Consider the following 134,023-nt stretch of genomic DNA (forward strand, 5'->3'; position numbering starts at 1 on the left):
AGCGGGTGCTCTGCAACAAGAAGGTTGCTGGTTCGAATCCCACTCTATCCCATCTGCATGCCTAAGTGTCCTTGGCAAGATACTGAACCCCTAGAAGGCCCCTCATAAAATGATGAGTGTTCTAAAAATGTAAGTCGCTTTGGATAAAAGCGTCAGCTAAAATGACATGTAATGTAATGTAATGAATTTCCTTCACAATACTAAACTGTATTAGTTCTATTAATAATATATTCATGTATGTGTTAAACAACAAGTGTTACAATACATAATTATCAACATAAATGAATAAATCCATCCACGTTATTTATTATTTATTCATTTGGTTTGTTAGTAATCACTTGAAATAATTTGATTGTGAAACGATGCGTTAACACTCCACAGCAGCAGGGGGCGACAACCATATCAAACATATTACAACCGGAGACGGAACTCGTCTCTGTATTAGCGGTGCGTCGCTGTTGGCTGAAGAACAAGACGTTGCAAGTGATTGATACTCGATCTTCGACAGTGAATCAAGAACAACAGCGATGGCTCTGGAGTCGCGGATCACACAGGAGGAAATCAAGAAGGAGCCGGAGAAGCCCATCGACCGCGAGAAGGTACGAGCTAGCTCGTTAGCTGCGTTAGCGCCAAGCTAACGTGGTCCGGGAGCCATGCTAACAACTTCAAGCTAACCGCTCCATGCTAAGCGCTTTACGACTGGAGCTGCTAAATTAAACTTAACAACGTTGACAGATCAACATCAGTTTCGACTTCAAGTTGTTTTAAGATGTAGAAAACAAAGGTGGATGGAACCTGGATAATCTGCAGTTAAATGATCTGCAGTTAAGCAGTGCTAACGTGCTAACATGTTGCTAATCACAGTCATCAGACAACAGCTTGTTTTTTTAAGAATGAACTAATCTTAGTTTTGTTTGTGAAATTTAAAAACAAACTAAAAAGTATGTGGTCTTGCTCGATTTGAAACCAGAAAACCTAAATTTGTGACTCTGCACAATTTGTTCTTATATATTATCTACAAACAGGTGATTTCTACCTGCTCTTGAAATCGTCCTGTGCACGTTTCTTTACAACAGTTCTGTGCAATGCTGCTGCTGATGCATTTTGTATCTGCTGCTTGTTTCAGACCTGCCCTCTTCTGCTGCGAGTGTTCACCACCAACAGCGGCCGACACCACAGACCAGATGAGTTCTCTCGAGGCAACGTTCCCTCCAGTGAACTGCAGATCTACACCTGGTGAGCTGCGGGCGGGTCGCTCCTTCTCTTTACTGTTAAATGGATTCAGTTGATTTCTTGAGGCAACATGTGAATGTATGTGATTCTCTGTGTTTCAGGATGGATGCGACTCTGAAGGAGCTGACCTGCCTGGTAAAGGAAGTGTATCCAGAGGCCAGGAAGAAGGGAACTCATTTCAGCTTTGCTATAGTCTTCCCCGACACCAGAGGGAAACTATACAAGTTAGTAACACACTTCAGAAGTTTCATGGAGCAGGGTGATCCATCTCCACGTACTGTATATTAAAACCTCTCCCTCTGTTAGGTTGAAAGACATCGGCAGTACTCTATCGGGCAGGAAGGGAGCAGATGACTCCATGACACTGCAGTCTCAACACTTCCGGATCGGGGACTACCTGGACATCGCTATCACGCCCCCGAACAGAGCCCCGCCCCTTAACACACGCATGAGGCCATTCTAAAAACACACACACGCAAGCAACACACCTAATTCCCATCATTTTAGTTTTCTCTTTCTCATCGTCTTGACTGATTTTTGCATCTTTTTGTAAATTGTGACGTGTAATAAAAGTTTTTTCCAAAGTCTGTGTGACAGCCTGAGATGATTTACAGTGTCTGAACGGAAAACCCCACAGAAACATTTGAGACGTGTGAAGTTAAGAGCCTCTATCTAATTTACTAGACTTAATATAACTATATAAAGATGGAGGTATAATTATATTCATATTAAACATTCAGAATAATATACAATATGAAACATAAGCTTTTGCAAGTATACAAAAATGTATTCATATATTGCTACCTTTAAGTTGAATGGATAGATTTTTTTGAATCAACTATTTAAAATAATGCAATTTAAATCAAGTATTAAAATAAAATAGGACTGTAAATGTTACAAATAAGAGACTGAAGGTTCTGTGGTTTAGTGAAGAGAGTTCACTTCTCTGTACATTTTACAATGGGAGGATTTGACAGCATTTATATAAATGTGTAAATTATAATGTGGTATGAATTTAGTATGATGTAGAATAGAATATGATGCAGTATAATGTGTGATTAATGTAGAATAATGGAATATGAATATAGTATAATGAATTTATGTTCGTAGTATACTGTTGTATAATATAGCATAATGTAGTATAATCTATAATATAGTTACATGGTGATTTTTTACTTTGACAGTCCCAACAGGAAGCTGCAGGCCGCGCATGCGCAGTTCCACGCTGACAGCTAGCAGGAGGAAGCAGCTAAAGCTAACGTGCTGCGGTACACACAACGCGGTAGTTTGCGGTAAACCACCGCAGAAATGTTCCGGAGGAAGCTCACAGCTCTGGACTATCACAACCCCGCAGGCTGCGACTTCTCAGGTGGGAACCGTCTCCTGCTTGAGCCGCTTGTGTGATGCTAATGCGGAGCTAATGGGGAGCTAACGTGTCCTGTCACTGTTAGCGACCAGACTCCTGCAGCTAAACTCTACTTTCACGTTCCTCCTCTTGCGTGTTGCTTAAAAACACGAGATAAACAACAGCTCAGACTTTCACCTCCGCTCTCTACTATTCGTCTCCATTTTAATGTTCATATCGGAGCTAATGTCGCCTGTGATTAATGTTATATATAAACTAATTTTATCTTCTATTTAGAAGTTAGCTGTTTAGAATTTAGTTGTTAACATTGTGTGTAGTTCCATGCACTGTTTTCTATGTTACTGTCACTATGCACATTCTATATCATATGGATCTATTTGATCCCACAATGCATCTTATTGTGCAAATTCACCAATTTACACATGTATATTGTAAACTACTGTTAATTTAATACTTTATGTACACATCTCTACTCAGTTATACTATGTTGTATGTGGTATTTATACCCATTCATACATATTTGTAGCACATTGCATTTTACACTTTTAAATTAATTTTGCATACAGTACCTGCCTATACACTTATACTATAACCTATAAATACCTATATACTTATAACAGTCTATTTACAATGATACGTTTACCTGAAAACGTCCTCATGCTACTGCAAACACACACACATCCTCCTGCATCACTGCCCTTTCAGTCGTTGATGCAGCTGCTGGTACTGACAAGTCCCTGTCTGTGATCTGTGATCTGTGGTCTGTGCTCAGATGAGACTCAGTACAGGAACTGCATCGTGTGGCTGGAGGACCAGAAGATCCGACACTACAAGATCGAGGACCGGGGGAACCTGAGGAACATCCCCGGCTCCGACTGGCCCTCGGCCTTCCAGAAGGTGACACCAGCAGCTGCAGCCTGTTGCACGGCAGACACACAAACACTCACACACACTCACACACTGGGCCAACGCCAAAGACGCAGAGACGCTTAAAATCTGACATGAGCTGTGTTCCAATCAGGAAGCTGTGGTGGTTGCCATCAGAACTTGAATGTTGTGTTTGTGTGCAGTACCTGCAGGACGTCAACTGTCCGTTCGGGGTTCAGGAGAAGCACGAGGCTCTGGACTGGTTACTGGGCCTGGCTGTGCGCTACGAGTATGGAGACAACGGTGAGAGAGGAACACACGCTGGGCTTCGTTAGCTGTTTGGTTCATTCAGAAGAACAGAGCAGTATACGCTGCAATACCCATGATGGCCACTACATGTAGCTGTTGGATAAGGAATGGTTCCTGCTCGCTTCGTCTCACCACAACTTTTCTCTGCTGCAAAAGATACAATTTCTGAAGATGAATAACCTGCATCTCTGTTTCTATCACGTGTCCCCAGTGGAGAAGTATAAGAACTGTCAGCCGCTGGCCGCCTCCAGTAACAGCGACGTGCCGATCGACCCGCTGGTCAACCTCGACAGTAATCACAAACTCTTCATCGCACCTCACATCCTCCCTTCCTCCTCCTCCTCCTCATCGTTAGAAACATTATCGTTTTTCTTTTTGCAGTTAATTCACCAGATTTCAAAGCAGGAGTGACGGCTCTGTCTAACATCCTCAAAATCCAGAGGCACGACGACTACCTGGTTATGCTCAAGGTGAGAGAGCGGAACACGCTGCTTTGTTCTTATAACTTTAATAATTCACATGAATGAAAAAGTATTATGACTTTATACTGAATCTGATTATTTGTATTCCCCTTTAAAAGTCCCTTATAGTCGTCGTAATGTTCCTCGATGAGGTTTCTAACCCAAAGATTTAATTTATGCTTCATTTCCTCTCAGGCCATTCGTATTCTGATCCAAGAGAGACTTTCCCCAGAAGCCATCGCTAAAGCCAGCCAGAGCCGAGAGGTAACTTTAACATGTCCACACTTCTGTTGGTACCTTTTACATTCTTAATGGGAATAACCATTGACAGCCGTTCTCACTCACGTTTCTTTTCCTCTTGTTCCAGGGAATTCCAGTGACTTTAGATAAACACACCTTGGGTTTCGACACTGGAGGTGAGCGCTCCGTTTTCCACATCATGATATAAAACGTACACGGGGGAAAGCGGGTTTGTTTGATGATGTTGACATGAGGTGGTGTTTTGGTGTGATCGCCTATGGGAAAGTAAAAACACGCTCTGGCTCCTCAGACGCGACCCTGAACGAAGCGGCTCAGATCCTGCGCCTCCTGCACATCGAGGAGCTGCGGGAGCTTCAGACCAAGATCAACGAGGCCATCGTCGCCGTGCAGGCCATCATCGCCGACCCCAAGACCGACCACCGGCTGGGCAAGGTGGGCAGATGAGAGCGAGGATGAAGAGGGACGTTAGAGGAAGGGCGCTTTAATTTGGTTATGAGAGGTTTTTTTTTGGACAGTTTGTTTTCTCTATTTTTGGGGATTTGGAGCCACCGCTTTTCAGACGCTGTCTCGAAGACACTCTGTGAAAAACACACTGAGTTCAATGGTTAATTTCTTTAGGTCGAACCTTCTGATCCTCCTCCAGCTGCTGGGACCGCCCACAAAACAATGCTAACCTCAGAAATAATCAAAAACCTGTTTTTCAGTTGGAAGTAAATGTTGTTTTGAGACGTTTTTCACTGATGCTGTATACAAGTAAAACCCATCTGAACGCACTTTGTCTCCTGAGCTTCCTGTTTGAAATCCTCACAGTACAACGTCAAGCACCAAATCACATTTTTATTGTTATAAATATCACATCTTATAAAAAGATAGATTTCATTTTCATATTTTTGTAAAAACATAAGAAAAAGTGTGAAGTACAGATAAGTTGTGCAGAGTGTCGTGATCTGATCTTGGCAAACAGATTACTTACTCAGATTATAGAATATTATTCACTCACTCGTGGTTTATATTTTTCGTTGAGTTTGACAGCAAAAAGCTAATTTTCAATAATCTCACAGTTTTTTAATCTGTTTTCTAACTAATAAAAACAGACTGAATGTAAAAACCACTGTGACCAGAAGCCGACGCTGAAGAACAGAACAAACTCATACATTTCAAATCCGATTTCATCGTTGTGTAGCTTTTTATCAATGGAACAAAACAAGTCACGTAAAAAAATACAGTAGAAGAATAACAAACTAAAAATGAGGTATAAAACAAATTTACAAAACACTTATTTTGGGGTTATATCTTTAGGGTCGGGGTACGTTGAGAGGGGGGGGGGGGGGGGGGTTTGTAAATTTGATCCGACGTTCAATCTGCCAACGGGAAGACGCGTCTCCCCTTTTCCTCCGAGGGAACCTGGAGAGCTGAGGTGTGTTCAGGAATCACCCCCAGAAGTTTAGCACCAGAAGAGTCCTGCGCCCGCCGGCCCGTCGTTAGTGACTCCCTGTGAAAACACAGCTCACACGTTTAGAGCACAGAGTCACAGAGTGGAAGCAGCGTGAGGCTCCAGGTGGAGCAGAGCGGGAAAGCTCTACTTGTCTCTTCCTGTGTGAATGCGAACGTGAAAGGATGAAAGCTTTACGGCTGCAGCGTCCTAATGACAGAACAAACAGACGCTGCTTAAGTGCAGGGCTTCGCTTCTCAGTTATCTCATAGAGGAGCGTGTGTGTGTGTGTGTGTGTGTGTTGAACAATAACAGCTTTTAAGCCTCTTACAACCTGCCTAACAAGTGTGTTTCACAACTGTCATCATGGTCAGAATTACACCACACATCCACAGCTTTGAAGCGCCGGCTGTTATTACGTCTGAGAACACGCAGACACGACAGTCATCGAACAAACGGACAAACTTTTGTGAAAGGTCTGACTCCGTGGTGAGCAGATCTCACACCCGTCAGAAGTGCGACACTTTGACATCTGCCGGGGGGGGGGGGGCGACCTTGAGGATTATCCTGTGTTTAGAGCACGACTTTGTACTTTAAAAGTGTTTTAAAGCTTCGGCTTTGAAACGTCTCCATCTGCACACATCACCACATCAAACAGCACAAACACAAAATACAGGTAGAGGGCGGCAGCTGTGTAATCATTGTGTTCTGGTCTCGCTGGGTCACAAGTTGATGGTCGCACACAGCTTTATGATCATTGTTCTCTTTCGTTGAGTGTGTGTTGCGTCACCGCAGACACACAAAGAGGAAGAGACGTGAGGTGGGACAAACACAAACTGTTGAATCTACGTCAGCTCTCATCCTGCCTCACCTACAAATAACTGAAAATCACTGAAAACAAACATAAATCTGTAGAAACTCGATTGTGATCCTGTGACCACCACATGCATTTCTCTGACTTCATATCTATTTACTTTGACTATTGTGTTTGTGTGGCCTGAATGCATCCTGTGTAAACACCGACGCAGCTGCTTCCACGTTGTGCAGGAGAAGTTCATATTTCCTGCGTGTCCATCGTGCTTGAACACAGCATTCTCCTGCACTGTGTTCTCTCTCACTGATTTCTGTGGTGTAGATGTTGTGCTGCTATAAAGGTGACATCTGGTGGGTGATGACTAGATGAGGTGACTAACACACCGATGAGCTCACGGTCTGTGTGCGTCTGTCTGTGTGTGTGTGTGAGACACGTCTGACAGCACGTACAGCACGTAATTGAAACGCAGTGATTGTGTGTTTTCGTTTTAAATCAAACATCTGACAAAGCGGCTCTGTCGACACAACACACACACACATCTCACCTGATAAACAGCCGTTAGTTGCGATGGCGATGCCGTAGAGGTGTGAGCGCTGGTCGGGCAGATACTCGTCTGTGAACTGACTGCTGTCCTTGCTCACTGCGATCACACCGTCCCTGTGGGGGACAGAGAGAGAGAGAGGCAGTGAGGACGAGCATGGGTCAGACAGAGCGGCTGTCGTGGTTCACATCAACAGAATCAAGATGGCTACCTCCTCCAGTCGGAGTAGTAGAAGTGGTTGCTGTAGTAAACCAAGCTGAAGGGGTAGTTGAGGTTGGAGTGGATCACTCTGCGTCCTGAGCCGTCTGGAGATATGCACTCTAAACGCTTGGTACCTGAAACCAGGAGCAACACAGGGTCAACACGGGGTCAACACTGTGTGAGGCTACTTCCTGCATCTCAATACATTCATATCATCCATCAAATACATCTGGACGGGGTGAGGCCGTTTCCTGAGCAGCTGTAAACGAACCTGCGTCGGCCCAGCAGACTTGTCCAGATGAGTAGTCGTATGTGAGAGCGTTGGGCAGACCGATCCCATCGGACACCACCACCCGGCGGTTCTGACCGTCCACTGACCCGCTCTCGATCTTTGGAGCCTCTCGGTTCCAGTCGGTCCAGTACAGAGTTCTGCAGAAGACACAGAGAAGATGTCCGATTTCACAATGTGCTGGTTTGTAAATGTTCAACCTCATCTCGGGTGAGTTTGAGTTCTGTGCCGCTGCTCTGACGTGTTCTTGTTTCGGTGAGGACCGCTGGGATCTGGCTAATACGAGGAGACAGGAGGAAAACCACACACCAGCCTGCGTTCAGCCGCTCGCACACAAGTGGGTACACAAGAGCACGAGAGCACAGGGCTCGGGGGAGCAGCTGTCTCACGTTGATGAGGTCACGGTCAGGTTACTCTGAGCAACGTGCGACCTCTGACCTCAGCTCTTTCGGGGGGGGTTGCTTCATGTGTACACATCAGAAAACATCAGCCATGAGGCAGACGTGGTTCCAGCTGAGACTATACTCTGTTTCATTTTTTTTATTTTGTGACGTGTTTCTGTGAAAGAATAGATTCCTATTTAGTTATTAAAAACATTAAAATCATTTGCTCCGGGCGATGATGAGTGTGAGTGTGTGTGGGCTCCTCATTACACTACTTCTCATCTGTAGATGATGGGGTACATGTGGGCCGTCCACTGGGAACTACAGGTAATACACACCACACGAGCAATCAACACACACACACACACACGTATACACACACCATGGGTTTATGAGTGTGTAAATCAAGTTAACTTTTTAATGTAAAGTTGAGCAGATGGTGATGGATGAGATGCCTTTATAATGTGTGTACTTGTAACTTTTGTGTGTTTGCTGTATATGTGTGTGTGTAAGGGGAACATGTGCAGGCGCAGAAATCCCAGAGCATGTGCTTAATCATAAGTGTACCCGTGTGAAGCAGTAATTACCTTTAGAACCTCAGAACGCACAAGCACACGCAAATGCACTCACACACACACACACAGACAGACAGACAGAACCTGTTGATTATGTGATTAGTTGCAATGATGAAAAGCAGATGTTATTCCTGGAGAGCCGACCAACGAAGACCTTATATATTCTGTGTGTGTGTGTTAATAGCATCAGTAAATCCAGGGCAGTTTTCTTGGCTCAACACCGACAGTGAAAGCACTAAATGTCACAAACTAATGACTGATGACTGAATTATCAGAAGTAGCCGACCAGAGATGAACTCGTCCCTGAAACCTGAACCTGTGGATGTTCCTCGGATGGCCCGTCTCACCCTGAAGTGTTTACCTCAGTGTCTCCGCTGCAGAAACCAGACTCAACAAAGTCCATTCTGTCAAAAAGCTTTAAAACGTAGCGTTCACTGTGCTAATGAATTAGTTACAGGCCTTGTTGCTCCGTCTGAGGACGTGTGTTTTTGATTTCATGCTCGTGCTAATGGGCTGAAAACCATCTGGGTCCTGATATAAAAACAGAGCAGACAGGGTGAAGGCTGCATTTCATTCTGCAGGGTGGAGCATCTGCAGCATGTTACGCTCCATCGCCAACAGTGTGTGTGGGCTCTTGTTTGTGTCTGTGTCTGGGAGGAGATTTGTAAATTGTCTTTCAGACCTGCACTCATCTTATTTCAGGACGTTTAAGCGAATTTTTCCAGAGGGGCTGAACGTGAGAGAAACTCTGGAGGACGTCCGGACCCAATATTCTGCACATTTCCGTGTCCAATAACGACTTTGATAACAAAGTGCTATAAATAAGTAACACAACAATATAGGCTCCTTCAGGCCATCTCTGGTGGCACCACCACTCTAGAAAAGGTCCAGAAAAGGGTGTTTACCCAGTTGAAGAGACCACGATGATGGCCCGGGGGTTGACCAGGTCTTTGTCAAACAGCGTCTTCCTCCCGCTGCCGTCCAGGTTGGCGCTCTCGATCAGGTCAGGCGTCGAGTCCACCCAGAACATCAGTCTACGTTTGACGTCCACGGCCAAACCCTCTGGACTGACCAGGTCTACAGAGAGCACATAGAAAGTGTTGGTGTAAACACACTGCAGTTCGAATTGGAGTGTGAGGATTGTGAGTGTGGGATTTACTGGTGTTAATGAGAATCTCCGGCTCGGCTCCCTGCACCACCGAAGCTCTGTTGATTGTTCTTGCAGACAAATCCGTCCAGAAGACCTGGTTGTCTTTGCAGTCATAAGCCAGACCGACAACTATGGAACCCTGGAGACACACAAGCACAAAAATCAGATACATGAACACATTGTAACTACATCAGAGATTCTATAACTGATTCGAAAGACGAAGCAAAGTTACGAGCAAATTCATCTCTCACATGCAGAGTCAGCAGAGTTTTGGAGCGAGTGGCATCGAGCTTGGTCCCATTGAGAGGCAGCGCCCCGATCTTCTGTCCCTGAGCGTACAGCAGCGTGACGTCAGCGTGGGGCGGGGGGGTGACGTTCGGGCGGGGCAGTGGTCGCACGGTGGGAGGGGCCACTGAGGGGAGGCCTGGATTGGAGGATTAAATGAATAAAGAATATATGGTTTTCAGGTTGCAAACAGACAAGAGGTGTGTGTTCCAGGAGGTCAGATACTCACAGGCAGGTGCGACAACATCGTGCGATCGTGTACCAGGAACCTCCCGTCCGTCCTGGTCCACACACCAGCAGTACGTGGTCTCCCCGTAGCACTGGACTGGGCTGAGGGGGGCGAAGAGGTGGAATAAGACAAACTGAGTTATCTCAATCAACCACTGTGTGTGTGTGTGTGTGTGTGTGTGCGTGCGTGTTGTTGTGTACCTGAATTGTCCATCGGACTCGCACTGAGGCACGTATTGTTTCGGGTCTGGTTTTCCACCGTAGTGCTCGATCAAACTGATCCTCCATCGTTCACACACGCTCTCAGGACGCTGGGTCGGAGCAACAGACACTGAGAGGGACACGAATCAAACAAACATTTACATTGTTAAGAATAAATCTAATCTTACATGGTTGTAAAATCCCATTCGGTTGGAATTTCTGGTTATTTATTCAACTGTATGTTCATTTTCTTTTCATGGAGCATTTTGAGATGTTTTCCAGGAGTTGTAACTGTTATTGATTTGGTAGATTAGGCGTGAAAGGGGGAGAGAGAGTGGAGAAGACTCTCAGGGCTGGAGGTTTGTATGACAGTGATAGTTAGAGCGCTTGATAAATGGTGGGAGGAGACCCTGTGTTTAAAAAGGCACAAACACGTCTACACATTTTGCTTTTGTCAAAACAGTTTACCTTGTTAAATCCCTTTAATAACTCACTTGATAACAGAGCTTTAAAACTGAACCTGAAACCACTTTAGACTTCCACTCATGTTTACACAGGCCTCCCTCTCTCCCTCTGGTGTAACTTTCTAATTTGAGACTGACCAGTTTCTACACTGAGAACTAAATCTGGATGATGCTCGTAGTGAGAGATCGGAGAAGTTAAGAGCTACTTGGAGCAGGAGAGCGTCCCTTAAAACCCCAAAGCTGAGCAGGAAACGCTGCTGCCTCCCGCATCCTGACCCATTACTGAGAAATCCCTGAATAACCTCCCAGTGCAGAGGCCACAGATGAAAAAACGCGTGTGGTTGCACTGGGCAGCTTCCAGGTGTGAATGAGTGCAACTGAATCTGAAGCTAAATAAGTTCGGTTCCTAAAAAGCAAAGAAACTGAGATATCTAAAAGTCCTTATGATTATGTGTGTGTGTGTGTCTGAGCAGCATCTCTGTTGGGGGGGAGGCTTGTTTTCGTTTGGTTGCACGGCAACAGCCTGCAGCTCATCACACCACAAAGTGACCGCTTCAGATGTTTGGACGCTCACAAATGGAATTTAAGCAAGGACTGAATTTATAGAGCGGCCTCTGTGTGTATATATAGATATCTCAACCAGAGTCCTGCACCAACGGGTACAAATATATTTATACTGATTCACGTATAAATACGAACTAAACCTGTGTGGTCAGGAGAAGTAAAGTTTATTTTAAGGGAAATTAGGGATTAAAATGATGATGCAGTTTATAACAGACTCACCTGGTCGGTCACAGTCGACAGGGGATGAACCAGGTGGAGTCCTGGTTCCTTCTCTCTCCTGCCCCCTATTGTCCACGCACCAACAATGTCCAGAGGAGCCATGGCACTAACGCAAAAATGAGAAATAATTTTAGTATAATGTCTTGAATCTCTTTAATCCAGAGTAAAACAGAATCTTATCTGTCAGTGAGTGCTGACCTGCAGCTGTGTGTACTGTCCGTTAGCATCACACTGAGGGACGTAACCTCCGACTATGGGATACCCCTCTGGACTGGTGGTCTGCGATCTTTCTCGGTGGTGCTCACAGTGAGTTTTCGGGCGCTCTGGTTCGTCTGGAAAACATTAACGAGGTTACACAAGTTATTCAGGGACCAACAAAGTGTTTGGAGCGTATCGTATGTCTCAGGTCTGGGTCGTATCATCTAAATGATCCTTCACTGAGTCAACATAAAGTTTAATGGGCTGTTTAACTGGACCTCAACGTGATTGAGTGGCCGACTAACCTGGAATCTTTTTCCTGTCCCACTATGCTGGTGAGAATAAATTCTCTTGACAAACTCTTCATCCTCTCTGATGCTGTAATGACTATAGTGTTGATCTGACCTGGGATGTGTACCTGGCCTTCATCACGGACATTTCCCAACATGTAGGTCCTTTATAAACTTCTACTGTAAGTTCCCTCTGGCTAGGCTCGTCAAGTGTTCTCATCTGCAGCTAAAGCTTCTAACGATCCAGAAGTCTGCACAACGCTTGAGTCCAACTCCCAGAAATGTTCAGTTATCATCCTGCAACCTGTACACTTGAGTTTTCAACTGTAAACTGCAGCCTCACCTGGTTGGTCACAGTCTTTGGGTTGTGTACCAGGTGGAGTCCTGGTACCTCCTCTCTCCTGCCCCCTGATGTCCACGCACCAACAGTGACCCGTGGAGCTGTGGCACTGAAGTAATAATAAATGATGATTTAAGCATTAAGTCTATAATTCTTTTCAGTGCAAGTGAAAGAAAGATTTAAACATGAATACACATTTAGATCAGTAGGATGCTGACCTGCAGTGGTGCGTACTCTCCATTAGCATCGCACTGAGGGACGTAGGCCCCTGGTGGAGGATACCCCTCTGGACTGGTGGTGTGAACACTGTCTCTGTGCTGCTCACAGTGAGTTTTAGGAAGCTCTGGCTCATCTGGAAACGACAGGTTGGTGAATGTAAACAACAGGAAATAAACAGACATGAGTCGTTTGAGACCAATTTGACACAAGAAGAATAACTTTTCTCTTCACTCCTTACAGTTCATCCAGAGAGTTGCACAACGTACATTTTTGGATTGTTTAGCATCATCTATCCTCTTCATGTTGACCCCCCCCCCCCCCCCCATTATTATGAGACCCATTTTTGAGTACCTGCCCTGACAAGTCTACATGCAGCATGACTAGAGCAGCTAGAAACCACAGTGTTACCTGGTGCGTCACAGTCTTTAGGTTGTGTTCCAGGTGGAGTCCTGGTGTCTGTTCTCTCCTGCCCACTGTTGTCCACGCACCAACAGTGGCCAGTAGAAACATGGCACTAGAACACACAACAGGCGTATGAACAACAACACAAGTACTGAATACAGCAGTGTTTCTCATTTACAACACAATCCGAATGATACCTGTTGAGATGTGTACTGTCCATTAGCATCACACTGAGGGACGTAGGCTCCGAGGAGAGGGTACCCCTCTGGACTGGTGGTCTGAACTCCGTCTCTGTGCTGCTCACAGTGAGTTTTCGGACGCACAGGTTCATCTGAGGAGATTTCAAAAAAAGAAAGAAAGCAAGAAAATGGAGCTGATTGTATTTGTTAAGCAAAGTTAATGGATTAATGCATTACGACATGAATGAGACATGAAGGAACATTGTGAAAGATCTCTCCCCTCACCTGGTTGGTCACAGTCTTTTGGTTGTGTACCAGCTGAAGTCCTGGTTCCTCCTCTCTCCTGCCCCCTGTTGTCCACGCACCAGCAGTGACCAGTAGAGCCGTGGCACTGAAGAAATAATGAATTATAATTTAAGTAAAACTCATATCAAACATCAATAAAACCCATTTGAACAAGTAGGATGCTGACCTGCAGTGGTGTGTAGTGACCATTGGCATCACACTGAGGTACATAAGCTCCAACTATGGGGTACCCCTCTGGACTTGTGGTCTGAACCCTGTCTCTGTGGTGCTCACAGTGAGTTTGAGGACGCTCTGGTTCAACTGGAAGGGACAAATGGACAATAACAGAATTATATATTTGCTCAATTAATGTATAACAGCAGATGTGATATCCTCCTATCATTCCAACAATTGTTTGGTAGGGATTTAAATACAAATGATAATCAATAACGTTGTTGATTGTGCCCTGAAGTGTTAGATAAATGGGATCCAGCTAATATACAATAAAAACTTTTGTTCATAAAACCTTGACACCACAATTCTTCCTCATGTTTTTTAGCCTTGAACTCGGGCGTAATTAACTTTCAACTTACTGTTACACACACACACACACACACACACACACACACACACAGACACACACAGACACACACACACACACACACACACACACACACACACACACACACACACACACACACACACACACACACACACACACACACACACACACACACACACACACACACACACACACACACACGGTGATATCACCTGTTTTTCCATGCATTCCAAGGCTGTGACCCAATGACCTCAACAGTGCACCACTCACAAGGTTAGACACACACTCACATAAATGTGGTGTCTGTTTGACTTGTCATTGACTTGAGAGATTGGGGTCTCACAGGTTCACTGAGAAAGCCTCAGAGAGCATTACATCATACACGTGCTGACGCCGGAGCCGTCACTGCTCATAACAAATATGTTTCAGACGCTCGTGTTGAAGAGGTTTGTGTAGTTGATCTTTTCACCTGGTCTGTCACAGTCAGTCGGTGCCGCACCAGGCGATGTCCTGGTACCCGCTCTTTCCTGTCCTCTACTGTCCACACACCAACAATGTCCAATAGAGCCATGGCACTGAAAAGTATTTTTATGTTATTTTAGATTAAATTCAAAAAGAACATCAGTTTGTCTGTCAGTTTTCTGATGAGTCATCAGGTGCTGACCTGCAGGGATGCGTACTGTCCATTAGCGTCACACTCAGGCACAAACACTCCCAGTAGAGGGTACCCCTCTGGACTGGTGGTCTGGACACCGTCTCTGTGCTGCTCACAGTGAGTTTTAGGACGCTCTGGTTCAACTGGGGAGGAAAACATCACATGTGTTTACACTATAAATCCATGTCTTCTACACATTTCCTCATTAAGTCAAAAATAGAAAAGCATAGAAATGAGTGGAAATCTACTGCAAAATAAAGATAAATGTAAATATGAAATATTTGTATTGTTAATATTGTGTTTTCAAAGGAAAATTATCTGAAAATAATTTAATTAAAGGGATATATCCAATAGGGAAACCAGCTAAAATAAAAATACAGGAGAAACAGAAGTATAAATCGTCCTGAGATTAAATAAAGTGCGTACAGCCAATCCAACATTTGGACAGTATCTCAAAGCAGACTCACCTGGTCGGTCACAGTCCACAGGTGAGGAACCAGGTGGAGTCCTGGTTCCTGCTCTCTCCTGCCCCCTACTGTCCACGCACCAACAATGTCCACTGGAGCCGTGGCACTAAAATCGAAAACCAAACTTAATTTCTTTGATTTCAATACGAGGTCAGATTACAGGTTTGAAAATGATGTTTTTAAAGGAAAACAAGCTCTGATCTGTATGACCAGCCACACAAACAGTGAATACAGCATTGTTTCTCATTTGTAACACAATCCGAATGATACCTGTTGAGATGTGTACTGGCCATTAGCATCACACTCAGGCACAAACACTCCGATTAGAGGGTACCCCTCTGGACTGGTGGTCTGCACACCGTCTCGGTGGTGCTCACAGTGAGTTTGAGGACGCTCTGGTTCATCTGAGGAGATAAAACACAAGATCATTTAAACATATACACCAATGTTTAAATTAAACACCCACGTGTGGGATAAGGGCGAGTTAATACCTGGTCTGTCGCAGTCTCTGGGTGCCGTACCAGGTGGAGTCCTGGTTCCTCCTCTCTCCTGTCCCCTAATGTCCACGCACCAGCAATGTCCAGTGGAGCCGTGGCACTGGAATAAAGAATGAACATTTTCAGAATCTGCTTGTTTTTTACTCAGGTCATGAGTCGGCCGTGCGCTCTGTGAGTCAGTGATCACCTGCAGTTGTCGGTAGCGTCCGTCAGAGTCACACTGAGGGATGAAGGCTCCGACACTTGGCTGTCCACTCAGATCCACTCCACTCTGCAGACTGTCTCTGTGCTGCTCACACTGGCTCCTCGGACGGACCGTCTGTCCTGTAGAGAAACAATCATTACACCATATCACTATTTTATCATTTGTATTTGAGGTATTACCATTTAGCATCTTCTATCTGCCATTAAACCTTCAGATTCTTTCCATTCATGGGTTATTTTGCCTGACCATGGTAAAAATGAACAAATCTCCTCCTGCTTATCTGATTACAAATGTGAGCATCAGAGTTAAAATCTATATATTTGATGTACTGACCTTCCTGTGGGGAACAGAAGAAGCCGTCACCATAAAGGCCGGGCTGGCACTGACACTGGAAAGATCCCAGTCCATTGATGCATCTGGCGTTGGCGTCACAGGGAGAGGAGCTGCACTCGTCCACGTCTACATAAGTAAACACAGCAACAGAGAGAAATCAACAACCACAGATGCAGAAAGGAAAGAAAGAAAGATGATATCTGGCTGTCGGCTGGAAATAATTCAATTCAATTATATCTAATCAGTATTTGGTTAATTTCAAGACTTCATGCAAAGTGTTTCCTATCAATCAAGGAGGGAGATGGGGGGGGTATTGAGAAGTTCATCAGAAGTTCACACTGATGGGTGAAAGGAGGACACACACTGGCAGGGCCATGCTCCTCCACACATTCCAAAGCAACACACACTGTGTCATTTCTCCATTTGTTGTTCACTTTCACCCTGTGTCCTGTCTAATCTCACTCTCCTGTTCTCACACTCGTCCTCTGGTCCCCCCCCACCTGTTCTCACATTCGTCACCCATCCTCCCCTCTCGCTGTGTTTCCTCGCTTTTGCAGCTGTGCCTCACTGTTATGAAAGAAATGTTATTCCTGCGCTCAGACAAATATGCGGGTCTCCTCCTGACGTTCAGCTCTTTTTGGAAAAAGCAGCTCCGACATGCAGCTTATTGGACAAACTAGTGCAACTTATGGTTAGTGGGCTGCATTTATACATATTTTTGTATGTATTGACTTACCAACACAGGTGCGGCCGTCGTAGCCAAACTCGTAGCCGCTCTGGCACTGACAGCGGTGGCTACCAGGTAGGTTCATGCACTGAGCGTGAGCGCCGCAGGAACTCAAGCCCTCGGCACACTCATCTATGTCTGCAGTGAGGTAAAGGAGAGGAAGTGAGACATAAACCCAAGGGCTTGTAAAGCAGGAATCCCATATATGACAACACAGAGGGCTGCATGTGTCAAAGCTGTAATTAAGGGTCATTACTGGAGATTTTAGTGTGTATACATCGAGTGTCTGCTTGTTTGTGTTATTATAACATGCGCCCAACACCTGGATTTTCTAACCACATTGTGCAAGAGAGTGGACGAAAACCACATATAGACTATGTGACCAGGGAGCGCTGCCGAGGCCCGGCCATGGGAACTGAGGCTGAGCCTGGGGCTTTCCTAGTGCTGACAGCAGGAGAGAGAGACCGGCTGCTGGGCTAATGACAGACCCTGCACCCGCTTAAAGGCCCAGAACTCCCTGTTGACTGAGCGTGGGGGTGGGTGGCAGAACGGAGAGAGGGTGCAGATGATTCCTTACATCCAGCCTGTAGTTGACCCCTGGTGTTCACTAGACATATGATGAAACACAGACACGCAGCCTTGAACTCTCTTTATCTTGGTCTGCATGTGTTTGTGTGTAAGTGTCAGAGTGAGAAAGACGCTATTGAACCAAGCCAAATGGACGAAAGCACATAAAACAGTACTGAGAAAAAGATTCAGCTCTTATGTGTGCGGGTGTCTCTCCGGTTTCACCTCCGCTCTATTTTTCTTCAACCAGGGTTCTGAGTGAAAGCTTTACAAAATCTAAATACACATAAATATATTTGTCAAGTTACCATAACAGTTGCGTCCGTCCCCTTTGTAACCAGTCGCACACTGGCACTGGAAGGCCTGGCCCTCTTGTGGGATGCACTGGGCTGTGGTGTCACAGTCGTGGTTCCCGGCGTAGCAGGGGTTGATCCCTTCTGGTCCTGTTGGCTCAGCTGCAGACAGACAGATGTGAGACAGATAGAATGACATGAGGGACGAGAGATACAGATTTGCTTACTACTTGTGGAAGGATGTGTGTGTCTGTGTGTCTGTGTGTGTGTTTTAGTTTGTAGATGTGTGTGGATCAGGGAGGAAACATTACATTTTTCTGCAGAGCCAGTAGTTCTGTTTCTCTCTCTCTTCAGCATTTCCCACAGAATTTAACATTCACACCCAGTGACCATGACGTGAAGAGTGAGATGAGAACTGTGTTCAAAATCTCACTTTACTAAACATGATTAAAACATCTGTGTAGGAGACACAGGTCAAGAAAACTCGACCCCACATACTCTGCAACACTCCACATGTCCTGACCTGAGATGAATTGAGACGGGGATTATTCAACAGTTAAAATCCGATGATTACAACGATGATTACAGGACAGACTAACCAAATGCACATGTACAAAAATCACTCCAGACAAATTCCCATAGAGCGGTTTCCTCCCCGAAAAGGCCTCCCTTCATGTTCTCAATATTGAACATATGGACGAGGTTAGACACACATATACATGAGAGAGACACACAGACGGAGGGATGAGTGAGCGGATGTGTGTTCAGAGTCCCCCCCCCCCCATACCAACGCATGGCTCAGACACACAAGACTTTAAACAACAGGCGGATTTCTGGAGAGAAATGAAGCAGAGGAAAGAAAACATGGAATCTAAAAGTTACTCATCTGATCATCTGGAAAACCTATTTTAATTCTAAATATGGCTTTTAAACACACAATGTGTAACATCGCCACTGGAGGTTTCTAAATCTAAACAATAAAAACAGGTTTTATGACCTTGTGAAGCAGTGTGGGGTCATGTTGTTTTTCTACCTCACATGAAATGATATTATATCTTTATAATGGATCCAGTTGTTCATAATGTCAACATGTGGTCAGTAAGGCAAAACGCACGAGAGGGAATAAAATGAACATGAAGAATATCTGTACTTAATGATGTTTATCTGTCTCAACCACCAGGGCCATAAGGCTAGATAAACAGCAACACAAACACACACACATCACATATAGGAACTTAAACACATCTTTCACACTGGAGACAAAACCCATACTTTGGATGCCATGATTGATCTCACACACACACACACACACACACACACACACACACACACACACACACACACACACACACACACACACACACACACACACACACACACACACACACACACACACACACACACACACACACACACACACACACACACACACACACACACACTCACACCTACACTAAATCAAACACACAGAGAGACACAGCTTGCTTCCATCTCCTGAGGCCAAGAACAATTTGGTTCATTATCAGAGAGAGAGAGCGAGAGAGAAAGCGAGAGAGAGATCGATACAGAGAGAGAGAGAGAGAGAGAGAGAGAGATAGATACAGAGAGAGAGAGAGAGAGAGAGAGAGAGAGAGAAAGGGAGAGAGAGAGAGAGAGAGAGAGAGAGAGATGAGAGGGTGACATGTACATGGACAGGAGAGAAGACTGAAGGATAATTAAAGAGAGAGCGAGAGAGGGAAAGAGAGCAAGAGGAGGCGGGCGTGAGAGAGGGGTGGAGAACACACACAGACACACACATACACACACACACGCCAAAAAACAAGTCTTAACCCTCAAACAGGCTTTTGAAAAAGTGAGAACTGTCCAAAAAGTCCAAGTGCCAGTCCACATCCACACAGATCGGTGGCACAGGGGCGTAATAACTCTACACGATGACCAAGCAATGTAGAATTATCTGTCACCACCAACTTTTACTGACCCGACGGAATGACCTGGAATTTACCAGAGTATGATGTTTAAAGTGGTGAAAGCTGCGTCTGGGAGGGCGTGCAGACTGAACAGGCAGGAGGCGCTTGATGTCCAGTCTGAGTAATGGAAAGGTCATTTTACTCATTCTACTGTTGCAGGACGTCTCGGCCTCGGCTCTGTCCATTTTAATCCTGCGGAGGGACAGCCACGAAAACTCCTCTGAGGAGGTGATGAAAGAATTTCACTCTCTTTCTAACTCTCTCTCTCTCTCTCTTATTCTACCAGTTTCGTGGGATTCTCATGACATCAATGGGCAGCTATTCTGCCCGGCAACCCCCCTCCACCCCCACTAAAAAAATCTGTCATTGGCTGGGATATTATTTCAAGGAAAGTGTAAGAACACGCACGCGTGCACACACACACTCGCACACTCGCACACACACATACACCACTTAACCCGTGTTTACAAAACCCCTGATCCCCAAAAGCTCTTCCAGCTGTGCACTGGGTGTATCGGTGTGTGTGTTCATGTGCATGTGCGAGATGTGTCATCGTAACCTTCTTAATCAACGTGTTGACATCCAAATGACAGAAACTTGGTCTAAATTCAAAACAGGGGGGGGGGGAGAGAGAGAGAGAGAGATAGAGAGAGAGAGAGAGAGAAGAAATCCAGCCTCTCATTCTTTCTGTCTCAAACTCTTTATTTTCCTCTCTATCTTCCGAGTGCTCTCGTCTCTGCCCCTCTCTCTATCTGGTTCTCATCAGATAAACAAAGTATGACCACTGTGTGCAGACAGATAAACACATGACACATGTACACAGGGTTTCTGTCGCTGTCTGGAGAAAAGATGAGCTCAACTAGCGGTTGACTGGGATCCAAAGAAAACCTACTAGTCTCTGGGTGAAGTGCTGGATTTGTCGTTCACGTGGGGGCGATGAAGAGTGAACAACCACGAAAACATAAATGGAACCGGAAACATTCAATGAGACTGTGTGTCACACAGAGATGATGTGTGGGGGCTGGTTTGTACGGCTGTTTTTTGTGAGGTACCAACAAAGCAACGCTCAACCAAGAGTTGTGATTGAGGAGAAAGTTGTAATATTATGAGAACAAATAAATATGTAGGATAAAAGCAATCAGGAGAACTCATGCTCTTTATATTATTGTATGTTTATATGCCGAAGTTGCAGCAGCTGTTATCGATTTCATTTATTCAGTCCCATTCACTTCAGTCCTTGTAACAAGCTCTTGATTTTTCAAGTGCCTGTAAAAGGCAAATTGAGAAAGACACAAGAAAATAAACCTCAAAATTGCATCAACTCTGATTCTGAACCATCAGCAGGATGCAGTGCCCCCCCCCCCCCCCCCTATCAAAGTTCTTAAGCCACAGCAAATGTTGTGGGTTTGGTTTTGTGTTCTGGCCCCAGCAAATATGTAGAGATCCCAAAGCCAACAATGAATCTGGAAGTTTTCTCTTCATATTGACTTATTTCTTTGAGTTTCTGTTCAGACTGAACTGTTTAACCAGCTCAATCAGTCTGTGTCAACGCTCTGTCTGTGCATCTGTCATCAGCAAACCAAACTGGTCACATATTCAACGTCAGCTGTTGTGTAAGTCACGGTGCTGTAATCCTCACAGTGGTGTTGTGTGTCTAATAAACCCAGCGGAGGGGAACCCGGACATTATGACATTGTTTTCTATGGTTTCAATGTATAATTAAGCCTTCAGCCTTCAGCGTGTGGTGAAAGCCAAACTCTGTTCAGCTCTGTGCCGTGGTTTGGCTGAGGTTTCTGTGGCGGCTCTACAACAACTACCAGACATGTTGGGTCTGAAAAACCTCACGTTTTCAACACCTCTCTTGTGATCTCCCACTTAAAGACTGACAGTGACGACCTGTCAATCAGATGTTCAGTTATCAGTTCCACTGTCTGGACCCCGTGGTTGTAAAGACAGTTTGCTTGATGTGTGTCTGACTCACCTCCGACCGGGCTGATCTTGTTGGTGATGGCGTATCTCAGGATCCGCTCCTCCTTCACGTACATCACAAACACCCTCTCCATGGTTATCTGCAGTGTCTCCACGGCAGCGGCGCGATGGGCATGTGTGCAATCGCGGTAGGAGATGTTTTGTTTGAGCTGGAAGGAGAAAGACTCCGAGCCTCGCTCGGCCGAGACCACCGAGAACTCCCTCACGGACGAGGAGGTGGCCACTGCACAAACAGAAAATCAATTTCAGGGTAAAAGACGCCAGGAAGTGTTATATTAGGTGTTTGTGTCTTGTGGTTCGCATGGTTACCGGATGGGTAGTACTGGTAGGTCTCCTTGAAGGGCTCCATGGTAACTTCAGAACCAGGAGGGAGGAAGGGCACGCTGCCGGTGACGACAGTATCCACAGTGAGGTGGTTGTGGTCGTCCAGGCCACGGCCGGTCTGAAGGATTGACAGATGCTCGTTGCCGGGGTAAAAGATTATCTCAGCACGCCGCGTGAATTCAGCACCTGGAGAAACAGTCAACGATTCAATCAATCAACCAATCAGAAGTCTTCTGTTAAAAAAATACAACGCTCCAGCAAACCTCTGCAAAGGCTCAACACTAATCTCGCCTTAATAAAGAATTTATTCCTTGTACCTCAAAAAAGACAGACAAACAGACTAATGCAATAAAAGCATAACCTTCTTGGCGGAGGTAAAAAGTTGGATGTCTGCAATAGATACATTTACACAGAATAAATAAACACAATCATGTACACACACACACACATACACACACATACACACAGATGTTTCCTATTAGACAGGGGAGGTGGAAGCCTGATATCACATCACGTCCCTGGAGACATGCAGCTGGTGGGAGACTGAAAACTCACATACACACACACATGATGTCCTCGCTGTAGAGGAGTTTCCTCATCTGTGCACAGATGTGCTCAAGAGTCAAAATGTACAAGGCAGTACACACACAAACATACACACACAAAAACATATGCAGATGCACAGACATAAACTGTTTACCTGCAGTCTTGAACCCAGCTTGGCTGTTGGGCAGCTCCAGAGCAAACAGCCATCCAAAGAGCTCTCCTATTGGTGCAACTGGCATCAGAGCCCAGCCCACTGGCTCAGGTACCTGACCAATCAGCACAAAGTTAAATATGTATAGATAATGGATGGATCCTTGATGATGCAACATGAATTCTAAAAACCCAGATATAAAACTGCAGATCCTACCTCGCTGATAGCGGTGTACGCTCTCCCATCTCCCACCACGATGTACGCATGCAGATCAATGTTGTTCAGTGTCACTGGAGTCAAACCCACGGTCACGGTGCCGCTCACCTTACCGCTGACGCGCTGGGGAGCACCTGGAGGAGCAGCACGGGGGCGACACCAAAGATAAAACAACTCTAACATGTTCACGACTGGATAATAAAAGTAAAATAGGAATAACAAGAACGTTACCCTCAGGTAGACAGTGGCGTCCGTTTCCATAGAAGCCAGGCTGGCAGTGACAGCAGAAGCCTGTGGCGTAGTCGGAGCAGAATGCATTCTGGGAGCATTGTTGCTGGAATCTGCAACAAGAAGGAGATGGAAAAACAATTCACATTTATTAAGACAGACTTTTGAAAATTTGTACCATGAGCATCAGATGTAGTTTCCACAAACCTGGCACATGTTTCTTTGTTCTCTGTGGTGTATTGAATCACTGGGAGAAGAGAGAGAGAGCAGAAGACCTTTATATTATTACCATGCTTCACATATACAATGAATATATAGTTAATATCCTATTGTCTTCTTTCCAAGATTATACCAAAGTATGACGAGGACACCAAATACAGAAGATCTGATTCAAAATAGAGACCATATTAACAATCTGTTCAAGGTGCAACAGCCTCTGTCAGAACTGTTGATAAAACTTGAGGAGGACTTGTACTGGACTCAGATTCCCACATGGAGTTTGTACAACTGTCTCTGTTTGTTTCTGTATTTATCTTTTTTGGCAAGTGGTCGTTTTGGAATCAGGGAAGGGAGGGACAACAATGTTTTTTTATTCTATCTGAGTTAAATGAATATCAAACAAACATGTTTTCATTAATTTCTGGAAAAACACTTGATCTGTTGACAAGTATGTCTTCTTCTAGTGTTTCATTACTCCAATCTGAGGCATTTTAAAGGATGAACATTTTTCACACACACACACACACACTCATTTTTATGACTTTGGAAAAGGATAATTGTTGTGTTCCAGTTATTTTTTGTGCTCAGTAAACAGTTGAACTTTACAGAGTGGTCCTGTGGATCATTTTGTAACCGGGAAAGACTGAGAACACATTCTTATTTACGGCAAAAGCTTGTGCGAGCCGTTGCAGAGAAGGGAGTGTTGAACACACACACAAACACACACACATACACACACCTGGGAGCTGCCCAGCACAACGGTAGTATTGTACTACCAGCTGCTGAGGCGCTCTGCAGCAGAGGGCGAGGAAGTTGTACCGTCCTCTTTCTCCCAGTCACCAGCATTCATGCATTTGAACAGTTTGTATGTCTGCATATGCATTTGGTTTGTCTCTTACCTCCTGTGTCAAAATCAACATCCTCCTCATCCACGCTGACCACATGACCTCCAGGGGAAAGACGTGGCTCATTTCTGTGAGGCGGGTACACGTCCACCACCTCCAGAGGAACCTACACAGGCAGATACAGGGGAGACACGCTTGTAACTTCAAATATGTGTTACTCAGAGCAAAGCCAGTACTTTATAAACTCTCTCCAGATGCTACAACCAGAGGGCTGTGATCCTCACATACTCTACAAATTGTAAACACAGCATGTAGAGTATCACGATCATCAGCTTTGCCAGCATTTGTTGATGATTCAATAACGTCTCCAAAACTGCATTCCACCATAACCTCAGATGAAAGAGTGACTTCAATTTCAAATCATTACTACAAACCTCTGACTGCACTGTCAGTGGAAAATTCCGCTTTTTTCCCACAACCATTGCAATATGTAACATTTTCATATTTAAACATGTTTTCCAGTAATAATACTATCAGGGAAATGTCACCTGTGGTTGCTGTTCTGGAGTCTGAGCGCTTCTCTCTTCCACTGCCTCTGGAGCATAGGGAACGTACTGCCTCTCTGCTGGCTCAACACTGTACCTGGGGGCAGAGGGCAGCGGCGCATGTTGGCCGCCATGCGGCCCCTGACGGCCGAAGTCTTGTGAAGGAGAGGAGGGAGCGTCAGGACTCGCTGGTCCAAGAGACTCTGAGCGCTCGCCACCAGCAGGGGCGGGCTGGAATTCAGCGTCCTCCCCTGTCAGAGGGTAATCGGGCTCAAACGTGTTGTATGGATATCCCTCAAACTCCCCGTACTCAGGGGTGGTGGTGTCCTAGAAGCACAAACCAGGACTCGAGTTCAGAGGACTTTCCTGCCGATTTTATCACAAGAACAATTGGTGACTGAGAACTTTGATAAATGAGAGCAACAGAATTACCAGGAGGAGGCCTCCGGATGGCAGTGTGGCAAGGAGGCCACCGACAGACGCAGGAACTATGTTGTCGAAAGAATAACGGTTTCCAGTGTGGAAGAGCCATATACCTGGTATTCCTGTGTTACCGACCCTGGAGAGAAAGATACTAGGCTTAGTCTCGGGTTGGGGACAGTGTAGAGTTCTAGATTTGAAAGGAAGCTTGATTCTTACTGGTAAAGGTTTTTAACGCTCTGCTCGTCCCCTGTGACGCTGTAGTGAGGTCCCTCCGTTCGGGAAAAGATTAAAAATGTAACTTCTCCTCTGCTGAATCCAACTCTGGCAGGCAGCTCTATCTCAACATTATAGGACTCCTAAAAGCAGAAGAAGAGTCAAATAAACAGTGTAAGAAAGTGTGTGACTGTTGTCGTACAATGGCCAAGCTCAAATTAAAGACTTTCATATAGAAACTCCACCTTTGGTCGTGTGCTGAAGAAGTTCAGGCCCCCTTCAGGGTAGAGGAAGAGAACGTACGAGTCTGTCTCATCATAACCGATAACTGCCTGGAACGTATTGACCTGAAGAGAAAGACAAGAGACAACAGTGTGAGACAGACAGGGACAAAATCTAGAAAACCATTGCAAAGTTGCATCAAAAGGAAGCTTTGGAAAAGACACGTTGGATTGGAATGACTTTGTTTTCCTCATATTACGACTTTATACTCAAAAACTTTTATTCGGCTCTGCTCGTCGCCTCCTGTGTTCAGTCAGCCTCAAATTATTCTAACACTCACTGCTCATATTTAAACTTCACACCCCCCCTCCCTCTCCTCCTCCCCGTGTCTCCTTCCCTTCCTCTCTCATCACTCGCTCCGCTGGGATTCCTGTTTAGACTTCTCACCCTTTACCGCACCCTCCTCCAGTCACCACAGTTTCCTGACACAAGGACCCGAGGGATGCGACTCCACAAACATTTGTTTATCACTGATTAGGATGAATTCAATCAACTGATGGATCCACTAACTTTTTCTAGCGGAGCCTCATTTTTTAAATGGATGATTGTGACTTACAGAACTTGATTTCCCCACATGTGTCATCCAACCCACTCTGCCTCACAAAACCACAGCTCAGTGGATGAAGGGACAACAGGGAGTGAGCCCATGTTGTTTTCCTTTGGGACACAATCATATTATCTCTCTCCACACACACACACACACACACACACACACACACACACACACACACACACACACACACACACACACACACACACACACACACACACACACACACACACACACACACACACACACACACACACACACACACACACACACACACACACACACACACAAACCGAGACGGACACAAATCTCATGCTCTCAACCCCCCAGCCCAGATGTTCATCTCCACAGCTGTCTTCCTGTGTGTCTGCTTTTCTTTCACGACGATGTTACAACATGCACACATTTCTCATCACAACTTGCGATATCGGGTGAGCGCACACACACATACACAAACACAGATGTCCCTCCACCTATGTTCAGTGTGTTCCTAATTGTTTACATCAACATCTTTAAACAATCTTGTTGTTTGTGGGCTAACAGGACTTGTGGCCTCTGGGCTCTGTCTAATTACTGGTGGTGGGGTGGGGGTGGGGGGTGGGGGGGGGGGAGACGCCTGAGCTACGAGAGAGGATCTGTTTTTTCTTTGTCGTTAATATTCCCTCTGGATGTTTGCATTCTCCTCTCCCGCCTCCCCCCCACTCCTTTCTTCTCGGAGAAGAAGAGGTAGAGCCAAATGGAGAGATGAAAAGAAAAGAGAGTCATGTGGAGAAAATTGAGGAGATACAATTCCCATCCAAATAGAATATGCGAGTCGTGTGCTGGTAATTATTTATTTCCCCATCTCAACCGTGGTCTTTAAGTTCCTTTCCTGTGTTTATTTTTCTCTGTCCTCAGATAACATTAGTCCTGGTAGTTGAAGTGGTTGCTTGGAGGCCAATGGCCATCACCACCAGTGGAGCTTCTCTGCAGACACTCGTGTTCCCTCAGGTTGATAATTCAATTAGTGGAAATCAGTTTCAGAGCCAGACGTCTCTTTTATTTTCATGTTGACCTACAGATGTGAGAGTGGAGCGGCTCTTTAAATCTAACACTTATTAAGAAAGCAGCGCTGCCAAAACGTTGCACTATTCCTCTAATTTGTGTCTTCTTCTTCTTCTTCTCCTCCTTTTCCACCCCCTCCTCTCTCTGTGTGGTCACGCGCTGCGTCTGTCTCTGTGTGTAAACTCGTCCTGGTGTTTTAAAGACTCACAGCTGGAAGACAACAAATTGCGGCCAACATACATCAAAGGCATGTGTGCAGCTTCAGTATGTACTTGAATGTGTGTGTGTTGTGTGCTCTGACACTCCCTCACCCACACCCACACACAACCCTTGACCTCCCTAGAGGCACTGTGTCACACCTTTTTTAATTAGCGTCCTCACACTGATCAGACACAAGCGTTAATCGTCTCCAGGACCAACAAACGTTTGTGGTGGGGGTGTGACAGTCTGGAAATACCCAGCATCTCACACAAGAGCACTGGGAGCTCAGTCGGATCATCGAAGAGCTCCCAGTGACAGAGCTACTTTTTGTTGGTATGAGATTTTATTAGAAGAGACACTTTTCAAAGTCCCACGTTGTTTAACCTCAGTTCTCACTCCTCCGTGTCCTGATATCTCAGACATGCACTGAACTCGTTCAGCAGAATGTCAGAAGGGGCACTAACCTGAACTTCTCTCCTTCTCTATCGTTTTTCATTCTTTATATTTTTCATGTGAGCAACCAAATGCAACACTATGTTTAACACTCCCTGTTCCCTGTGAGGGAGCGTGGCCATTTGGAACCGCTCCGAGCACTTTCCCCTCGTCGTCCGCTCTGGTTCCTTTTGACTGCATCGCTGCTTCAACTCCAAAAGTTACTGCCACAGAACTCCAGATTAGAAAACAAAGTTGTGTTTCAAAGTGGGACACCTCTTCTGCGTCTCAAACTTTTGGATCCCAGTTTGTGTGTTTATACATGTTACAGTTTTAATGTGGTCGTGCTCTGATTTAACTGAATAAAGTAAAGTGAGCAAACATCTGAAAGTGCTGCAACATGATTTCAGTTTCGCTTGTGAAACATTACAATTATGTCTGAAAAACAGATGCTGTCAGACTCACTGGAAAACAATTTCATGGATCAAACCGAAAATAGAGGTTTAGCTTTTTCACTAGTTTTCTCTGCCAAACCAAAATCCAGCTGAACACAGTTAACTTCTTGTCTCCATGTTGAACGACACTCGCTGCAACGAATGCTCTGTGTCATGTTATAATTATCTGGAGCTGGATCCCTCTCTGGTGAGCCCCGAACATTCCCAGGCAGGGATCAGGAGGAGTTAATGTACTGCACTTGTCTGTTGGTTTCTGGTTTTCCAGCTTGTCGGCCGCAAAACAGCTGCAAACCGGCAGCGAGAGACGGAGACCAGCTGCAGTCCAGTTGCCAGCCTCACCAAAGTGCTACAAACGGAACTGCCTACAGCGTGGGAACTGGCATGCACACACATACACACACACACCTACACACACACACAATACAGCCCAGGCTTGTGGCCGGGAACAGTCCAGTCAGTATTTCGCTGTTGCTATAGGAAAATACCTTCCTCCTCCTTTTCCCCTGATATAACTTCAGTTGAAAAGGATCCTCTGCTCGTCTGAAGCTTTAGGAAATTGTTCGACATGTCGGCTCAGTGAGGCTTCGAGATCAAGAGCACGGGAAGAGTTGCAGATAGCTTGAAAAACAATTTGTTTCCTACACGTATGTTTGTTTCCGTCCAGACTAAAACGCAGCCATGTAGCAGAGTCGTTCTCAAACTAAAACGCTGAGATGTGGATGTAACCTGAGCTGCACAGCCACGAGGTGAGGTCACCTTCTCTGTCTCGGAGACAGACGTTTGCTCCGTGTCACTGATAAACAGAATCAGTCTCATGGCATGTGGACAGAATAACATATTATGAAAGCTGAAGTTCAGTAAGGGTCTGCTTTGAACCAGGACCACAGTTCAAGGGATCCCCCCGCTGCAAGGGGGCCACAGAAACAACAAGTAACCAGAACAGAACAGAAGATGTTTGCAAAGTTCACGTCCTGCCGCCTGTACAGTTCACTCACATCTGAATGATCCAGGTATTTTCCTGCAGCGTTGGAAAACTCCAGAAAATGCCCTGAGTCGTATCAATCTTTTCTTTCCAAATATTTCTGAGACATCAAACTATTCCTTTTGTGTAATGATGGATTATTGTGATGTGAATGAAAACCACGTTTATTTACTGCCTCAAAAAGTTAGTTTTTAGTTACATTTTAGAATAATGGAATTAATGGAAGTGGAAGATTAACATTGTAAGAGCATGGGGCAATATGTGAGGATTAGTATGTAGCTCAGAGTAGATCCTGGTCAACATCAACATACAGAGGGTCATATTCTCCTTGTAAATGACTTTGGTCATTAGTAAATTCAGCGACATGGTAGCAGACACAGTGTGTGTGTGTGTTTAAGGTTTCAAGTGAAGCAATTACATTCCAATTATGATAATAGCTTCTTAATTTCATAGAAAACACAACCTCACTTCTCAGCAAGTGAACCTTTGGCTGTTTTTCTGTTATTTCTCCGCTCGCTGCTCCTCTCATCTCCATATGCGACCCCCAAACACTACACACCCTGTCCCCCTCCCCCCGCCCCGTCACCCCTAATACACATCCTGACAAACACACACCTCAGGTTAATCAGTTCACACACGCATACCACTCTACTCCCGGCGCACCCCACCCTGCACCTCTGGCTAATCACTTCAAAGGAAGATGCTATCAGTCCGGAGAAAGACCCACTGAAGCAAATCCCGGCCGAGATCCGGACTGCTTCCATCTGACAAACTGCACACACTCTTTAAATAACCAAACGGGTTCCCTCCTCCCACGTGTAGAGACACATTGGACTTAAAGAAGTGGGCATCGTCCTGAGGAATGGGACTTAAAGTATCTGAGACTCCGAGAAGCTGCTGTCACCAAATTGTCCACTTGGCCGCAAAGATTATTAGGAATTTCTTAAGAGGCCTAATGCTGCTTTCCTTTCTGGAGCTACTTGCATGTTGAGCTTTTGATCAATCAGGGAGAAAGATGAAGGCATAAAAGAGAGCAGGCGATGGGAGTAAAGAAAAGGACAAACACAGATGAGAGGGAGGGACAGATGCAGAGATCCCCTGGCGTCCTCACACTCCCTCCATCCCACAAGCTGCACACCAGGAACAACAAAGCACGGCTTCTTTGATCGATTAGTTCACTGGAGCTGGAACTGGTATAAGGCGTCTTCCCCATTGTTTAACCAATACAATGGGATTAATTAACCTCCTCCAGCTAAGCCTTTATTCTGCAGGTCTGTAATCATTATTTACAGGGAACCTTTCTTTACAGAACAATAACGTATGGTTGTTAAGAAAACAAAGTGTTAAGTAGCTTCAATTCCAATTTGACTAATTCAGGTTTACTTTACTAAAGACTTGAATATTATAGACATTTTAGAAACTTTAAATGAGGATGATTCAGCTTCTTCTGCTTTAACTGTGACAGTTTTTGTGACAACAAAACAAATATAGGAAGATAAATGAATAAGGCACGTGGTGATGTTTTCAATCTGTGAGTAACTTCTGTCGAACACGTCCCTTCCTCTCAGAGTCATTACTGAATCACATCCGAACACAATCTATGTAGTTCTCAGACTTACACTTTCTGGAGAAGTTCCATTCATTCACTTAAAAAAAGAAGAGTTCCAGTCACAGATGTCTGTAAGTACATGGATACTGCTAATTGCTAATTTCATAAAAAACCTGGGCTCAGGGTGTAGCCCACAGCTGACCGACACCACAGCAACATTATACTTCCTGTTTACATTTCTCTAAGCCCACTAATTGTGGGAGCTATAATTAGAAAACTGAGCCCGGTTGTGCCCTAAATCCAAGTCAAACTAAAATAAAAGAACAATAGGAGATTAAAAGCATTCTTAAGGGACATTTGTCTAAATTTTGCCTGAGGCCCAAAGAAATATATTCAAACTTTAGTTGGTGAAATCCCCACCAAGGTGGAATTCCGTTGTCAGATCCTTTTTATTGAAATCTGAAATTGAGTTATTGATTGACAAACAAGGAGGTAAATAATGTCCAACAGAGCGGGACAACACGAAGGGTCACGCCATGTTTGCGTCTACCTGTGTGTGAATTGCAGGGTGGGGGGGGGGGGGGGGGGGGGGGGTAACGAGTTGGGAAGGGAGGGGACACTTTGATGACCCTGAGAGATGACCTCTAACCCCTTCAAAAGGTTAAGAGGCAGATTAGGAGGGGAAGGGGGATTACAAATAGACCCCCCACCCAAGGCTGATTACAAGTGATGCACAACCTCCAGGAATTTGGGGATGCGTGTTTCAATAGACAACAGGTTAGTAGAATATCTCAAGTTGTTAGAGGGACTTCTATTGGTGAATGAGTACACCTAAAGACAAGGAGGCCTCATCCGTCCACGGTCTTACCTTGTTGGAAGGACCATTGGTCCGGGTTTGCTCCTCATACGGCGCCACGTTCTCCCATGTTGCCACCACAGCGTGTGTGGGAGTGAACTTTGCATCTGGAAACCCTCGGTGTACTTCCTGGGTGAGCAGATGAATGAATGAATGAATGAACGATGGAGGGAAGGAAGGAGAAAAAGAAAAAAGGAAACATGGAGTGAACAATGGATGGAGAACTGAAAGAAAGGAAGAATCCAAATCTGGAGTTAAGCACTGCACACGAATAGTCTCAGAACTGATTTCTCTCTTTACTGTGGGAAGACAGACCTGGGCCACTTTGTTGAGCACGCTGGGTGTCTCTGTCACCCGGTAGTAGATCTGTCCTCGTCCTCCGCTGGTGTCGATGTCGGCCAGGAACGGAGCCACCACAGGGAAATCTGTGGGGAAGCCGTCGTCAACGTATTGCTTTTCCATCGGCAAGTCCTGGGCGGATATGATTCCATTGGTGGCCACCTAGAAGCACAGAGAGTCACAGATTGAAGAATCCTTCAGAACCACGATCAGGAAACCCTCATGAACTTGTGTCGCCTACTCAAGTCATTTCTTCATCCTAATTTTTTGCTAATCCACAATTTATTAATACAATAGCATCCAAAGAGTGAAGACAACAAACAGCTAAAACAATGCAACAACAATTAAAGTGTAAAGTAGCCTTTAGTTCTACTTATGCGTTAATGATTTTTACAATTCTTTCTTTACTATCAGCCTGTTTGACGTTTGCAGATATTTGAGCACATCTCTTCCTCTGAATGAAACATGCAGGGAATGTAAATATGTAAATACCCTGTAGAGGGGGGAGTTTAGATGTGAGTGAAATCTAACCCAAACACAAGGAGAAATAGTAGAAACATCTGCATCAGCTCATATTGAACCAAGAGTCACTGCTGTGATTTAACAGAATAATAAAAGCTCTGCTCAGCTGCACACATCACCTGCAGAATAACGACTTAGAAACTAGCTGTATAGCCGGAGAATGAGTTCCAAGCATTCAGAGGAGAGAGAAAGGACATGTACTTACATAGAGCTGAGTGAAGAGGGAGTTGTAGAAGTATAAGGGTTTGGGCAGGGTCAGAACTCTGGAGGTTTCATCGTCACCCTCGGTCAGAATAGAGTCCCCACTTAAAAGGCCATAAGGGAACATGTCAGCCCTCTGGATAGCTGAAACCACACTGCAGCTCCAGCACAGCAGACACACGGCCAACGTTGCCCCTCTCTCCATGACTGTAGAGCTCTGCACTGTGAGGGATCACAAGGAGAGAGGCTCAGATGGACACTGAGAGAGAGAGGGAGCAGAAAGAAGAAGGAGAACCCAGTGCTCCTCTGCACAAGCCCCTGAGGAGGGAGGGAGGGAGGAGTCTGGACTCGCTCTGATTGGTCGGAGGAGGGTTGAGTGACAGCGGGCCCACTGCTGGATGCAACATCTGGCTCATATTAAAGAAAAGACAAATAGAGCATTTTTAATCCGGATGTAACTCTATCTGTTTCACAACAATGAATAAGACACATTGTGAAACCTCTGCCTCACACACACACATGTTTGTTCAGCTGTACTTATCAGGACTTTTTACATTGACTTCCATTCATTGTGGGGAGCCTTACCCCCCCCCCACCGTTACCTAACCACAATCCACATGTCCCCACTAACCTTAACCAAGAGCTCAGACATTAGGTTAAACCTCATTAGGACCATGAGCTTTGGTCCCCATGAGGTCTACTGGTCCTGACAAGGTTAGTGTTTCAAACTGGGAAAGGCCATAAAGAGGAGGGAGAGTTTTATAAATAGATTATTGATTAGTGTAAATACAATTACAGCAGCTTTTCAATAGATTTTACATGATTTACTTATTGAAAGTTAGTGAACCTTTAAAAAAAAGTTGACGTGTGCCACCTGCTGTCTGAAATAGTGTACTGCAGGATGCACAAACTATTTGAAAAATGTTTCTACAACTAAAATTATTAAAATGGAATCGATATTTGGTGGTATATAATAATCTTATTGATTTATTCTAAAGTCCTAGATGACACATTTTACCGTTTATAATGTTTAGTTTTTCCTGAATTTTAGGAAATTGTGTGTTTCCCTTGTATGATTACAATCTGAACAACACACAAGTGTTTTTAACTGAATAGACAAACTTGACAAATCTACTTTATTATCGTGGCTATAGCCTGGAAATGATTTAAAAAGTGCTCCTACTGGTTGTGTCTTCCTGTCCTTCATCAGGGCGACGGACCACAAGTGAAGGATGAACAAGACATCGGCCTGGGAGACAACAGGAAGTGACATCGTGGCCTCGTTATCTTAATAGACAGAGCAGGTGACTGAAATGAGAAGAAAATCCAGAAAGTGTTTTTGTTAAAATACTTGTACTAATACAAATGTGATACCCACTTGATCTCAGTGGGTCATGGAGAATGGAAATACAAATGTCTGTGGACCTGCACTGGTGGAGGCAAACAGCTGCAGGTCGTTTATTCCAGTTTTATATTTTACGACATTGGGCCATGATTCAAACCAGAAAGAGATGTTCAGCTCAGTGTGGAGGTCTTCACTGGTCACGTCAGTCACCTGACCTCAGTCCAGCTGCCCCCCCCCCCCACACACACACACAGGCAGGAGGCTACAGGTTGAGTCAAACAGAGTTCAAGACATATCTAAAAGGGTCTGTTTCAGTTTACTTACATATATTACCTTGCTCGTTCTCCAGAAATAAAGATTTAACATGAGAATAGAGATTGACCACAAAAGACGAAGGTGACGACGCATAAGAATACAAAATAACCAAAATATTCATGTTCATCCTAAATTCAACCCCTGTATATATTTGTGATTACACTGAGTGGCCACAGGGTGGAGGCAAAGGCATAGTGCATGGCAGCAAAGTATATTATGTTTAGAAAACTATTTAGTTAGTGTGTTAACGCTAAAATCTATATTTTACTACGTATAAATATGAGTAATGTGTCACAGGATAAAGTCTAATAACTGAATTCCCTCATATAACACCAGCACATTAATGATTGGATCATCTTGCTCTCTGCAGCCTGCGGCATATAATCATTTTGTGTCACTTCCACTCTTTAACTAATTTGCTGCCATTCTCCAGAACCTGATGATTCGCTGACATGGTTTTTTGAAACAGAGAGAGAGACTCTAACAATAAATCCAGCCCATGTCAGCACTCTGACTGACGCCAGGTCTCAACAAAGGCTGTTTACCAAGTACTGTAGGGTCAGGGAGTCAAAAATCAAGTGGCAGAGATTTATGCTTTTGGATAAAAAAAATGATGACAGGGAGGAAGGACAATAAATCATGAGAGAAAATGGGAAAAGAAAAGGAAGAGAAACTAAGGGAACAAACGGGAAAAGAGAAAATCAAAGGGAAGGATAGAAACAAGAGAGGAAGGCAAGAGAAACAGGCGTTTGTTTGTCTGTGAGGGCAAAGACCAAGGTCAAACAGGCATCGAGAGAAATATAGAGCAAGGGTAAAAGGAGAAAGACAAATGGGGAGAAAGTAAAGTCGTAGAAAGGAGGACTGAAGCAGGGGATAAAAATAACCTTCAGAATGAGTCCGATTGTAGAATGTGACCCTGTTCTGGAAGCACCGCTGTGTGTCTGCACCAGTAATGTGAGTAACATGAAAACGTGCACAATCGTGGTTGAGCTGAAAGAGAGAAGGAAGGAGTGGGACAGGAAGAAGTGATGGCATCATAATGATATGTCATAATTAAGAAGTCGTTAATGGAATAAAAGCCCTCGAGTGTAAGTGTTTTTTCTCATTTCCAGCTTTCAGCGTACATCCAGATCATTTATTTAATTAAATTAATTGATATTATTGTTATCGTGTGCTCTGCCTAAAACATCCTGACAAGACATCTTCCATTATAAAGAAATAGAAGAGAAAAGTTTCAAAACTAAGCAAAAACCACTCAGATTTTGTAAAAGAAAAGAAGTTTAACAGAACATAAACTAAAAAAAAACATTCTGTGTCATCATCAGTGCAAAAGAACATTTATGGATTCTGACATCATTTATTGTCATACGTGAGTCATTCTCAACCTATTAAATCACAACCTGTCGTCCTCAGGGATGATTACAAATCATCTTCGAGGGGAAGGATTTGACTCATAAATTTACTGTAATATAAGATTCAGAGCCATGAGTGTGCTTGATTTGAATACATCTCATAATTTTTATGTCTTTTTATCCATTTGTAACCATTATAATAAAATAATATACAAATTCATGAGTAGATGTTGCAATGATCTTCTGGAGGTATTAATAAATGATAAGAAACGCACAGAACAACCCTGAAAGTAAACTTGTTGAAATTGCCATGTATTAATCATAAGGGAGTGGAGAGGCTGAAGGTTAGAAGAAGGGCAGACATGTTGGATCTGTCACCGCTTCATGAAGTCAACTGCCAGAGACCAACTCACATTCATCCCAATGGGAAAGATCGTGATTTCCCAAGATAATCACATGCATTCATCACATATAGGAACTTAAACACATCTTTCACACTGGAGACAAAACCCATACTTTGGATGCCATGATTGATCTCACACACACACACACACACACACACACACACACACACACACACACACACACACACACACACACACACACACACACACACACACACACACACACACACACACACACACACACACACACACACACACACACACACACACACACAATCATGTGCACAGGTCACTGAAGGTTGCATATTCCCCAGAATATCACGGTTCACAAAAACAGCTTCTATTTCACTTATTTTTTACAACTATTGTTATTTTTAGTAAGTGAATTGATTGAAAATAGGCTAAATTTAAATGTATATGAAAGCATATAAATATAATTCAAAGGCAAGATGTGCAGGATAGGGATTGAAGTACAGTTTCTCTCTAATCCCCGGTGTAAACATATAAGTTTGGAAACATGTAAGTAACACAAGTAAACAACACAGTGAACAGTACAAAGACTCAGGGAGCAGACAGGATGTGAGTGCTGCAATTGAACTAGTGCACTAAATGGATTGAGACGAGCAGCAACACACTGATGAGAATAAAGTGGTGATTATAGAAACTCTGTTTGTGGTGATTTACACCAACTGCAGCCATGTGAGGGCTGGGTGGACCTGTGACGTCACTGCCTCGGTCCCTGTACCCCGGGTCCCGTCATGGCTCGTCCCAGTGCCGCGCGCCTCTCCGCTCACACACCGCACCTTTTAAACCGGAGTGACTCCTCATGTGGGTCCCGTGCGACTCGAGTCTGGACCGCGGAGTCGGAACAAAGCGTCTGCATCCCGGCAGCAGGTTGAACCAAAGGTGAGAACGGATTTTATCCGGCGCGTAATGCGGATGTGTAGATCGTCAAAACAAAACACCGTTTAGAAATCTTCCGGTTTAGCTTCTCCTCGCGCACTGAAACACGCGTGCGAGCACTTGTGCAGTCTATTTGAAGTCAAGTCGTGTGTTATTGGTCGATCTTCAATTCGGCATTAATCTCATACATTTAATATGTATATAACTTTGCCTGTTGTTCGGAGAACGCAGCGCGCAACCTGAATCCAGGAAAGTCGCGCATTTTGTGCCAAACCCTCGTTTTTTTTAACTTTTTTTAGTTATTTTTTAACGTAATCTGGTGTCGTTTGCGGTCACACCTGCCTATATCAACCGTATCTTTTCTACCAAACACGTGCAACAGCTGGACACTTCTGTCCCGGCTCTATCCTCGTGTTTTGGGGGCGCGCAGCGGACGTGTAACCCGGACAGTTATTGTGCGTGTCAATGGCATTTGGAGCCATTGAACGCATCACCTGAGTGGAAACAAAGTGCTGCGGACACAGCATGTGGGTGAGTAACACACCACACACACACACACAGAAAGAGAGAGAGACAGATGATTATGTAGGACTGTAATAGATGGATAGATAGCTGGATGGATGGATGTCACAGAATAATGAAGAAGAGAACTTGGTTTTCACATCAGGACCAAAGTTCAAGCGCAGGAATCTTTCAGTTTACGCAGAGATAATCCCCCTGCTCTGTGTGGATGGGATCAGAGGAGCGACATGATGGTGTTCAGTCAGCGAAGTTGACAAGAGTCTGAAATAAGAAACACTTCCCCAAACATCCTCCACAAAAGATGCTGCATCTCATTTCAATAAGTGGCCATCAATCTAATGCTGCTGCCAAATTCTCGTCTGCAGCGTTCCCGATAATGTTTAATGCAGCAAAGCATAACAACAAAATCAGGCTTTAGATGCTGATTTGAAAGTACAGTTCAAAATCACAAGCTTCACTCAGGAGCAAAAATCTGTTGTTTTCATTAATTTGGGAATTGTATTTTTGTGATTCGTTGCTGAAATGCCAGACAACTTATCGAAGGTATTTATGTTACCATGGTATATGACAAAGAAAAGCATAAAATCCTCACATTTGGGAAAAGTGGAAACAGCAAATGTTCGACATGATCAATTAATCAATCATTGCAATTTTCTCCTGATCAACTAATCAATCGATCGATGGTGACAGTCCTGAATCTCACACACGTTCTCTCTTCCTCCCTTTTTAAAGGATGGCTGCAGACAACTACTTGATGAAACCTTTGTGACACTCTTTTGGGATCAGAGACATATTTCCTGAATAAGATCTGTCAGTCTTCAGCCATAATGAATCAATCGAGAGACCCGTGCCACACCAAGACCTACATCGACACAGCCGGAAGCCCGTTGATCAGCGCCATCATGTTCGCCATGGGCATCTTTGGCAACGTAGCTGCACTGGTGATCCTGGAGATCCGGCGCCGCAGAGACACAAGGAGCGGGGGCGCGTCGCGGCGTGCACTGTTTCACGTTCTCATCACGGTGCTGGTGCTCACGGACTTGGCTGGGACCTGCCTGGTCAGCCCACTGGTGCAGCTGGCATATTCAAGCAACATCACCATGGAGGGGATGACGCCTAATACACATAGTGTGTGCGCGTACTTTGGTGTCAGCATGACCTTCTTCAGTCTGGCCACCCTGTCGCTCCTCTTCATGATGGCATTAGAGAGATGCTTTGCCATTGGATACCCCTACCTGTACACCCGGCATGTCACCAACAAATGTGCCTATATCACCATCCCATCAGTGTTTACGTTATGTATGATATTCTGTCTCCTGCCTTTTGCCGGGTTTGGTAGTTATGTTCAATACTGCCCTGGCACGTGGTGCTTCATTGACATGAACCCAGAGCACAGTCAGCACCGCCTGTACGCCACCCTCTACGCCACTATCATGTTTTTGCTGGTGTTGGCCATTGTGGCATGCAATGGTTTCGTGGTGTACCAGCTTTTCAAGATGTACCAACGCCGCAAGAGGACCGGCGGCTCGGTGATGGGAACCATAAGATCCAACAATGACCGCAGAGTGACGTCCATGGCCGAGGAGGTGGAGCACCTCATCCTGCTGGTGTTTATGACCATCATCTTCATCATATGCACGCTGCCCCTAGTGGTAAGATGACACACATGCTTTGTCCTTGATGCGTTATTGTAGTTTGTGCGAACTGACCTTCATAAAGCCCATAAATCCATCATGCAACAGCAATTAGCAGACGTTGTCGGGAGCTAAATGAGCTCAATGGGTCAATAGGTCAAAAAGAAGAAATAGATTTTCAATTTCCATGGTACTGGGAGTGAGAGCATTTCTTCCCAGTAACCTCAAACCTGCAAGCGTCACCCAAACAAACTTAGAATATATTTTTGCTTAATTCCAACATAAAATAATCCTTAAAAATAAACATTGACTTTGTATTTCGACCGAGTAGCATCATGTACAGAGAGAAAAGTGAAGGAGCCATCAAGCCGCCACTGTGGACTTCTAATAGCAAATCAATAGCTTCCCCTGCTGTTAATGATGCTTTGCACTTTACTGCAGACAACAACAATGGGCAATTTGGTTTGTTGTTGCATCACAGTTGTGGCTTGAAATGCAGAGAAACCATCATCTCTGCCAAACTGTGCTTCAAACTCAATTTAATATTCAAGAAGGAGCTAAGCGGATGTTCTAAGAATCTAAACTGAGCTCCAGTGTGTGAGCAGAGCAGCAAGGACCTGAGTTTCCTTTGCAGAGGAGCTGTGTGCATAAACAGATTCAGAAACCAGAGCTCGATCAATACTGTTTGGTTGGGTCGAGGAAACATTCAAATCTAGATAAGGCATTTCAACGAATTCACGGGTCATGAATCACGTATCGTATCAAGTCGTGAGTTACCCCAAATAACAAGTAAGCTAAACATGGCGATGGAGGAAAAACAAACGTAAGGTATGTTGTAGAAAAGCATTCATCTTCGACACCCTGAATATTTGCTGAACATCAAGGCCTCACATACACTTCACATGAACACTTTGATAACAGCAGAGGAAAGTGAGTGGGAGTTAACCCTTTAAACAACCCACACATGTGAAGGTCTGTCACTTATCACAGGATTGATCCCATGTGGTTTTATTTAAATTGTCACTGGGGTTGTTATGACTCCTCTTTTATTCCGAAGGTCTGACTTGTATTGTTCGTTGTTGATTTTGGTGTCACAGTGATGTAAGGTTTCTTAAACCAGTCATGTAACTAATTGCCATTTTAATGCGGTGAGAAAATGTTTAAAAGTGAGTGTTTAAAGAGCTGAGATGGAAAGATGGAGATTTTGGACAGTTGTTAAAGTCTGAAAGGGAATGATTCCACCATTGTTTTGTGTGACTGCAATTTGACCTTTTCCATCATTGCCTTTCCAGGAAGTTTTTAAAGGAATCAAACCTGAGCACGTTCTGAAGAAAAGCTTCATAGTGGAGGGCAGGAAACAGAGAATGAATAAATAGCAGTGAAAAGCTAGAAAACAAGAATGGGTGGAAGGTGGTAAAATGTCAGAGAAAAGAATCTAAACAGTTGCAAGGTGGTGTCTTCCCGTCACATTTAACTGGATATTGTTCCTCTGTGATCCCACGAGAGGGGCAGCGCAACTTTCTAAACCTGTGATTGAGTCACAGCTTCCATGGATTGTCTTAATGCACTGGCTCATGTGGTCACAGCTTCTCCTTCCAGCCCGTCACAGCAGTAGCTGATATCACTGACATGTTTTAACCACCGTGAAGTCTGCTGCTCTTGGGCCATATGCTACGAGTCAAAACAGCTAGAATAGAAGGCTGCTTCCATTTGTTCCATGAGTAGGAGAAGAAAGGTGGAGGTTGATCTGCATCTTCAATTCAATTGTTACTACGTTTACCTCAGAGCAGCAGGCTGGCATGCTAACATGCTGATGTTCCGACCCATGAGCCCACAGGTCGGTAGTCCACTAATCGATCCCCAGCTCCTCCGGTCTGCATTCCGAAGGGTCCTTGGGCTAGACACTGAACCCTCAACTGCCCCTGACGGCTGTGTGGGCAGCGTGTGAATCACGTGTGGTAGAAAAGTGCTGTGTGCAGAAGATGTAGATGGTTTAGTGTGGGATTTGTTAGCAGGATGTAAACTAGGATGTGGCTGATGCTGAGGTTAAGAGTGGGATTAAACCCTGAGAGCCAATTTAACACGCCGCCTCTCTTTTCTCCCTCCCCTCCGCTCAGATCCGGGTGTACATCAACTCCATAAACCCAGGGACAGAGTCCCACCCCATGGACCTGATTGCCCTGCGCTTCATCTCCATCAACTCCATCATCGACCCCTGGGTGTTCATCCTCCTCTCCCCCAGCGTGCTGCACTTTTTCTGGGCGAAGGCGTACCGGGCCCCCATAGGAGCCTCCAGGGGCTCCATGTATCAACCATCTATCAGTAAAACCAATACCGCTAACATCGAACTGTCTCACAACATGCCGGACTACACCGCCCCTTTTCAATCTGTGGAAAATCGATGACCATAACACCACGTTATGGTTTGATATGTATATTTATTGGACACATGAACGGACAGTGTGATTTCTGCTTTCATGCATCTCCACATCTATTCCTCCTAGTGGGTATTTTATTTATTTTTGGGGTGTTTCAATATGAGATAATGGATCTTACTGTCTTACCGATAAGCACTTATTAGGCTCTGTCAGCTGGAGGCCAACTGCTTCTAGCATTTCAGTACATTGTATGCATGTGGAATGCACAGGGACTTCTCTGGAGCTTTAGGGCTCCATCCATATTTCTATGTTTTAATATGAAAACACATCAACTCAGCCACAGATAGGTCTGGGGTAGCATTGTGGATGGAGCTTAAGTATTAAGTATAAAGCTCAACATTGTGTCTCCTTTGCTGCTTGTGTGATATATCAGTGAATCTGTCAAATGGGAAAAAGGTTGCTGATGGGAAAGAATTATTTCTGGAATTGGGAAACTGCAAGTGGTATCTCTGCTTTATCTCTGTGCATTAGGACAAACCCCACAGGGAGGGAGAGGTAACTGCTGCTTGGACATGTCTTCTCTAATTCAAATGCTGCTTTTTCAAACCACTCTCAGTTCCCATTAATATGTAATTGTATAGAGATGCATATATAATCAAGTAAATAGAAACAGAGCCGAATGTGTTACGGTCAGGTCACTTGGGATCACAATAATAGAAGATAGAATTTTGGGATGACACGGGTTTAGATATCTGAGGCACGTCTTTCTCCTCTCAACACTTCAGTGATCATGGGGGTCATCATCTTCAGAACATTATCTTTTCACTTGACCTTTGACCTCAACCTCTGCTCTGCTTTGGAAACCATAACCCTTCACATTCCTACCAGATCCCTGCTGGATGAAAGGGAAAGAACCACTTCTGGTACCATATGGTCACGACCTCCATCAGAGCGCTAAAGGTTATTCATCATTTAATTCATCTGTACATACACAGTACGTACCATATGATATAAGATGTCATTAGATGAGACTGCAGTTACCTTCGGACTTGAACATTCTACTTGTTGTATCGTTAAATGAGAGCAGATACAACGCAAACTTTAACAAATAAAAGTTTCATTTAATTAGCTAACACTCATTTATACAATTTGAAGTGTTAGTCCTCCAGGTGTTGGACAAACACTCAGTTGTAGTTTATTAGGTACAACCAGCTAAACCTAGTCTAATACAACAAATACTATACTGCAAAAAGGTTTCCTTTCATTAGGGCTTAAATGTCAATGATACAAACAGGGTGGATGAAATAAGCGTAGCACGTTTCAGTATTATGCAATGAATTGGACAAATTGCACAGTCTCACAACTTGTATCTTTATATTTTGCACATTTATAGAACAGCCTAATGTTGTAGATAGACTTTTTTATCTTATGTTATTTATTCTAGATTCTGTTTGTTCATAGTAGCTTTGTCACAGAGGAGGATTTACCGCAGGACTGCACTATTATTACCTAATAAACTGAGCAGCTGAGTGTTAATCCTGTGTTACTCTGTGAAAAGCGCCATTGTTTACTTTCAACGTCTGCCAAAGATCAGTTCTCAGTTAGTCGACACGTCAACGTGTGGGAAAAACCCTTTAGTGACTTAAAAGGTTTCAATCCACGTGCGTCTTTCCAGGGGATGGCTCATCTGGAACCAATGATTTCCCCTTTTCACAGCTCACATTAAAAAAACATCATGATTACCGGCTCTGATTATAGCCTCATGCTGATTGTTCAACTAGCAATTTAAACAAGGCCAGAAACTGGAGGCCCACCAATAAAGCTCCACGTGTAAAACCTCCCATACTATATCCGTCAGTATTAAGCCTGTTAGTGGATGGTTACACTTGGTGGATTTAATTACACACCACTGTGCAGAAAGGGAACTGTTACTGCTTCTCTTCTGCAGAGAGAAATCCAAACTGTCTGGCAAGAAAATCCTCCGCCGCAGATTTTCTCAGGATGTCAAGTCAGGAGTCTTTAATATAAAGCCACTCCTAATGGAGATGTCCTGGTTACGCAAGATCCAGTTTGAATTGAGAGAGTTTTGTCCTCAAGTGTGAGAAAAATAAATTACAAGTTGTCAACAAGCCAGGGTTTTTAGAGGGAAGCAGAAAACATAAAAAAGATCTATCAGCATCAGGTGTGTGTGCCAGTGTATTTTTGTGAATGTATTTTTTGCAAATATCCCACAAATGTGTCTACAATAGGTTTTGTGTGTGTGTTTGTGTGTGTGTGTTTGTGTGTTGATTCTGATCTCATATTCAAGATTTCTCACATGGTTGAAACAATACAAACGAGCAGGGAGGCTCCTTTAGCAAAATTAAAACAAGAAGTTGAGTAAGTAATAAAGACTATTTTGTGGATTTAGTTTGATTCTATTTAACTTATAATGCATCGTCATAGTAAAAGAGAATAAAACTAAATCAACGAGATTGCTTTTAATCAGAAACGTTTCCATTACAGACTTATTCTTGGTAATAAAATACACACAGTAATAATTATAAAATTAAATGTGTATTTACATTAATAGGATTGTGCACTATGCTTCCTGCCTGGATGTCTTGTTTTTATTCAATACTGTCGATGAAACTGAATGCACTGAGCACCCCGTGTGAATGTGTGTGTTTTATGGCTTGTGTAAATAAACTTCTCATCCACCAAATATTCTGCCCGACCTGTTTCCTGCTGTGTTCAAACACTCAAACACACACACACACACAGAGAAAGTGGATGGGTTCCAGATGTGGAGAATATAGCTGCACCTTCTCTTAGTTGAGTGTTTCATTTTCTGTATGTCGGCCTGAAACAATGTTCTCTCCACATGTTTTAGGTTTTCCTTTTTCATGTTTTCCACACGATCCTAACTAAAAGACCCTGCTCTCTTTTTCATACCATTAATGATACAGCTCAACATCCTTTCCTTTACTTTACGTCTGAACGATCACAAACTCCTGACGTGCACGAAGCCAACAAACAAACAACAATGCCATTTATAGAAACTCGTAAAATGGAAAGGGGATCTATAACTACCGGCGGGTGATGTTTGCTTCGGTGCTCTCACAGTAGTTAAATGAGAACTGGGATTTTTTGAGGTTGAATATCTCGTAAACTCTGGAGAACGAGCCACCCCTCAAGTGCATTTCACAGACACGCTCTGGGGACGCAGATCTGAGCACGTGCACAGCTGATGTAGGATACGCGAGGCCGCGATGATGCAAACACGTGGTTAAAAACAAGTATATCTCCGGCTCTGAAGTCACAAGCAGGCCTATGACTTGATTATAACAGCACCCCCTGCTGCATATCGGCTGCAGACGCATTGCCACTTTGCTAAATCCACAACTGGACGACTCGTCTATGCTCAGTGTCAACTAGTGGTCTGAACAAGGCGTGAGTCTCAATCAGAATGAAGTGTGTTGTCTCCATGTTGCAGCCACACAACTGTTCAGATTAAACTTTTTAACCTTTGGGGGCCGCAGGAGAGCACGGAACAATCCCAGCTGAGGGTGGAAACCCACTCAGACCAGGGGAGAACATGAACACTCCACAGGCAAAGACCCCAGCTGAACCCGAGATTCAAACCATGAACCTTCTTTCTGCAATTCAACAGTGCTGACCACTTCACCACCGTGCCATCCCCAGATTCAACAGTTCAGGGATTCAGATTTCCTAAAGAGTTCCTCTCTTCCTCCTCCCTTACCTTCTCTCCCCTCCTTCCACCATTTGCCAGAGACTATGAGATAATCTAATAGTCGGGAGTCATGGTCCAGGATTAAAGACATTAAATAACATTAACCATTTATATGCTCATCGCTCTTCTCTCTCTCTCTCAATCTGTTCTTCAAATAAACCTCTCTCCCTCCCTCTTTTCATCTTTCTCTCCAACACCACTGAGCTAAGAGCTGCTGCATCTGTCTGTTGTCGTGTGTGTTTCTACTATCATGTGAATATATCAGTTGGTGATGTAATGGGTACTTCCTGTGTCTAGTGGGGTTTTCAGATGACGCTAATGTGAAAAAGAACCTTGATAAAGATTTGTATTCACTTCAGCCCCAGCCCACAGTTTCCCTGTGCACAACTCATCCTTCGCAATGAGTCCTCAGGGTGTCTACAGCTGTTTTCAAAACCAAACCTGCACACAGAAGTCAAATACACTACAGACTTTAACCACCCTGAGTACTCGTTAGGCTTATTGGCCACTTATCGTTAAACTTGCATTTCCCCGCGTTCATAAACGAACTAGCGGGAAAGGCTTTCGTTTAATGTGTTAACTTAACTGCAGGTTGTCGGAGAAAATTTGAAAGCTATCCAATCTGAATTTTAGACATTTCCAGACTCTTTAAAGACCGTGACTAAAATTAAATGAAGCGTTGCAGACAGAATATTCAGTGTTGTGATGCATACTTGAACCTACACCATTGAAACACACGTCATTTTATTGCAATTCGACAGGAATGTAATTTCCTGCAATAATTGCCCATAGTTCCCCAACGTATCCTACTCAATGGCTGTGTGACTCACTAATAAACAATTATAATCCAAACATCAGGAGCATATCAGCGCTAACCGAGTTTACTCAACATATTTGATTAGTTTATTAATTAACCCTGTCTAGTTAATGAGGTAATCTGTTCTCTTCATGTGTTGTGATTGGGTCAGAGGAAGGAAGGAGCTGATGTGTGTGTGTAAGATTTGTATTTGACAGTGTGCAGATTACGCTGCTGTTTCCAGAAAGTGGCACCATAATAATAAAGGCTGGAGGGACTGTAGAACAGGAGTTGCAGCTTTTGAAAAATTTGAAAGAATCGAACATTAAACTATTTCAGGTTTTAAAACGGGCAGCATGGAATAATCTATTATCACCTCATGCAAATATCACAATGGAGTTTGGTGTCCATGTAAATGGATATGAAATAAAATCCAATTGATGAATCGTTTTCATCATCATATTTATCCTCATGGTTACAGCTGTGCTTTGCGTTTAACAAAAACTAAATTGCTTTTGCTCATAATTCTTTAATTGAATAATTTAGTTTTTGTCCCTGTAGGTTTTCAAACTAAAACTTTATAATTACTATTTCAAGCCTTCAATAAAATACAACAAGTAGATAAAAAAAACAAATAGGGTATAAATATCAGTTTCCTGTAGAACACAGCCTATCTCATATTTCTACTTCCTACTTCTCCTCATCAATCATTTGAATCTAGTTTGGAACTACTTTATTACTAAGAGACAGGAAAGAAAACAGTTGCTCTTATCTTCTGTGTGCAGCCCACAGCTCCCAAGCAGGAGTTCAGAGGTCAGAAGAGAGGCTTGTGATCAGGTCATCAGAAGGTCATGGAGCAGGAAGGCGTAGCTTTAGGGCAGGGGTGTCCAAATTTTTTATCCCGAGGGCCACATATAGAAAAAAATACAAAGGTCTGGGCCACTCATGCCGTCTGGGCCACTCAACCCCCCCCCGACGAAATTATCCAATAAGTGCATTCAAGGGTACAAACCCAGAACAACAAGAATCAAGAAAGTACAATTTCTTAATTTTTTTGAGGCGGGCGAATTTAAAATCGAGGGCGGGCCGCAGATGGCCCGCAGGCCGTAGCTTGGACACCCCTGCTTTAGGGGAAGTGGACGAGTCAGAACGAGAAGTAGAGTCACTCACTGGTTGACTCTATTCACCGGAGGGAGTTCCACAGATTGAGCTGAGAACTGTGATTTCCAAAAACTCAAAATCAACCGACGATCTTTGACATTTAGAAATGAGAAAAATATTTTCGTATTTTACATTAATGCAGATGTTTGGGAACATAGAGCTGCAGCAAAATGAGTCATGTTTTCCATTGTGTTTGCAAGAATGGTCGAAAAACACACAACAAGCATGTTATCTCGTCTGTCACGTCCCTGCTAAGCCGACATAAGCCATGAGAAAGTTAGGTCTCTCCTCCTTCGTTGCAATGCTTTTACAGCCTGACAACAGATTTCCATTTGAAAATTAACAACTCATCTCCTGCACGCTCTCTGTAATGAGGGAACATTCTTCTGGTAATAGCCTTTAAAACAGCTTCATTTGTCTGCGAGGCCTTTCTCACAGAAAATCACAGTCACATTGTGTACATATTTCAAAACCACAAAATTGAAGGGTGAGGACCGTTCGGATTTATTTGAAGAGCTTCTCTCTCTTCCTCCTCGAAATCGGAACAAGGGGCTTCAGTTGAGAGACCTCGGCTCAAATCTACAACACCATATTGGGCAAAAAAATGGATAGTAAGGGTTTTAAGGGCTCGATGTGGGATTTAAGGGGATTTTTACATTTATTAAGAGTCTCTGGTCATTTTGAACCAAAATAACAGGTGTAAAAGGTTCCTCATTAGGTTGTCAACGTTTAGAAGGAGGCGTGGCTGCACAGGACAGGGAACCCCCTGGGGTCGAAACACTGGTGGGCGTGGATAAGATCTAGAGAATGTCGAGAATTTGATGAGATGAGATGAGTGGACTCACCTTGGCTTGAGAGACTGGAGGGGACAGAGGGAGGAGGACGGTCACAGCGACAGTCTGAATTTATATTTGAAAGAGACAGAGAGAAGAGCTTTGATCAATGACAAGTATGGACACAGCCCACATAGACGATGATGACAGGACGTACAACTCAACTCTTAGCACTTATGTTTCAACAGAAGCTGCATGTTTTGAATTGGTTTGAATATAAACCGATCCCCACACTTGAATGAATGAAGAATATTTGTTTTGTTCAGTGACTTCATCTCTAGATGCCACTAATTCCTGCTCACTGAATTTAATGCAGGCTCTAGTGTCCTCCATTACCAGCTCAAATTAGGATCAATAACATTTGGATCTACACCGAGATGCTCTTGTGAAATGCAGCTGGAAGAGAGGGGTGAGTGTAAGTGAATCTGTCAGACAAGAAAAGTCATCGTCCACATCTCCAGCAACTGCAGAGCCAGAGAAAGTGAGACGCGAGACGTGACTGATGATGTTGTCCTGCAGCTCAGTGGGATCTGGCAGCCATCAGGTACCGACTGAAGGACACTTGACTTTGGGCCACCCGGCTGCTCCAGTATCAGTATGACAGGGGAAGAGGAGACGGGGGAGGAGATTGGATGAGTGAGGAATGTCTGCCTCTCTGCTACTAGTGTAAACAGGGATTAGTTTCATTGCTTAAAACGCATCTCAGTGTCTTCATCAGTCAGGACAGAAGGATTTCAAAAGAACCTATATCATATCTTGACCATGAGAGAAGCATTTTAGACATAGACTGTAAATAAAAAGAGCATAACACAGGAAACACATTGGGATCAGGTGCTGATAATCAAAGCGATGGAAACAGGAATTAAAGTTGGATAGACACACAAGGAAGGAGGAAAAATAAAACAGGAAACAAAAATTCAAAGTGAAAAAAAATAACCAAACAAAAACTCAAAACATATTTGGGACAATAAGTCAAATAATCCTCAACTATAAAGATATGAGCTTTTTTACAATGACTATAAATGATTTTGCACAAACCAGTTATTTATCTTCTTCTATTTGTCACAAGGACGGGACTTTAGGGGCTCCTCAAAATTCAGGATCAAATTGCTGAGGCTATCTTTAGGTTTACTTAAATGATTCTTGGGAACATCTGAGTTCCATCCACCCTCTGGAGGCCTGTTAAGCCTGATTCCCGACTCACTGACTGCATAAAGTATGAATCAGACAGGAGAGCGGGCTGATCTCTCCCAAAACTCACGAAAACAGTTCCTCGGCAAACCGCAGCTCCCTCACTGTTACATCATCTCAACTCTCTTGGCTCCTTCACATACAAACAGTGACACGGAAAGAGAGCATAACAGCGATGCAGAGGGAGGCAGTGAGAAAAGGATGGATGACCTGCGGAGGGATTTCCCCTTTGGTCAGAGGGAGTTTTGCCTGATGCGTAAACGTCCGGCGTCTCACACAGCAATGTCTGGACATCTAATGTGGTTAAATATAGCAACACAGACGCTTTCCTCAGTACCCGCAGCTCTGAGCACGTGAGGCCCCGGCATTAATCACATATTCCATCGTTACAGCTCGGTTTACACAACTTGAAGATGTAATATTGTATGATGCTGCAAACTTCAGGGGGGTCAAGTGAAGTGCACCCTGAGCTTGACGGAGGAAACATAAGCATTGAGAGATACTTAAGTACGGACACTTGCAAGCACACACACACACTTTTAGCACTCTTAGCTTGGCAATGCATTTGACGGTACATTAGGCAGTTAAGTTGGCGGCCAAGTAAACAACATAAACTTGATGTGCTCTACTTTTGGCAAAGTCAGCTTTAGGTGAACAGATGGAAGGCTTGTCCTCATTTGGTCCAGGACTCTCAAATAATCAAGTCAAATCAATAAATCAGTCAAACTGAGCAGTATTTAGTTCATCAGGCCCCAGGTGATCTGACATCAGGAGGGATTTCTAACAGTTTCTCTATTTGTGCAGAAGTGATCCCAGAACTGTCAAACTGAGCAGACAGAAGCCAGAGGCCATGTGCTTGTGCTTGTAATGTTAATAAAGTAAAACCACAGATATGACATGACTTCCTCTGGCCTCAGAGTTGATGATAAGCCTGTGTGGTTTGCAGCTGTAAGATACTATTTGTTCCTTGAGGTATTTTATCAGAAAAGATGGGGTCTGGGGATCTACCCTCTCCGAGGACACTGGAAACTACAAAACCAGTATCTGAAATGTCCGAACGTGACGAGATCAAAGAGTCAAAGGCAGCGTCAGACATATTTTGTTGGTTTTTTAAGCGTATGAGAGAAGATGGCCACATGTTGTCTTCACTTGCTCAATAAAGAACATAAAAGATCTAACATGTTCTTGTCAGTGAGGACATTGTGCAGGTGTCACCTGTTTTATTCCTATGTGCAGGACAGACTAAAGATATCGAGCATATAGGAAGAGCAGGTGAGAATTTATTCATCATATCATTGTTCTTCAAAATCCCTGGAAACATTCTGGGTGGTGTCTTGGAAGAGCAGTAAGTTAAAGCAGTAAGAATAGGTCTTAAATCCTGCTTCCTCCATGTTAGTGGATGGGTCGTGGACCAAACTCTATGGTCAACATATGCGTTAAATACATTTTCTTTTAACTGTCCATAACAAATGTATTAAGGTGGTGTTGGAGCTGGTCCATGAGGAGGCAGGAAATGAAATCTTAATTCTACAGAATGGGGATCATCTAAGGAGCTGCATCCTTTCAACCCGCGGCTCCAAGTTCACTGAAGAGGCTCTGATATCGATCCTATCATCACACGCCTGCTTGAATTTGTTCTTTCTAGTATCAACATACACAACCAGCTTACTAAAGAGACGTAGCAGCTTGAAACCTGATGTCAGCAGGAACAATTCCTGGCACTTGTCATCCATTGTCATCTGACAGAGAAGATATCAGAGCCTTTTCATTGTGCAATGAAAACATGCGCCACATTACTACCTTACTCCTTACAGATTTTTCTTGCCACAGAGAGATGAAGTAAGAGTTTGTGTTCTTTCATCTCGTGTCTGAGCATGTCCCGTTACAGTAGCTGCCTCTTTGCCCCCCCGCTCCGTCTCTCAGAGCTGCACATTCAAGTCCATCCAAGCACGACGTGCACAAAACACACACACACGCGTGCCACTTTTTGGCTTTACTCTCATTGCACACAACTATCGCTCGCTTGTTGTACTCTGTTAATCCCTGAGTGTGATATTTGCTGTGTTGTCAGCTCAGGTTAGCTCTCCTCATACCTGATCTTTGTGAAAAGTAAATGAGCTAATCCCTGGAGCCACGCCATCTTCTTTCTATGGGAAACCAAACTCTGACCTCCAACAGAGCCCCTCAGAGACTCGCTGCGAGGCCGAGAGCGCAACCAAAGAAACACAGATCAACACAAACAGGACAACTCATGATATGGCACATTATAAGTTGTCTTTCTCACAGGGTGCACATTCTTATGGACAAGGGTGTGTGTAAGTGCTGTATGTAAGCCAATACTGAGCTCTGTCAGGACTTGTTATAAGAAACATGTTTTTGAATAAACCCGACAAACAGGCAAAAGCAAAGTAGCGTGCCCTCTGAATTACAGATGTGGGAGTCTTGACTAAACTTATACTCGAGTTTCAATTTGCTTCCAATGAGCAGCTAAACTAAACCTGTTAGTCGAGCACTCACAGAGGAACTCTACCAATAAACGGATGATAAATTGGAGCATTAAGGCGAGAGAGTTTGTTTTTCAGAGACTGCCGGTGGACGGATGCTTCTGTGGTTTTCCTGCTGATGTTTCCGTGGCCACGCTGAGACTGAATCAGCGTCACTGATTGCAAGTTGTGTCTCGTTTCCAAAACTAAACCGCAATTGAGCATAAAGTGAATGAAGCTGCAGAGATTTTCATGTCACAATTATGCTTGAGGTATGCAAAATGCAGTTTTAAATTCTCAAGATGATTATTGTTTGAAGCTGTAACCAATGCGCTTTAGACATTTCATATTAGCTTTTTAGTTTTCACATTATAACTTATTTAGACTATTAAATGATATTACAGATCAAATAGAATTACCGCCCTGTGGTTGTATGCCTCTGCTTACCAGTGCAGTGTCTGTGCACACATTCTTTATTTCCTGTCCTCGGAAATCGAATCAGTACATTTATGAGTCAATATTTGAAGAAATCTCTTTGAAACAGACTTGAAATATCGTGTTCCAGAGGCTTGTGAAGCATGCAATTCCTTGACCTTTGACCTTTACCCACCCTGGTCTTAATGAGTGTTTAGATTCCCTCGGAACAAGGGTTCTCTTGAGGCGTTCTCATCACAACTCTCAGGAATCCTGACTATTTATATACCATATTATAAGTCAAAAAAACAAATGAAAATCATAGGATATCCCCACTGATTTAAAGAGGAACCACAGAGAGCTGGGAATTATTTGCGGATGATCTCCTTGATAGCAGGCTGTTATTACAGGCCTGAGATGTGACCGGCTCAGACTTTACTGCTAACTCACAACAGCAGGCTGCATCTGTTTCCAAGTGTCTTACTGCACGCTAACGTGTTCCCTTACTGGAGGAGAACGCAGCCTTGCAGCCATCAGATGCCGAGCCTTGTGTGTGAGTGCGTTAACGAAGCTGTGTGACTTGTCGTGTGTGGGCAAACCAGTGTCTGGCTTCAATATCACACTAGTATGCACTTTGGCTCCATCTGTGTTTTTATGCTGTAATGTTTTTATACTGCATTTCCCAGAAATCACCCGTCAATTTGACAACTTCTGCTTAGATTCTGTCTGAAGCTGCTTTCAGAGACGCACCGGGCTCCAGAGAACCTCGGGACATTCTCCAGAGAGGCTGGATGGGAGAACACCAAGGTCCCAGTGAGAACCTCTGGACTCTGCTGAGTTTCCACGGCTGGCCCCAGAGTAGGAACACCACATAAAGGCATTCATAATAAAAACAGGATTTTTATTGAAGCCTGCCTCCATATGAGAAAAACAAAAACTAATTTTACAACAAAATCGATCAATTTCGAGATACTTAGTCAATTTTATTACAAACCGAGTCACAGTTCTAACTAATTTAGTTGCAAAATCTTCTTGGTATTACAAATCTGAGATCTTCATGTTTCCTCATTTTTAAGATTTAATCGGTTTACGATGACAAACAATTATTTCTAGTTTTGCTTTCGTGCCACCGGGGCAGGATTCTTTTGAAATCTTGTTTTCCAGAGAGTACCTCCATTGATCGGGCAGTTTTTTTTATCTGGCTATTTGTTGCATAATGACACACTCTGTCATTTTGTTGTTATGAGAAAATACTTTTCAACAGAAAGCTTTCTGGGGGTGGTTTGCAGCGGATCAATAGAATGAAGGTCGATGAGCCCTGAGAGGCTCACAGCTAAACAGAAAATCCACCGCAGAGACGGTGAGATTTCTCCTCTTGAGCTCGGCCGCCTCAATTATACTTTGGCAGCCTCATCAGATTTCTTCCTAAAAAGCCGTAATCAAAGCTCCACAATAAGCACTTCTGTTTAGAAGAAGTAAATCAAGTGTTGTGCACTTACAGCACATGTGGAGATTATTCTGCTCACAAGGGCAACGATGCATCAATCAAGAGATTATGTGACAGCAGCTCAACCTGATATTGGCAGAGGAAAGTAAGACAGTTTGATGAATGTAAGCCTTTTATTTTATTATAAACATATGTCACATGACTTCGATGGGACCTGCTCCTGAGGTCTGGCTCTTTTACTGCACAGAGCGTGATCAGGGATTTTAGGAAAATGTCACCTGATGAAACATGCAATCATTTAGTTGAGCAACGTTATGTTCTTTGGTAAATGCCGCTGACACAAACCATTCATATTGGTGCATTTTCTTCTTTTTACCTGCTATACTATTTTTTAACACTTCTATCTCTAGTTATCTGTTTATCCACTCCCGCCAAACTGCTTCCTCTGTTCCCCCCTAATAATCTACCTTCTTCTGAACGCTGTCCTTGTCAAACAACCTTTCCCTAGGATCCTTGCCGTCCATACATTGCGATAGCCCTCTCCTTATCTCTGCGTTTCTGTTTAGTCTCAAACTTAGTACCAAACTTAACTTACAGCCACTCACTCTCTCTCTCAGTATATTTGTGTCTGTGTCATTTCTCAAGGACAGGCTGAAGCAAATGGTTCCACACACCAACACATCAGATGAAGTAGAGAAGTTACCTGAACTCTCCACCTCCATTCATCATCCCCGTTTCATAAATACAGTCCATCACACGGAAGATGAACTGAGCAGTCACCACACGTGAGCTCTTTAACGTCCTGCCCTGTTCAGACGTGGTATCAACGTCCCTCCTGACAGATTTGATCACCAGTGAAGATCTCCAGGTCTCGTCTGATCACATTTGCTGTTAAAATGTGTCCTGAAAGCGTCTCTGCACACGGAATACAGATTAATGAAGGCTGGGGACAGGACTCGGATTGCAAGGCTCCCCAAATTACCTACTGAGGATTTGCATCGATCAACACTCTGGTATTGATCCCCCCGTCTCTTGTTTATGTCCCAGAGGGTCTCATAAGTGACAGAAATAACCTAATTGTGCTTCATTCCTTAACCCCTCACCATACATTAATAGCTGAGTCGGTGAATGGGTCCTTCAGTCAGCTGTAACTGGGAGCTCAACCTTCCATATGGAAAAGGCTGTGGTTTGGTTTCTCTCTGGCTCCTACAGGCTCTAATAGAGATGATCATCAAATAAATCTGTATCCAGTTGTTTATACAAGAAAAAACGGATTGGGACACACTGGCCACCACATGACATGCTGAAACACAACACTGTTTCAATAGAGCTTTTTAATAAGTGTGTGTGTGAGGCTGAACAGGAATGTGGACACAAAAGAGAGGTGAGAGCTGTGACGTCATTAAACACACCCGTTACCACACACTTATGTGATTCTGACAAGAGTGCTGTCTAGGCTTATCAAGGGTGGCAGGCACACACGCAAAGACACACACACACAGGCTTGCGCTCATCAGGAACATAAACACTGTCGGACATTCCTGAGAAGCAAAGACAGAGGAGGATGTTTACCAGGTCCTACATGTGGAGACAGAGAGAGGCACCAAGAGGAGGATGTTTTCTCTGCTGCAGGTTCATACACTGGTTCCTAGTAAAACTGTGACTGACCCATGACCACACAGAGCCACACTCACAATTCTGCTCATGTCATGAAATACTTTCTGCTGTATGAACCTTTAATTTATCTTTGTCTTGAATTTGTGGGATTTCCTTGCGTGTCACTCTTGCTTTAGTTCCCGTCTCCTGTGCACCTGCCCTGATGTGGCTCACCTGAGTTGAACTATCCCGCTGACATTGGAGACTATGTCAAGAAAATTTTAAATAAAACTCACTTTGACCCCATTGCTGATTATTTCAATGCCGTAGTACTTCAGAAGGTACACACGTATACGTTTAATCCCACTAACACACCATATCTGACACTTAAATGTCAAAGTGGACAACAAAATAACAAACACACAGCTTTATCCGCCTCAAACTGTCAGTAATGAAATCCCTATAAAGTATCCGTGGAAGGTCAACAGATGTCTGACATTTACCATCATTATCTTTAAGCACACAACCTCGTGTTTGGATAAATTCATCATCCTGCCATTTAAAACTTATCTTGGATGGCGTTCAAAAGTTCTAATAAGAGCCATTTCTGTGAGACTAACGAGGTAAATGAATCTTCATCAGGATTACAGTAGACTACGCCCACTGAACAAGAAACAGCAGGAGTCCCTTCATGGCAAAGACAAAGACAGAGTTTTATGTGCAAGGATAGAAAAGAACATATGGATGTTTTTTAGTCAGATCTATAAAACTGGTTCTTAAGCTGGTTATGTATGGTTCTGTTTTATAAATCTCTAAAAGCTCTAATATATTTAATTCACTGCACGTTAGCTAGAGATGTGGAAGAAAATCATCTTAATACCATGTATGGGAAATGACGTGCATGTTTTTTTTTATTCATATGCAAACATAAATGATGTTAAAAATTTGTTATAAACTACCAGATGACTTACAGGGCTGTGATCTTTACCAGCCGCCCAGATGATAAACCTCAACACGGAGGGAAGGAGCTGAAGACACATTCCTCTCTGGAAGCTTCTGATGCAGGAGTGATGCTAAACGGTTTGGTCAACGCAGGTGGACAATATTCCTTCAGTCAGCCACAGATCTCCTGCCAGCGAGGTACTCGAGAGTTTTATGGCCAAAATTCCCTTTTTTACAGTTTCATTTATTAGATTTTTATTGGATGGTGCATTTCTTGTGATTACGATGCATGAAAAGTTGGACTGCGAGTAACTTCTCTGGTATCACATTCAGAATTAAAACATTACCTCCTGCCTCTGCAGCCCTCACCTGAACATTCCGGAGATCTCTGTGTTGTGAACGCGTCTTTTCTGTGAATCTCCTGCTGCAGTGTCCATGTGAGAAAGGGAACTTTCGCAGAAAGTCCAGACCCGATGCTGCGGACATCCTCTGGAGGTCATGTCTGAACACAGCTTGGTCTATAGTATGAGAAATGATGCCCCACATTAGCACTGCTATAGAACAGGTGGTAATTTCTACCTCAGCTCATGGGCTTTAAGTCTAAAACTTCACTCTACAAAAATGCCAACATCTTTTAACATCACGTGCATTGTGAATTTAACAAACCATGCGTTTGAACTATATTCAAAAATGGAGAAGTTTGGAATACTGCAAGCAGTGAATTGACCTCTGGCTGCCTCTGCCCTCTGCAGCTTCACGTTGCCTGCGTTCTGTTCCTCTGCTTTTCCGAGTCTCCGAGGACCAGCAGGAATGCTGACCTCTGCTCTGCTCTTCCTCCTCTCCCCACTTTGCAATTAGGCTGCAAGAAAAACAAACTTTTAAATTCATGATGAATTTTTTAGAGCTGCAAATGGGATAGATCTCAGTCTGTCACTCTTTACAAAATGCTGTTGTGGGGGCAACCTCAGTCCCAGAGAACATGATATGAGGCCCAAACAGAGCAGAAGTATCAGATCTTCTGTCTTGGACTGATCTCCACTTCCCTCCACAGGAAGGCCAGCGATCAGGGGCACAGCAGCACAAACTTCCAACTCATCACAGAGGATCAAACCAGACAGCGGCGGCTGGACGGACCCTGTAAACAGAGTCAGACACGAGAAGTCAGACGTCTCTCTTCCCTGAAGCAAACGTGATTGTTTCTCCATATTTGGAGAATTTAAAAAGTTTACACTTTAGAGACTTTATCGCAGAGTTTTACAGCAGCGGAGCTCGGCTCACCTTTACCGCATCGTCAAACTTATAAAGAAGACTCCTTTAAACCAAACCATCCCTTTAATGGAGCAGTCATTTACATGAGAACGATAAAAGAGGCATGAGATGAAAGGGGGAACTCAGGGCAACTCCAGTATAAGTCAGTGTCCCACCATTCAAGGTTTTGGTCTGAAACAAATAAAGATGACAGATCCCTACAGTGAAGCTCGGTAGCGGCTGTAAGAAAGAAAAACACAACAAGGCATGTGTTTAGTGTCCCATGGTGTCCGCTCACTCTGTGTGACATCAGGGCCATGTGATGACAACTTCCTGTTCCCCTTTGTTGCACAACCGGCTTCAGATTGGTACTAGTAGGGAGAATGCAGAAAAACACGTAGACTGACAGTCCCTGGTGAAATGCAAAAATGCAAAAATGCAAAAAACCAAATACACACACACACACACACACACACACACACACACACACACACACACACACACACACACACACACACACACACACGCACACGCACACGCACACGCACACGCACACGCACACGCACACGCACACGCACACACACACACACACACGACGTTGGCTTACATGTCCTAACTTACTCTGACCTAACCACTACTAGAGAAAATCTCAATCTGACCACAACTTCTCTTCAGATTTTGTAACAAGGGGAAACACATTTTCCATCAGGGACAGCAATTACAAAATTACTGATATGACCTTTGCAAAGAGAAAGGTTGGTTGAAAGTACATAACAAACCAGCATTTTCACAAACAAAATTACACAACTCAGGCCTCATAATCCTCTACGACATCATCAGCTGTAATTTCTGTGCATTTGTTGCAAATTCCATGGACGTCTGGCGGATTTTGAGATGACAGGTTTAAATAAAAAACACTGAATCATTCCCAACATATTTGAAAGGTCTGAAGAAAAAAATCAAGTGGAAAATCTCAGAGTTAAAGAGAAGCTGTCAGTGAGACTGTATCTTCCTCTGTGACATTTACACACACTCTCTGTTTCCTCGTCGATACACACACACACACGCACGCACACACATCTTTTGTCAACCACTACAATAGGTGCTGAAAGGTGTCGTATTATAAATCCACCATGAGCTGGAGGAGGAAAGAGATTTCTTTGTGTTGTGGTTGAAAAAGAGACAACAGATGAGATCTCAATCTTTTCACCATTTCATGGTAAAAAACCTGTGTTTCTATCTATCAACACTATTCTGCACATATCTTCACTGTATTTCAAGGATCTGTTTTAAACTTAAAACATGGCAGCAAGAAGAAAGACCAGCACAAGACTAACTTGTAATTGAACGGAAATAGGGAACCATGACAGCTCTTCGCACCGTCCTCTTGTACTCAGATGTCTCAGAATGGATATTAATAGCAGGTTTGAATGAGGTCGTGGTGACATATTTGTATTCTTATTTTGACAGGAGAGAGGCAGGAAATCAAGTAGTTGTCACAGCAACACAGTGTGTCAGTGGGCCAAATATTAGCTGTGACCTCTGGAGCTGATAAATAAAACATACTGATGGAAAGAGTGGCCTTCCGCTCACAGTTACACTCTGACCAGAGTCATGGGTACAGTCTCAGGGGACGTAAGATAACGAATGGGACAGGAAAGACAAAACCCACACATTTATAAGCACTGGAGTGGGTTGACCCATAACGTTCAATTCCCTGCTCCTCCAGTCCGCCTGCTGAAGTGCCCTCAGGCAAGAACCTGTTCATCTCTAAAAGAAAACCAAATCCAAGTGTGGGGCCGCGTCCTGACATTCATGGTTATCGGTTGTTTTCCAGGGAAACACCAAAGCAAATCCTCATGGCTCTGCCGTGTTTCTGCCTCCCGATCAACACATATTTGCTTTTGCATTCTTGCCCTCAAGCATCTGTGTGTTATTATACCACTGGGCCTCCATGACCGTGTCCTAGTGATCGAGCGAGATACCTCGTCCACGTGCCTTGTGTTTGTTTCCAACTCCGGTAACTCTGCTGTACAGAAGAAACCAACCATTGTGGTTTGTGTTATGTAACCTTAACTATTTTAGATGAATAAACATTGATTATGCTAAACTGGATTGACTCAGTATAACGACTGGCAATCTAAGCATTGTTTGCTACACAGATTCCCACGGTGATTCAAGTCTGTCAGTCTGCAGCAAATACAATTACTTTAAGATGGTTTGTGTGCGTGTCCCTGGATCAACCAGCATATATATGAACACACACATCAGACCACAGCAGCAAATCCTGAAGAATCTGAAATAAAATACACATGTTGAGCTCAGTGTGAAAAAGAATTACGACGGTTGAGGGCCTCAACCATCCAGAGCAGTTTCAGTTCCTCCAGGTGTTTCTGACAAACTGCATCCACAATAAATGAGATCACTGTGACCTTTGACCTTTGACCACTGAAATATATATAAAAAAGAAATTCCCAACTGGTCAAAAAACTGAAAGAATTCCCTCGAAGCAGATTCAAGATATGATGCTCAAGAAAGGAAAAAGTCGTTATTTTATGGTCACTGTGACGTTGACCTTTGACCCCCAGAAACAAATCAGTTAATCCAAAAACATTTGAGCCAAATCTGAAATAGTTCTCTTGAGGCTTTCTTAAGACATGTTCACAAGATAGAAAATGGTTTCATTAGTTCACAGTGACCTTGAACTTCCCTTGTGATTTCTTCCTTTAAAGAATGGGACAAGCAGATGGACGGACAAACGCCTCTGGCCACTTGCTGTCGCCGACACTGAGGCATAGAGATAAAAAATGTCGGTCCAGTTTTTACGCTGCCCATTCTCTCTTCTGTCTCGTCTGAAGCTGGTAAAAGCCTCAGTGTTGCCTCAGGGTGAGATCTTTTAATGATGAGGTCAGAAGCCGACTGTGAAGCCTGACACTGAACCAGGAAATGGAACCACGGACATTAAGAGACAAAAGCAGCAGAGAAAGAACCAAAAAGCCCGGTTAATCCAATCAGCTGCAGCTGCACACAGCAGCTCATTTCCTCAGTTATCGGGTCGACCTGTTCTTAAATACCACCTGACCAGATCCTAACACGCCATTATCTCATGTGTTGGTTTCTATTCTCTGCTCCTCTGGCAGGAAACCGTTTGCCAGAAATAGCTGCCGACGAGCAGGAGAGCAAACCGTTAAAAAGCAGCGGTAAACAGACATTTCTCTTTCCCCAGCCGGCGCACTGGTGATCATGTGTTTCCACTCCGCTCACTGCAGGTTTGACGATGATCGAGTTGAGCACAACACTGTAAACTGAACACTGACTTCATGAGGGAGAAATCCACTCGGACAGACTAACTGGAATAACTGCTGTGGGTTCTTCTGTTCTTTTGATAATTAGGATCAAATATTTAGTCAAATAAATCCAACAATCCCAGTTAAATCCTTCTTAAAATGATTTGAATGATATTTTTTCTAATGCTAAGGGGTCAGACTGGTGCCTTGTTCCTTCAGAGGATAAATTAACTAGGTGCATCTGACGTTGGTGTACTGGTCTCAAAACCATAATGATATTATCGTGGCAACTGATTATTTCAGTTTATCCATTCAAACAGAAGACACTACTTTACTCATCCAAATACAATTAACACATAATTGATGTCAGACGCCGGGAAAATACGTGAAAGATTCCAGCTGCTGCGTTCTGTTATTGAAAGGCTCCTCCGAGCCGCTAGGTGGCAGCATTGTAGAACAAGCACAAGTTGAGACTGGAGAGAGAGAAATGCAAGATGGCGACTGATGGTAGCTAATGTAAATAAGTTGTGTCTGAAAGTGAACAGCGTGTTAACAACTTCAGCGTCGTCTTGTTCTTGATGCTGTGTTACACTTTAGCTGCTGTGCTAATGCAGACACACAAAAAACAACACAACAGCCTCAGTAGAGGACACAACTCTGTATCCTCCATTAAATCAACCAGTGACGTACATGTGGACAAACAGATTAGAGACTAACTCACCTTATCTGAAGTTCAAGTCCTTCCTCTCACACCGCAGTGTCCATGTTGACATCCGTCCTCTTCGTGGTAGCTGAACACTTGAAAGAACTAGCTAGCTAGCTAACTGTTGCGCTCTGTTGCTAACTACAAGTTCTGCTTCTCCTCAGTTTGTCCTTTCTGTTTCAGATTGTTACAACAGCGACATATATATATCATTTTAATTAACCTCACCTAGTGTCTATAGGAACTTGACCTTGTGTTCAACAAACATTTACCCAACCACAATGAGGTCACTTCCTGGATCGGCAGGAAATACAAATCTCATCTTCCTGAAAGAAGATGAGATGCAGCATATTCTATCCCCTTCTGACATTTAATCAGACTTTGTATTTCATTTAGTCTTAATTCATTTTCAGCTGTAAAAACTGAAAAAACTAAAATTCTTTTTACAGTGTAAATACACTTATAGTCCTAAATCATTTATAGATTAGAGTTGACTTTTTATAAAGCAAGAGAATTTATGAGATTTTAAATTGAAACAAGTCTAAAAATAAATTAAAGATTATAGTGATTGACAGCAATCTTTGCAAATTACACAGAATGTTTATTACGGAGAAAGCAGATGTGCTAATAACATTGTAACAGTAAAAGAGATGACTTGTGCTGATAACGCATTTTTAGGAACTTGTGCTGATAAAGCATTTTCAGGAACTTGATTATCAAGCATAATTAGGAATTTAGTAAACAAGACTGACGTGACTGCGTGACCCTTCCTGCAAGTTGGAGCTTAAAAAAATGAAAACTAACATAAAAGCAGAAGATTCACAGTGAATCCGACACAAAACCACAAACGACTGTGGTGGTGTCAAACTGCAGGAAATGAAACTGAACAGTTGTGTTAACACCCCTGGGAAAATAACAACATGTCACGATTCTGCCTCCGTCATGAACCTTTGAAAAACGTTTTGACTTTTGATCTAGCTCTCTTAGATTCTTCACTTTTGGATTTGGATATTCTGGTTTTGGATTTATGGATTTTGTTTGCTAACCTCTTAATTCCTCCCTTGTTTACTTTGGGTCCTGATGTAGCAAACTCTAAAGCTTTAGATGTGTTGAATGACATTTATATACATAGGACACTGAGATTTATAAATATAAAAACATATTTGTACAATTTCACAGTCGTGTAATTCATTAATATGTGTTTTTTGCTAAATATTTTCTAATCCGACATAAAATTCCAAGAAACAATTAAAAAAACTGACGATAAAAGTTGCATAATAGAAAAATTAAATAATCATTTAATATAAAAGACTTGTCAGAGTTCAGAGTGAGTGTTCGTGGTAGCATCAGGAGCAGGAGAGCTGGAGGAATCTGTCCCCTCTTCCGACGACGAATCATCTTCCATATTCTCCTCTTCCTCGTGCTCTTCCTCCTCTTCAGGCACCTGCTGCCGGGCGGTGCCAGGTTCCTCTGTGTCCATGATTTTTAGAAACCCGTAGAACTTGCGAGCAGGAGGCCAACGGTCTTCACCCAGCATCCCTGCAGAGACACACCAAGATAAGAGCCTGTCCACTTCCTGGCGACTGAGATGACTTGGCTTCACTTTCAGGGAGCCGTCATGTCGTCCATCTTTATAAACATTTGGTAGGAAGGTCACGGCTGCAGACAGTAGCATCACTGCTGCAGCAGAGGACCACCTCCTCCGTACCGGGTGTAAATGTGAGAGGTTAATTGGATTACTCATTGTCGATGTATTAACAGCTGGAAAACACAGTAAGATGCATTTTAACAGCATGTGCGAAAATGGCCTCATTGCAAAACTACAAGCTGTGAAGCAAATGAGGGACTTTATGGAGCAATTACAGAGTCAATCAAATCAATCAGGTTGGGGGGGGGGGACGTAGAACCTCAGAGAGAGCAACATGTGAGGGATTCTTTTCCCAGGACGGACAGAAGTGCAACAGATGCTGCAACATGGGAGTGGACATGTTGTTTAACAAGCTGTAGGGAACTAAATCTTTTCCCAGCTTTTACCATCATATCATTTCTACTAAGTGTGAAACTTTTTCATATTCTTTTCAGGAACTCTAATTAAATTTACATTTAAGGCTCCCTATACTATACTATCCTATTCTATTACATTATATCCCTCTTACCTGCAGGTGACTCTGTCTTATCCTCGATCCTCTGAAGCCACTGCAGCACAGGCACGGCCAGTATTGGGGTGTTGGGGGGGTACTGATAGATCTCACCTCCAGTGGGTAAATGGCTGAGGACCAGAGCAGGCAGGGGGGGCATAGAGCCCAGGTAGGACCCCAGGACCGACATGCCAGCTGGAGTTCGGCCACTGGGACATACAACGTAGAAATATAGATATAAAGGGAAATACCAGTGTCATTTAGTAAGCTCACATTTTTTGGGTGAATTGATCATCGCACTTACAGGTGGATCCAGCAGGCGAGATATCGCTCCATCCTCCCGTCTCCCAGCTCCACCACTTTTCCCATCTCCTCCACCAGCGCCTGGTTCTGCCTCTGCCCAATCTCGTCCTCCTCCTCTCCCACGAAAAGGAGCAGGAGGGCTTTGCCCAGACAGAAGAAGGACGGCAGATTGTCCACAGTCAGTTCAGGCTGGAGACAAAAGGGATGTGAAAAAAAGGAGGAGAAAGAAATAGATATTTGTATATAGGGAGATAGAAAAAAGGTGCTTTCGAGTCTTTTGATTCTCAAAATATGTTATTATTACATTACATTACATTATATACATTAGTATAAATATCAGGAATTTGTGTCTCTTCTACATGTAAATAAATTCTTCTTTTACGTAGTTGAGGCTCTGCTGCGCTCCAGGACAAACTCAACGAGGACAACAGCACCACCAAATGGCAGAACGTGTCATTGTTTGGACTTCAGCTCTCACTCTATTTAGTTGTTGAGCAACATCTAGATTTTCAGATTTGTCATTTTCGCTTCATTTCATCTCGGTTTACATGAACCGAATGAAACTGGGACATGATGTGTCTCTCTGACCTTGCAGAGAAACCCCGTTCACACACTGGATCCACATATGGAGCTTGTTATCCGTGACACCCTGAACAATTTAAACTTTGCTTTCACAAACTTCCAAGAAACACACACACACACACAGTTTGTTTAAGGCCTTTTCATGGGATATAAATGAAGTCTGGCTCAGACCTTAGAGACCTTGGGATGTAGAATTTTGCTTGTATTACTTAAGTTATTACTTCTAATCAGTTAATTGTAGGAAAACGATCACTTTCTGTTTAGTATTTCCAGTAGAAAAAAAAAAAGCGTACACCACAGAGAGAACTTTAAACACACAGTGTGATTTACCATTGGATGGAGCAGAGCAGTGTGGATGTGGGAGAGCAGCTCCTTGGCAGAGGACGCCACAGGCAGCATGGAGGGACGAGTGGGTGTCCTCCAGGAGGGGAACGCCAGCACTGCAGGAAGGTCCACGGTGTGGTCTGCGGCCCTGAGCAGCAAACACAACACACACACGTTATTTAACCCAATAAAATTTCAATACACAACACATGACCATTCTCGTATACTGTGCACACGTGTTTAACCAGGACACATCTGGTTGTTCATTGCAAAATCATGGTATATTGTTGAATAACAGTGAGTGATCGATCCCAGGGTGCTTTTTAGATGCAATTACAAATTTGCCTGCTCTTATGATCTAATTTACTCCCGACTGTTGTTGAAGGGGAATCAGAGCCGTTACCATTTCTCTGCCAGTCTGTCAGTGAGCAGACCAGTTAGCACCTCTCCTCTCAGTGACTCTGCTGCTTCAGTAAACACTGGGGCACCTGGGGAGAGAGAGAAGCATCAACATCACATCTGTTAGTACTATCAAATCCCTTCTTTAACCATATTCAATCTGATTTAAGTCGAATGCTTTATTGTATTCTTCTTGTTTTAACCTCTAGAAAAGTGCCATACAAAAAAAGATGGGTTAGATCGTTATTACTTTTTGTTTGTAATTATTAGCCAGTGAGGTGGCCAACACATGCTCACAGCCTCCTACCTGCATGTGTTGGAGACTGAAACAGTCCCAATACTCTGTTGGGCTTGTACCCCGCTAACTCAGGGTGTGGCACCCTCTGTAGAAATGATGCCACTTCCTCCTCTGTGGTCAGTAGTGTTGGCGAGGCTGAGCAGCTCCTGGTTAAACCGCAAAGTTTACACAAACATTTAAGACTTCCTTTTTGATTTATAAAGCATTATTTATTAGGAGGAACAACCTTATTTAAATCCTAGTTGATTAAGGGACAAATCTAATTATAGCAGAAGAGATGAACCATTGACTCTGAATCCCGCAGACTTGATATATGTTCACAAGAGGTTCCCTGAGAAGCTGCTTTTTGTCCTGCTGTTTTAGTTGGTTCAATAAGGCCAAGAACAAGTTGAGTTGTGGAAGAGCAGCAGCCGTTTTTCCTCCAAACTCATGAAACTAATTTATGTTTTGAACATGTTGACATGTGTTTCCTGTGTTTCCTGTTTTTTCTGAGGTACAGAAGATAAATTGTGACGAGAAACAACATTATGATTCTGATACAATCACGTCTTGACTACTTTGTTCAGTCGTTTTCAGTATCGGTTGTTTTTCTTAGAAACTGTTTAACTTGGTGCAGTTCTAATAGTGTCCAAGACAAACATCCCTGCGGGGGGGGGGGGGCAGGATGTTTCCTCTTTATAATATGTGGAGATTTAAGGTTCAACAGAACGTTAAGACGTCTTTAAAGTGGACTTTGATTTGTGAAGTTCTACTCTGTGTAATCGCTTAGATAAGCAGTGACTGTGCTCCCTAAAACAAAAACATAATTAAACACATACAACAGGAAAGCATTGTTGAGTTAGTACTTGTTTAAAGTTGTGTTACTCTCAAGAGACACATTAGAAAAACAGAAAAGTCCAAATCTGAGCCGCAAAGCGAAATGATCCAGATGTGCTTTATTCGCTGAAAATAATAATGTTATTTCATATCATTTAACTCCAGTTGAGACTCTTTCTTATGGCTGTTAGAAAACTCACAGCAGTATGAAGCGATGCAGCGCCTCGCTACCCAGCATGCCGCTGTAGTGCCGCGCCGACGCCTGGGGGTGAAAGACCCAAATGCCGGGGAAGGCTGTGATTGGTGTGAATAGGGCCGGGAGAGCTGAGCCTGACTGGGCAGCACAGAGGTCGGTCCACTCTCCACAGTCGACTGAGCTCATCTGCACGTTGTCAACCGCAGAGTCTGTAAAATGATATGACATCAGTCAAACATCTGCATTAGATCAATTAATAAGATAAACACATACGTTTAGAAAAAGACCAGAGGTTATAAATCCACAATCAAATTTAGAGATAGTTCATATCTGGAGTTTGCAGCTCGAGTCACCTTCAAGTCTTTCTGCAACTTCAATGAAAGAGTTGAGCACAGCCATTGAAACAGCATCCCCTGGTGGTGAGAAACAGCATCTACACTCATTTCCATTCACATTTATTTGTTAGTTCAGAATCATTTGCTCACCGTCGCTGACAGGCCAGACTGGGTCTTACATTTGAGGTAGAACAGCACCACGGTGAGGCTGTTTTGTGCTACTGCAGTGTGGAAGTTGTCAGAGGTGAGTTGGGCGATTGAGTCCATGTCCAGGAAGCTGCCTCGGGTTTTGTAGACGGACGCAGCGATTTCATCGTCCAGCTTGGCTGAAGACCAACACAGAAACACATATATAAACATTATAGTTCCTTATTCTTCACGGTTATTCAATTAATTTTACCATCAGACACTGACCAAGATCTGAGTCCTCCTCCTCATCCTCGCCCTCCTCTTCATCCTCCTCCTCTTCTGTCTCTTTCTCTGGATGTGTAAAGAGCTCCATCACCTCATCAAGGTTGTGTAAGTGCAGATACTTCACCTCTAAACTCTTGCACACACACACACACACACACACATAATCAGCACACATGAGTAAAGCTAATGAGTGATTTAGTTTGTTTATTTGGTTTCTCACCTTCTCGGGCAGCCTGTAAGCAGCATTATGTTCATCAGGGGTTTTCACTGAATGACTCTGGCTGAAACACACACACACAAACAGACACACACAATCAGACACACAGACTTAAGTATTAAGAGGTTACATAGAAGTATTGTGAGAGAACGCAAACGTAATCCTCAAAAGACGTTTTTCACCACACACCTGTGAACAAGCAGCACCAGGGCAATGCCCCGCAGCCTCCAGGCCAGAGTTGTCGCTGTGTCCAGGTCCAGGTGTGCAGTTTCGGGACGGGAGAACAGGAAGACCTGGGGGGTCTGCTGGTAGGGGAACTGAGGGGGCGGGACCATGGAGGGGTTGTTGTATACCTCAGACTGGCGGTTGAGAATCAACATGTTAACAAATGTTCTGATTAATATGTACATGTAAATAGTTTAAATTTAACTTCTCCTGTATTGAGTATTGAGATCTCCACAGTGAGTATACACTGTCGTACTACTCACCACCAGTGGAGCCTCCATGAGCTGCAGGAAGGAGTGGAGGCTGAGGACGGACAGAGGTTTCCTCATGCGGGTCAAAGGGCAGCGCTCAGAGGTCATAGGGGTCATGAAGGTACTGTGAACTCGACAATGGAGGAACCACACTTGAGACGGGTGAGACGATTCATTAACACTGAAGGAGGAAGAGAGAGGGAGAGAGACACAGTCAATTCAAACTTTTTGTGTGACACATTTTAAATGCTTCAGAGAAAAGAAGAGAACTGGAAAAAGACACATACCCTAAATGTTTGAGCACTGGTCCTCCTGTTATGAGGATGAACTGGTATTTGGATCCGTACACATACGCCGTCTCCATCATTGATCTGTGCTCTGATGTGACATCATCAGCAAAGACAATGCAATTAACGTGATGAGTCATTCAAGTCAATCAATCAAACACAAGCTGCAGCCTGACACAGAACAATCAGTGAATCAGTTGTTAAATACGTCAGTGGGATCATCTCCATTATTACAATATACAACCACTCTCACTCAACCTTAAATCCACCCTCCCCGTTCACACCTTGTGTTCCCAGGCTGCGCACGTAGCCCAGCACAATATTCTTCTGGCCCCTGGCGGCTTTCTCCATGGCCAACAGGTCTGCGTCAGTGTGCACGTACCGGACCTCTTCACGCAGGATGGCGCTGCAAAGGAAGAAACACACACGCTGATTTGATTAAAACAGAAAAAGGCCTCTGCATTTTCCTCGACTTTAAATTCATCATTTATCCTTCATCACACGATATTGTCATTTATCATTTAAGGAAAGTATCTCCTATGATGGAATAGAGTGATTTTTACTTACAATAGGACTTCAGAGACGATGGAGTTGACGTCAAACACAGTGTCCAAATCCAAACCCAGGAACTCCTTCCCCCCCCTGACCCAGAGACATGGTCCGAGACAGTGAGAGAAGATGGTCACCTCTTAGCTCAAATGAATATAACAGACCAGCATGTTCATGTTGACATTGTTGAGATGCTGATCTAACTCAACAGTAGATTGTGCTGCTGTGGAACTGACAAGTGTTTCTATTGTTTAATCCCCATTTATATCAGCGAGTTATTAGTTACTACTTATATCCTGTCTGATTATATTTGAATGTTGTGACCCACCACTGTACTTCCTGCCTACACAACCTACCTGAACAGAAAAGCTGAATGCAGGAGCCTCTCGTCTGTGCAGTAAGTGTGAACCGGCTCTTTATTGCAGTTAACCTGAACAGAAAGAAAGTAAAGTGAATGATCTGCAACACAGTTGCTTACCAGCTTCTGTGTCTGAATATAGAAGCACTGGAGACTTGTACAGATGTTTGACAGATGCAGCACATAGCACTGATACCTTGCCGACCAGTACGCCATAGTCGTGCAGAGCTTCAGCAGACATCTCCAGCTCCACCAAGAAGAGAGAGATGGTCGGAGACACTGGAGACAGAGGAGCAGACACTAACGCTGTAGATCGAAGCTTTAAACACCAAATAGAAGACAGAGTTCACGGATCGTATTTCTTTTTGTTGTTACAAATTGATGAAAAAAAAATGAAGAAGATATGGATTGGAAAGGGACCTGGCATTTGAAAAGATAACAGTAACGGTTCTGTGATGTTATCTCTGTTGAAATAGTTGCGGACTTGTGTGAACCAACATGTGTTAGAAGTCGTTGGTCCGGCAGGAACATCACTGATGCCACAAAGAACAAGTTCCATGTGAAGAACTGCGTCGAGCTTCTCACCTTTCTGCTCAAAGTAGATAAACATCATCTTCCCAGAGTGCAGTTTCTCATAGAAGTCCAGGGCGCTGTACTCAAGCAGCTCGGAGGTGTTGGCCCGATCTGTGCATCCTCCTGACCTCACCCACAGCAGCAGAGCAGCCATGCACATCCACATGGTGCAGAAGATCTCTGGAGGGGGAGATGTTCCAAAGTGAGAGAGAAAACACAGATTATTAATATGATACTTTCTGGATGTTGCCTGTTTATCCTCATCATCGTCCCATATATAGCTGCTTCGTATATTCAGTCTTTTAAATGGAAAAAAATGTAAACAAAGCAAAGGATGCTACCTGACTGTTACCTGAGGTAGCCGGAAGTAGGGTTAAAGTTCAACTTGAGTTTTTCCAAGCTGCAAACCACCACTTGCACTCGTATATGAAGACATTGTACTCTGAAACTTTGAGTAATGTGTGTCCCGATGGTGTTAAAATCCCGATTAAAGTCCAGAAAGGGCTTTAGTTATCAGTGGTGCTGAAGCTAACGTGTTAGCTTGGCTTGCTAGCTGCCTGTTTGTTTGTTAGCCTGTGGTTATCGGAGCTAGCTCGCATTAAAACGTGTAGAAATGGAGGGTGCGTGTCAATGGGAGATGTAGGCACATGGACAGATAGTCAGAAAGGTTGTTTTTTGCCAAAGTGCGCACCGACAACTGAGAAATGTCTCAAACTTTACGAGAATCGCTGAAAGGGCAGTAGAGTTAGAATAGTGTTTCCTGTTATTGTTTCAAAATAAAATATTTTATTGGAAATCTATCTCGCATTGTTGAGGAGTTCATGCGCAAAACACGGGAGTAATTTTATATGAGTGGGACGGGTAGTTGTGTTCAATTTTGTGCCTCTAAAGGTGGTTTCTCTGTGAATACCAACATTACAACCTTTTATTTTGAAGGTGTTCACTTCCTCAGTTTGCAGAGTTGTTTTGACGCTTCTGTGAGGAACGCCCACAATGACATTGACCAATTATCTTGCGGGGGCGGGAAGCTTCCAAAGCTGACATCACCGTGAGCCAATGCAGCGAGGGTGCTGCGGAGGCTGGGCTGTAGAGTCGACCAATAGGGTGGCGCGCCAGTAGAGTGGGAGTGTGCGGAACTTCTTGCTCGGAAACTAGCTAGACTCAGTGGCTCCGGAATCAGCTGTTGCGGATGAGATTGAATGGAGCTTTGAGCCAAAATGGCGATCACAGATGGGCCAGTTTCTCTTTCTGAATTTGGAGCAAGGGGCGGGTATAAAAGTGCATCACAGCTGATCTGGAGGTTTTGCCCCCTCAAGTTGTTTTTGCAGAGAACAACACAGAGACCTCGCTCCCTCTGTCTCCTTCTCTCTCTCTCTCCTGTTGTTGTTTTTCATTTATGGGATTTAAACCCACGGTGCAGTTTTATTATGCCACTTGTTTTTAGAATGAGCATCTTGCCATTTCCACTCGTCTTATTTTTTGTCATCCACGATGATCTAAGCCCAGGTCTGACCCACTTTTAGCGTCCGAGACTGCCCATGTGTTAGTGGAGATGTTTCCCGCAGGAGAGGAGCTGCCCTCCGGGTTGTTTCCCTCCCTGGAGGGGTCCCCTGGAGGAGCTGCAGCCTCCCCAGCACTGGAGCTCAGCCTCACCACTGTCTACACTGTCCTCTACTCCGTCCTGTTCCTCTTCGTCTACCTGCAGCTCTGGCTCATTCTGCACTACGGACACAAGCGCTTCAGCTTCCAGAGCGTGTTTCTGTTCCTGTGCCTGCTGTGGGCAGCGCTCAGGACCACCCTCTTCTCCTTCTACTTCAGAAATGTGCTGCAGGCCAACCAGCTGCAGCCCATGGCCTACTGGCTGCTGTACTGCTGCCCGGTCTGCCTGCAGTTCTTCACTCTCTGCCTGCTCAACCTCTACTTCACACAGGTAAGAATGTGCACTGGCTGTTTGACCTGATTCTGTAAAAGTGCTGACACTGTTTTCCTATGATTTCACATGTCAAAACTCAGTGTTTCACTTCTGCACAAGCGAATGTGCTTTCAATTGTGGGGGTTAGATTGTGGAACGAACAACTCTAGAATATTTCCCTCTATATTAGTTTTCAAAGAAACGGTGTGTGAAGCAATATCTTTTTCTAAAGGGGAAACACGAGCCACTCTCTTAAAGTGTCTCTGTTTGAGACAGAGTGACACTGCACTGTGTTTTCAGGAGGTCAGGGGGAACTTGAAGCATCATTACTCACAGGCGACCATCTGACACTCACATGCATGTGTGGAAATACTTCGCTATTTGTGATGAGTCCTCACCCTGAACCTTATGACTATGAATCACACCTTGAATGTGACTGATTATTTAAGGTAATATTCTTTGAAATTATTTATTTACCTGTGTGTTTGTGCAGCTTAGTTTAGTTAATATTTAATTAAACATCTTTCAAAAGTAAAAGGTCATGTCAGGAAGTGAGTGAACTAGATCAGTGAAGGTCAGTGTCCCACATAACATGTTGGTAACAGAGCAGCCGCCTGTTGATATCCCCTGAAGAATAATGATGATATGTATTCAATAATATTTGTTCGTGTCTTTGTTCAGGTGATGTTTAAGGCCAAAGCCAAGTATTCCCCAGAGCTCACCAAATACAAGTGAGTCCTGTCTCTGTTTGGACCTTATTCTCTTTTCTATGTTGTCAAGAACAGAAAGTCTGAATACAACCTTCTCCTCTAACTGTATTTTCCAGGGTTCTTCTACGGTTGTTCTTCCTGTGTCTCAGTATATTTTTCCTGGTGGTGAATCTAACTTGTGCACTGTTAGTGCAAGGAGCCCTGGAGCGTTCGGAATCACCGAGGTAAACCCAACAAAAAAACTGCGATGAATACATATCAGTGTATTTGTGAATATAAAGAGTTTGTGTGATTATCATAGCGAGTTGATATCCTCCTGATTGCAGTGATGGGGGCATCAGACATGCAGTGTTGGCCCGAGTTCTGATCAGCGACAGTCTGTTCGTCTTGTGTGCCGTCTCTCTGGCCGTCTGCATCTTCAAGATTGCCAAGATGTCCTCTGCCAACGTTTACCTTGAATCTAAGGTAAAACCGGGAATTCATCAGATAATTGTACTGCAGCTTTGTGCTGAGAAATGAAACCTCAAAAAATACTATTTATTTAAGAGGACCTAATACTCTGTTGTAGTTAGAAAATGTATGTTCACATGTATGAAATATCTAGTTAAGCACAGAAAGCCCTCATGTTTGCATGAACTGTGGGTTCCCAGCAGAATACAATGAATGTGACTCATGACTCAAGCAAGCACAGGCGCTTACATTTACCTCACATCAAATTCAATTTCTGGCCTGAAGTTTCTCATTTCGGTCACAGAGAGGCCTCAGTCATATTGGTGGATCACATCTGTGGCCCATATCTGACATTCAGTTCTGATTCATGAGTGTAAACGCCTGCAATAAGCCCGATGCCTCTTCCTGCAGGGTACGTCCGTGTGCCAGGCCACCGCTGTCGGAGCCGTGGTGATTCTCCTCTTCACCTCCAGGGCCTGTTACAACCTGGTGGTGGTGGTTCTGTCACCAGAGGACCGACCCAATCCCTTTAACTGCGGCTGGTACAGTGGCTCTGATCAGGTAATGGATCAAGTGTGTGTGTGCGTATGTTGAGGAGATTTGGGATAGCAATGCTTGATGGGTAAAGGGCTTCATCTGGCTATAAATAACCGTGTATATGTATGTGTGTGTGTGTGTGTGTTCTGACCTACATCAGGGCTCAGGCCTTGAGATGGACAGCCCATTAGAAAGGGTTCCATCATTGTGTGTGTGTGTGTGTAATCTGACATTAGAAATGATTCCTTTAATCTGTCTGTATCCCAGCTGTCGGTTCAGCATCTCAACATTCTTCTCAGATGGAGAACGCAGCCTGATCACCTGTGATTTCAATGATAAATAACACAAGAAGGAAAAGCTTCACATGGTGACTGGAGGCAGGGGGAAGCTTGATTTGACATTGTATGTGTTTGTGTTTGTTTCAGGCTGACATGCAGGAGATCAGCGGTGAAGCCTACATTGTGTTTGGGATCATTTCCTTCTTCTGGGAGCTGCTACCCACCAGTTTAGTCGTGGTATTCTTCCGAGTCCAGCGACCCAACCAAAACCTGGTAAGAGAAGCCATTAAAAATCCAAAGGAGCTTTTAACTCTCTCAAATGCTGAAGATGCTTGAACCTCCACCGTATCCCTCAGACTGCCGGAGGGATGATCAACAGCCACAGTTTCGGCTCCAGAACGTATTTCTTTGACAACCCTCGCCGGTACGACAGTGACGACGACCTGTCCAGAAGCATCAACAGTCGGGCTGATCGAGCCAGGTGGGCACCACAAGCACAAACACCGTCCAGTATCGGCTTTTCAAGGATACTTTGAAAAGTCAATACGGCCACTGATTAATTCTCTGTTTCCTCTCAGCCTGCTCTCCAGCACGCCCCAGCTGGGTGCGTCCAGTTGGTACGGCTCCATCCAGTGTAACGGGGCTCTGCCGGCGGGCGCCACGTCCGCCCTGCAGCCGCCACCCTCCACCGCCCCGGTGCTCTTTGCCTACGGGAACGTCCAGAGTCACCACCACCACCACAACTACTACTCCACCCCACAGAACAACAACTACCACCACCATCACCACAGTAACTACTACTCCACGCCACAAAATTATTACTGCGGGTCGCAAACATATTTCTGCACTCCACAGAATTAAGAGTACAAAGGACCGACACTAACATGTCGGTCCTTTGTGCGAGTGTCTACATTTGCGTCACCATTTTGCCTCCCAGACTACATCGAAGCAGGTGCCCTTGAGTGGTACTATGGAAGATGCTAAGGGCCGCGTCCAGAGCACAAGAACTGGTTGTTTTAAAAAAACGTGGTGAAATCAACAACAAGGAAGTTGTTGTGCCACGACAAACTTCTTTTTGAAGACTTCACCATCTTTAAAAGGAAGAAAACGGAACAGAGTGGAAGCCAGCGCAGACCGGGGACCAGAGTTGTTGCTAATGAACCTAAAACTGCAAAGACCAAACTTTTCCTGTTAAATGTTTGTCATGCAGGTTGTCATTTTTGAAAGTGGATTCATCAGGGTCCTAATAATCGCTCTTATGGTCCAATTTCACATTCCTCTTAAATTGTATTCAGTTGCGCTTCTATGGGCGGTACAAGTGGGCTTATTGAGTTGAGACAAACATGATGCGGCCATATGTAGCATTTAAGTGGTCATATCGGCTGGACAACCACAGAGAGGGATGCTCGCCCCAGCGTGATCCTCAATCCTGATGATCTGACAATGATATGCATCTATAGATTTCATGGTGTTTCTCACTTTTACGTCTGAATACATTACAGAAAGTAGCTTTTGCCATTTTACCACTGGTTGCTGTTTCGTTGAGGATTAGCCGGCTTCTATCAGACGCTAGATCTTTGAATATAGGGAGAATTTCTACTCTAACTAGATCTAATAGACCCATCAATCACACACACGCTAATATTATCTTTTTAGTTGCAGATTTTTTGCGTTTTCATACTGTGAACGTTAATGTGGCTGCCACATAAATAGAAAGTTCTACAAGACTTGCATAGTTTCATGTGTAAGTATAAGTATTTTTCGCAGTATTCGTAACTGATATTACAATCCTGGTCAGTTTATGTCAGTGGTAAATAAACAATAGAACATGTCCCTGCCATGTGGGAGTTACCGTCACTCTCCATAGAACAGTCCCGGTCAAACGTGCCGGCGCTGTCCAGGGTTCTTAACCCACAATCACACAATGGAAACTATATTAAAAGAGAAGTCACAGTACATTATAGGTGACAAATGACAGAAGAATGATCAATATACTAAGGATTAAAGTTGCAATATGTGATACTCAACGCTGGACAATATATTTGACCAAAAACTGGAAGGAATCAGCTCCTGTTTGTGAGCGGTGAGCTATTTGCACTTAGAAATTCACCTTCAGATTAAAAAAGGCTTTGGGGAGTGAATGTAGGATTTCCCCTCTTTGTGTGTTTCCTTCAACCCGTTACTGCTCATCCTTTAAAAAGAAGGATCAATGTGCCATCGCCTTTTCATATCTAAGACTTTCATTCCTTAAGGAAACTATTTTTGCACAGAAAAAGGTGGGATGGGGTGGGATGTTTTTAATCGATAATGTCGAATCCATTTCTAATCCAAGCAGGTTAAGTTTTGAGTCGGTATGTTTTTGATCTCACATTTTTGTTCTTGTGTAGTTTGCTTTTTTTAATGTGATTTGTGTATTTTACAGATTTTATAGTCTCTTCCACTTTCCCTCTCTCCTATCATTATTCATAACCTCACATTTTCTGAATCTAATGATAGACTGTGGTCTTTTTTCACGTTAATAGAATTGTTTTTTGTGAATGTCCCAGTTCTCAAAATGAAATGACTGGATTTGACTTGTCAGGACTGAGGAGTGTTTCTGAACGCTATCGTACGTCTCAGACATTTGTCATCAACTCAATCTGTAAATGACCATGTAACCTTTGACCTAGAGGTTCAGTGTGTAGGAGCTGGTGGCATCTCGAGAACTAAGACAGAATATTACGACTTTGAAATATTACAAGAATAAAGTTGTAATTTTCATAAAACTTAATTCTGAAGTCACGAAAACACTATTCTTAGTTTTAGGTGACTTTACAGAAAATAAAATATAATGGTTAAATATTTGATCCTGCCAGAGATCCGACCTCACCCCACACACTGCTCCTTTACTGTTCACTATCTAAACGCCTGGTTCTGTTTCTCAGAACAAATTAGCGGTGACGTCATTTGAAGAAAATTGCTGTTTGTGTAAAGCGTTGCATGTATCAACAGGTTTCACTGGGCACTTTAAAACACAGTGAACGTCTGCGTCCAGCTGTTCTAACATCTGTTAACACCTGCAGTGCATGCGTCTGTACCAGAGCGCAAGAACTCAGTGTCATATCTTTATCTTAATATATCTTTCCAAAGTGATTTCCATTGACGATTGTTTTATGAGCTGTTTTATCCGCGGCCAAACTGAATGTAATCTAGTGTGTGACAGATCAATAACGATGTGTATGCAAGAAAAGAAGCACTACCATGTTGAATAAAGACCCACTGCACTGTTTTGAGATGGAAAGGAAGCGGTCACTGTTCATGGAGGACGTTAATTCACTGGGACTGATGGACAGGGTGTGATCAGCGTTCACACGGATGAATGTCCTGATTGTTGGGTCGGACCGGTTCGGACTTTTCCGAAAAGAGAGTCGCTGGCCAACTACCCAGAGCAACATGGCCGAGGTGGGTTGCTGCAGTTTCCAGGACAGAAACAATGTCCAGGATGTGATTTGTGAAAATGTAATCCTTCATTAAAAGTAGATTTATTTACCTACATTTATATTTTTCTTTCTCTGTAAATATTTATGAATACAACTGGCACTCACTAGAGTTTATAGAGGACAGACTGAAGACAGGTAAAGAATCAAACATCATTTACTTTATTTCTCCAGTGGAACTTTTACAATAGCACATTTTCAATGTCACATCGACAAGTGTGGATTTATAACACTGTAACACCAATAACACTGTTCCCCATGAAGATGATATGATGATAAAACCAGAACCTGGATCCAGAGATGAATAAACACGTCTCCTATGAGGCTGCATTGGGATTAATACTGATTTATAACACATTTGAAAACAAAAACAAGGAAAACCGGAGCTGATGATAAAAAAAAGTGCACAAATAACCATTTAGTGCTTTTGTTTTTGCCACAGTCTGTTTACATGTGCGGTCAAATGCTATGTGTTACTAAACCCTGCCCGAGGTGTTTATGTTTTTTGCTCATACCTCGGATTATAGGTGGCGGTTAATGCTGAAAACACATGCTGCTGTTGTGCTTAACCCCCATTAGCACTTGTGTAAAAACAGAAAAATAGGCAAACATCACACACACATGAGGAACAACAGTGATGAGAACAATAATGATTAGAGGGGCCATGGATTACCCTTAATCTGCAGCATATCTGTTTGTTCAGAGGGTCAGATATGCTCATTATCAAGCAGATCGCCCTCCTGTCATCTATTCACACTCAACGCAAGAGGCGAGAGGTGTAATCTGCTTGTTGGGAGATTATAAAAACCAATCCAAGTTTGTGTGGGAGCGGGTGTGAACGTGGGTTCGGTGGCTGATCTGCCCTCACACGGACATGAGTAACGATCCTGAAGATCACAGGGAGAATTACCAGCATAATTACCAAGATGATCTGATGAACAGATGTCTGCGAGCTTCCTCTTGTCTTCTGACAGGCCCTTCGCTGCCCCACGCCTCGGACTGCTTTTCTACATCCCTGTCTTCTGTGTGAGCTACACTGAGGAAAGGTTGTTTTTCTGGGTCTAAATGAACTGTGGGGATGTTGTGTGTGCAGCCGTGCAGCGTGGAGCTGTGCAGCCAGAGGATGGCAGCATTCCTGCAGCTTGTTCCCTCTCTCAGGCCTCTGACGCATTTGCTCTAGTCAGTCCCCCTCTGTGAGATGTGGCTGTTTTTCATTCAGCAGGAATGTTCTGGAAATAAGCAGCACGAGAATATAAAATCACAAACAAATCAAAGTCGCCTCTCAAATCAAGTCCTTGCTTTTTTACCTTTTCTCAGAAAAATCTAAAAAATCCTAAATTAATTATGACCAAAATGTTGTAATGTTTTTAAGAGAGAAGGTGCAGGGGGAGGAGATCCAAGGTTCCAGCTGGAGAGGAACACCCCCAGGTTTAATAACACTCCTTATATAACTGGTGGAATCCTGTGTCCGGGTTGTTTATAGTATCTCTGCTTCATAAATGACTAATGTTTACAGTCCAGCATTACGTTGGACATTTCAAATCACCATTAATCCAAAGGGCCTGTCCATCATAATAAAAAAGAAAAATGTTATTGAATGGTGCAACACAACACAATTAATAACACACACGCAAGCACGCACTGCACTGTAATATATGTAGTGTAATAAAGACACTGTTGTGTTAAACATGAGGTTTTTACTATAGATGGATGGGTAGATAGATAGATGATATGGATATTTGGATGTGTGTTTAAATATAGACATTTATGGATATATAGACAGATGCCTGTTACATATATATTTACAATGATAGGAGTGTCTTTACATGCATCAGAGTGTATTTACATAGACATAAATATATATAACAGATATCTGTCTATTTTTATATAGATAGAAGTGTAATTACTTAGATAGAAGTGTATTTACATCGATACAAATGTTTATATATAGATAGATGTGTATTACATAAAAATAGAAGTGTTTTTTACATAGATATACATGTGTTTTCATAAATAGAAGTGTAATTACATTGATAAAAGTGTTTATATAGATATAAAAGTGTTTTTTCACATATAGATGGAAGTGTTTGTATAATATACAGAGAGAAGTGTGCTTCTCTCAAACCTCAGTGGGATCTACAGCCTCTGTGTTGTCCAATGAAATCTTCTGTTTCTGCATGACGGGGCTGCTGGAGGAGCAGGGGCGGGCTCTGCTGGCGGTGAATTCTTAAATGAGCCAATAGGCGGCGGCGCAGCGGGATGATGGACAGGCACGGCCCCCCCCAGCAGGCCCCGCCCCTGTATGACAGTGTTTTATTCCTATTTTAGAGCAGCAGCAGCGTCACATGTTGTTTTTCTCCAGGATCACATCGCCCGCTGCTCGAGTCCGTGCGCGCTCCGGCTCCACTGTGGCGCACACGCTCTTTATAATGGAGTAGAATAAACCGGATCCGTTAGAAACTTTCTTTTCTTTTGCTTATCCAAGACGGTAAAAGGGGGATTTCTGCTTTCCTGCAACTTGAGAGGAGAAGAGGGGACATGGCGAGTCCTCCGGTGCCGGGAGGACACCTGTTATCTAATGGGACGACCGGCGTGAAGAAGTGCGGATACCTGAGGAAGCAGAAACACGGACACCGGCGCTTCTTCGTGCTGCGAGAGAGCACCGAGCACTTCCCCGCGCGCCTGGAGTATTATGAGAGCGAGAAGAAATGGAGGAACAAGTCCGCAGCCAAGCGGGTGATAACTTTGGACTCGTGTCTGTGCGTAAACAAACGAGCTGACGCCAAACACAAGCACCTCATCGCCCTCTACACCAAGGACGAGTACTTCTCTGTGGCTGCGGACAACGAGCAGGAGCAGGACAGCTGGTTCAAGGTTCTAACTGATTTAATAGCCGAAGGGAAAGTTTATGACACCCCAGCATCCACCTCCTCCTTGGTGGGCTTTGAGGAGACCAGCTACGGCCTCATCACTCCTGCAGCAGCTGCCTACAAGGAGGTATGGCAGGTCAACTTGAAATCCAAAGGCTTGGGTCAGACCAAGAACCTCACTGGGGTGTACAGGCTGTGTTTGTCCAGCCGCACCATCAGCTTTGTGAAACTGAACTCTGAAACTGCTGCAGTGTGTCTACAGCTCATGAACATAAGGAGATGTGGCCACTCGGACAGCTTCTTCTTCATAGAGGTGGGCCGGTCTGCGGTGACCGGGCCCGGGGAGTTCTGGATGCAGGCAGAGGACTTGGTGGTGGCGCAGAACATCCACGAGACCATCCTGGAGGCCATGAAGGCCATGAAGGAGCTGTCAGAGTTCAGGCCGCGCAGCAAAAGCCAGTCGGCCAGCACTAACCCCATCTCTGTGCCCACACGACGCAACCTCAACAACCTCCCCCCTAGTCAGACGGGCCTGGTGAGGAGATCCAGGACTGATAGCATGGCAGCCACGTCCCCAGGGAGAAAGTTCACATCCTGTCGGATAAGAACAGCCAGTGAGGGAGATGGAAGCGTGACCCGGCCTGTGTCCATGTCCATATCTGTGAATGGGAGCCCCACCAGTCCACACTCTGGAAATCTCAGCCGGTCCCACACCCTCAGTGCTCACTGCAAAATGCTTGAGTCCGCCTCCAACCTGCATCACAGCCGGTCCATGCCGGGGTCCAATTCCCCTCCATCTGCCTCCAGCCCCATGAGCATGTCTCCCAGAGGGGGGATGAGCATCTTCACCCCTGATAAAGCCAGGCGGCCGTTCAGCTGCAGCGCCTCCATCTCTGGCTCCCTCAGTGACACTGGCTTCTTGCTGTGTGATGACTACAGCTACAGCCCAGGTGAACCCAAATTCCTCCCCCTGACCCGCAGCGACACGCCAGACTCCCTCTCCAGCACGCCTCCCTCCCGTGACATCAGTGAACTTTGTGGCTACATGATGATGGAGAACACGAATGGCAGCCGGCCTGGCGCTGGTCTTGATGGCCAGGCGTTCGACCAGGCTTACAGGAAGCGGACACACTCCCTCACCACGCCACGACAACAGCAGGTGGTAGCGCCACTGTCCTCAGCTTCCCTGGATGAGTACACGCTCATGAGGTTGGCCCACGGACAGAACTGTCACTCCGCTTCACCTAAAGTATGCTACCCTGAGGATTATGGAGACATTCAAATCGGTTCGTCCAGGAGCTCAAGTAGTAACCTTTGCGGAGCTGGGTATATGCCAATGACGCCAGGTGTGGCACCTCCGTCTGGAAAGGTAGACAACTACATGCCCATGAGCCCCATGTGTGTCTCAGCACCAAAGCAGATTGTGAACCCCAGGGTTCATCCTCAGGCCGGGGCCAGCAGTGGCTACAAAACCAACTCTCCCTCAAGCAGCTCTCTAGAGGACAACGGCTACATGAGAATGTGGTGCAGCTCCAAATCCTCCATGGAGAGCCCAGACAGGCATGGTGAATACATGAACATGTCCCCTGGAAACCCACCTCCACTCCAGACACCCCCTGACTACTTGGGCCTGCTCTCTGGTGAACCTGCGTCCGTGAGGTCAAATAACCAGGGCGGCTTCCACACGCTGCCGGCTAAACTCCAGGCCTCGAAGACTGAGGACAGCAGCCAGTATGTGTTGATGAGCCCGCAGAGTGTGAGGCAGCGGGCTGCAGAGTCTGACTATTACTCAGTGATGCAGCCCAGCGCGAGCCCCTCAGTGCTCTCCCCTGTCAGACACGGCCGGGCAGAGAGCCTTCAATACAGAGGGAGGCTGGGACGGCCCAACAGGTTATCCCTCGACACCCTGAAGACCCTTCCCAGCATGAACGAACACCCCCTGCCCGGAGAGCCTCGGAGTCCTGGGGAGTACATTAACATAGACTTCAGCTGCACCAGATTCTCCCCCCCCTCCACCCTATCCACAGAGAGCCAGTCGTCGTCTCTGGGCTCCAGCGGCGGGGGCCTGGGGAGATCGTCCCTGACAGACTACATGAACCTGGAGCTGGGCTCACACTCACGCCGGGATGCTGACACTCCTGCTGAGCACATAGACGCACTCCCTGTGTCGTCCCTGTGCTCAGGGGTGGAGGGAGTGTTCCACCTGGGGAGTGAGAAAGGGTCTCAGGACCCCGACAGTGAGGGGAAAAACGACTACACCGAGATGACATTTGGGATGACCAGCTCGCCCCCACAGCTTGTTCCTCAGAGCTCAGCAAGGTACGTGTACCAGTGTGATGTGTTATCATCTATTTCATCACAGGCAGGTTGGATGTGTAAAGTGTCTGGAAAGTAACATTATGAACTTAAATAAAGGTAAATGCTGTTATGATGAGAGATGGAGGCCACAAGAAGGAGACAAGGATGTTCAAGCTCTTACATTTTTGGGATGTGACTTGTGTTTTTTTGTCAATTCAGTGTGAAAATAAAAAGCTACATGTTTAGTAAACATCTATTATTTTGAATTTGTCTGTCCAGCAGCCAGAGCATCAGGGAGAGGAGGCTCTCTCTGGAGGACCAGGGAGTCCCAGGGAGCATTGGGGTCTTCCTGCTGGGGGCCACCTCCTCCGTCACAGTGGACCCTGACTGCTCTGCCAAGGTGATCCGGGCCAATCTGCCGGGACGTCGGCGCCACAGCTCTGAGACCTTCTCCTCCACCGCCACTGTGACGCCGGTCTTCCCCTCCTTCGCCCATGACACAGTGGTGAGGAGACCCAGCTCGGTGGAGAACATCTCATCCCGGAGCAGCGAGGGCTCAGATGAAGAGTACGGCAGCCCGGTGAACCGTCAGGGTTCCGCTGGCTACCCGAGCAGACTGAATTACATTGCCTTGAACCTGCTGGACAACAGGGATGTGGAGAAATGTGAAGAACTGGTTGGCTTCAAACCTACCAGCAGCTGCAAGGGGGGAATCAATGGATTACACAGCACTCCCTATGTCTGTTTGGGTTTCAAAGAGGCTGCAACCACTGCCAAAGGTGAGTGATGTGGATGTCATGTTATTGCTTAATAACTATTTCAGCTTTGAGTTCTGCAGGCATAGTTGTTTTATTTATTTTTAATCTTTAGACACTTTGAGTTGAAACAAATGACGGAAACCTTTTGGTTTCACTGCCCTGTACAGTTGGAAGTAAAACAGGAGGAGAAAACAACGACAAGGGCCAACCTACATTTTCTCTATATTCAAATTCAAACAGGCTCTGAGGATTTCCAAGCATGTAAGTAGGTGGTGCTTACTCTGCCTCCGGGTGCTCCTCCTAAACTCATGCTTCTCAACACTCAGGGATCCTGTGACTCCAGGAGATTATTTGTGGCTGAAACTGACTTTGTTAAACACAAAAATAGCAGAGTTGTGAAGCAGGAGAGTGTCGAAATGAAAACACAGGGCAACAATCTGTATTTTCTTCCCTGCTTTTTTTGCCTCAGACGTTTTTGTCAATTCCCAGTATTTCCGTCAGCATGTGAACGCAGCACGAGGCTGCTATGAAACGTGACCAGGCTGAGAGCTTTGAAGTAAACAAGCAGCATGACGGAGGAGGACGCTGCCTCGCTGCCACAGCTGTGGGCTGCAGATACCAAAAATACATCCCACCAAACACTATCCTCCACAATGGTGTTCTTGTAGAAAATGAACAAATAGCTTTGTAATAAGACATTACAGGCTATAGGTGCTTACTTGTTTTGGTGATAAAACTTACTACAGCTGGTTACTGGCAGTTATTCCTCTGTGCTGATAGATGAGGCTGCCTGTGAGATGTAATGTCACACTGAGCTGCAGGCATTTCCGCCTGTTGTTTTTCAGCTGGGTAGGCAATAGGATGTGTTGCACATCGATGTGACCTCTATAGACCCTTTGATCCCACCATCCCATGATCGATACCGTGTCCCGGAATATCCCAAAGAAATCTAATGAAGCGGCGGCGTGGTCCAGAAGACGGTGTAAACAAAGTGCACGGTGTTGACATTACAGCCAAGTTTGTCCCCCACGCCGTTCCCTGGACACAGTCACGTGTGTTTGTGAGCATGCGTGGGTGAGGTCAGGGAGGGGGGGCTCTTTTACATGTGAGGCCCAGCACAAGTGGAGATCTGTGTGTGTGTGTGTGTGTGTGTGTGGGCAGTTAGGGAAAACAACAAAGTGAGTGAGTAGCTATGAGGCCATCAGGTAACTGGATGTCACAGTCCACATTCCTGGCAGAGTGCGTTTGAAAAGTTGCTGCGGGGGGGGGGGGGTTGTTTTTGTCGGCTCCAGGTTGTTTGTATAGAAAGTGTCTTTTACTTCACCACGAGGCCCCTGTGAAAGGACGGATACATTATGTTCCTACAATCAGGGACTCCCTGCTGAATAAAGTGGAATGCACTGACTCCCATTTACGTATTTATAATATATATTATTTACTCAGAAGAGCCATGATTGAGGTCAAATGGCTGACTTGCAGTTAATTCATTTATCGAATATCAACAATATCTGTCTGCAACTTTTGTTTGCTGTCATATTTTAGCTTGCACGTGTTCTCAGCTCACATATATTCGGTGGTTGTTGATTTGTATTTGAACAACAAGATGGAGGGAAAGAAGTCGCACACACATGTGGACTCCATCACGTACACATGCAGAGCCCCCCCCCCCTCCCCCCAGTGGCATAGCTTGCATCCGTGAACACTCGCCGGCGACGTGCAGAGAGTGTTTTGTTTTCCAGTCCTGCTTTCCCCGAGTGTGGGAGAGCGAGTGAGTGCGTGCATAGTAGGGGAAGGATGGCACGTGAACTGCACTGCCCTTCTGCCTCATTAGGCTGTTCACTTAGCAGAAGTAAGACAAGCAGAGAGTGGGGGGGATGGAGCTCAGCCTTGTGTGCTCTGTAGGAGGAGGTGAGGAGGGGCTTGGGCTTTTTAAGCAACAAACAAACTCATCGATGAGGCCCCCTTCAGCCTAGGTGCATTCTGGGAGTGCAGGAGCTCGAGGTGGCGAATGCAACTGTGAAACGCCTCCCTGGGTGAAAGGGGTCAAAGTGCACTGTGGGAGATCTGGGCGCCTCGTCCCCTTTTAATAATGTTGTTGGTCAGGATGTAGCAGCCCAGAAGTCTAATGGTTTTCCATCCTGCCAAACGCCTCCTCGCCTCGACGCCGCTGATTAGTTCACCCTCTGAGTGAAATTCTGTTTGGCAGGAAATAAAACTTTTGGGTCAACAGCTTCTGGAAGAACGCCATCGCTCTGGGGGAAAAGCGTCTGTTTGTCAGGATCAAAGTTCTGCTAACTTATCCACGGAATTTAGCCTTTGCCCCCCAGACCCGTGAAACGTGGTTGCGCTGCTTCCAGTCAACAAAACCCATAAGCTTTTGACAGCTGGACATGTCCTTTCTTTCTTTGCTCCGCCTCCAGTCAGCTCCGACGTCTTAATGCCTGGCAGAACACTCCGGTGTTTGTTTACCTCTGGATAAGTCAGCGGGCCAGCCCATGTGACTCTGCGGTGGTGTTTACCTCTGCCCTAACCCAAGCTGCCCGGCTCCTCTAGTGGCACTGGCTAGCCGCAGCTCAGCCAGGTGGATGTTCTGTACCAGACCCAGATTAGCCAAGTCAGCCGTCTCTGTTTCCACCACCTCGACTGACTAATACCTTTAACTGATGGCAACAATCGGCTGCTGCCTCGGAAACATGTAAGGTGCATTACTCAAATAAAAGGAACAAGCGAATATTGAAAATAATTGATATTAAAAAATTATGCGCTTGTTAAATGTTTTATTTTCCTCAGCACATAGACCAGAGGGAACAAACATGTAGCACTGCAGGCTCCTGTGTCAGTTTCCAGGCTGTGTGTGTGTGTGTGTGTGTGTGTCATGGCACAAGAAGGGGGGGGGCTAAAGTAGGCCGGGATGTTCCAGACAGAAGCGCTAGCTGCTAGATAACTGCATGGCCAGCTTTCCCCACTTTTAGCCAGCCACGGCTCCAGATGAGATTACGGACTCTGCAGGCGAGATTAGATGGCCAAGGGTAGATCAGCGAGAGCCAGCAGATATCCCACAGCCAGCAGCTGGGGGAGTATGTCATGCAAAGTGTCGGCATTTGACCGCTTCAGCATGTCCAGTTGCTTTTGTTGATTTTAACTGTGCACAAATCAAGCAAAAATCCACAGGAATGGAATCGGAAACTGGCGCAAAAATCCTGTTTCCAATGCAGCTTTTCAGGAATTGAGAAACTTGCTTTCAGCCGCAGAGCCGCACATTTTGAGGCTTTTTAAAGTGTTTCATCCGCCTCACAGTGACAGAAGTGTTTGAGCCCAAAGACCATATAATTAGTGTGTGGTTGCAAGGCACATGGCAGCAGTGAGGACATTTTCCGCCTGTAAGCAAGTGTCCTAGCGTCTCTAGGGTTAGTCTCTTTCATCCCTACACCCTCCTCCTCCCCAGCCCTGCACTGCTGGAGCCATTGGCCCTTTCACCCATTGACCACCATCCTGACTTCAAGTAAATCCCTCCTTCTTAGAGCCTTCATCCCAACCCCCTCCTCCTCCACACACAAACACACACGCACACATGGTAGAACAACACCAACAATATTTGTCACAACATGCAGGTTCTCTCTGTTTGTATAATATCAGCGAATGTGCCGCTGCTGCAGCAAACTGCTCCGCCTCTGCTCAGAGTGTGTCCATAGCAACACGCGACAGCAGCGAGACCCCCACCCCCCATCGCTCCACATCTGAGATTATGTAATTATACCCGTTGCAGACCAGGCTTCCACTCGCAGCCCGACATGGTGCGCTTTTTAATGAGAAACATTAAATCATTTTGAAATAAGTGTCCATGTACTTGTCACCGTTTTAGATCTTGTGCTTTTATTGTTTTTGTATTACAATTACAAAATAAAAGATCATCTCCATTAGACTGAATTGCTGTTGTCGTGTATTCCAAAAACTCAAGGTTCAATTGAGATATTTCCATTAACTCCTGTTTTCTCTCTCGTCTTCTGTTTCAGACTGAGAGACTCCTCCATCTTCACTTCCTCACCGAACTGCTGCTTAGCAAAAGAGAAAGAAAAAGGATCAACGAGGCCCTTCCATTGGATTCTGTGGCCGTCAAAGACCCTGTGGACCCTCTGGACCCTCAGCAACACACATACACACACACATAGGATACAAGCATGTCACCAACTATGCATGTCAATAGTGTGTGTGTGGGCGAGGGGAGAGTCTCATGTTCCCTGCGCCTCCAGAGGCCATATCTTCTGTGACCCAAATTTCTATCACGTAAGATAAAAATGAAACTCTAATGGTTTCCTCACACTATTTATTCACTGGTGGGTGGTTCCATGACGACCTGTACGTGTGCACGATACAAATCATGACCAGCTACTATAGAAATGACCATGGAGCAAGGTACACTGAGTATAAAACTATATTTAGATGAAATATTTATTTATTTTTGGAAGATGAATGTCTCATAAGACCTACCCGATGCCTTAATGTCTATACTGTCCTTACGTTTTCTATGGAATGACATAAATATTCTATTTCGGTACGTCTATTTGGATCTACATCTCTATATTGTTATTCTCTAGCAGAAAGTAACTAGTTTACCCTTAAAAGATATTATTTCAGATATGTAGAGTGCATTCGGGCTGCTGGATGATTTATGGTATTGATATTAAAGTATTTTCTTAATTTCTAATTTATTCTAACCTAGTTTATTTTTTTTTGTCCAATCAAAAACGCTGGACTTAAAGAAATATATTTGTAAATGTCTCTGAGAGGTATGCATGTGTTTGTAAGTCGGCTCAGAGCCCTGCACCCCCCGCAGCTCCATGAAAACCTCACACACTCCTACCTTCAAACCTTCTGTGATATCATACGATGGTACAACTGTCTAGTGGAGGGGGGAGGGGGGGCGGAGCTAGCGGAGAATATCAAGGTTGGGGAAGTGAGAGGCCAACGACCACATCGAGCACCATCACGGAGGTTCACTTGAGAATCAGCTGTTGGGAAGATGCAGCTGATCACATTAAATATAACAGCTGATTAAAGAGAATTATAAAACGTAACATATGTGACGACATTTTAGTATAATGCCAAAATGTACAACTAAAGTATTTTAGCATTTACGTACGAAAAGAGATGCGCCCATTTAAAACTATGTAACCGTCACTACCCAAGTATTATACATCCACTAGAGGGCAGTGCATAGTCACAGGTTTTACGACGATAACAAATATGGCGAGAGTGGAGGACGGCCGTGTTGTTAGTGGGTTAACTCACAAACTCTCTCCTTAAAAGATTTGTTGAGAATTCTCCCTCATATCACGACAAAACCACAGAGTCAGGACAGATGACTCCGCCCCGTTTCCGTACATACACTGAGCAGAAATGAGTGTTACGGCGAAACAGCACCTCCTGTGGCAGCAAGTAGCAATTTCAGGATAATGATGAATAGGAGCGTAGGACTAGCCTAAGTCAAGAATAACCTCATCCTGTAATGTTAGCTCACACAACTCTATCTAAAGTTGGATACTTAGTTGGATTTCAGTCAAAAATTACAAGAGACCGTTAAAATCTGCTGCCTCAAAATGGATGCCAGAGGATTCATATATATGAAAACCCCTCTTTTCTATTTTTACACTGTGCTGACTCCGCCTGGCTCACAGCCCCCCCTTCAGTGTACATTGGATTGTAAATCATTGAACCACGTCTGAATGTATCACTGAGCTGGTGGGAAAAACTCCACAGAAACACAACGGGGGGGAAACACTCGAGTTCTATTGGAGCTGAGCCACAGAGTCGTGGCTGCTATTCATCCTCAGAGTCTTGAACGTGTATATATCGTGTATATAGACAGAGTTTAACTGAAAGAAATATTGAAACTTAGATTTTACCTATGCTGCATTGATATCCCTGTGTAAAGACTTTGGCTACAGATTTTTAAAAAGGGGGGGGAAGGGGTTTGTGCTTTGGGGTTGTACAGTGTTTGCTCCCTCACAGTCTATATGAAAAATAACTGTCTATTTTATTATAGCCATCTCTTTGCCTTGTTGACACACTTTACCTAATGGCATATGCAATAGTGATACAATCTAGTTTACAACCGTGGAACCAAATGTAACATTGCATCAACAGTTTTCTTTTATTCTCTCGCTCATGTTGTACATTTCTCCTCCTGCCAAGTGTTTTCATCGCCGGGAACGTTTGACATGTCTCGAAGCGCTTCGCCTGTTTCTGTGTCCGCGGACAGATTCTTCTTCTGCAGCCCGGACCGACTCGGTTTGAATGTGTCATCGTCTTCCATTGTACATAGATCAATATACTGTTTATCGTGATGCTCACAAGAGATGATTCATAAATACTGGTAGTAAAGTACTGCTTTTGTCTGTATTGATTATGGATTAGCAACCTGCATAAATAAATGAATTTATTTAAAGAGGTTCAACTTGGTCTTCATTTTTATTCATGTGTCCTGCAGCCTCATCGACATCGTGTTCCTTCCTTCTCAATACGATTTCCATGAAGTTTTGTGATGAGGGGGGGGGGGGGGGGCACTTTGGTGCAGTTCAAATAAAATCCACACAATTTAATTGTGCTTTCACAAGTGGATCATAAAGCATTTGGGAAAGACTCATTTCCCGTCCCTTGTCAAGAGAGGAGGATTTCCGACCTCCGTCCTGTGGAGACTGATCCGGACTCTCCAGCCAACACTTTCTTTCTCTGCCCGGGTTTTTATAGCAGACAGAGGCCGAAGCAGGAAGCTCATACAGAGCCAATGACTTCCTGCCACGCGTCTCCTGAAAACACTGCCTGCCGGGAGGTGAGGGGGTTCGACTCCTGAAGTCAACAGCTCGTCTCACCTGTATCTGTCCCTCCCACTCCCTCGTGGGCAGATATCAGGAGCTCTCACACAGGAACCATGTGTTTCTGTAGATTTATCTTTTTACACATTATAAGATACAGGAAGATTTTCCAATAAGCGAGTTACACTTCTTATCATGGGTAACTTATTATTACAAAGGTACAGAAGTGTTTTGCATTCAGGACTTCAGGAAATAAACCTCCTCAAGGTGACCTCATATGAGTCTGCAAGTTGTAAGGTGTGCAACACACATGTGAGCAAACCAGCCATTCAACACATATTCTAATTGTCTCCTTTAAATACTGAAGCCTGCGATTATGAGAAATATCCCACACTCAATGGGTTTATGATGCAGCTGTAACACATTCATATTCTGGGAATCACTGGGATACACAAACCACACACACACACTGGCACACCTCTGGCTGGTGTTTATTAATTAGCCGTATGAAACCGTGAGTGGGGCTTTGCTCTGCTGCCAGGCAGAAACCATCGTTACATAAGACCCCCACTAGCAAGCCACCAGTAGGGACACAATGTTCCTCACCCCTCTCCACACTGACTGACTCTTTCTCTCCCTGTTTCCAAAAAGAGAAACCTGCACATTTCTGCTCCGAAGGCAAACCACAAGAGAAGCAAGTCCAAAATACAGCCTTCGTCTCACGATGCTTTTTGATGTTACCGCTCGTCTTCCTCGACAAAAACAACAGCTTGCTATATAAAGTGTGTCATGGAGGAGAATTACTGTACGACAACAGTGAAGGGTTCCTAAAATACAGTTTATAGGATGCGTCTTTGAAGTGTGTGTGTCTGCTCTATTCCTGGATGCCCTCAATTATTCCCAAATTAGAATTCACAATCACATGGTTGTGCACACACAAGAAATAATTCATCACAGCTGCAATACTGGAGCCATGGAATCGGTGTCATGGTCACAGGAGCTTGATTTGCTTCACTCGTGACATTTCTTTGATGATCAGGAAATGTCCAATGTCACGCATCTCTTTCCAGAGCGGGGTTGTTGTGTAGAAACAGTTTGGCTTGTTGTGCGAACACCGCAGTGTCAAGGAAGTGGATTTTGTTGATTTGATTACACACACAAACACACTGCAAGCTCTCTGTCAACATGCATGTGACAGCTGATATTTCAAAATGGAATCCTGTGGACTTGATGCTCCCACGTCAGACTGTGAGCCGGTCTTACCGAGCAAATAACTGCTCCTTTGGTAACCCCGTCCACCTCGTGCTCCGCTGGGCCTCCCTGCCAGCTCGCTGCGGTGCTGCCACGCGGCTCTTGAGGGGATTGGGAGTTGCTGGCCCCATTATTTCTCCCTGAATCAGTCTAAGGAGGGTTTCAGTCAGGCTCATTGAACTCCGCCTCGCAGCAGCAGGGCAGAACTGTGACCCACTTACAGTAGCCGGCGCTGGTTGTAAAAAGGAGATGCACACAGCTCTCGTCCCCCCACATGGAAATATAACATACTGACATATATCTAAAAAATGGCACACAAAATAATCCAAAGATCACCTGATGATTCATCAGTTGGGTGAATGCTGGGTTAAGTAGCAAAAATATGCTGTTTTGTGTAAAGCTTAAAGCCTTTGCCCACAAAAACTAGTGGATCATGTTGGAATTGAAGCTAATAGAAGCTGAAAAATACAAAAGCGCTGTACACGACCATCCGGGGCCGAGGCAGGAGGACGGTGGGGTCTAGTTGCTGGAGACGTGGGTGGGTTGGTTTTCAATGTGGTGCAGAAATGACCAAAGAGTCTGCAGGCTGGAAGCTTGGCTAATCGGGAGGAGTAATTCAGCAGCGGACTTGGAACTGTGTGCCCCTGCAGGACCTGGGCATGAAATCAAAATCAGAGCGTATTAAGGGACCTGTTAACAGGATGTGGATGTGTCACCTCAACATCCCAGGTCACTGCGGCCACGCCACAGAACAAGTCTTTAAATACAAGTCATTGCTAGAGCCATGTCCCATATAGCGTGAATAAAAAACGTTCCACAGATTTCTGGCTTTAACCTTAATCCATCGTAAACACAGCCTCTATACGTGACATCCCAGTTTTAAGTATGTTCCATCACAATGAAAAACCAAACCACACAATCGGAGATTAGGAGTAATGGTGATTTACATGCAAACATAAAGTCACGTATATAAACCCAGTCGGCTTATCCTTGTTCCCATCTGTGTTCCAAGACTCACTGAGCTGTAAGGAGATAATGACCATTTACTAGTGTTTGCACAGTTTGTATTAATGCAGCTTTAACCTCTCCTGTATCATCCCTGATAAATAAAAGTCACGGTGAGTTGATAAAGCTTTTCTAACAGTCTTCAGGTTCCACCTCTTCACACACATGAGTAGATAGGGGAGGGGGGGGGGGGGGGGGGGGCTACTCCAGAGCGGAGTCAGGAAGACATTGATGCTAATGAGGCATTAGCTTAAGCCTATAATGCAGAGCATGGCAGTTTAGCATTGAGGGTGGCCCACAGGCAGAACACAACCGATCTGACTCAGTGGATGGAGATGATGTTGCTGCTGGTGACCTACAAGCTGCACATTGTTCACCTCATGCAACATTTAGATTGTTTTCATACAATCCTGCATCAACCTGTTCTCCATCTAGATTCCATTTGCTTTATTACAATGCATTACATCCTGTGTGGTGTCACAGCCACCGCTTTGATCTCCGGCTCCACAGATCGGACTGAACGTCAATAAGGCAAAGTGCTTCGATGCTCCATACATATATATGTCTCTGTGATTTGGTATTAAGGACATATATACGATAAGTTAAGATAAGATAAGATAAGATAAGATAAGATTAGATGAGATGAGATAAACATCAATAAAGAAATACGAAGTGAACATACAACACAAGGACCTAAGAAAGATATCACTGAAATAGAATTATATAAGATATGACAGATACAGTATTAGCATTATCTTTTGAAATGCACAGACAAAGAGGAACGTGAGAATCATAATGAATGTATCTGGAGTGAAATCTTCAGGAAATGTGAGAGTAAAGTTTCAATGCTTCAAAGTGGATAAGTGCATGAATCAGTTTGTTGTGCTGTGTGTGTGAGAGTCTGATTTCCTCCTGTCGGAGCAGCAGTAGAGACGTTGAGCCTGCTTTCCCCTCAGGAGACAATAGAAGTTATCATATCCTTCCATTAGCGTGCATGCTTATTTGTACTGCATGGAAGTACTCAGCCCAAATACTGAATAAATATCCCTTCCTCCATATCCGCTCCATCTGTTTGTCTTCCTTCTGCACATTCATGTATTTAAATTTTTTCAAGGTTTGAAACATTACTCATGAGTGTCAGCTCATCTTGAATTTAATCTATATTCATTTTATGGGAAATAGTTTTGGGATGAGGAGAAAAACTCTTTTTTGAAGAGGCTCGGTCTCGTCTGACTGAAGCATTTCGGCCTCCAAGAGTCAGCGTCGGCCTCGGGCTGAGACATGTGAACACACTGGTGCTGCACACCAACCAAATGTTTGCTGAACTCTAATTCCAGCTCTGACGACAGTCATGTGTAAATGTTGGAATTATGACACGTTTCAAACTGTTTACATGAACCGTTCGCCTGCAGGATGTTCAAATCCCATCCTGATGGATGTTTGTTCTCCGGGCTCACGGCTGCAAAAAATATATAACGGTGCGTCATACCTGCTGCGTCATACGCTCCGGTGTGTGCTGCTGTGTGGCTGGCAGTGATGCTGACATGTCCGAGTGGAGAGGGGGGGGGGCTACTCCAGAGCGGAGTCAGGAAGACATTGATGCTAATGAGGCATTAGCTTAAGCCTATAATGCAGAGCATGGCAGTTTAGCATTGAGGGTGGCCCACAGGCAGAACACAACCGATCTGACTCAGTGGATGGAGATGATGTTGCTGCTGGTGACCTACAAGCTGCACATTGTTCACCTCATGCAACATTTAGATTGTTTTCATACAATCCTGCATCAACCTGTTCTCCATCTAGATTCCATTTACTTTATTACAATGCATTACTCGCTGTGTGTATTTATCAGCTTCTATGTCATGTGCCATCTGTCTGTGTGCGTGTGTGTTCAGGTCTGGTTTGAGCCTGCTTCCCCTCAGGGTGTTATAATAATATGTTCATCATTCCATTAGCCTGAGTCTGTGGGAATAGAAGCACACAGGAGTTATTTATCATCTCTCTTTACATTTCTTTAGGATCTTTGATGAACGTGTCTCCTGAAGGTTTCCCTCTCCCACATGTGGAACAACGTCTGAATCCATCGGCGCCTGGAGCCGGTGCCTCGCTGGTTTTGACCTTAGCCCCGGTGCTTGTTTACCTGCTGGGTGGAATGTGGAGTTATGTAAGGCTTAATCTATCAGAAAGTACGTGTCACTCTGTTACCTGGGCCACAGGGCAACACACACACACACACACAGACTCACACACGGCTCCACAATATGACATTTTCTCTGACATATATCCCGACTGTACTCAAACTAAGGTACATTCCCCTGTGTACACACCGCTAATCTTTACAACACACACACATGCACGGTGCCCACGAGTTCTGACACCTCAGTCAAGCTCGCTGTGGCCGGACACCTGAACCTTAATGACCAATCACAGGCTTTTAACGGGCGAGCAACAAAGATAAAGGCCCACAGCTTACACACACACACACACACACACACACACACACACAGTGGAAACACACTAGCCTCGGGCACCGTTAACCAGTGTGTTGCCAGCATAGAGTCGGTCTCATCTATGGAAATTTCCCCCCATGTGTGGAAAACGCAGCGCTGACGTGAGCCCCCCCCACGTGTGTTCCTGTATCACCAGTCAATATTTCTTTCCAAAGATTGGGTCAAACTGCTCGTGAACGTCACTCAGCACATCTGCTGTGGACGGGCTCATCCCGATGTTTCCACTTTAGCACGTCAGCGTGTTGCATATAAAAATAGACGACTGCATACATGACGGACACGTGTTGAACTGTACCAGACGTGTTGAAACGCTCCAGCTCAGCATGTAAATTACAGAACTTTGAGTTTGAGGGAGATAATGGGCTGAAATACTTATTTTGCTGCTTTAATTCACTTATATGTGACTACATGTGATACTTCTTTCACTGGAAATACTACAACAACTTCCAGTATGATTGATTCCCTGCACCAGGTAGGATCAGGAGTGCAGCTGTTCCCCATATGCTTCAAATGAACTTTTCACAAGCAGCTGTCTGCAGGAGTTTGAAACTGGGCCCAATCCTATTAGAGGGAATGGGTCAGTGCCTATAGGAATCTTCGTAAGCAGCACAACAGCACCCACCGAGCTGAGGTCACAGCGGGGGCATGGTTGCGTGTGTGGCAGCCGAGTAAATCATCCGTCAAACACGGCAGCCATGAGGCTAAAGCTTAGCGAGCAGGCCACAGTCGTATTGAGACACACATTCGGAGGGGCTTAATGGAGAGTGGTGGCATGCAAAGACGCCGCACCAGGAGCCTCTCGGTGGAATCCAGGAGAAAGGGCCAGAGCAAGGGAAGAGACCTGCATGGGTTCACTTCCCTCTGACATCAACATCAGGTGCAAACCCACCGGGAGCTCGATGGAAGCGAGGAACGACTCCTGTGACGCTGAGGTTCACCAAACAGAATCCAGAAACCTCGTATTAACGCCACGTTTGCTGTAAACAGAACGAGACCTTTGCTTTCACGCCTCGTGATGACACAACTACACAAGACGTGTCGCCGTCGTGTGTTGTGCGTCAACTTTGAAACATCTATTTTTCTTTCCAACACAACGTGCACGTCACTCTCATTCTTTTTCTGCCCGACTGAGGAGAGAGCTGAAGCTGGGAGGTCAGCAGGGTCTCAGGTGACTTATTGTTGAAACAGCCAAAAGGTTGCTGGTTCGACCCCCAGCTCCTCCAGTGTGAATGTCCCCTGATGGCAGCGTGGGAATGTTCTCTCTAACTATTAAACAAATAACTTCATAGTTGTAATAAAGTAAATTTTTCCTGGATCTGTACTTTACTTAAGTAGCTTTATTTGGGCATATCCCAGAAGTGTATTTCATAACATATTAATGTATATTAATGATCACTGGTTCTTTCACCCTGTTGACAAACAAACAAACAACCTCCTTGATAATAATTAACGAAGATGAAAGAACTGGAATCTAATGAAACTGGACTCGTTCAAAGCTCACGCCCCATTCCACAGAGTTTAAGATAAACCTCCTGCTCAGTGTGTTGGCACCTTTGTGTGGTTTGGATCAAAGTCTGACAACCGAGGTGTCACCCTTCCTGACAACTATATAATTAGATTGATGTGTAACCAGTTGTTTTTGAGCAGAGCTTCATATCTGATCGGTCACGTTGCCCCAGATGAATCAGAGGCGGATGTTGTGTTCGCTGTGGCGGCTGCTACTGATGGTGGATGTGAAGGTGAAGGTGAAGGTGAAGGTGAAGTCCCGGCTGAGGGTCGAGACCGGAGCAAGAATCACCGATTTCAGAGAAAACAGATAATGAGAGAACAGCAATGTTCAAAATACAGCGTGACTGATAACCTGGCAATAAACTGAACAAAGTGTTGTTTTCTGTGTATGTGATCTAATTTCTTCTCTCTCCTCCTCCTCCTCTTCATCACTTTATATCTCATCAATACCTGACTTCCTGTGTCATGGTTCTGGGCTACGTCTTATCAGATGAAACATGCCAGAGGCTCCAGGTAAACAGCAGCAGGAGCAGCAGCTCTCTGTGTTGATGAGGAGGGAGGAGTCGGGTTTGAACATGAAAACGAGCGACTCGACAAACGATGACTCACTCAGATAAACGAGCTGATGAAGCTTTATCATGAAAACATAACTGACGGCTAATTACTATTTTATTAACCCATTCAGCAACAGGTGTTTGTGAGACCATAGTGACCTTTGCCCTTTGCCCTTCACCAAAACATAATCCAATCATCACACTTGGTGCAGAGGAAGATGTGTTCCTGTTGTGATTTATTCCCTTTGAATAAAAAGCCCATAATAACATGATGTAACCGTATGAGGAGAACTCTTCCCTCTGATCAGCTGACACCCAGTTGGTTCTGTACCGTCTCCTAATCTGACCTTGACCTTCTGTGTGGGACCATCTGCCTCACTCTGTAGGTGCAGGGGCCGTTATCTCAGGCTCGGGGTCACCGAGGGGCCGCCTGGCGCTTGCTCTTACTCAACACAATGTACCGGCGCCTGAGCGGAGAACGGTCAAGGATTTGATCTGGGATTCAAGTTGAGAGCGGTTATGACACAGCGTGTTATGACAGAGGGGGAGAGACAGACAGATATTAAAAAGTTTCAAAAAAGGAGGTTGTACCACAGTCTGTGTGACGTGGTGATGTGTGAAGCTGCTCTAATTTTAGCCCAAGGTCGTGGTAGTGTCCTGTGGTCCGGCCTGGCCTGGCCTGGCCTGGCCTGGCCTGGCCCGCACCCAGCCGGCAGAGGGACTGCTTTGTGTTGGGCGGCTCACGGGAACAGGATCTCCATGTCCTCAGCTCTCCCGGCGCTCGAGTCAGATCATGAGTGAGGAGTTCAATCAGGCCTCGAGGCGCCGGTGCATCAAAACCATTCTCTGGCAAGCGTTGTGTTATTTTCAGTTTTTCATTGTGTTGATGAAACAGCTGCTGGGAACACATATTACACTTCACACATGTGGGTACACACTGTGCTGAGAACAGTGCACCTCACTCTGTAGCTTCAGCCTCCGGGCCTGGAGTCTTCTATCACAACAAACCAAAACCTAATGACTAAACGTTTTAACATTTGTCTTCAATTGATTTTATAATTGATCAATTATTGTTTTTTGATTTTGAAAATGTTTGTTTTGGAAGGTCTTATATAAATATATTATAAATCTGCAACTTTGCACAATTGTCCCTTGAGTTTTTCATTTCTCATATTCAGTCTCTTGTTTCAAGGCTTATTTGTTGTTCTATGATATTTGGTACTTTAGTGTTTATTCTCTGCGTCATCATCGGCCACATCCTGGGGGACTTTAGCTCTGTTACTCTGCCCCCCCCCCCCTGCGCCTCACTGGCAAACTCTCACTAAGTCCTACAACAACACACTATAACCCCCCCCCCCCCCTCGGTGCTGGTAGGAGCTGATGCGTGCCACGGAAGCAGTGACGTCAGTTGTTTACTGTCTTGTAGGTCACAGCTCGTTGCAGTGCAGCAGCACATCCAGCAGGGCTTATGTAACTCCCCTGTGCTGCTGCATGACAGCATGACAGGCCAGTTACTGCAGTGCGTGTGTGTGTCCGTGTGTGTGTGCGTGCGTGCACTGTGTGTGCCCGTGCACTGTGTGTGTGTGTGTGTGCACGACATCACCCACTACAGGAACACACCAGGACAGGTGCATGCACACACACACACACAGTGCACAGGCACACACAGTGCATAGACACACACAAACACACACACACACACAACCACACACACACACACACTGCACAGCCCCCCATGCACGGCTCACCGTGTGTGTAGTGTAGGATCACCACCTCCACACACATCTCCCAGCATCCTCCACTGCATCAGCAGCAGCAGCAGCAGCAGCAGAGAGGTAAACAACCCTGGCTGTCATGTGACCAAGAGCTCTGTGCAGCCCTGCTCTTCTTGCACAGATTCAATGCGCCCCCTGGTGGCTGCAGCAAGCAATCACCATCCCTTGATGTGTGTATTTGCACTGAAGATTATTAATGTTGCCCTCTGGTGGCAGATTTAAGTGTTGACAATCATAATTAATTAATCTATTAATTTAAATATGTATTTACTTGTATTATTGTCAAGAAAATACAGTTAATAATTATTGTAATTATTTGTATTATTATTATTGTTGTTGACACTGAAGCAAAAGCATGGGAAATGCAGTTTAATATAAAAACGTAACAGCGCGAAGCACTCAGATAAACTTACATCACAGATATAATTAGTCATTTCAGATGAAATGTAAAAAAATGTGACGTGTTTAAAATGTGAGGACTTTTTTAATACAACAAAAATATATAAACCGGATGTGGAACTAATTTTCGGCTCTTGTTTCCAGGAGGACACTTTAAACTCAGGTACCTGCTTTGACAACAAGGAAGTGGACTTTCTCTCTCTCTGTGTTGTTGTTTGTTTGGAGGAAATAAACAAGGTAAAGGCGAATTTTATGACTAATAGTTAACTAAAATGTTGATTGTACAACACGGGTCGTCCCTGCGCTTCAAACTGAGTTTAAGAGCGATTTGTTTTTTCTAAATAAAGGAAATTAAAACGCTTCGTTTATCAGTGTTTCGTTTTCTGTGAAGATAAAATCACATGAAGGTGATTTCACAAACCATATATATAATATACAAATATAACATGTTACTCATTCATATGGACAAACCTTTTTTATTCAGTCTATTGAACAAACATGTCCGGGCATAACGCGACAACTGTGACTTTTATTTTGAAAGTATCACTGGAGTTTTAGTCTTCTCTCCTCGTGTTGATGTAAATATATTTAAACTTGTATTGTATGTGTGTAATGGCTGATGAGTGTGCTCAGCATTAAATCCTCCATCACCACCTCCTCTTATTGTGAATCTGTCAGAATTGATTATCCAGCTCGTTTCCTGTGTGTTACAGATCTCACAATGGAGGAACCTTCCACGAGTGACACTGCAGCAGAACCCTCTGTTGCAGCTCAGGTTCCTTTCCTTCACCTGTGCACCACTCTAGAGAAAATCCAGAAGTCTAAACTCCGTCCTGATAAATCCAAGATCCTCAGAGATTTCATTGAGTCGTGGAGGAAGTTCCACTCGGCCCTCCACAAAGACAAACCCAAGACCACTGACTCTTTCTACCCAGCCCTGCGCCTCATCGTTCCCTCGTTTGAACGCGAGCGGATGGCTTATGGGATCAAGGAGAACATGTTGGCGAAGCTCTACATCAACGTGTTAGGCCTCCCACAGAACGGCCCGGAGGCCAATAAGCTGTTGAACTACAGAGCTCCGACCACGTCCCAGGGGGAATCTGGAGACTTTGCGGGCATGGCATACTTTGTGCTGAAGAAGCGATGCACCAGCCAGGGGAACCTCAGCATCAAAGAAGTCAACGACTTCCTGGACTCAGTGGCGATCAACAATGGGAGCAAGCAGAAGGATCTGGTGAAGAAGAGTCTGCTGCACATCATCACCCAGAGCTCCGCCCTCGAGCAGAAGTGGCTCATCAGGATGATTCTGAAGGACATGAAGCTCGGGGTCAGCAAAGAAACTGTTCTCCAGGTCTTCCACCCAGATGCTGCTGAACTCTACAACGTCAACACAGACTTGAACAAGGTTTGCCAGCAGCTCCACGACCCGTCCTTGTCTCTGAGTGAAGCCTCCATCGGGCTTTTCTCTGCCTTCAAGCCAATGTTAGCAGCTATGGCTAACATCCGCAATGTGGAGAAACAGATGGGCAACAGCCCCTTTTACATCCAGACCAAGCTGGACGGGGAGCGAATCCAGCTGCACAAAGACGGAGACGTGTACAAATACTTCACTCGGAATGCTTTTGAATACACGCAGCAGTTTGGAGGATCGCCACTGGAGGGCTCGCTGACACCTCACATCCATAATGTGTTTAAAAGTCATGTGGTGAACTGTATCCTCGATGGGGAGATGATGGCGTACAACCCGACCACAGAGACCTTCATGCAGAAGGGGAGCAAGTTCGACATCAAGAAGCTGATGGACGACTCTGGGTTGCAGACTTGCTTCTGTGTGTTTGACGTGTTGCTAATCAATAACCAGAAGTTTGGCAATGAGCCGCTGAAGAAGCGCTTAGAGGTCATTAACACGGTGTTCACGCCAGTCAAAGGAAGGATTCACCTGGTGCAGAAGAGCGATGCCAGAACCATGCAAGAGGTGGTGAATGCCCTCAACGAGGCCATAGACGGCCGAGAAGAGGGGATCATGGTGAAGGATCCTTTATCCATCTACAAACCCGACAAACGAGGGGAAGGATGGCTAAAGATAAAGCCAGAATATGTCGATGGCTTGATGGATGAACTCGACCTGCTGATCGTTGGCGGCTACTGGGGGAAAGGCAGACGAGGCGGCATGATGTCCCACTTCTTGTGTGGCGTTGCTGAGGCTCCGAAGCCTGGAGAGAAGCCCTCAGTGTTTCATTCGTTCTGTCGCATCGGCTCCGGCTACACTATGAAGGAGCTGTACGACCTTGGATTGAAGCTCGCAAAGCACTGGAAGGTCTATCGGAAGAATGACCCCCCCGCCTCCATCCTGTGTGCGACAGAGAAGCCAGAAGTCTACATCGAGCCCTGCAATTCTGTCATCATCCAAGTCAAGGCGGCGGAGATAGTCGGCAGCGACATGTACAGAACCAGCTGCACCATGCGCTTCCCAAGGATCGAGAAGATCCGCGATGACAAAGAGTGGCACCAGTGCCTGACGCTGGCCGAGCTGGACCAGTTCCGCAACAAGGCGCTGGGGAAACTCGCCTCGCGCCACCTATGCATCAACAACGACGAACCACAGAAGAAGAAGCGCAAGGTGGCGCCCAAACCCAAGAAGGTGGGCGGCCTCATCGACCACTTCAAGCCACAGGACCTCTCTGGGGTTACAAAGGAGACAGATATGTTTGAAGATGTGGAGTTCTGCGTCCTGAACGGCACCGAGGATCATCCAAAGGCCGAGCTGGAGCAGGGCGTGGTCAGGTACGAGGAAAATATATGAATTTGTAGTTTGTCGAAACCATAGATGTAATTATCTGATTGTTAAATGCTGTGGTCCAAACGTTAGACCTCAGTTTAATTATTAAAAAAAGATGAAAAAAGCTTTACGTTTTTACAAAATATCATATTGTAAGTAACTGGTGTCCTGTCCATGTTAGGTGCGGAGGAATCGTGGTTCAGAACCCCGGACACGACACGTACTGTGTGGTCGCTGGCGTGGAGAACATGCGCGTCAAGAACCTGATATCGGCCAACAAGCATGACATGGTTTGGGCGTCCTGGCTGCTGGAGTGCCTGCAACAGAAGGAAGTGGTCCCATGGCAGCCGCACCACATGATCCACATGTCGCCCTCCACCAGGGAACACTTCGCCAAGGAGTACGACAGCTACGGCGACAGCTTCCAGCTGGACACGGACGAGCAGCAGCTGCGTGAGGTGTTCGACCGCATCGGCAGCCGCGACCAGCAGGCGGCCGTGGACGTGGGGCAGGTGGAGCAGCGTTACGGCTGGGACGACCTCCCCACCAGCATGTTCAGGCCATTCACGGTTTACATGGACAGCTGTGCTGACGTAGGAGAAACAGAAACCGCCATAGCTGGGTCCTGTTTGGACATCAGGGCGCTGGAGCTCCGGTACCATGGAGGCAGAGTGGAGCAGCAGTTGGAGGAGGGAGTCTCTCATGTGATCGTCACTGAGGAAACGAGACTTCTGGTTTTAAGGACTTTGAGGCGAAGCTTCAGGAAGAAGTTTAAGATTGTGAGAGACTCGTGGGTGAGTGACTCAATCAAAGCAGGATATGTGATGAATGACAATGATTACTTGGTTTGACGAGTCTTCAGGTGAAGACGCTGGAGGAGAATCCTCGTTTTTAGGCTTTTAATTCATTCAAATAAAGGGATTTTAATCAAATCAAACAAACCATTCAAAGAAAAATAAGAGATTGGTTTTTAAAAAGCGTTTAATAGGGCTTTCATGGAAATGTGATGTTTTCTAAATGAGTCATTAAGGCTCCTCTGTGTCGGGTTTTCTTTTTAGCATTCAGAATCATTTTATCATGAGGTTTTTAAATCTAGAAGAGAATTATTTTTCTCCCTCTAAAGCCAAAAACTTTAAGGTGAGCAGTTTTCAGACTCTGGAGAAAAACCGTGACTCGTTCACTACTACAACAGGAACATGTGGGGAACATTCAGGTGAGGGGCGGAAAAGTTCTGGAAAATCTCTGGATCAATTCACTCGAACTTTTGCGTTCTCACATCCAGCTCCTCCAGAACATTCCACGAAAACATCCAGACTTCAGTGCAGGTCTGAAATCAGCTCAAAGCAGAAAATGTTAGACTGCAGAATTATTTATTTCTCTTTTCTGTGATTTGTGTCTTTTAGGCTTTTATGCTTTTTCTTTTGAATCACACAATAAATACAACTCTAATAATAATAATTTTGTTTTTTAAAATTAGTAATTAACTTTAAACGTGTGTGTGTGAAGGGCTGGCCTTTGCCTCTGCTCGCTAGCTGGCGCTCCGCTGGTAGAGAGAGACCGAGGGGCTCCACAGGTGTATGTCAAACCCACTTCAGCTCAAGGCCCTTCAACCAAGATGTCGCCATTTCTTTCCCGTCTCCAGAAATGTCACCAATGTGCCCTGGGACTCATTGATATGTTATAACCTTCACAGCCGTCGCCTCGGGGGTGCAGGGTGCCGCCTGTGGTGTCTTGGGCATTGCAAATGCCGCATGAATACATTGTCAAAGTAAAAGTGAAGAAGTACCTGCTCCTAATCATGTCGTGTGAATAATCCCTGAAGGGTTTTAAACAAATTCCTTTAAATGACATTTGAGGCCGTTTCAGCTGAAACTTTTGCCACTTGTCAGAAAATGTCTCAAACGCTTTGAGAGAGAAATCCTCCGGACTCATGAGCTGTGTGTAACCTGTCGCCCACTCTGGACTATTTCCAGGTGATGCAGAGGGAGCGTTTGACTGACAGGCTTTAATTTGAGGTGCTCAGCCAGTGCTTATTCCTGCCAGGCTTCAACGAACACTCCAACCACCGGCTCTGTGAGCGATTATAGATCCTCGCAGCGCAGGAGCACCCGACCGGACGGGGAAGGAGCTCTCACTCAGCTGGTTGTCGCTGTTCCACATCATCGATCAGGAAGTGAACCAGCGATTAGTAAGTGGCTCAGATTAACTGATCAGAATTTGAAGGTCAAAGGTCAAGGTCACCTCTCAAACCACGTGTTTTGACTTGTGATTGTGATGTATCCAGAACGCCTCGAGGGAATCCCTTAACATTTAGGGCAAACATTTACTTCTATTGAAAGATTCTTATTTGATTTGAATTGTCAAAGGTCAAAGGTCAGGGTCCATGGCCTCACAATTATCTTTATGCTTTTCTTTAACGTGATTTCTTCAGATCAGCTTGAGGGACTTCCTTAAAATGTTACTGCAAACTTTAACGTAGACTCAAAAATGAACTGATTGGATTTCACTGGTAAAGGTCACATTTCCTTTCTGGTTAAATCGTCTTCTCTGCAGAAGCAACACAACACAAACAGAGGAAAGCTCCTGGACACATGCACACGTCTGTGTTGGGACTGATTCTAAATGGAGTCCAACATGCAGTCGCACAAAGTGGCTCCTTCTCTCTTGTTTAGAGCTTCTGCCCTGAGGCTGGAATCAGGTGAGTGACCTGTCTGGTTGGTTCAAAGTCAAGTCAGCCACAACTGAAACAATTCTGCTATTGTGTATTTCAAAATAAGACTCCCAAACCCCCTTTATTCCTCAGTATATATTATCCACCTGTTTGGTTTCACTGTTGTTTCTTATTTATTTCTTGCTCTTTACACATTAATAGTTTAAATGTGTATTTACTTTGAAACTCATTAGATTAGAGTATTTTTACACTGACATGCCTTTGTACCGTGGGATGCTTCGACTGTGGTGCGCGCGCACAACGTCAGAGATGGAGAGGTTTGGTCAAGAGGAAGAAGGAAGCAGCAATAAACCGGAAATCAGAGGCGGTGATCTTCAAAATTAAACACAATATGTAACTTTCCAACATGAGACATAAGATACAACTTGAATGATTCCCCTTTTTTAAACTCAAAATGTAATGTGCACATTAGTGTCCTCCTGCACATTGTCCTTATAACATATAGCATCTCTTATTGTGAAAAATCACCCATCTTTATATATACTTACATACATGCTTATATAACTAAATCATATTTTATACAATTAGAAATTTATACCTATTCATATATGTATATAGATCTTATAGATATGAATAATGAGAACAGGATCATAGTTTCTGATCATAAAGACAGAACCTGGTTTTGACACGAGGCAACAAAAGGCTCCCCGTGGACTTTATTGTGAAGGCGTACCCCGGAAGCCCAGCGGGTTATTTGCCGCCGACCTGACACAGCTTCCTGCGAACACACGGTTCCTGGGCGAACATGGTGGCAACTTGACAACGGCGTCGATATGAGGACGGTGAGGGCTTGAAGACGAGAGGAGGTCCGTCACAGGCTGCGGGCCCACCCGCCGACACCACAGGAGAACCGCTTCGCCATGTTGGAGGAGGGCAGCGCACGACAGAGGCCGGGGGAAACGTAAAGGCGTCGGGGAGTGTTTGTGAAAACGACGCGCAGAGGAGGACAGCGGCTTCACCGGTCAGCCATGGAGGATGCGGCCCGTGGTCGCCAGCGCCTGATTCCCCATCCGAGCCCCGCTGCTTTCCATGGGAATTACCGGTGATCGCGAAGGCCAGCCGGGACAACCCACCGCCCGACACCCGAGGGGAGGCGAACGCGGAGCCGACCCCACGTCAATGACTGTTGCGGCAGAGGAGCCCCCACGGTGGCCGGTTCCCAAAATATGACCAGGGGTGCTGGGACGTGTTGGCAGCAAGAAGATGACGACGGCTTCCAAATCTGGCTAGAGCCCCCCCGAGACAACCAAAAGCCATTCACCGACTCGGAGAGGGCGCAGCGATGGCGACTGTCCTTGGCATCCCTGTTGTTCCTCACCATCCTGCTCTCTGATCACCTGTGGTTCTGCGCCGAGGCCAAACTGGTCCGCACCCGGGACAAGTTCTCCTCCTCCTCCTCCTCCGTGCGCCTCTCCCCCCAGACCCACTCAGCGCACCCCAGCCTCAGAGGAAACCCAGATGCTATTTTTATAGGAAACTCCACCAAACATTTGTGGCGCCTCGAAACTTGCCACCGGGATAGTTTATCTAAGAACTGCTTCGCTATCGCGGACGCCGACCATCTGTGCAGGGGCCTTTCCGACCAAGAGGGGACGCGGGCGGCTGTAAATATGAGCGATTTGTACCTTTCCTTTTGTAACTCCTACTCGCTGCTGGACCTGTTCTACGGATCGACGAGTCCGGACAACCTGAACTGCAGCCTCGACGTGCTCGGCGACGGCGACACGAGCCGGTGCAGCCTGTGCGTGCAGGCGTACCAGCGCTATGACCAGCACGCCCAGGAGAAATACGAGGACTTTGAGCTCCTGAGTCAGAAATACGAGCCGGAGGCATATTCGGTGAGGACGTGCATGGAGCAGTGCAAGGTAGGCTGCAGTCGAGGGGAGAGGGGAGGGGTGCTGCTGCCGCTGCTACCGCCTGCTGCTGCTGCCGCTGCTGCCCGGTGCTGGTGATGGAGGGGTGGGGGTGGCCATCTGTTGATTTGGGCCCGGGTGTGGATGCCAGTTTTGGTCCTCCTCCTCCTCCTCCTCCTCATCCTCTGTCGCCATGGAGACGGGTGACAGATTCAAGGAGACTCCGGGCCTCATGTTCATTCATCTCCTCGCCGCGTTTAGGCCCCAATGTGCGGCATCCACAGACATGTGCACACGTTCTGAATGAGCCTTTACAGCCTGTGAGGTCTTAATGAGCCGGAAGGAGAGTGCTGCCATCTGCACACAACTCTGGGGCCTGTGTGTGTGTCTGTGTGTGTGTGTTGTCGCAGTCCGCCAGGTGTTCATCATGGCCGCTCCACTCCACATCGAGAGCGTTTCATTCAAGTCAAGAGGTGGTTTCCTCTGCTTAATGTCGCGGAAGGCTTGTGTGTGTTTGCTCAGCTCCAGGCCCGGGCTCGCTCCTCGTCTTTATCCGCCTCGCGTATCACCGTCCGCGGGGCAAGAGAGCCCGAGAGCCCCGCTGCTGTTCAGCACCGCGGAGAGCTCCGGAGCTGTCCGCGGTGCTGAACTCCGCCCGGTTCCGTTCTCATTCACATCAAATCTCCGATCAGACTGATAATGATATGAGTTTAAATAGAAGCACATGGAAGTACTGCTTCATAAATCTGTGTGCGTGTGTGTTTGTGTGTGTGTGTGTCCAGGTATTACTGGTTAAGCTTTTGTTATGGTCAGGTTACGTTCAGTTAAAGGTTATTACCGCTGTTGTGGGCCCCTAAATGTTAGCTTTAAGGTGAAGACCTGTATTAAGATTTGGCTAAGCCTCTGTTTAGGTTAAGGTTATGGTTAGGTTAAGGTTTAGGTTAAAGTTAGGTTAGGTTTAGTGTGTGTGTGTGTTTGTTGTTTGTAGGAGCTTTCCAGTACAACACTGACCTTCTCAGGACATGTGAACTAAATCCAGGCCCTAAGGCTAAAGGTCAGGTCTGACATCCTGGTCACATGGGTTAGGGTTCGGTATGAATTGGTTATGGTTAGGTTTGGTTGAGGCTGCGAACAATTAATCGAAGTTAAAGAAAAGCCTTAACACAGGGTTTCTGCAACAAGTCTTTTTTCAATAATCTGAATTTTAGCTCTTAAAAAGTATGTTAAATTATATTCTACTAGGTCTTTAATACTTCTGGGTCTTTTCTTTAGAGAAGCAGCATAAACATAGTTTGTAATGTCTGTGTGTTGTTGTCTTTCTCAGTGGTACAGATACTTAGACCCTATAATAAAACTACACACAAGACCAACACAGAACTGATAAAGTTTCCATCATGGGGAAGTGTAGGTCACTTGTTGAAACCTGCAGAAACGCTGTAACAGGCATAACTTCATTAACTTGTAGATGTGTGTGTGTGTCTGTGCGTGTGTGTTTATTCATCAAACATTTATTTACTTCCCTTAATATTCTCTTTAATTCCCTGTATTAAGTGTTAATCCTTCTAAAACAACAGATATTTTTCTTCAGCCTTCGTACAAACACTGACGAGCAGCTGGGGACTGCTGCACCTTAAGGGATCTTATGTTTTAAACACAAAAGAAACTGTCATTGTTTTGTAGCTGAAGATGTTTGACATCTGAGCATCTAAGTGATTATCTGATTAACGGATCAATCATAAACATGTTCATCAATTACCTGCCTGTCAAAGTCTGACCATGCTGCAAACGGAATATCCATAAGTTCTTCTTCATTTATCAATAACGACAATAATCATTAGATGCAGCTTTAGTTCCATTTGAGGCTTTATATCCCATCAGCAGTATTTGCGCTAATGAATCGGTTAAGCCTGACCTGAGCTATAACACAGTCAAGATTGATTGCAGCTTTGGAATATGCAGAGGCCCGCGCCGATCAGAAGCTCCTCTCAGAAACGACGAGATCCCTCAAGACTGCGTGTGTGACATTCTTTCTTTCCCTCGGCTGAACTCAAGCCCAGCTCATGATTCATGTTTTGTCCGTTGTCGGCCTCGGCCCTTGTCGTTTGGCATTTCGAGGGAAAACAGTAATTTCGCCAAGCTGCTAATTTCTCTAACAACGGCCTTGCTCCTGCCCCTACGTGATTATAGGTTTCCCGAGTCCCGTCTATGTGGTCTGCAGCAGAGAGCAGCGTGACTCAAGCGATAATGTCAAGCTCTTGTTGAGTTAATGGCTACCTGCCGCGGAGAAGCCGAACGCTATAAGTTGTGTTTCCGCTCTGACAGGTTTATACGTAATCTCTGTAAATATGGCAAGATTACAGTGTACACTGAGCTGGCAAGTGTGGATGCATTAAACAAATAGATCCGTGGCTCACACGTCTCGTTTCGACATGCGTGGCAGCAGGGAAGGCCGTTAGAGTTGGCGTCTGCCAGCGGATATTTCAAGTGAGGATATTTGACATGGAGAGCGGTGTTTGTTGTTGCAAGAGTGGGTTCTTTGGTCCACAGGTGGTGCTTTGATTCCCGTAGCCTCAGGTGAAGCTTCACACTGTGGACATAGCTGTACTCGCTCCTCTCAATGGGATCCTCGATGGTGAAAACCCTCCATTCATCCTGACAGCAGGTCCAGGCCCGACGCGCTTGCTTGCTTGAGAAGCCCCAGCGTTTTCCAGCATTTAGTGTTCAGCTGAAATCTCAGACACTCTTGTAGTTGCACAGGAAATAATGAAGCCAAAACGAACTTGGCCTCTCAAAGGCTCATTGGCAGTGAAATTACTGCTTCCAACAAAGAACTGTGATCTCAGCACTGAAATCACGTTGTTTCATGGAGGGTTCCGTACCTGTAATGCCAGAGTAAAGCCTGACTGATGCGGCAGATGTTTCCTGCCTGGTTTATTCTGTAAAATTAAGGTTTAAATTTGACATTAACACAAATATAGATATGATGAAGATCCCGGGCTTATTTCTACTGCATTTTAACATTGGTAAACTACTGTGTGAATTACTCAATTTGTGAAAAAAGTTTAAGAAACTTCAGATTTTCCTTCTCTCACTTAAATCCCTAAGTTGTTCTGGTGGGTACCTGCTGGTCGCTCTCAGTCTCATCTCAGACCGAGTTATCACTGAGTCTCTTGTCTTCGCTCATCTGCTCCAGCTTCTACTTCACGTCCTGCTGCTCTCTCTCCTGCTTTCACCACCACATCACTACCATGATGTGTGCACTCATCCTTCTCCACGTCCTACAGGTCAAACTCCATGTCTAATCTTAGCCAAGGTTGTGTACAAGTGGAAAGGAGGACAGTGTCCACAGCGTCCACAACGTCCTTCCTCCTTAGATCCTTTTCGGCCGCAAACATGTTTGCGGTGGTCGCATTACTAAGAGGTTGATCCTTACTGATCTGCACTGAACCCTGCTGCGCTCGCTCGTCCTTCATGTGATAGCGGGCAGCTCCTCTGACCAAAAGAGGGCAAATAGCCTGAGAAAGTATCAAGTTACTGTTTGAATCTGTTTGGTTGTGTGTGGGTGTGTTTACGGGGGGGGGGGGGGGGGGGGGCGGCTTATAGGATTTAGAAAGAATCCAGGGTTACTCTACATCTTAGTTATATTCCTGTGTTTGTCGTTTTTTAACAAAATCTCATCTAAACGTGTAACAAGTTGAAACACTTTTAAATCCACCAGGACCAAGCTAAAAAGTCAGAGTTCAAATCATATTGGTTTTAATTGTTTTTTTAATGCTATTAAAACAAAAACAGGGCTTAACATCATGATTGACAGCTGAGACCGACTCGTAATTGGCTACATCTCTGAATCTAATATTTAGTCTCATCAACAGACCTGAACTCACAGATACTCAGTTAAAAATGCTACAAACAAGGAAAATCAATAAATCATTTCTTTTTGGAGAAGATGGACGTTTTTTTTTTTTTCTTTCTGTTGATCAACTAATGAATTTAAGTGAGTAACAGTCCCACAAGGAGTCTTGTACTTCAGTTAAGTGAAGAGCGAGTCTGCAGCTGTATCTACTCCATACTGTCTGTTATCATGCACAAGCTGTTCTTTACTGAATGTCAGTAGCTGCATGTGAAACACTAATAGCATGTTTTTTTTAGTGGGCTAATTTATGAAAATGATAGCACAAGATAATCTGTGACGTAATATAAATCTGTTTATGCAGATTTTGCCGTACTGCTTGATTTGATCTCTGATTTGAACGTGTTCATTGAATATTCAGTCAGTATCATAGGAATCACATCAGGGGACAATGTGAGGATTTCCTCTTGTCAGTGAAGGGACAACATTTTCATGTAAATCCATAATTTTCTTGTGTGAATTTAATAGTTGTGTTCTTTGTGTGGCTGTGTTTTGTGTGTATACATCTACGCATCATGGGGCACAAGCGTCTCGCACAAAGACGTCACTGCAGCCGTGCACGAGTGAACCAAGGTTGTTGCAGTGCATTGCAGGTTGCACACGGAAAACCGCTCACATGTGCTTTCCGCCATTGTGTCTTCCTGCAGCAGCAGTAGTGAACGCTGACCTTGGAGAGGGTTTTGCCCAGCCCACCCCACGACAGCTCTTTTATGAATGGGCAGGTCCCTGAGCGGCATGCTGATGAGGCAGGAGGCGGGGAGAGAGGGAAGGAAAGAGCACGGAGGCGCTTCCATGTTGCTTTAACAGTGAAGCGCTGCACGGAGAGCAGATGAGATAAGTGCAGGAGGCGGCAGGAGGGAGGGAAACGCGCCAGGCAGAAGGGGTTAACGTGGGTTGCCCAATTAATAGGCCTAATTTAACCTCGGTGGCGTTTCCATTATAGATGACATGCGGAGTAATTTCTCTGACATATCGCTGGGTTGTCAATCAGCGGTGAAGTGAATCGGAGCAGCATCATCTCAGCTGACGGGAGCGATTCCATTTAGGACGCATGGTTTTTAATTTAAAACATCGAAACCACCTTCAACCATGAAACAGAAACGCACACAAATAGATGACAAGATATAATATATCCCATCAGTGTTGCACCATCCACATATGTTGGCACCAAATCATGTCCAATCAGGGTGTCCGCTTCATCTGTCTCTGTATCCTTGCACATACAGTTCTACCTGTTTAAATTAAGGTTCCTGGTTTGAATCCTGGTCTGTGTGGGGTCTTTGTGTTAGCTTGTCCCCCCATGTCTGAACGGATTTGGTGCTCTGGCTTCTCCGACTCTAAATTGTCAGTAGGTGTGAATGTTCGTCTGGCGACCTGTCCACGATGCAGCATCGCCAACAGCTCCACGGGGAGGAAGTGGATGGAGGGACAGCGGGAGCTCATATTCATTTATAAAAAGAATAAGACCTTTTTTAAATGTATTTATGCTACGTAACTTATTTTCCAGGCTTCAGATTCAAACCGACTCTTTGTTTGAACACATGCAGCCACTAAAGTCCCGGAGGACCTGCACAGATGTGTTATAATGACTTCTTTAAAAAATCCTCCCCGGAGATGAATTCCATTTAGCTGCCGATGTGTTCTCCTTTTTAAGGCGATGATGGAACGAGTGAAATTTAATTATGAAAACATTCATCACGTCGGCCTCATAAATGTCAGAAAATGAAGATGTTGGAACGCAGGATGTTTTTTCTTCTCCTCCGCCGTGAAAGGGTCAAACTAATACCGCCGTTCATTTATGGGCATGACATCAATTAGTCTAACGGTCCTATTGTCTGCATAGGTGTTTGAATGGATTATTGTCTACAGGGTGAATGTAAACCCCTGTCACTGTGCGTTAGGCTGATGTGGACGGTGTCTGTTCGCAGTCGGCTGGAGGTTTGGTTTCTCTTGGCAGCCACAGCTGGTGATGTCCGATATCAGAGTGATGACGCCCAAATATCCCGTGTGCTGTTAAATTCCCCACCACTTGGCCCTAATGGGATTATCCCCCCCTTCCTCTTATTCGCCTGTAAGGTGCCTCTGGTGCCCCTTTGAAAAGCCTTTTTTAAACCCGGCCTGCATGAGCCCAGTGGTCTGGGTAAGAGGTTGTGTTTGAGTGTCTGTTAAGCTCTGTTCGGCCCATTAGGATGATTGAGGCCCATGTTAAATGAATTGTCACTGGGCATGAGTTGCTTTATGTATAAGAGCAAGCCTTTGTGTTTCCTCCGATAACAAACATGCTTCATCGACCCTTTCTTCCATTAAACTCATGGTTTGGTGATGTATGCTGCTGTCCTGTGCAGTAAGTAAGACAGTGGGAGTCGGCTGCGCTTCCAACTGAGAATTTGCAGGATTGTACGATGTTTTTAGTTTATTAAAAATCATCCCTCTTTGAAACTTGGATGTGTATCATCATAATTGATGAACAGCTTTTCATTCAGAAGTTCCAGACGCTGATTGACATCATTTTCAAATGCTTTCGAGGGAGCGAAGGGAAATACGAGCAGTGGATGAGTGGAAAAAGAAAAGAGAGAACATGAGGGGATGTTTCAGAGTTTGCTGTGGGTCAGCCTGGAAAAATGTAAAGGTCATGAAACTCTATAGATTGAGTCAGCAGATACTTGTCTTGGCTTCGGAAAGATGCTTCGGAGGAAGAATTGGTTTAATTAAAGAATTCCAATCAGGCGTCTCTTGGTTCCTGGTTTCCAAGACCACAAGTGTTACTGTTCTTCCCTGGCTCTGTGATTGGCTCCTGGCTCACATGAATCTAGACCACGTTGTTGAACGTAGCTTTGAATGCATGTGTCTGCCCCCCCTTTACCTCAGATTCCAGACCAGCAACGTGTTTCCAACAAGAACATAGTAGCCTGTGTCTCAGCCTGTGTCTCAGCCTAAAGAGCTGCTGACATGAACGTAGACTTGTTCTTGTCACATTTTGTATTAAGTATTGTGTCATAAAGAAATATGATTTTTCTGCCTTCCCGTTTCGAGCGTTTTATGCAGTGACTGAGGTGAATGTTCTCTGATGTTGTTCCTCACCTGTTTGTAGCACACGGACATTCACACCGTGACCTTTGACCCTTTCACTCCCTTGTTCACTAATAAATCTTTACACCGATCGCTCTGCCCCCTCAGGCCGATCACTCCTCCTCCGTCCCTCACCATCAATCCTGCCAACACTTGGCCGATAATGATTTTTTAAGCATTTAGCCAAAACGGTTGTCGTCATTCTGTGGCAGCTACCTTCATATAGTTCAGCGCTGTATGAGACAGTAAGATACATAATCAAGCAGTTTTATTTATAAAGCTTATTCAATACACAAAGGTAAATTCAAGGTTTATAAATATAACATAGAGCAAATTAAAAGAGGAAATAAAAGAGATTAAAAATAACAAAATGAGTTGAGGGACTAAATAATGCAAGTCCAGTAGAAAATATAAATAAAACACAATGATGGTAGGATATTAGTTTTCCATCTGTTTTTTAAAACAAGCTTCTGCAGCTCTATGGAACTCTTATTGAAGAGCGGCCGCTGTGGCTGGAGGTGACGGCCTCGTGTTGAAAGTTACGCTGACCTGTTCATCGGCCTCTCCGAGCTCAGACGAGAGGAGAGGCTGCAGATCAACAAGTCAACAGAGATCCTGTGACTCTAATCGACTCCGCGTGAAACCAAACGGATCCACACATCGGGTTGGTTTCCCTCGGCAGCTGTGACATCTTCCTGTTTAGTAAATCTGTGCGTAGAACCAGCCTGGAAACAAATCCTGCCATACACATTCATGATCATGTTTTCTCAGAACTAATCTGCAACACATCGATTCGGGGAAAGGATGCAGCCTACATCTTTATGTGCTGATAGGTTGAACCAGTCCTCCATGTCCATGCATGTATCAGGGGCTGACGCAGGAGACGGGTCATAAAAAGCCTCCTGGATCGTGTCAGTCCGGCCGCGCGCTCCCACATCCCATAATGCCATCTGCTCCTTGCTGCATTTCCAGTTAAAGGGCTGATGGTTTCTGGAAGCCTCTGGGAGCCTGTCAATACGATTGATGGATCCCTAATCAAGGCCCTTGTTTACTGTTTTCCTTCTTCTTCAGGTGTGTCACAGAAAGGGACACGGCTCTTTGTGTTTTTATATATAATGTGAACACTTTGCACAAATAATGAAGTCGTCCACAGACAATAGCAGGTTTAACATCAGCTATATAAGTGCTTTGTATTCTGTTATTTAAAAAGAAAACCCTTCATTTAACGTCAGTGCTATTTATGTATATTCAATATAAAGCTGCAGCCAGAAGATACAGTTTAACGTCTGACTATTTTGATTAAGTTGTATTCTTTGAATCCACACGTTTTCACTCTTTATAGCTTAATATGTAAGAGTGGTGAACAGAGATGGCACAAGTACGCATTCTTCATTGAATTGATTAAAACTAGAGTAGTACAGATACCTGAAAAAAACTACTATTCACCAATGTACATGTACTTCAATATGGATTCATCAATAACTTGAATTGACATTTTAAACAGTGGTCCACTGCAGCTCGTTTTGAACCTGCAGTTTTCCAGTTGGTGGACGATGAACCGAGAGTTGCACTGAAATTACAAACCAACTATTCCCCCCCCCCCCCCCGCCCCCCCATGTCCTGCCAGATTATTGAGTTGTGAGTTCATCAAAGTAAAAAACGTTGACGAGATTGATGCTGTTTCTTTTCATTTATGTTGATCAGCCTACGAAAGCTGCCTCAGAATTTGGACCGACCCTTCTTTCTCAAATACTAAACTTGAGAGTCGTCAGTATCATGGATCTAATGTTTTTTGCACACTCAGTACATTACAGGGCTACCCCCCCCCCCCCCCCCCCCCCGAGCTGTAATGAAAAGGAAGAAACAGGTCTGGAAATAGCTGAGGTAGTGTGAGCGCTGCTTCCTGTTGCACTGACACCATGATTTGTGTGAGTGGTAATGATCTGTGTCATTCAGCTTCTAACTGGGATCTCACGGCAGCTTGACTCATACGCTTTTTATAGCCTTCTTTGTCATTTCACTTTATAGCCACTCTGTGTGTTAGAGTGTGTGTTGATACTTCAGGCTGTGTTGAGTTAAAGTTGTTACACACCCGGGGGCTTAACCCCTTGATATATCGGCTTATTGTTAACCTGGCACTTCATTTGTGACGTAGGCTGATTTTATCACAGTTGTTTTGCTAATTAATCAAACTAACTTGACATAACGAGTAATAAATACTTCACACTGTACTTTTAGCTGAATTTCATTTTGTGAACAGAGATCTTGATTAGCAGCCGTCATATTTGAACCATCCAAGGTATCAGCCTGATTCTAAAACTCTCAAAGTAAAAGGACAATTTGTCTCATGTCATTGAAGTTATTAGATGTTTGACATTTCCTCCTGGTTGTGGATTCATACTCTGCGAACACCTCCGTGTCTGGCAGCAGAGAGATTATCCCACAGTCCTCTCTGTGTCACATGACATGTGAATGGTGAGGGGAAGCCCTGTGCCCTGGTCCTTCACACTGAGCCGTCAGTCTAAGGCAGCTGGTTCCTGTGAACCGGCGCAGCGACCAAAGTGAGCCACACAGAAGTCACGGAGGGGGGGTGGTGGGGTCCATCTGTGATGAGCTATGGATCCGTCTGAAGCTGAGCAAATCTTAGTATCGCTTCATTTCATGTAGTTTTCAATAGTTGTTCGTTTCTATTAAGATATAAATGCAAGATACAAGTTCACTGAGACTGATTCCTTCGCTTCAATAAGGTTTGTCGTAGCCGTGATGGCAACAGAGGCATCGCTCATTGTCTGGTTCAGTGGTAACGATTTCTGCAGCTTATGGGGAAAGTTGAGAACATAGACGCGCTGTATGAATGTGCATGTGACTGGCAGAACCAACCTTTGCATCAGTTTCAATTTCCACAACATCAGGACCGAGGTTCTCCTCGATTTGACCCTTGAAACAGAAGAAGTGTTGACGGACGTGACGCCTGAAAAGGGCTGAAACCCAAATGGCCGAGCCGGGGCTGCGATGAGCGGGGGGGCATGAAGCTCTGCTGGGAACCATCACCAGCTCGTAGTGGTTCCTGTCTGTGTCCCCGGGCTTCAGACTGAGCTGCATGAGGCTCTTTCAGTGCCAGGTTCCCATTCACACTGATCACACATTAGACCGATCGGACTGCAGGCCTGCTTCCTGACTAACTCAATTTGTTCTCATACGCTTCCCCTTTCACACACGCGTGCTGGGAGGCGTGCACACAGACAGAGGACCGGCACGGAGCCGGGCAGTTCCCATTGAGCTTTAATGAAAAGCAGAGAAAGCTGTTACCTTGGCAACTGCCAGCACACATCTTCAGGAGGACCCAGATTCCCCGTCTGACTGCGATGGGAGTGTTGTGGTTCTGTGTTGATCGCCGTGGCAGCCCCTGGGCGGATTACCTCCAGAATTTATGCTAAATCACCCGAATTAAAGGCAGATTAAAGTCAAACGGGCACAGATAGGAAGCCGTCAGAGATTCAACACAACAGGACGCACAAAAAAAACAACTGAAACAGACGTAATCAGTTGATCTGTGATTTTCATCTTGGCCTGGAGACGCTTTCCTCCTCAGCTCGGTGTGCGATTTGTCCAAATTACCCTCGAAGATACAAAGATGTGTCGTCACGGGTTGAAAGAACGTGTTTGTTACGACAGATCATCCACGGAAAAACAACAACTCTAACAGAGATGGATCCTTTGTGTTATTGTTCCGAAGGATCAGTGTATTTCCTGGAAATCCGTACAGTACAGTCATACACCACACCCAAACAGGATCACTCTGCTCCATGTTGTTGTCATCATTATGATTCTCATCACCATCACTGTAATCAGATTATTTTTATAATGATCATAATTGACCCTGATTGTTATCTTTGTCTTTCTCGTTCTAAAGATGGAAACAAATCAGTTGCCTGGGGGATTTCTCTGCGTTTTAAGAGATTCGGGGGGGGGGGGGGGGGGTCACCTTTTCAGCCTGGTGGAGGCTCTGTGTGTAATTTAACAAAACATGTCGACGTCTCACCGACCACAATGACAGTTAACTATCCCGTCCCCCTGTGGTTAAAAACGACAATGTAATTAACTGTGTGTGTTCTCTGTTGTGGGTTTTTTGTGTTTGTGACGACATGTCTGGAGACTGTTTTCGCTTCATTCTACAGGATAAAGCAGAAGAGATGCAAAACTTCTGAGAATGAAATGCAGTAAACCTTCAGAGGAAATGTGTGTTTTAATCAGTGCACAGACGTTAGTCCCTGTGTTACCCACAATGCACAGGTCAGAGATTTTATAAACGTGTTTTACAAGCAACGCAGCTTTGAGCAGAAACGAGAACCAGGCCACAGACGACGATTTTTTCATTTTCAAACTCTGAAGCAGCTTTCAAACACAAACTCCAGGAGATAAATTCCAAATTGAAAAACATTCTAAACATTCAAATACACCAAACACGACTAAACACGACTATAGATTCAAGAGCTTGAATCTATAGTCGTCTTTCCATGTTGACGTCTTCGAGCGTAAAGCACATTTAGTATTCTGTGACCTGGTCATTAATTGCTGCTAACAGTTAGTTATGGATTTGTAAATGACTGTTACCTGAGTGTGACACATCACTCCCTCCATACACAGCATCACTTAATACAAGACAATAGATGTCACGCTGTGCTGGTTCCTGGAGACACATCGACTCACAGCGACAATAACGTAACCTTGTGTGGGTTGTACAACCAGCGCTCACACAATGAAGTCTTCACCTCCTTGTTTGAGTGAAAACCATGAAAACTCCTCAACATTCGCCTTGTTGACATCAGACTCAACACGTGACTGATGGCTTCAAGGATACTTGAGCTTATGGCTAAAATTGTCTGCTCGGTTTCTATTTTCACAGAAGTTTCAGCACAGAAAGGACGAGTGTATGTTGTGAGGTTAATCTTGTCGCCGGTTAGTGGTTGGTAATGATACAGAAGGAGGAGCAGCAGAGTAAATGAAGGATGAAATCACATTTAGAGTTGAATTAGTTATATAACAAGAGATATGATCATGTCTGGGTCACAGAAAATTACTAGAAGGTTACTCAACAATAACAATATTTGTTCTTTGCAGCCCGAGTCTGATGTTAACGTGTTTTCAAAGTTATTCTACATCTTCTACATCCATCTATGTTCTCATTTTATTTGTCGTGGTTTACTCTCTAACTCTCCTCTCCCCCCCAGACGGCCTATAAGCCCTGGCTCTGTGCCCAGTACTTCCCCACCACCCAGCAGTCGTGTAAGAAGAAGGTGCCGTGCCGGCAGTACTGCCTGGAGGTCCAGCAGAGCTGTCCGTTCATTCTGCCGGATAACGACGACCTGATCCACGGCGGCAGCCCCAGCTTCATCTGCACAGGTCAATACTCACACACCTCAGAGGAATCCCTCTCAATGTAATTACTGCTGGTGAATGGCGTTTTATAAAGGGAGGCTCCGTGTGAACTCGTGCTCAGTGTGCTTCCTCTCTGTCTGGATCTTCCTGGAGGGCTTTGGAAAGGCTTTCTGATGACATCTAGTGGTGTGTGTGAGCTCTGCAGGGCCCACAGGACAGTTTAACAATGCATTGATGAATTGAACTTGGCCTGCCTCTCTATATTTACTGCGGTTCATACAGTAGTAATCACGAGGACTCCTCCTCAGAGGGCCGGACACTGGCTGCGTGCCGACGTTCCCAGGAAGAGGTGGCGAGGCGGCGTCAGTTTGAAGCGCCTCTCAGGCGGGGGGGCGATGGAGGTTGTGTTTACTTCTCACCCCTGATTTATTCTGAGGCAACAGAAAGTGTGTCGACTCTTTGGAACGACCTGGTTTTCTGCTTCAATCGTTTCCCCCAACCGGCAAAGCAAAACCCTGAGGCTCCCTCGGCCCGGCTCCACCTGAGGGATGATCCTCTCTCACACCACACATAGTGCTGCATCTTACGAGACCAGGGCATGCTGGGTAACTGAACTTTACTGTACTCGCATATAACACTTTTTAGTGAAAGAGAAAAAAGAAAAATACAGGAAGAATCCATTTTTGTTTCAGGAACTAGAAGATTACAATATTCTGCAAATGATGTATAAAGCTCTGAAGAAAACTTTGCCCACCATCATCCAGAAAAGTTATTTTAACTTAAAAGAAACAGAGATATTGAAAAGATTCAGAACCAAATCGATGGAGCGTTGCTTCACAGTGAGAGGAAGCAGTTGATGGAAGAATCTCAACAAAGGATCCAAAATTAACATTTTATTAAAAACCAATAAGAAATACAAAGAAATATGTTGATTCACTTTTGTTGTGAGCTTCTTTAAAAATAAATCATAACTCAGGGACTAGAAGAGGGACGTGAGGGAATTCAAAATGTTATTGAATTATTTGCTTTGTTAATTTACATCTTGTGAAAGAGAAGAGAACAGATTATATACGATTCTTCTTCTCTCTGCTTCTTTTCATTTAAATCCTTTTCTTTGGCAGATGAATGAAATAAGCGTCAGATGAATGGAAACCGGAGTCTCGGAGACGTGTTGTGTGTACGTGACCACACGATGTCGAGAAGAGTTTCCTCTTCACTTCCATCGACCTCCGATGTTCTTAAAAAAAAAGTTTTGCTTCTCATTCTTAAACCCTGATGTGTTTTGGGTGTAGAACCTAATCCGTGTCGGATCAGCGTGACCTAGATCTGCTGTCACCCGCCCACTGGTCTCAGTTCACTGTCTCAAGACGTCCAGTCGAGGCTTCTCGAGTCATCACCCGCTGCAGTGATGTGTCCCCCCCCCCCACTGATCGTGGACTTTAATTTGAGTTCAGTGGTGGGTCACTGTGTCTGGTCCTGCTGAGCCGAGGTCTGCTGGGTTTCTCTCTCAATGCATCCAGAAGGTCTGCATCAGTCTGCTGGAGTTAAACTGCAAATTAGATGGTTGGTACTAAGAGAAGCAGAAAAGAAGTGAAATAAAATAGATTTAATTATAGATTTCTGTCTCCTTCATCGATTCATTTAGTTGCTATCAGCCGTCAGAGAACCTCGTGACCTTGACCCTTGTCTTAAATCCCGTATCTTCTAATCAACCTGTGTCTTCTGTCCCTCAGGACTCTTGGGAGATCATCCATCAGACAGCGACGCAGAGTGTTGTGACGTCCGATGGGACTCCAAAATGGACAGCCCTTCTGGCGGGACTTTAAAAAGGACTGCGTCTTCCTGTCAGCCCGAGGGGGCCTCGGTCACCTCCGCTGCCTCCCCGAGACTGTGCAGCGGGCGACTGAAGATCTGCCTGCTGGCCCTCGTCCTCCTACACACTGTTATCGTCATTTCAGCCTCCCATAACTCCACATTGGTGGGCATGGCTGCCTTTTTCTCGCCAGAGGAGAGTGCTTCTAACGAGGAGTGAACCTTGGGGTCAAATCAAGGTCGGAGCTCGTAAAGAGTGATGTCGCTCGAGAGGATTTTACGGCTTTTACAGTGTCATGGCCGCCGGGGACACGTCTGGCGAGACGCGGTGGGAAATGCCTCTTCGATCTGCCGCTGATGAACCATCAACCACAGGAAGTGGGAGGGTTTTAACTGGAGCTAAGGGTGCTGGGACTGGACATAGACAAACCAAGACGTTTGAGAACCACCCTAAAGAACTGACCTCTCGCCACTTGAAACCTGCTCATTGTTTCTATTCCATCCAAATGTTTTCTAGCATATTGTCCCTCCTCTCCTTCCCTCGCTTCCTTCCCTTCCTTTCTTCCCTCTGTTTTCAGTGTGTGTGTGTGTGTGTGTGGGTGGGTGGCATCTCAGATCTTTTCTAGAACCCGACGATTCATCAGCTTATGTTTCTGCAACTATTGAAACTTTTATTTTACAGAATATACAAAGCAGAATATGTTTATTTTCTTAAGTCAACTTCAACATATTTGGTCGTCTGTGCGTTTTCTTTTTTATGGTTAATTGGTAAAATATGAAGCCTCAGTTCCATTTCCTTTGCCGATATATCGGTATTTGGAATCTTTTACTGCCTCACATTGGTTTCGGTCGGGCTCTAATCATCCCTCTTCACACTTTGACTGCTTTTCGGTGCCAGAATGTTTTGACATATCAACTGTTTCACTTCCTTCTCCACCTCCTGAACTACCTTGTGTGTGATGTGCTGGAGCTTCTGCCAGGACCAGCTCATCTCTCCTCACGTGGGGTCTCTGAAAACAAATAGATCTTTGTGATTCCTCTTCTCTCCGATATCCAGCTTGGGTTTTGTCCCACGAGATCCGTTTTTCAACCAATGACGTGACACGCCTCCATGTTGTAGGACCTTAAGTGCTCTGAGACTGGTCCACTCGGTCTCCTCGGACTCGTCGGGCCGTGGAGCGAGTTTGGGGGATGACGGTTCAGCTCGTGGTTACAGGGTGGTGACGTCAGGAGGTGGAGCGGTGGTTAAGCGGTTTACCTCAGACAGCGGAGTCGGGTATTTACAGTTGTCATACATGTGACTGTGAGGACATGCATGAAGTCAAAATACCAGGGGCCTCATTTATCTGCCACACGAGTTTCTACAAACAGGATCCAACAGTTCATTCAGGTTTTTGTTTTATTCACTTAGAACATTTATCTCTTAATTGTTTAAATAGCACTTTAAACCACAGAGTTTATTCCTTCTATTCCACATATTAAGACGACTTGGACGTTCAAAGGGATTTCTGTGCCCACAGTAGATCTTCTGGTGGCGTCTGTATTCAAAGTGCCTTCATGTGCACATGTGAACAGATGAGATTTGTTAAATCCTCCATATTCACATTGAGAACTCGTCCTGTGCCTGGTTTGATAGATGAGGCCCGTGAGGCAGATCGTGGCCGTGGAGCAGAATCGAGCAGGAAACAGCCGGTGTGAGCGTTCGCTTCGTGGCCGCTCCGCTGCAAGTGTCCAAGAACCAATCAGTCAATCAATCAACCTGTCGACTCTCCATGTCCCTCACTGGCAAAGGGCTGTGTAAGCGCACGAGCAGTGGGAGGAGTTTTAAAGGGCTGATCTATCCCGTTGTGTTGTGTTCTTTTCCTGCATGGCCGCTGCTGCTGCTGCTGAAGTGCACGTTGACCATGAGGACAGGTCACGAGAGGATGAGGAAGCGAGAGATGGGACAGAAAACTTAAGCCGTTTGCAGACGTGACCTCCGGGGGGCGGCAGCAGAATCTGGTCTGGACTTTCTCCGTAACGTATCAATTATGACACCAGCATCGGCTCTAATCACCAAAAGCTCTCTTGACATCTTCGTCACGTCTTCTGCGTCTTCTTCGCTTTCTCATCCTGAGATGTTTGTTTTTGCGTCGTTAGAAACGTCATCAACACGAGGATCTCCTGCTGTGTGTCCTCGGTTAATCTGCAGACTTTTACAAATCGGACTTTAGCGTGGTCACACTCTGGAGAATCTCTGGAGAATCTCTGGAGTTCAGTGCAGAGTTCACGTCTGGAAGCGGCTTTAGTGATGAAGAGGCTTCTTGTCCTGGTTGCCTCTCATGTTCCGTTACAGACAGACTAGAGTTTTAACTTCACCTGGTTATTGATGTGGTATTAGTGCCTCCTCCCTTCCCCATTAACAGCTTGACTTTACTTCGCCTCACTTCCAGTAAACACCATTGATTTACTCGTCACACACACACACAGCCTAACCCTAACCCATCAGTACCGGATTTTCTGGATTTTCAGTTCATCCCGTTTGTGTCGTTTTGTTTGTTTCCCTCAAATAAACTGGTGAGAGCCCCCCCCCCCCCATGCAGACAGCAGCGGATGTAACAGACCCACACTCTGCTCCAGCCCTTCCACCTCTAGCTGTTCACGATCTGAGTCCTGTGGATCTATGCAGACGAACCCCACACTCACCTGCTCACTCCCCCACAGACCACCCACCCCCTCGTCCTTTCTGTTGTAAATATGTCCTGAGGATGTGGGATCCACCCCCCCCCCCCCCCCCCCGCCATGCCCCCTCTCCCACGCCCCCCCACAGTTGGAATCTCAGTGTTTTTCTTTTCGCCTCCTCGGTTTTTGTCTGATTTCTTTGGATATTTTTGCCGCATTTTTCTGTTGTCTAAAGCAGTGGTGTGCGTTGATGAGTAGGACTAAGTTGGATGTTAAAAAGAAGAGAAAAAGAGGTCTTACGAAAAATATACAAAAAAAAAGCTTGAATTGAGAAAAGGGTTCAAATATAGAGAAAAAAATACGTCATATTGTCATACTAGAGATGCTTTAGTTTGCTAATTTACTTTCTTTTTTTTCTACAAAAGACTTGGATGAAATTATTTATAAAATGCGTCCCACAAGTCATGATCTTTTTTGGACGTTAAACAAATACATTTATTAACATTTTGTTCAAAAGAAAAATAAATATAAATTATGTTAAACATTACTGGTGTTTGTATTTCCTTTACGCTCGGTGTCTCTGATGTCTTTGATCGAACTGGCCCTATGGTGGCGCCGAAGTGCCAAACACACGGCAAATTCCAAAACACCACATGGGAGAGGACGGTACCTGCTGTTCGCTGATTGGATGTCTTTCTAACAGGAAGGAAGTGCTGTGCCATGTGCAATTTTTTTGCGGCGCCAAAGTCGTGTGGGGAAGTTCCTTCCCGCTTAAGAGATGCACAGTGCGTTGGTCCAATCAGCAACGATCCCTGTCGACATCAGGTAGACGTTAATGTGTTTTACTGTCTGTTGTTGTTTTCTTATTTGTCGTACTTTTTGTTTCCTTGGTTGTTTTCTTACTTTCCGTTGTGTTTGTGCGTTTATCGTTGTGTTTTTTCTTCTGTTTTTTTTATTCGAAGAATTCCATATTGAACAGATTGGGGCCTGTGCAGCATCTGGAGACAGACACATCCCAGTATCCCACATCTGCCAGCAGAGGGCAGTAAAGCATCATATCTCAACAGTATAAACTACATATATATAGTTTTGTAAAATCGCCCAATTTCCTTCATAGAGATCCAAGAAATTTGGTCTTTCGATGTCAAACAAAATAAAATCCTGAATCGTCACCAAACTTTGATGGGTCCTTCTCCGAGTCGTGTCCCTCCTCACAATTCAATGGAAGTTGTTTGTTGTGTAGTTTAGTTGAGTCTGACATTGCTAAACTTTTATATTCAGTTGCATCACTTAATCTTTCCATCATCAGACTCGACAAGTTGCTGACGGCGTTGGGAGATCAGGTTCCGTCAGGACGACCCGCGACAAGTTCCTTCATGTCCTAAAACTAAATTCCATTCCTGAGGTCACAGTTTGACAGGAGACAGCTATTAGAAGGAACGTCTGTTAACCTGTTCTCCTCGTTCTCCCTGCGCCCCTGCACTTTACTTAAAGTCTTATCAGTGACCCCCCCAGCTAATATTTTCTTTAGTTTCCTGACAACCTCCAATCAGGCACAAATACATAAATAATAATGAATGAATTCACACAATTAAACAAATACTGGCAGATTTCCACCAAACTTGGAGGAAGAAAGCGACACAATCAGTAAAGAACCCATTAACCTTTGGTGCAGTTCTGAATCAGGGGGCGGATTCAGGAAACGTTTTTCCCGCTCTGTAGGATTGCGAGTTGAGGCGTATCTCAGAGAATGGTTCACAAATCTTGAAAAACAAGTCAGGCACGTCTAGAGCTACGTGATGATCCGCCCAGTAGTTTTCCGGAGTGAAGAAACTCTGGCTTTTGCAGCATCCCGGCTATAGGTTGGTTTACGTGATAAGATATGAGGCCATATTGACAAGTGGGAGCTTATGTGGAGATTTACAACTTCACACATCTCCCCTGGACTCAAATACAGACAGGATATAGATATGTGTTATATAATGAGTATTTGAGGTTTTCAATTTTAATAATTCAACCAAGAAGTTAATGATCTGGAGAAACGTGCTCATGCAACAAAGTTGTGCGACATGTACTCTGTAATCAAGTCTGAATCGTGATGTGTCTTTATGGCTCTTGCACATCGTCAAGGCCGAGCAGCTGAACAAACCTCAAGGTGCGTAGATAACGTGAAAGAACCCACACACACATCAGTTGGTCGTATTGTTTATATCACAGGAGTTATGAATACAAACTTGAATACATAAAGAAGAAGAGCAGCAGTGGATTATATCTTCACGGCGATGGGACTGGATTGAATGTGGAAGAAGTAATCGGTGAGGCAGGTGGGCATGTAGGACAGCGGCAGCCAGAAGAGCTTGGCGTCCCAGCCGGGGGAGTAGCGGGTGCGGGGCCGGACCGCGGACACGGCGTGCTCCATGCAGCCGACCACCTTCATCAGATCCCCGTCACTGATCTTTGAGACTTTCTCATCGATCATCTCTAACGCTAGGAGGGGAAAACAAGTGCAAGGAAATAATTAATGATTCATTCAAAGTAGGGAAATGAAGAAAGGAGATATGAGGGAGCATCAAGGCCACAAGGGAAAAAGATCTGTCGAGAACAAAGTCGTCATATTGTGATATAAAGTTGTAATATTACCAGATATACCTGTTATATTATGATTAATGTAATATTCTCATAATATCTAGACTTTTGTTATTTATTTAATTACAACTCGACTCTTCTAGAATCGCCCCCCCCCCCCCATTAAGGCTTGATTCCCGGCGGTGAAGACTCACAGTTGGGGAGGAACTGGGGTCCGTAGTCGTCTTTGACGTCCTGCGGCAGCTTGGCCCAGAGCGTCTCCACGTTCCTCTTCAGGAGGACGCTGTCAGTCACGTTGGTTTTGAAGAAGCCGGGTTCGATGCAGAGGACTTTGACCCCGAAATGCTTCATATTCAGCCTGAGGGAGACATTTGACTTCATCAGTGCTTGTGTTCCAACGTGGATCCTGACCGGTGATTAGCTCAGTGGACGGATGTTTCACCTGAGGCTGTCGTTGAAGGCCTCCACGCCGTACTTGGAGATGGTGTACGGGCCTCCGGTCGGACTGATCCTCCCGAACACGCTGGCTACGTTCACCACCCGGCCTCTGGCCTTCTTGATCAGGGGGAGGACGCTCAGGGTCGTGGCGATCACCCCCATCAGGTTCACGTCCAGCATCGACTTGAAATCATCAATGGTCAGCCAATCGTTGGGCGCCGAGGGAACGGACACGCCTGCATTGTTCACTATAGCCCATAAACCTGGGAGGAGGACAGAGGACACATTCAAGTTTCACCCCCGTCCTACTTGTCCCCAACATTTAACAAATCAATGCATGGACGGGCCACAATGTGAAAACTGAGGAAATCCAACAATCCAAAACTTTAAAATCAACAAATCAAGACAGAAATCTTTGTGTCACGACCACTTTAACCAGTCAGACCGAGAAGGACTGTGTGTATCCTCTTGTGAAACTACAGAGACAGGAGGTCAAAGGTCCTGGTGAAAAAAAAAAATCAACAAGAGGGCAGCAGCGGATCCAAAGTCCACCAGAACACAGAAAGTGTGTCAAAGGATCGTGTTGTGGTCGAGCTCAACACAATCGCATCATAAGACTGTTTAAGAAGCACGAAATCAACACTGTCCCCTCCACTAACATGCAGGAGCCTCGGCTTCACTTGTGAGGAGCAGACGTGTCGGCCCTCTTTATTTAAAGGACGGCCTCATGTCTGATTTGTGCAGGACAAAGTTAAATGTTTGACAGAGCAGATGGCGAAGAAGAACACCGAGTCCGACATCTTAATCGGATAATTGAGCCAGAGGGAACGTATCATGGTTAATGATGGACTTTAATAATGTGATAAACCAAACTTAATCTGGGACATGATGGCTGCCGGGCTCACCTTGCTCGCCCACCAGCTCCTTGATCATCGCCCCCACTTTGGCCACGCTCTCCTTGGACCTGACGTCGAGGTGCGTGGTGGTCAGTTTGCTGGAGCAGGACTTCTTCAGACCGTCCTCTCCCTTCTCCGTGAAGCACGCCGCGATCACTCGGAAGCCCTTCTTGTCCAGATGACGAGCCAGGAGGTTTCCGAAGCCTGAGTCGCAGCCGGTGACGTACACGTGCTTGCTGCCTTTGTCCGGGACCCTGGGCATCTCCCTGACCCAGCGGTACAGGTAGAAGAGAACCACCAGGCCCAGGAGGTACAGGTACATGACTGCAGGAGCACAGAGGAGTAAAGAGGAGCAAAGAGGAGACGACTGTTTGTCACAGACTTATATAAACAAGGCTGAGGCAGTAAATTGTGCAACAGGATGATAAACAGTTTGATTTCAACACAGTGACCTGCACTGGAACAGGTCGGGGGTTTGAGTTCCACTATGTGCTTCTCCCCCCCCGGCTGCTTTTCAAAAGGAAATATTGTCCTTAAGAACAATTAAATAATAGTTTAGAAAAAACTTTGGAATAAAGTAGAATTATTAAAAAACTATACTTTTACTTCCTGTGATTATAAAATGATTTCAAGCATTACAGTTTACAACTTGAGCATTATATCATAAAATAAAATAAAGTATTATAATAAAATATCATACGTTGATACATCAAAGTGAATAATCCCATAATAGAAACCTTCAAAGTGACATTTCTCTCTAAGTAAAGTGACACTTTCCTGCTTTGTAGCCTTTTCATAACAATAGCTCAGAAGTAAACATCTTGTTTACTGCATATGCTTTCTTTGTTTATAAAAGTATGTTCAGCTTTAAATCCCAAACTGGATCATTATATCACGAATGTGAATCAGAATATTATAATAAAGTAAAAGGATTAAAAAATAGTATTTTGCATTTTGTTTTTATTGAGCCTTTTCAAAATAAAGGAGAGATTTTTTACTCAATTTACTTCCTGTGCTCAAGTATCAAATTACAAAACTAAACATAGGGTAATTATCAGAAACAAGTGGTTTATGTTTAATATATTATGATCAAGTGTAAAGTAAAAAACTAGAGAAAGTATAAATATCTAGAAACAAGTATTTTCCATGTTGTAGTTGACGCTTTGCGTTAATTTCCATATGGCCTTTTCTAAATAAGAGCTCACGCCACACAGTGATTTTTCAACATTAGAAACATCGTCACAACTTTTCACGAGTCAACTTTTTCTGCAATTTAAAACTTTTGCGTTGCGTCTGAACGAGTCGAGTGTGCGACGTGAGACCGAGAGAAGCGCGTGAAGTGTTCAGGAGGAAGAGACGTCGCCATGTTCCCGAAGTGAGAGAAGAAGAAAGTGATTTGTGAGAGTTGAGAGAGAAGAGCGAAGCAGAAACACACTGAAGATGGTTAGTGATCATTTTGGATTATTGGTGATCGCTCTAGAACGAAGCTCAGGCTCCTACCTGCTCTGGAATGTGAAACTGCCCCTAACGCCCCTCGGGCTGCTTTATGACCACAGAACTACGGAGTGTCAGAAGTGCCAAGAGACTCAAAGCTCACAAAGCATTCCATCATCGTAACACTGTACATGAAGAATATAGCGTTTAGATTTGTATACGTTAAAAAGAGCAGTCATATCAAAAAGCTGAAGTGTCAAATTTCTTAAAAATAAAATATTTATATCAAAGCCACAATGTCTCAATCGCCACCTGGTGGCTGTTTTCAGCATAGCTCACCATATTAAGTCTTTATTGTATATATTATTGTATTTTACATTATTAAAAAAACTTTTATGAAATAAAATAAATCAACAAGTAGTTCAAATTAAAATAAGGTTTACAGATATAAGATAAAACAGCCATTTAATTAATTGTTTGTGGCCACCTGGTGGCGGTTTTCAGTATCGCTCTTGAATCCTGATTTATTGAGTTATGATTCAAATTAAGTTATTTACAAAATAATTCTTAATCCAATATTTTTATGAGTAAAACAAGAGCAATTATTAAAAAGCATGTGCAGTGATGTTGTCTCACAGGATCCTTGATGTTGAAAAAGAAGAACATCTGGATCACATCTGTTTGGTGTTGTTTCCTTGTTGACCTACTTTCCATCAGTGTGAACAGTGTGAACAGCAATATGAACACATAACCAAACAAACATTATTATTCTTTCACTATTAAACATGTTGGTTTATCATTATATTGTTACAACTTTATGCTGCATATTAAGTAACAAGGTAATATAATTATTATTTGGTTTTTGATGCACATGTATTTACTTGTTTATTTCTTTAAATTTAAATTTATAATGGAACACATTTTTATCTTTATTCAGGCAAGTGCATTCAGGAATTACAGATATATATATATAATTGTGTATACAATAAAATATATCTACAATATATGCCAAAGGTCATCAGGGTATTTTTACATTTGTACCACAAGGTGGCAGCAGTTCTCTTTGCTGATTTTTTTCTAAAGTCAGTTTCCTGCAGAAGATGATTCTGGTCTTTAAATCACGTCTGAGTGGAAAATACACCATCTCAATAAAATAATACACATTTCACAAAGTGCTGCTTTACAACAAAGAGTCACAAAATAGACCCAATTCACACTGAGCTGATAATGAACCTCAACAAATGTCCCAGTAACACTTATTAATGCCAGAATCTCACATCATTAACCATAGTAAGCATTATATTTATTTATTAACTCATAATTTGTTGTTCCCTTCAACCAAAAAATCAACCTGGATACATAATAACAATAATAAAAAACGTTATTAACATGGCAGCATTCAAAAGACATTTACAAAGTGCTTTACGAGTTAAACATTTAATATTCTACAGTTAAAAAGAGAAAAATAAGGGGAGATCACACAGCACTAGATCCAGTAGTAAAAGAAAAGAAGGCGAGTGAAAACAAAACAAAATAGAACATTATTAAACGCTTGAAACACGGTAAGATCAGAAGCAACACATTTACAATTCAAAAGAGATGTTGAGCTGGTTCCACAGAGGTCATGACCTCTGTGGAACCAGCAGCTGACGGCAGGAGTCAGTGACCGACCGGGCGATACCACCGGTGTTTTCATCTGCCGGCAGGAAAACAACAGGTTCACCAATCAATCACGTTCTAGGACAGAATAAGTGAATTACAGTGAGTGTAACTTTACATCCTGTGGGACTCGAACATCATTATTTAGGTTCATCTTTAATCTGGACTGTAATATTCATGATGAATTTACCAAAATGACTAAATACTTTCTGGCTGTACCCACTGGCACCTTCATGTATATATTCAATGATACTTCATACAACCAATGTTTTTTACCACCAGTATTTCACATGTGCAGTGATTTGCTTACCTGGACAAAAAGAACACACGTGCACAAAGATGACAAGTGTGTGTGTAACCTGAATCTGACAGGAAGTTCAGCAGGAAGAGGGCGATGACCTCTGGGGCTGGAGTACATGTCGAGTGTGGTTTAGTTTAAGTTCTCTTGTGAAAATGCACGATAACTAAAGAATGTTGAGATGCAGGATACACATTCTAGTGCGTGATAGGATTCAATACATAGTTTGTATACATAGTATAATATCTATTAGTTTGATGACATATTGGTTTTAATTTGATTCATAGAAACAATAATCAAACTGTCAATGACTGAGCAGGAAAACAGATTACGTTATTATTTAATCATAATATCAGATAATTTTGCGTTTATTTAAAAAATCTGTAATGCTGAGGATTTGTTTAAAAATGTTTGAACAGTTGCATAACGTTATTGAGTTAGTTCTCCAAACTTCACCCCTATGGACTTTTCCTGACTTGGTATATTCCAAGTCCCCCTTCTCCATACACACCATTGGATCACTCCACTTCAGTGTCCGGAGCCATAGATCCATCACGAGGTGAAAACTGTTTAAAACATCAACACATGTATCTCATCTTTTGTGTGTTGGATGTGTCGCTGCACATTCCTTATTGTTTGGAAGTAAAAGAGAGAAACTTGTGTCTGGAGCAGATAGAAGCTGTTTCTGAAGTTTTCACCTTTTAAACATGAACCGAGAAAACTGAGCGTGTTTTAAATTCTCATGTCAAAGACTCGATCACTTGTTTTATCCTAAACAAACTAAAGAACGTCCAGTTGACTTTGACCTGAAACATCTGGATATTTATCTTCAGGCTGAGAAACAAAACTATGACAATAATGATCCGCTTTTAATTTTCATCAATATCAAAGTAACAACTTATGTTTGGAAGGGGAGGCTGCAACATGCAACTTCACCACTAGATGTCACTACAGTCTACACATTGCATTGATGGTGTTTTATCACCCAGCCCTACCAAACCCATAATATATATAATTTACAATCATAAATACCAATATATATCTATAGATATAGATAAAAAAGATCATAATAAGCATCACAGTCGACAAACTGAAGCAACAATTGTCTCCTGTTTGACTTCATAAATTCACTGAGTCCCATAAGAATTGAACCCACGACCCCAGGTCAACAAGTCCATCCTCTAACAGACAGAGCTCCTTGACCAGAGACACACAAGTCTCTTTCTTTGGGTCCTCAACTCCAACTCACTGACACTCAGTGAAATTATGAAGTTATACACATGAAAGACTTGAGAACCCAAAGAAAGAGCCTTGTGTGTCTCTGGTCAAGTAGCTCAAATATTATAGAATTATAAGGATTATAAGCTGAGTTAAGCTATAAATTCTCTTGTGAAAATGCACTATTCATATAGAACGTCCGTTAAAATTTTGCAGTCATCCTCCTGTAGTGTAGGGGCAAGGTAACATGTCTTGATAGCAGAAGGTTCTTGGTTCAAAACCCGCTGAGTTTAGCTTTAAGTTCTCTTGTGAAATTGCACTATTCATATAGAACATCCATTAAAATATAACCATCATCCCCCTGTGGTGCAGAGGAAAGGCTACAGGTCTTGATAGCAGAAGGTTCTTGCTTCAAATCCTGATATAGTTAGCTTTAAGATCTCTTGTGAAAATTGTACTCTACATATAGAACATCCATCAAAGTTATTTCATTGTCCTTCTGTAGTGTGGAGGTAATGCTGAAGGTCTATGGGCCAGAAGGTTCCTGGTTCATATCTCAAATTTGATGGTTATCAATTCTCATATACTCCATGCAATTTAAAAAATTAGTAAATGAAAAATAACACTTAAATAAAAAAACTTTTTATTGCACAATACTAAAATCCTTATTGCATTCTCCCATGCTTTTAAGGTAGAGGAATATCTGCCTTCTCCCATGCAAAGCATGGGAGAAGGCAGATATTCCTGGGAGCCTGGTTCTGGCCAGGCACACATGCTGGAGTCCAGCATGGAGGCTGGTGGGGGTCTGGGCTCTTTCATGCTACTATTCATGATCCACCTGTTCCCCTACACCCTGTTCAAAGGGCAAAGCCAAAGCTAGTTTGGCTCTGGTCAGATTTGAACCAGGAACCTTTGGGAGCCAAGTCCCACAGCCTCTCTGCCCGGCTAGTGGAGGTCTCCTTTAGTAATGTCAACAGATGTTCTATTTGTCCTGTTCATTTGGAACATGTTAACAATACAAAATTGCCCCAGAATGGTTTTGAATGGGAGAATGTAAATTGTCTCTGGTCAGATTTGAACCAAGAAACTTCTGGTTCAAAGACCTGTAGCATTTCCTCAACACTACAGAAGGAGAATGGAATACTTTAAACAGACGTTCTTCATCTATAGTGCATTTTCACAAGAGAACTTAAAACTAACCACAGCGGGTTTTGAACCAAGAACATTCTGCTATTAAGACCTGTAGCCTTTCCTATACGCTACAGAGGGACGATGAAATGGCAGTAACAGACGTTATTATGTATAGTGCATTTTCACTTGAGAAAACTAATTGAAACTTAATTGGCCGATGGAAGAATTGAACACGGGTCCAAAGGTCTATGAGGCAGCCTTTTAACTGTCTGAGCCACTGCATCAAACAACTGTTCAGAACTTCTTTGAACGCTTCAGTATTTGTTTATTGCACTCCTTATAGTACTTATACTCATAATTCTATAATATTTGAGCTACTTGACCAGAGACACACAAGGCTCTTTCTTTGGGTTCTCAAGTCTTTCATGTGTAAAACTTCATAATTTCACTGAGTGTCAGTGAATTGGACTTGAGGACCCAAAGAAAGAGACTTGTGTGTCTCTGGTCAAGTAGCTCAGGTCAAGTAGCTCAGTCTGGTAGAGGGTGGGTTCAATTCTTATGGGACCCAGTGAATTTATGAAGTCAAACAGTCTGATGAGACAGTTGAAGGCTTCATGAGAGGATGTTTGTATGTGTTGGGTTAAGTAGCTCAGTCAGATGACAGTAGTCTGGTGATTCTGGAGCTGTGAGTTCAGGTCTTGTTCATGGAAACCCTGAGGTTTGATTCTTCTGCTCTGTGAGTTTGAAGTGAAAAGATAAAGGTGCCACAAGAAGGTTGGTGGATGTGAAGAGGACTCGATGCGTGGTTGATTGGATCACATCTGCAAGGATGTACCTGAGAGGAGCTGGTTTGAATTCTCACCATGGCTGATAACCGTAACATGTATCTGTGTGTGGTGGTGGGGGTGAGTACCAGGGTGAGGCCGGGTCTCCCCCAGCCCTCCAGAGAGTCAGGAACAAGGGGTAATTGAC

General features: G+C 44.5%; 10 protein-coding genes and 1 long non-coding RNA gene across 13 annotated transcripts; 7 read left to right on the forward strand and 4 right to left on the reverse strand.

Annotated features, from left to right (window-relative positions):
- Window positions 1-419: 419 nt before the first annotated feature.
- Window positions 420-1,817, forward strand: sap18 (Sin3A-associated protein). Its single transcript, XM_062381099.1, has 4 exons — window positions 420-599; window positions 1,127-1,236; window positions 1,335-1,457; window positions 1,540-1,817. The coding sequence occupies exons 1-4, from the start codon at window positions 528-530 to the stop codon at window positions 1,694-1,696; spliced, it is 462 nt and encodes a 153-aa protein (XP_062237083.1). The 5' UTR covers window positions 420-527; the 3' UTR covers window positions 1,697-1,817.
- Window positions 1,818-2,435: 618 nt separating this feature from the next.
- Window positions 2,436-5,270, forward strand: rtraf (RNA transcription, translation and transport factor). Its single transcript, XM_062380708.1, has 8 exons — window positions 2,436-2,602; window positions 3,372-3,496; window positions 3,670-3,769; window positions 3,987-4,067; window positions 4,157-4,245; window positions 4,432-4,500; window positions 4,604-4,652; window positions 4,787-5,270. Exons 1-8 carry the CDS (start codon window positions 2,542-2,544, stop codon window positions 4,939-4,941), a joined length of 729 nt encoding a protein of 242 aa, XP_062236692.1. The 5' UTR covers window positions 2,436-2,541; the 3' UTR covers window positions 4,942-5,270.
- A 63-nt stretch (window positions 5,271-5,333) lies between these two features.
- Window positions 5,334-33,436, reverse strand: nid2a (nidogen 2a (osteonidogen)). The gene is made up of 40 exons (XM_062381089.1): window positions 33,146-33,436; window positions 32,395-32,580; window positions 32,092-32,208; window positions 25,974-26,075; window positions 25,732-25,871; window positions 25,525-25,651; window positions 25,096-25,419; window positions 24,602-24,713; window positions 23,691-23,730; window positions 23,487-23,596; window positions 23,256-23,389; window positions 23,043-23,154; window positions 22,328-22,528; window positions 22,011-22,241; window positions 18,078-18,224; window positions 17,212-17,340; window positions 16,476-16,601; window positions 16,125-16,261; window positions 15,932-16,037; window positions 15,711-15,844; window positions 15,441-15,546; window positions 14,983-15,116; window positions 14,788-14,893; window positions 13,944-14,077; window positions 13,757-13,862; window positions 13,490-13,623; window positions 13,299-13,404; window positions 12,890-13,023; window positions 12,675-12,780; window positions 12,042-12,175; window positions 11,844-11,949; window positions 10,597-10,726; window positions 10,397-10,497; window positions 10,134-10,306; window positions 9,892-10,021; window positions 9,638-9,809; window positions 7,757-7,914; window positions 7,496-7,619; window positions 7,288-7,400; window positions 5,334-5,989 (listed from the first exon to the last, which is right to left on the reverse strand). The coding sequence occupies exons 1-40, from the start codon at window positions 33,344-33,346 to the stop codon at window positions 5,979-5,981; spliced, it is 5,334 nt and encodes a 1,777-aa protein (XP_062237073.1). The 5' UTR covers window positions 33,347-33,436; the 3' UTR covers window positions 5,334-5,978.
- Window positions 33,437-34,331: 895 nt separating this feature from the next.
- LOC133933263 (uncharacterized) lies at window positions 34,332-57,554 on the reverse strand. Its single transcript, XR_009912045.1, has 4 exons — window positions 57,318-57,554; window positions 56,960-57,108; window positions 48,530-48,583; window positions 34,332-34,449 (listed from the first exon to the last, which is right to left on the reverse strand). It is a non-coding gene; the product is annotated as an uncharacterized LOC133933263 (long non-coding RNA).
- ptger2a (prostaglandin E receptor 2a (subtype EP2)) lies at window positions 37,351-44,698 on the forward strand. Its single transcript, XM_062381081.1, has 3 exons — window positions 37,351-37,991; window positions 38,715-39,634; window positions 41,734-44,698. Exons 2-3 carry the CDS (start codon window positions 38,810-38,812, stop codon window positions 42,019-42,021), a joined length of 1,113 nt encoding a protein of 370 aa, XP_062237065.1. The 5' UTR covers window positions 37,351-37,991; window positions 38,715-38,809; the 3' UTR covers window positions 42,022-44,698.
- Window positions 57,555-62,408: 4,854 nt separating the features above from the next.
- txndc16 (thioredoxin domain containing 16) lies at window positions 62,409-70,831 on the reverse strand. 2 transcript variants are annotated; one of them, XM_062381041.1, is made up of 20 exons: window positions 70,446-70,831; window positions 70,106-70,273; window positions 69,717-69,799; window positions 69,519-69,592; window positions 69,181-69,255; window positions 68,898-69,019; window positions 68,614-68,704; window positions 68,339-68,507; window positions 68,040-68,209; window positions 67,854-67,914; window positions 67,634-67,766; window positions 67,399-67,545; window positions 67,238-67,297; window positions 66,889-67,093; window positions 65,882-66,018; window positions 65,579-65,663; window positions 65,182-65,323; window positions 64,271-64,458; window positions 63,985-64,175; window positions 62,409-63,367 (listed from the first exon to the last, which is right to left on the reverse strand). In XM_062381041.1, the coding sequence occupies exons 2-20, from the start codon at window positions 70,257-70,259 to the stop codon at window positions 63,144-63,146; spliced, it is 2,511 nt and encodes an 836-aa protein (XP_062237025.1). In that variant the 5' UTR covers window positions 70,260-70,273; window positions 70,446-70,831; the 3' UTR covers window positions 62,409-63,143. The 2 variants fall into 2 exon arrangements, with proteins under 2 accessions (XP_062237025.1, XP_062237026.1); XM_062381042.1 differs by having other exon boundaries at window positions 70,435-70,831.
- Window positions 70,832-71,414: 583 nt separating this feature from the next.
- Window positions 71,415-77,512, forward strand: gpr137c (G protein-coupled receptor 137c). Its single transcript, XM_062381018.1, has 8 exons — window positions 71,415-72,023; window positions 72,687-72,736; window positions 72,832-72,939; window positions 73,042-73,180; window positions 73,577-73,726; window positions 74,128-74,253; window positions 74,337-74,461; window positions 74,559-77,512. Exons 1-8 carry the CDS (start codon window positions 71,646-71,648, stop codon window positions 74,839-74,841), a joined length of 1,359 nt encoding a protein of 452 aa, XP_062237002.1. The 5' UTR covers window positions 71,415-71,645; the 3' UTR covers window positions 74,842-77,512.
- Window positions 77,513-79,802: 2,290 nt separating this feature from the next.
- LOC133933796 (insulin receptor substrate 2-like) lies at window positions 79,803-89,830 on the forward strand. Of its 2 annotated transcripts, none has more exons than XM_062381019.1 (3): window positions 79,803-82,645; window positions 82,904-83,403; window positions 87,396-89,830. In XM_062381019.1, the coding sequence occupies exons 1-3, from the start codon at window positions 79,995-79,997 to the stop codon at window positions 87,398-87,400; spliced, it is 3,156 nt and encodes a 1,051-aa protein (XP_062237003.1). In that variant the 5' UTR covers window positions 79,803-79,994; the 3' UTR covers window positions 87,401-89,830. The 2 variants fall into 2 exon arrangements, with proteins under 2 accessions (XP_062237003.1, XP_062237004.1); XM_062381020.1 differs by having other exon boundaries at window positions 82,907-83,403.
- Window positions 89,831-99,319: 9,489 nt separating this feature from the next.
- Window positions 99,320-103,776, forward strand: lig4 (ligase IV, DNA, ATP-dependent). Its single transcript, XM_062381080.1, has 3 exons — window positions 99,320-99,434; window positions 99,911-101,981; window positions 102,158-103,776. The coding sequence occupies exons 2-3, from the start codon at window positions 99,919-99,921 to the stop codon at window positions 102,825-102,827; spliced, it is 2,733 nt and encodes a 910-aa protein (XP_062237064.1). The 5' UTR covers window positions 99,320-99,434; window positions 99,911-99,918; the 3' UTR covers window positions 102,828-103,776.
- A 1,522-nt stretch (window positions 103,777-105,298) lies between these two features.
- Window positions 105,299-122,648, forward strand: nalf1a (NALCN channel auxiliary factor 1a). The gene is made up of 3 exons (XM_062380705.1): window positions 105,299-106,572; window positions 118,771-118,942; window positions 120,652-122,648. Exons 1-3 carry the CDS (start codon window positions 105,874-105,876, stop codon window positions 120,948-120,950), a joined length of 1,170 nt encoding a protein of 389 aa, XP_062236689.1. The 5' UTR covers window positions 105,299-105,873; the 3' UTR covers window positions 120,951-122,648.
- Window positions 122,649-125,580: 2,932 nt separating this feature from the next.
- dhrs9 (dehydrogenase/reductase (SDR family) member 9) lies at window positions 125,581-127,678 on the reverse strand. The gene is made up of 4 exons (XM_062380707.1): window positions 127,321-127,678; window positions 126,420-126,678; window positions 126,172-126,335; window positions 125,581-125,878 (listed from the first exon to the last, which is right to left on the reverse strand). Exons 1-4 carry the CDS (start codon window positions 127,631-127,633, stop codon window positions 125,658-125,660), a joined length of 957 nt encoding a protein of 318 aa, XP_062236691.1. The 5' UTR covers window positions 127,634-127,678; the 3' UTR covers window positions 125,581-125,657.
- Between the last annotated feature and the right edge of the window lie 6,345 nt (window positions 127,679-134,023).

The sequence above is a fragment of the Platichthys flesus genome, chromosome 22, assembly GCF_949316205.1.
Source record: "Platichthys flesus chromosome 22, fPlaFle2.1, whole genome shotgun sequence".
In the NCBI taxonomy this organism is placed as follows: domain Eukaryota; kingdom Metazoa; phylum Chordata; class Actinopteri; order Pleuronectiformes; family Pleuronectidae; genus Platichthys; species Platichthys flesus.

What these genes read in the sequence shown, in the direction of transcription:
- gpr137c (XM_062381018.1), top strand. Translation starts at nt 71,646, where the DNA reads ATGTTTCCCGCAGGAGAGGAGCTGCCCTCCGGGTTGTTTCCCTCCCTG. An exon ending in GGTACAGTGGCTCTGATCAG is followed by an intron (nt 73,727 to 74,127) that starts GTAATGGATCAA and finishes TGTTTGTTTCAG; the next exon opens with GCTGACATGCAGGAGATCAG. An exon ending in AGTCGGGCTGATCGAGCCAG is followed by an intron (nt 74,462 to 74,558) that starts GTGGGCACCACA and finishes GTTTCCTCTCAG; the next exon opens with CCTGCTCTCCAGCACGCCCC.
- dhrs9 (XM_062380707.1), bottom strand. Translation starts at nt 127,633, where the DNA reads ATGTACCTGTACCTCCTGGGCCTGGTGGTTCTCTTCTACCTGTACCGC. An exon ending in GGAGCTGGTGGGCGAGCAAG is followed by an intron (nt 126,679 to 127,320) that starts GTGAGCCCGGCA and finishes TCCTCCTCCCAG; the next exon opens with GTTTATGGGCTATAGTGAAC. An exon ending in ACCCCAGTTCCTCCCCAACT is followed by an intron (nt 125,879 to 126,171) that starts GTGAGTCTTCAC and finishes TTCCCCTCCTAG; the next exon opens with CGTTAGAGATGATCGATGAG.
- lig4 (XM_062381080.1), top strand. Translation starts at nt 99,919, where the DNA reads ATGGAGGAACCTTCCACGAGTGACACTGCAGCAGAACCCTCTGTTGCA. An exon ending in CTGGAGCAGGGCGTGGTCAG is followed by an intron (nt 101,982 to 102,157) that starts GTACGAGGAAAA and finishes TGTCCATGTTAG; the next exon opens with GTGCGGAGGAATCGTGGTTC.
- nalf1a (XM_062380705.1), top strand. Translation starts at nt 105,874, where the DNA reads ATGACCAGGGGTGCTGGGACGTGTTGGCAGCAAGAAGATGACGACGGC. An exon ending in CGTGCATGGAGCAGTGCAAG is followed by an intron (nt 106,573 to 118,770) that starts GTAGGCTGCAGT and finishes TCTCCCCCCCAG; the next exon opens with ACGGCCTATAAGCCCTGGCT. An exon ending in CCCCAGCTTCATCTGCACAG is followed by an intron (nt 118,943 to 120,651) that starts GTCAATACTCAC and finishes TCTGTCCCTCAG; the next exon opens with GACTCTTGGGAGATCATCCA.
- sap18 (XM_062381099.1), top strand. Translation starts at nt 528, where the DNA reads ATGGCTCTGGAGTCGCGGATCACACAGGAGGAAATCAAGAAGGAGCCG. An exon ending in AGCCCATCGACCGCGAGAAG is followed by an intron (nt 600 to 1,126) that starts GTACGAGCTAGC and finishes TGCTTGTTTCAG; the next exon opens with ACCTGCCCTCTTCTGCTGCG. An exon ending in ACCAGAGGGAAACTATACAA is followed by an intron (nt 1,458 to 1,539) that starts GTTAGTAACACA and finishes TCCCTCTGTTAG; the next exon opens with GTTGAAAGACATCGGCAGTA.
- nid2a (XM_062381089.1), bottom strand. Translation starts at nt 33,346, where the DNA reads ATGGAGAGAGGGGCAACGTTGGCCGTGTGTCTGCTGTGCTGGAGCTGC. An exon ending in CAGAGACTGCGACAGACCAG is followed by an intron (nt 15,845 to 15,931) that starts GTATTAACTCGC and finishes TTATCTCCTCAG; the next exon opens with ATGAACCAGAGCGTCCTCAA. An exon ending in GACAGTACACATCTCAACAG is followed by an intron (nt 13,405 to 13,489) that starts GTATCATTCGGA and finishes TGTGTGTTCTAG; the next exon opens with TGCCATGTTTCTACTGGCCA.
- ptger2a (XM_062381081.1), top strand. Translation starts at nt 38,810, where the DNA reads ATGAATCAATCGAGAGACCCGTGCCACACCAAGACCTACATCGACACA. An exon ending in TATGCACGCTGCCCCTAGTG is followed by an intron (nt 39,635 to 41,733) that starts GTAAGATGACAC and finishes CCCTCCGCTCAG; the next exon opens with ATCCGGGTGTACATCAACTC.
- txndc16 (XM_062381041.1), bottom strand. Translation starts at nt 70,259, where the DNA reads ATGTGGATGTGCATGGCTGCTCTGCTGCTGTGGGTGAGGTCAGGAGGA. An exon ending in CATTCAGCTTTTCTGTTCAG is followed by an intron (nt 69,256 to 69,518) that starts GTAGGTTGTGTA and finishes TCTCTGGGTCAG; the next exon opens with GGGGGGGAAGGAGTTCCTGG. An exon ending in GCGCAGCCTGGGAACACAAG is followed by an intron (nt 68,705 to 68,897) that starts GTGTGAACGGGG and finishes ATGTCACATCAG; the next exon opens with AGCACAGATCAATGATGGAG.
- rtraf (XM_062380708.1), top strand. Translation starts at nt 2,542, where the DNA reads ATGTTCCGGAGGAAGCTCACAGCTCTGGACTATCACAACCCCGCAGGC. An exon ending in CGCAGGCTGCGACTTCTCAG is followed by an intron (nt 2,603 to 3,371) that starts GTGGGAACCGTC and finishes GTCTGTGCTCAG; the next exon opens with ATGAGACTCAGTACAGGAAC. An exon ending in GGCCCTCGGCCTTCCAGAAG is followed by an intron (nt 3,497 to 3,669) that starts GTGACACCAGCA and finishes GTTTGTGTGCAG; the next exon opens with TACCTGCAGGACGTCAACTG.
- LOC133933796 (XM_062381019.1), top strand. Translation starts at nt 79,995, where the DNA reads ATGGCGAGTCCTCCGGTGCCGGGAGGACACCTGTTATCTAATGGGACG. An exon ending in GTTCCTCAGAGCTCAGCAAG is followed by an intron (nt 82,646 to 82,903) that starts GTACGTGTACCA and finishes TTGTCTGTCCAG; the next exon opens with CAGCCAGAGCATCAGGGAGA.